The sequence below is a fragment of the Oncorhynchus keta genome, chromosome 12, assembly GCF_023373465.1.
Source record: "Oncorhynchus keta strain PuntledgeMale-10-30-2019 chromosome 12, Oket_V2, whole genome shotgun sequence".
Classification (NCBI taxonomy): domain Eukaryota; kingdom Metazoa; phylum Chordata; class Actinopteri; order Salmoniformes; family Salmonidae; genus Oncorhynchus; species Oncorhynchus keta.
Window position 1 is genome coordinate 244,701 of NC_068432.1, and position 138,239 is coordinate 382,939.

Here is a 138,239-nt window from a genome sequence, read left to right on the forward strand (position 1 = left end):
TGCCTGTGACTGGAACGAATTGCAAAAATCGCTGAAGTTGGAGACTTTTATCTCCCTCACCAACTTCAAACATCTGCTATCTGAGCAGCTAACCGATCGCTGCAGCTGTACATAGTCTATCGGTAAATAGCCCACCCATTTTTACCGACCTCATCCCCATACTGTTTTTATTTATTTACCTTTCTGCTCTTTTGCACACCAATATCTCTACCTGTACATGACCATCTGATCATTTATCACTCCAGTGTTAATCTGCAAAATTGTAATTATTCACCTACCTCCTCATGCCTTTTGCACACAATGTATATAGACTCCCTTTTTTCTACTGTGTTATTGACTTGTTAATTGTTTACTCCATGTGTAACTCTGTGTTGTCTGTTCACACTGCTATGCTTTATCTTGGCCAGGTCGCAGTTGCAAATGAGAACTTGTTCTCAACTAGCCTACCTGGTTAAATAAAGGTGAAATATATATATTTTTTAATTATAAAATGGCTGCCCTGTCTGCGTCATTAAAATGCCTCAGAAAATAAAGGAACAAATTAGCAGAGCTGGTTCATTTAGTGAAAGTTTGTTTGGCTCTTATCTGTGAAAGGAATACAAAGAGCTGGTGTGCTGCCATCCTGTTAGAAGGTAACAGGTTATTTTATTACAATGGTTAAATTGGATTTTCATTGTGTTCAATGGTGTTATTTGCCCCCTAGTGGCGCTTTCTGGTACTTAGAAAGTCAACGCAAACGGGAATTTCAGAATTTGTTTTGCACGCATAGAAGCAGCTACAAACAACGCTACGGTGCAGGTCTTTCAATGTAGTTATTTCTTGTCACGCCTCAGCCTTGGAAAAATATTTGTTTGTAAGTTCGATTCAAGCATTTAGCTAATGATGATAATCTTGTTATTGATAGAGTTTCTTACATATCAATGTTGGTCCTTCTGTAGCTCAGTTGGTAGAGCATGGCGCTTGTAACGCCAGGGTAGTGCGGGTTCGATCCCGGGACCACCCATATGTAGAATGTATGCACACATGACTGTAAGTCGCTTTGGATAAAAGCGTCTGCTAAATGTCATATATATTATTATTATTATTATAATGTTGGTTGCATTTACTCACAAATTGCAATGCCTTTTGTGTATGTCGTTAGCTGTATTACTTTGCTCATGCGTCATGCAAACGAATTGTAAAATATACAATACTGTAGTTTTGTTACTGTTTTTAGTGTAATATGCTTTGTTATTCTACATAGATGGTTATACATTATTAGAGTAATGAAAGGAGCAATTACCATATGGTTAACAATTAGCTATATGGTTTGGCATCATGCCAGATGCATGGTAGCGCCTTAGCGCGTGCTTTGTATTTATGCAACTTCAAATGTTTAATGTACAGCTACAGTATGTCGGTGTGAATTGAACACTAAAGTATATTCTTTTCTGTATTTTGCAGTTTCACAACATAAAGTTTCAATATATTCATTCAAGAAAAGTCACGCCTTGGGAGTTTTATTGAAGACTTAGTTGTTAGCTATCTGTCTAGTTTTGCATGGGAACGCAACTCAAGGGCAGAATAGCTGGTTTAACAGTTACAAAACAAACTCACAACCAGTAGTTCAGAATTGCTTCTAGTGCGGTGACAATTCTTCATTTGCTACGGTAAACTGTTATTTTGATTAATGTCTCCTTTCTAAATTGATGACAAAACACAGAAATAAGAACCTAGAGTGTGCATTGTATATTCCCTGAAATATCTGGATTGTTACTGACAACAGGATTTAAACACGTCAGAGATAATTGCATCTCGTTTATGTCACACAGCCAGGAGATGCTTGAATAATTGGCCTTTGCATCCCTATGGATTGTTGAGAAAAAAAAACGTATTAGTCCAAAGGATATGTAGGCAATGTGTTCACGAGACCAGAGAGCAGCTTGTTCAGCGCCAGAGTAATGTGACCCAGATGTTTAGCTACATGAGCTAAGATAACACACATGTCAGATTCCTCCTTTTCATTTTAAGTAACTATATGACAAAAACAACAAATAATAGTGTTACTGTATACCAGATCTAAACAATAATCCAATAAACTCCGCTGTACTGTAAAGGTCCACTACCGTTCACGTTTCATGTTTTTTTTAATTTTTTTTATGTCACTTGCACAAGTACAGTGTAATGCCTTTCTGGAGGCAGTGCAGTACAGTACAGTACAGTACAATGGTTAACCTCATGGCTGTGCGAAGACATCAAACACTCAAACCACCCCTCAGACCTTAAACAAGCCTACTTCTCATCCGCAGAGTAATATTCAGTAGGACAGGTTACAGTTATAATAGCGTTGTCGTGATCAGCATGCTTCCATTATTCCAAATCGTAACAGAACATGAAGCCACAGTGGTTTCTCCTGCCAGAGAAAATACCATTGTTATTCTCCTCAGTTGTTACTACATCTACCGATGACAAATTGGGAGGGGATAGATGCCAGCATTGGGGAAGAGGGGCCTTTATATTTCACCATTATCAAAACAGCACACTTCACACCAGGCAACATGCATGGATGGAAAAGGGGACAATGTCCAACAAGCACATCTAACTTGAGTTTCATACATTGAGGACAGAGAGACCTCATAGCACCGGACCCTCAGGGCCTGAACCATGTCACCCCTGAGCTCTCCCCAACCCTCACTGTCTCACCCCCTTCACCAGACAACTAATTCACCAACCGTGGCACAAGTGCCGCAGTCTGTGAATTACACCATTAGTATTCACAGAAATGGATCACGGCCAACGCTAGATGTGAATACCTCAAGTCTGGATACCAAATGGTTAGGTGCCTTTAACCAAATAGTTAACCTATACCTTCAAATCCCATTTAAATAACATACATACTTTTCTTGAAATTGAGATTACGCTCTCTGTATATAAATCTCTTAATTTTTAGAGTTTATTCTGTTGCACCTGTCAGTGAGTCATAGTCAGAATAATTGGCATGAACGGTCAAATGAGACAGAGGATTCATTTCACTACTTTAATTAAGAAAGCTGTTGAAAACCCTGTGGCTAGAATGTAAATTAATTAGGCTCATTGTGAGCAAAACTCATTTCAAAGGCTAATGAAGTACATGTTAATATTTACATAATATCACTGAATATGCATTAGCTGCTTATTTTGTCAATTAGCCTACTGTTCATTTATGAACATGCTAGACTTCTTTCCATCCATTTCATAATACAAAAATATCAATATTGAAAACACTGTGGGACAGTTAGCTAATTGAAATGATTGTTTTAGTCAAATATTATATCTGTCTGAGTTTCTTGTGGCCAATTTGCAGTCTACAAATAATTTTTTATTATTTCCCGGAACCCTGACCAAGATAGAAATTGGCCTACGACTGAATCTAGTTGATGATCCTTGGCATACAGCATACTTTAACAGTCAAGCCTGCTCCCACTCCCCCTCCATGGTGCTCAAAGGCACCAGGCTCTCCAGCATTACGCACTCCTGCCTTTTGCCATACGCATCAGTGATTATTGGACTCACCTGGACTCAATCACCTCTGTCATTACCTCCCCTATATCTCTCTGGTTCCCCGCTCTGTTCCCTGCTTCAGCATTAATTGTCGTTTGTCGTTGTTTACCCTTGTGCTGACGCTGTTCCAGTTTTGTTACCTGTCTGTTCCTGAATAAATCTCCAGCGTCGGTCCTTACATTAACTGCAGTAGCTGATATTATATATGTAAATGTCCTTCAAATACATTATCTTATCTACATAAACATACAGCTAGCTATATGCAGTACAGGGCCTTTCACCTTTAGTTGGATTCTGTAGCTTTACAGTATATTAGTATACTGTATGACTTTGTAAATCTGTCAAAACCATCTTATTGACAAAAACAAAAGGACCATACACAAACATGTTCCTCCGTAAAACATTTTCACAGTATACAATAATACAGATATCCATTGCATGTTCTCTGAATTAAGGGATGATAAGGTCTCAAAATGTAGGCTACCATAGAAAGGTTGTGTCCCTGGCCTTCTGTGTGAAAGCATATGTACCTGTCACTCTGTGGGTAGGGTACACCATTACCATTGTAATCAGGTCAAGATGTTGATGTACGCATACACCTATGGATGTACACTACCGTTCAAAAGTTTGGGGTCACTTAGAAATGTCCTTGTTTTTTGAAGGAAAAGCACACATTTTTATCCATTAAAATAACATCAAATTTAAATACAGTGTAGACATCGTTAATGTTGTACATGACTATTGTCTTTAGACTAGTTGAGTATCTGGAGCATCAGCATTTGTGGGTTTGATTACAGACTCAAAATGACCAGAAACAAAGAACTTCCTTCTGAAACTCCTCAGTCTATTCTTGTTCTGAGAAATGTCGGCTATTCCATGCGAGAAATTGCTGACGATCTCGTACAACGCTGTGTACTACTCCCTTCACAGAACAGCTCATACTGGCTCTAACCAGAATAGAAAGAGGAGTGGGAGGCCCCGGTGCACAACTGAGCAAGAGGACAAGTACATTAGAGCGTCTAGTTTGAGAAACAGATGCCTCACAAGTCCTCAACTGGCAGCTTCATTAAATAGTACCCGCAAAACACCAGTCCATAAGAAGTGCCCATCAAGCAAAGTCCAATTTGTGGGATGTGCTTCAGGAAGCATGGGGTGAAATCTCTTCATTACCTCAACAAATTGACAATAAGAATGCAAGGTCTGCAAGGCTGTCATTTCTGCAAATGGAGTATTCTTTGACGAAAACAAAGTTTGAAGGACACAATTATTTCAAATAAAAAATCATTATTTATAACCTTGTCAACATCTTGACTATATTTCCCATTCGTTTTGCAACTCCTTTCATGTATGTTTTCATGAAAAACAAGGACATTTCTACGTGACCCCAAACTTTTGAACGGTTGTGTACATCACAACTAGAGTACATGTAATCTTTCTAGCCTGTAAATGAAGACTTAAGACACCAAGCAGCATACGTTGTCAACATGCACTGGTCCGCCTTTGAGATACTAAAAGAAACAGAGATGGAGAATTGTATGGATTATTTTCCTATTAATAATGTAAAATTAGCATCTGTACAGAAAGACTCATGTGAAGGTCAAATTACAGAGGAGGAACTTCTTGATGCAATATTGGCATACTGCCAATATTACTGCCATCGAAATGTTAGCTGTTAAAATTAGATCCAACAATAATATAAAAATATTTGAAATCTATGGCTTAAAAACAAAGGTGTCATTGTACGCTGATGATTCATGGTTTCTTCTAAAACCACAATTAGAATCCCCCCACAGCCTCAGAGGATCTAGATACTTTTTCTAACCTCTAGATTAAAGCCAAATTATGATACGTATTGGATCACCAAAAAAATTCAATTTTTACATTTAACGTGTAGTTTACCATTAAAATGGTGTGACGAGGATGTGGACATTCTCAGTATACATATTCGAAAATAAATAAATGATCACTCCGATACATTTGAATAGAAAGTTAGCAAAAATAGATAAGATCTTGATACCATGGAAAGGGACATACCTGTATATTTGTGAAAATATCACCCTGATGTACTCTTTTGTCATATCACAGTTGACCTATTTGCTTATGGTTTTGCCTACACCTAGCAACCTGCTTTCTAAATTGTGAGCAAAAACGATTCAAATTTATTTGGAATGGCAAGCCATACAAAATTAAAAGGGCCTATTTATATACCGAATATGAATTTGGAGGGCAGAAATGATTAAATATTAAAGCAATCGACCTCTCATGAAAAGGCATCAGTCATACAAAAGTTATACTTAAAAAACGAAATGGTTCTCTAGTAAATTAGTAAGAATGTCTCACCCCATGTCCATGAGTGACCCTTTTTCACTTTATTCAGATTACAAACGCTCACTTTTGGTTATTTGAAAATGAAATAATCTACGATATATCGTTATTTTTTTAAACACGCCATAGAAAGTCGGTTGCAATTTCAGTTTAATCCACCTGAAAAGACAGAGCAAATAATACAACAAATATTGTGGTTAAACTCAAATATACTAATTGATAAAAAAAAAGGTATAATCTTTGTAAATGATATCATAAATAGGACCGGTAGATTTATGTCACACATGCAGTTAACATAGACATGTTCTACCCAAAATTACAACCAACTAATTGCAGCATTACCACAAAAATGGAAGAGGCAAGTGGAAGGGAGAAAAAGTAAGGAACTTGTCTGTCTGCATTAAAGACCAAAATTGGTTAAAGAAAATTGTGGTAAATAAAAATATATACCAGTTTCATTTAAAGACCAAAAAATGGACAGCTGTGCCATATAAATTGCAAAATAGTTGGGAAAAGATTTTCAATGTAATGATTCCATGACACATGGTTTATGAAATGACACGCAAAACGACACCAGATTCAAAACTTAGAATTTTTCTATTTAAATTATTATACAAAAATCTTGCAACCAATAGTGTCACGATCGTCGTAGTGAGGAGACCAAGGCGCAGCGTGATATGAATAGATGTTACTTTTAATAAAGATAGACACTAAACAAACTATACAAAATAACAAACGTGACGCTATATAATCTAAATGTGCAGACACAGGCAACTAGACATAGACATAGATAATAACCCACAAATTACTCAAAGAAGATGGCTGCCTAAATGTTGTACCCAATTAGAGACAACGATAAACAGCTGCCTCTAATTGAGAACCAATCTAGGCAACCATAGACATACATAAACACCTAGATAGTAAACGAACCCATAAACCTACAAAACCCCTATACAGTACAAAAACACCTACATCACCCATGTCACACCCTGACCTAACCAAAACAATAAAGAAAACAAAGAATACTAAGGTCAGGGCGTGACAGTACCCCTACCCCCAAAGATGTGGACTCCCGGCCGCACACCTAAACCTATATGGGAGGGTGTGGGTGGGCATGACTCTGAGGTGGCGGTTCTGGCTCAGGACGTGGACCCCGCTCCACTTCACCCTTACTTAATGTCTCTGGAGCGGGAACCCTCACCGCCGACCATGGACCAGAGGACGCCACTGGACTGATGGTTGAGTCTGGAGTGAGTGGTACCTCTGGATTGGAGGGAGATTCTGGCAGATCCGGATTGGTAGGTTCCGGACTGCGACCCGTCGTGGTAGGTTCCGGACTGCGACCCGTCGTGGTAGGTTCCGGACTGTGACCCATTTACATACATTTACATTTAAGTCATTTAGCAGACGCTCTTATCCAGAGCGACTTACAAATTGGTGCATTCACCTTATGACATCCAGTGGAACAGTCACTTTACAATAGTGCATCTAAATCTTAAAGGGGGGTGAGAAGGATTACTTATCCTATCCTAGGTATTCCTTAAAGAGGTGGGGTTTCAGGTGTCTCCGGAAGGTGGTGATTGACTCCGCTGTCCTGGCGTCGTGAGGAGTTTGTTCCACCATTGGGGGCCAGAGCAGCGAACAGTTTTGACTGGGCTGAGCGGGAACTGTACTTCCTCAGTGGTAGGGAGGCGAGCAGGCCAGAGGTGGATGAACGCAGTGCCCTTGTTTGGGTGTAGGGCCTGATCAGAGCCTGGAGGTACTGAGGTGCTGTTCCCCTCACAGCTCCGTAGGCAAGCACCATGGTCTTGTAGCGGATGCGAGCTTCAACTGGAAGCCAGTGGAGAGAGCGGAGGAGCGGGGTGACGTGAGAGAACTTGGGAAGGTTGAACACCAGACTGGCTGCGGCGTTCTGGATGAGTTGTAGGGGTTTAATGGCACAGGCAGGGAGCCCAGCCAACAGCTAGTTGCAGTAATCCAGACGGGAGATGACAAGTGCCTGGATTAGGACCTGCGCCGTTTCCTGTGTGAGGCAGGGTCGTACTCTGCGGATGTTGTAGAGCATGAACCTACAGGAACGGGCCACCGCCTTGATGTTAGTTGAGAACGACAGGGTGTTGTCCAGGATCACGCCAAGGTTCTTAGCGCTCTGGGAGGAGGACACAGTGGAGCTGTCAACCGTGATGGCGAGATCATGGAACGGGCAGTCCTTCCCCGGGAGGAAGAGCAGCTCCGTCTTGCCGAGGTTCAGCTTGAGGTGGTGATCCGTCATCCACACTGATATGTCTGCCAGACATGCAGAGATGCGATTCGCCACCTGGTCATCAGAAGGGGGAAAGGAGAAGATTAATTGTGTGTCGTCTGCATAGCAATGATAGGAGAGACCATGTGAGGTTATGACAGAGCCAAGTGACTTGGTGTATAGCGAGAATAGGAGAGGGCCTAGAACAGAGCCCTGGGGACACCAGTGGTGAGAGCGCGTGGTGAGGAGACAGATTCTCGCCACGCCACCTGGTAGGAGCGACCTGTCAGGTAGGACGCAATCCAAGCGAGGGCCGCGCCGGAGATGCCCAACTCGGAGAGGGTGGAGAGGAGGATCTGATGGTTCACAGTATCGAAGGCAGCCGATAGGTCTAGAAGGATGAGAGCAGAGGAGAGAGTTAGCTTTAGCAGTGCGGAGCGCCTCCGTGATACAGAGAAGAGCAGTCTCAGTTGAATGACTAGTCTTGAAACCTGACTGATTTGGATCAAGAAGGTCATTCTGAGAGAGATAGCGGGAGAGCTGGCCAAGGACGGCACGTTCAAGAGTTTTGGAGAGAAAAGAAAGAAGGGATACTGGTCTGTAGTTGTTGACATCGGAGGGATCGAGTGTAGGTTTTTTCAGAAGGGGTGCAACTCTCGCTCTCTTGAAGACGGAAGGGACGTAGCCAGCGGTCAGGGATGAGTTGATGAGCAAGGTGAGGTAAGGGAGAAGGTCTCCGGAAATGGTCTGGAGAAGAGAGGAGGGGATAGGGTCAAGCGGGCAGGTTGTTGGGCGGCCGGCCGTCACAAGACGCGAGATTTCATCTGGAGAGAGAGGGGAGAAAGAGGTCAGAGCACAGGGTAGGGCAGTGTGAGCAGAACCAGCGGTGTCGTTTGACTTAGCAAACGAGGATCGGATGTCGTCGACCTTCTTTTCAAAATGGTTGACGAAGTCATCTGCAGAGAGGGAGGAGGGGGGAGGGGGAGGAGGATTCAGGAGGGAGGAGAAGGTGGCAAAGAGCTTCCTAGGGTTAGAGGCAGAAGCTTGGAATTTAGAGTGGTAGAAAGTGGCTTTAGCAGCAGAGACAGAAGAGGAAAATGTAGAGAGGAGGGAGCGAAAGGATGCCAGGTCCGCAGGGAGGAGTTTTCCTCCATTTCCGCTCGGCTGCCCGGAGCCCTGTTCCGTGAGCTCGCAATGAGTCGTCGAGCCACGGAGCGGGAGGGGAGGACCGAGCCGGCCTGGAGGATAGGGGGCATAGAGAGTCAAAGGATGCAGAAAGGGAGGAGAGGAGGGTTGAGGAGGCAGAATCAGGAGATAGGTTGGAGAAGGTTTGAGCAGAGGGAAGAGATGATAGGATGGAAGAGGAGAGAGTAGCGGGGGAGAGAGAGCGAAGGTTGGGACGGCGCGATACCATCCGAGTAGGGGCAGTGTGGGAAGTGTTGGATGAGAGCGAGAGGGAAAAGGATACAAGGTAGTGGTCGGAGACTTGGAGGGAGTTGCAATGAGGTTAGTGGAAGAACAGCATCTAGTAAAGATGAGGTCGAGCGTATTGCCTGCCTTGTGAGTAGGGGGAAGGTGAGAGGGTGAGGTCAAAAGAGGAGAGGAGTGGAAAGAAGGAGGCAGAGAGGAATGAGTCAAAGGTAGACGTGGGGAGGTTAAAGTCGCCCAGAACTGTGAGAGGTGAGCCGTCCTCAGGAAAGGAGCTTATCAAGGCATCAAGCTCATTGATGAACTCTCCGAGGGGACCTGGAGGGCGATAAATGATAAGGATGTTAAGCTTGAAAGGGCTGGTAACTGTGACAGCATGAAATTCAAAGGAGGCGATAGACAGATGGGTAAGGGGAGAAAGAGAGAATGACCAATTGGGAGAGATGAGGATCCCGGTGCCACCACCCCGCTGACCAGAAGCTCTCGGGGTGTGCGAGAACACGTGGGCGGACGAAGAGAGAGCAGTAGGAGTAGCAGTGTTATCTGTGGTGATCCATGTTTCCGTCAGTGCCAAGAAGTCGAGGGACTGGAGGGAGGCATAGGCTGAGATGAACTCTGCCTTGTTGGCCACAGATCGGCAGTTCCATAGGCTACCGGAGACCTGAGACCCGTCATGGTAGGTTCCGGACTGCGACCCGTCGTAGGAGGTTCCGGTCTGTAGACTGTTGCCGAACGCTCTGGATTGGGTACTCTTGCCAGACGCTCTGGACTGGGTACTGTTGCCGGACGCTCTGGACTGGGTACTCTTGCCGGACACTCTGGACTGGGTACTGTTGCCGGACGCTCTGGACTGGTATGTATATATGTGAGTATGTGTATGTATGTATATATATATATATATATATACAGTATATTTACCCCCAAAATATATGGGGGATTGTAAATGATGCAGACAATTACATTGAAGGAAGCAACAATCTATACGCAATATTAAAGCTGATCCACCCCCTAAAAAATAAAAAATATATAAATACAAAAATAATAAAAGACAGAGATGGTGAAAGGCTTCTGGAATTCCTTCCCAGACATGCAGGGAGCTCCACACTAGCTTTCCCCCTAAGGGAATTAAGTTATATTCATATGGCATTATTCATGTATCACTGGTGAAAATTCAGTAGCTCTGTTAACATTTTTCGGATGAGTTTGCAGTTTATCATGTCCACAAATAAATGTTCCTTGGCATTCATCTGGGAGATGGGGGGTGCAGTCCATCCAAGGGCCCTTGAGCTCTTTGGACATACTAGATTACATGGTTGTCTCTTGTGTGGAAGGAAACAACCCTGCATGTAAAACTTAATTTATCAACATTGTGTTTTGGTTGTTGAGTCTATAAAATATAGATTTTTAAACCTCAAATAAGTTGTCCCAATGTCAATTTCTTTGATACATAAAGTTGATGCAATAATAATACCTGTGAAAATGCCCACAGAATAATGGATATAGTATTTAAACCCCTATACTGAAAAAAAATATAAATGCAACATGCAACAATTTCAAATATTTTACTGTTACATATGAGGAAATCAGTCATTTGAAATGAATGAATTAGGCCCTAATCTATGGATTTCACATGACTGGGAATACAGATATGCATTCAGGTCGCTCAGAAAGGAAGAATACACTGCTCCAAAACCGCCATAAAAAAGCCAGACTACGGTTTGCAACTGCACATGGGGACAAAGATCGTACTTTTTGGAGAAATGTCCTCTGGTCTGATGAAACAAAAATAGAACTGTTTGGCCATAATGACCATCGTTATGTCTGGAGGTAAAAGGGGGAGGCTTGCAAGCCGAAGAACACCATCCCAACCGTGAAGCAGCATCATGTTGTGGGGTTGCTTTGGTGTACTTCACAAAATAGATGGCATCATGAGGATGGAGAATTATGTGGATATATTGAAGAAACATCGCAAGATAACAGTCAGAAAGTTAAGTAACCTTGTAAAAAAATCCCCAAATCCGTCAGTTTAAACTAGAGATATGTTTTTTTGCATTGGTTGCATCTCAATCCACCACATCTGCCAATGTTGCACTTCTGCATATGCGGTGAAAGGTAGCAGAGCTAAATACTTGTTTCTTATTATAATTTTTCTTCACTGTCTTTCTTGCCATTCATGAATATGTTATTCAATGCGTTTTTCTGGGCTATAGTAGAAAAGGCCAAATTCAATATTGTATTCCCCCCAAAAAATATTTTTTTTAAATTGACCTAAAGGGGTCCTAAAATTCAAAATCAAATAGCTAAATGGTCCAGAGCATGACCATCTTAAAACAATTCCAATGATAGCTTAGAACCCCCTCCCCCCAACTGCTTAGATTTACAGGTGTTTAACAATCACAACCACCTAGAGATTGAACATCACTGACTTGGCTGTGACACTGATGAAAGAAGCAAAATAGGTTAAGGTTTTGGTAAACTAATCTCTTAAAAAGTGCTGTTTATTTGAGCGAGACTTTCACAGCTTTATCTGTTTTCAGCATCAACACAGGGAAGGGTAGGGAAGGTAACAAACTAATGAAGGATGAGACATGAATTGACAGCTGGAAACAGCCAGCAGTGGATTTTGACTTCATAGGAATAATGACTAATCTCAGCATCCTAATAAAAACAACATTTGAGTACACAAATATACAAGATATACACAGTCTGGCGTAGTCCATTTTCATTGCAGTATTTGTCTCGCCTGCTCCCGCTCCCCCTCTCTGGCGCCAGGTGGCCCATCATTACACACACCTGTCACCATCATCAGCCATTCATGGTACTCACCTGGACTCTATTACTTTATTGATTGCCTCCCCTATATCTGTCACTTCCTCAGTTTCTTCCCTGTGTCTGCATTAATGTTGTCCAGACGCTGTCCTTGTCTTGTTTCATGTCCGTCATTTATTAAATATTCACTCACTGTACTTGCTTCTCGTCTTCCAGCGTCTGTCCTCACAGTTTTGACAATTTAGGAACATATGTCATTGCTATTGAGGAGACAAAAGTAAGCTCTAAGCAACTGTTCTATCACAGCCTTATTAAGTTGTGTTACGATCTGTCTCAAACACTATGGGGAAGATGGATAAACAACACTATGAAGCCTATTCCTGGACAAAGTATTCTTCTCAGTCTAGGAGTAAGTTTATAAACTGGATCCTTGCAACTGCCTAAGAGTTCAATAAAAAGCATCAAGTCTGACCGACTCACATTGATTTGAAAATGATGCCGTGTACATGATGTAACACTCTCTCAGCGGTCATCGGTTTTGATCAACGGATGAACTGGGGCGTTATACCCTCTAGTGCTCCAACACATCACTCATGTGTGCTCAAGAACCTCTGCAACATTCAAATCTTAATCAGCTATTTTCCCTTAGCGAAAATAGCACCTTAATCTGATTAGCTGATCAAGGAAAAGGAGAGAGGGGGAGGAAAACCTTAGTGTCAACCTAGCGTTGTTTGGAATCCGACATTAATTCATTTGGCACGCTGTTGAAGAAAATATCTTCATTAGAGGTGCAGGTGCGTGTTATGGGGGTGGTGATGGTGGCTGCCCCCTGGTGTATTGAACTCCTTTATCTAATTTGGGGCTTTGCAGATAAATGCTGCATCCTGCAGTGTCACAGCTGCATGGTACTAGAGCGAGGAGACTGGGGGATGAGGGGGGAGAGGGGGGTAACTGAATCAGCACTCTCAGCTGTATACTCACTTATACCTCCATGCTCCTCCCACACGGTCTAATTCACTTTCATCAGTTGGTAAAAAGTCCTAATTGTTGGAGATTCATCATCATGGACAGCCGGAGTCGCTCACTGCTCCCCTCACACACCTGCCATTCTCCAACAGCATCAACAATGTTAGGACATACATACGTATTGATATAAAGAAATCATTAGTAAAGAAAGAGGTTTTGCATAGAAGAGACACTCCTACCTGGTGTTAACTTCAGGTGATAATAAAGCCTGTGGATTGGACCGAGTCTCACTGAGGTGATCTAAATGACAGACTTTAGATAACACCGACATAGGAAAAGCACTCACACATCTGAAGTTGATCCTTGCAGGTGTGTAGGAATAATTTGATGATATCTTGAAAGAAGAGTAAAGAAAAACATAACGAATAAAAGGGTGATAACCTTCAGTCCTGCTGTTAGATTCAGATACATTCCTATCTGGCTTTTTTGATTGGACTACTCAGGGAGCTGGAGCAGGGCCAGGTAACAGAGAGCAGTCTGACTAGGTGAGAGGCTGGGTACACAGGGCACACGGTGCAGGTGGGGATTCAGTGGTGCACTGTACAATGCACCACTCTAGTCAAGGCAATTCAGATCAGGCTCGGCGGTTTTGTTAAACCAATTAAAACTATTCATATAGTTTTATAATCTATAACAAAAATGTTTTAACATTTCTGGGGACATGTAAAAAAATAAATACAAATGAGGCACTGTTCCAATTCATGGCAAAAAAAGTTAATTGGTATCAATCAAGGCACCGAAAAAGGTTATTTCATATCAGTCGAGGATTCAATAGTGATCAAGTCTATCCAAAATAGAAAACATCAAAGACATGTAATTCACTATTGTAATGCAAATTGACCGCTGTAGTCTAGTCAAATTGACAATGAGAAGAGCCGGAACTGCAGACAGTGTTACCAGGAGAAAAAAAAATGTTTTCCATCCAATTGTTGACAGATTTTAGTGCGACAATTGTAAAATCCATATATAAGCAATATGCAAATTTTCCAACCAGAGATCTGTTCCATCAAATTGAATTGGGGATAAAAGGCTGTGCGTGATGACATAATGCAAAAAAAAAAATGATTTTGCCGTTAAATTCCCTAACAGCTCGCAGATACAGTGCGGGTATAGGCTACCTACACGATGAGAATATTATGGAGAAAAGAGCTACGTTATCTTTATTTGTCAATCGGCAGCCAAGCATCGATCATCATGTCACCAGAATAAGACCCTTGATATTTATTGGAAAGCTCATCACCGTGCACTTTCAACACCCTGTGAAGTACATCACCATTTATTTACTTTGTAGCCTAATAAACTGCATGCTTTCCTGAGTCATAGTGAGAGGACCACACATGTCATCGCGTGTCTCCAATTTTACTTCGATATGATGGTTTTGATGTAAATATTTGTGCATAAAGAGGTTTCCACTGCCATTTCTGGCATAATTTATTTTACTGACAGAAAAAGATTCCATCTTGTCTAGTATATTTTATTTTATTGACATCTGGAATATGTATTGACAATTTAGCTGTTTCCATCAATGTTTTATTTCCGACATACTTTACTCTCACAAATAGGTTGGATAGAATCCTGGTTGGGACAGGCCCATTAAAGGTTCAGGACTGAAATGTTTTGAGCCCCATACCAAAAGCTTCTGCTCAACTGAGAGCATTATGAGAAGCATACTGTAGGCTGCTTACAGTCAGTTTTCCATGATCTATCTCACAAGGCTAACATCCACCACCAGAAGGCCTGTAATGGGGGTTGGTGATCCCAAGGCTGATGTCACCTGTCATCTTGTTGGGTGGTCCTTTGCATGGGGTGATGTAAGTTTCCTTTAACAATCAGTCTTCCAGATAGATGACACAGACACAGGAACCTTGGTATACAACTCTTTAGTAATACAATGCAACTGCAGACAGAGTTTCACATACAGTATACCTCAGTAGTCATTGTTGCATTGGATTACGTATAAAGTATCAAAGATGAGAAAAACATGTCTAGACTGTGGTTTCTCACTCTGCTATCTCGGCCAGCAGTACATCTCCATTTACCTGGTACTTTTCCATCATTGCACATTGCAAGCATACAAAGGTTATCACATATATACAGTAATCATGGCATTGGTGTAGCCCCACACCTGACCCCCAGGGTAACCCCGAATAATCTCTATGGCAACACAGCATGCCCCTTCCAAGAGATGGTGTCTACATCGTGGGTAAAGGTCCCTGGAATACACAGAAGTTGACAATTATTATAGGATTGAACCGATCACAGCATAGCTAGTTATGATTACCATAGCAACTTTCAATTCCTGAATGGATGTGTCTAACCTTATTGTGTTATTACAGATGGTTTAAGTCTTCACTTTTTTTAAATGAATATTTCGTTTTCAGTGGCACCTTACATGTGAGATGACATCAGTAAAACACTGACATTACGGAGAGAACAATTCATAAAAGTCCAGTACATATCAGAGGATTGGTGACCCAGGGTTATGTGAGACTAGGAAAAAAAAGACAATATCTATCCAAGGCTACTATGTTTGACTTTGCTCCAGCATCCATTTATCTAATTTATGAGTGGATCAGGCAAAATATGTTTTGACACTAAATTCTATTTTCTAACCCTCTGATCGTAGATATGGTTTCCAGTCCAGGACTTTCTGAAGGGTGATTCATTGCTGTCTGGGGTGTTGTGACTCACAAAGGTATCATCCTAGATGTGAAGGTTATACTATATAAAAGTCAACCCCCACCATATAATAACAAAAAAATATATTTTATATATCAATATTTTGAATTAAGACTCAGGCAATGTATATTCATAATGTGTAAGGTCTACACCTTTTTTTTCAGCTCATGTAACAAATAAAATGTGATTTGATCCATTTTAGATACACCAATTATTGATAATAAATCTTCAAACAGAAGGTGTTAACAAAATGCAAAAGGATGGCCCTTATTGTTATAATTCCCTTGTTGTCCTTTCTCTGGCTAGAGATTGATACTGCTGCTGGCCATGCCAGCTATGGGACTCAAATGAGGAATTATGGTATGGTATGATTCATTTCTAACAGCTGAACACAGTACCAGCACTCTGAAAAGTTCATGTAATGATACTTTTCTTTGGATGTTTTGTCTTACATTCCTACCATGAAAAGGACCAACTGCACGGATAACCAATGAGGCGGATGTCCAGGTTAAGGGGAGTTAATTAAATGGAAGAAGATGTCCACATTCACACACACATCACACACACATCTGCCCACTCATGGTTAAGATAACTGAGAATGTGGTGTGGAGATGTGGTGATAAGTATTTGGCGTGACTTTGACCAATAAGACACTAATAAAGTGGGGGTCCTCTGAATGGTAGACTAATCTGCCAACTAGAACTAACCAGAAGGGATGGCTAGAATCAGCTGTCTGTTTTAACAAATGTGGTTTTCCTGTTATGAGGTTCATTTTATAACACGGGTGAGGTATGCCTATAACACGGGTGAGGTATGCCTATAACACGGGTGAGGTATGCCTATAACACGGGTGAGGTATGCCTAGTGATCGGTGCCCATGCAACGCTTCACGGCAGCTGCCCACAGCAGCAGACACGACATGCGGGCTGGTACCCTGAGAGCAGGATTCCAAAACATTTCGCCCAGACTCCAGCTCATTTCCCAGGTGTTCAATCTGGTGTCTCAATGGGAAGGGGATAAATCGCAGAGGGGGTGATGGGATGTCATCCCTGCCCATGAGCTCAGATGAGTCACATGTGACACAGCCAGAGATAGACTTTTACAGCAGTGACACTGTCTGGGATGATGAATGCCATGGAGCTCAGTGGGAGAGAGCCCCGTAAGGCTGGAAAAGAGCAGGCTCAACACACAGAGAGAACAAAAACATCAGCAGCAACCAGTTGCAGCAAATCATATAGACCTGTAAAACAGCCCCCATAAATAAACCCAAAGATACACCAAACCCACGGTGGTGGGCTGAAGGGCCGGTGGGCAGCGAAGGCTGGAATTGCCACTCTGTCTCCGGGGAATGTTTTATTACATCACTTCCAGGTAAGGTCACTAATCTGTGGTGTGAAGCTGAAGTAACGTCACTATTACACAAGGTCAACTCAATACCAGAAAAAGTGAATGCCAAGTGCGGTAATCACCTTTCTTCACAATATAAAACTTAAACAACATGGACAGCAAGAATGGTTTGAGAGATATATGTGATTTTAAGGTACCATAAAGGCTTTTTAAAAATGGGCTGAAAGCAAACTCACATTGACATAAATGCATGGTCTATGCAGAAATCTGAGTTACCTGTACAGACATGAATAATGCAACATTAAGGAAGTAATGTTGTTTCCATGGTGATGATTACATTCAGTGGTCAGCACTGCATGTGTTCATTCATCTGTTATTACCCTGAGTAGTTTTCCACTGTGGCTTCCACTCTCAGTAAAAGGCAATGTGTATTAAGGGAACTGCTCCAGTGTGAAGAGAGCATGCTCTCTCTGCCAGAAGCACGGAGCCACAATAGACAGCCAGCCAGGGCAGGGTGACTGACAGACTGCTCCTTATACCCCTTGTGTTCTCTTGATGAGGAGGTGACTCTACGTTCAGGTAGCAGCACACACTGTTGGTTCCAGGTGAATGAATTATGACTAGCCATTTCATCAGACCAGGGACAGGGTAGCTAGGGCACTGCTGCTGAAAAGTATGCCATTAAATGTCAGAATAGGGTTCGTTAGTACTGTACATCTTGATATAAGGGAGCGGGATAAATCAAAGCCTTTACGCTCGGAAAGGAAACTAGAAGTTCCACTAAAGCTTGTTTTGGGCTTCATCAGCTGAGATTTTAGCCTGTAAATCTTGGTGGGGCAAAATACTTATTTTTATTTTTAGATGCATGCCAGCAAACCCACTACACAACACAACACAACACATTAATTGCACTATAACAGTGACAAACTGTGCCCAAACACTGTTAGGACCTACATAAAGCTGTCCCAACACCTTACCACTGCTACACCTGGATATCAGTGGAGCCTTGTCTGGCAGTTCTTTCAGCCTCATTTACAGTTTTCACCTAAAATGACATAACCAAATCTTGGGCCACAGGGAGCATCGTGGTTAGAGCATTGGGCCAGTAACTGAAAGGTTGCTGGATCAAATCTCTGAGCTAACAAGGTAAACATATTTTGTTCTGCCCCTGAACAAGGCAGTTAACCCACTGTTCCCCAGTAGGCTGTCATTGTAAATGAGAATGAGTTCTTTACTGACTCGCCTAGTTAAATAAAGGTTAAATAAAAATTGAACTGCCAGTAGCTCAGGACCTGAAGCAAGCATATGCTTATTCTTGAAAACCATTTGAAAGGGAAAACTTTGAAGTTTGTGAAAATGTGAAATTAATGTAGGAGAATATAACACATTAGAGCTGGTAAAAGATATGGTATTTTCTTTGTACCATTATCTTTGCGAAAGGCCATAATATATTATTCCAGCATAGGTGCAATTTAGATTTTGGCCACTAGTAGTGTATGTGCAAAGTTTTTACACTGATTCAATGAACCATTGCATTTCTGTTCAAAATGTTGTATCAAGACTGCCCAAATGTGCCTAATTGGTTTCAAATGTGGTTTCTACTAAAAATTGAGCTGTACAAGCTATGGCATAAGGAGACAATGAGCATATAAGAGGCAATCCGTAATTTCGATTAAGACATTAATGAGCGAGCTAGGATGGACGTAGTCAATATAACTATTTGTTCAGCACTTTTGAAGTGTACAGCTAACATAATTCAGAACATGGGCTGTTCCTAGTGTATTCTCCCTGTACACCAAGTCAGAAAAGTAGGAAAAATAAAGGGGGAATATAAGCAGACAATGAAAGCTCAATGATTGCATTTCTCTAAAACAGGCTACATGCTACATGTGCAGCACCAACTCAGAACAGTAGAGAACATTAGGAGGGAAACAGGACCAAACTATTAGGGGAGGCACATTGGCTACTAACATACAGTACACATATCTCCTTGGCATATTACATAATTTATGCAGCAGCATACCAGACATTTTCGGACTTACCTTGTTGTGCTGTGCTCACTTGAACAGAAAGGTGGTCCTTCATGGGCAAATTTTGTCATCAAACTTTGCCATCAAAGTCTGGCATTCTCTGGATTTATGGTACTTTCAAGACAACCGGGAACTCAGAAAAAAACTAGGTGGAATCATGATGACATCAGTGATCTTCAGGTCAGAGCTCTACAAAGGGGTTCCCGACTTGAAATTCCAAGTTGGATGACCGTTCAAAACTTATTTTCCCAGTCGGAGCTCGTTCTTTACCCAGAGTTCCCAGTTGTTTTGAACTCAATGAAAACAAATTTCCCAGTTCTGAGTTTCCAGTTGTTTTGAGCATGGCAGAAGTAATTCTGAATGTTAATATTTTCGAACTTGGAAAAGAGACCGTTAAACCCAGACTTGGGAACACACACCCACTCCACTGAATATCTGTCACATTCTGACCTTAATTATTTTATTTGTTTTAGTATGGTCAGGGCGTGAGTTGGATGGGTTGTCTATGTTAGTTTTTCTATGATTTAATATTTCTGTGTTTGGCCAGGTATGGTTCTCAATCAGAGGCAGCTGTCAATCGTTGTCCCTGATTGAGAACCATATTTAGGAGCCTGTTTTCTATTGTATTTCGTGGGTGATTGTTTTCTGTTTTCTGTTGTGTGTCTGCACCAGCCAGACCTGTTTTCGGTCGTTTCTCTTTGTTATTTTGTTATTCCGTGTTCATTTCATTTAATAAATATGGACACATACCACGCTGCACCTTGGTCCTCACCTTCTTCCACGGCGGCCGTTACAATATCAGGTTAGTGATTTGCATTGCAATGCTTGCAGTTAGCCACTGATTCCTTCCAAACCAATCATTGTTGAATTTGAGATTTCCAACTTTCCAACAAATTTTATTTATAATTTCTCTTAGTTATTTCTCTTCATATGACAAGGATTTTCCATTAGATTGTCGACTTGATTCATGATGATGACTGCAAACTAAGCTAAGATTTTGAAGTATGGTGTTGAAAGGATCAGTCCAAATAAAGCTGTTGTAGATATAACTGTCACACCCTGATCTGTTTCACCTGTCTTGTGCTTGTCGCCCATTTTTCCCATTTATATCTGCGTTTTCTGTTTGTCGTTTGCCAGTTCGTCGTGTCTCATCAGACCGTGCCAGACCGTGCCTTAAATACATTGTTAGGCATCCAGCCACAACAGTAACCTCCCAGCTCCTCAGTAACCCCACTGTCAGCAGCATGTCTCTACAGGACACCCCAGCTTCCCGAAAACCCCGATGGCCCAGCTCATGGTGCAGCACGTTTTCCGCATCACATTGTGGGGATGTTTTTTAGTGGCAGGGAACCGGTGACTAGCCAGGATCGAGGGAAAGATGAACGGAGCAAAACACAGAGAGATCATTGATGAAAACCTGCTCCAGACACACAGGATCTCAGACTGGGGTGAAGGTTCACCTTCCAACAGTGCAACGACCCTAAGCACACAGCCAAGACAATGCAGGAGGGGCTTCGGGACAAGTCTCTGAATGTCCTTGAGTGGCCCATCCAGAGCAGGGACTTAAAATAGCTGTGCAGCGATGCTCCCCATCCAACCTGACAGAGCTTGAGAGGATCTGCAGAGAAGAATGGGAGAAACTCCGTAAAACAGTTGTACCAAGCTTGTATCGTCATACCCAAGAAGAATCAAGGCTACTTTCAGAGCCAAAGGTGCTTCAACAAAGTACAGCGTAAAGGGTCTGAATACTTATGTAAATGTGATATTTCAGTTTTGTAGTTTTTAATTAAATTGACTAAAATAAGGCTGTAATATAACAAAATGTAGAAAAAGTCAAGGGGTCTGAATACCCCTTGACTGTTTGACCGAATACAAACAGTGTAGTTATTCCCTTCGCAAGGCAATCAAATAAGCTAAGTTTAGTTTAGTTTATTTTTTATTTTTACAGGGACAGTGCACATTAATCAACGTTTCAGTAAAAGTGCCGGTTTTAGCCAGCCGGCTAATTTTCAACCGCAGTCCCTGGGCAGGTTATTAAAAACAATTACAATATAGACAATAGCAACATAGAACAAGCAAAAAATAGCAACATAGGACAAGCAAGACATAGCATACAGACAGAGCAACATAGGACAAAAAGCAGCAAGACAAATTTCATAAAAGCAACAAAGTGTTTCCACACCTCACAAGCTACAGACAACAGACAACATGGAAAGCGGCAACACACAGCTAGGGACCATGTTCACAAATCTGATTGACCTTTAGCCATGTCTTCAAGCATTTTGTGAAAGTGTGATATGTGGTGCAGTTATGTGTGTTGAGGTGGGCAATCAGTTGTTCTGCTACACACTTTTCAACAACCTTTGACACCACAGGTAGTATACTAATGGGCCTGTAGTTAATCACGTCAGCAGGGTCGCCTGATTTAAAGATGGCCGTTATTATGGCCGACTTCCATACCCTTGGAAACACACCGAGACCAATAGATGTGTTGGTGACCTTAGTAATGGGGCCAATGAGTGACTCTTTGTAGTTTTTAAGAAAGGTAGAGTCCATCCCAAACACATCTGTGGCTTTAGAGTTCTTTAGTGAGCTAATCACCTTGTTCATCTTTGACTCAGAAACCTCCCTTATGATGAAGACAGGTTGAGTGTCATTCACTAGCACTGAGCCCAAGAAACCAGTGGAGGGGTTCTGTGTCAGTACCCTGACAGAGTCAATAAAGTAGGAATTGAAGGCTATTGCTATTTCGACTGCATCCTGTGTTAGATTGTTATTCACCATGATTTCTAGTCTTTTGCAGTGTTACTATGGTCTTTCCCTGTTAACTTTTTTAGATTCTCCCATATCAATTTAGAATTTCCCTTTGCTTCACCAATTATGTTAATAAAAAAGTTTGCCTTGGCCTGTCTGATTTCTTTCATCACCTTATTTCTCAACATGGTAAACCTACGTCTGTCATGCTCTAATTTAGATTTTAGGGCTATTTTTAGAGCATAATCTCGTTCTTTCATCAATTTCCAGATTTCTCCATTTAGCCAAGGAAGAGTGCTCTTTTGACCAGGTTTGGATTTGATTTTCTTTAGGAAGCCATTTATTGTATTCTGGATTGTGGATAGAAAAACCTGACTATCAGCTTCCACGTCTGTATAGGACAAGAGATCATTCCAGTTTATTCCCTTAACTGCTTTTTAGTTTAATTCACTCTTAGGTATTCTGAGTTGATCTGGCTTTCTAACAGTAGAGAGGTTAAACCTGCTCTTAGACAGCTTTCTGGCTATAAGTGTCAAATTATGATCAGACAGCCCAGTAACCATATTGAATGATTTAGTCATTCTCTCTGGTTTATTACTGAACACCAAATCAATCTGTGTTTTAGAGCAACAAGTCACCCTGGTTGGCCCTTTAACTAGCTGTGTAAGGTCAAAGGTATTAGTGATCCGTTTGAAGGTTTTCCTACAACACTTGTCTTCATAATTAATGTTAAAATCTCCCATTAAGATGACCTCTTTCCCAAAATCACATTCCCTAAGCATGGTATTAAACTGATCAAAAAACACACTTTTGGTGGAAGGTGGCCTATACATTCCAATGAGGGTAAAAGACATTTGGGGAGACAGTGTAACGTTCAGGCCGATACATTCTAGTTCATTATCACATGACCACTCAATTTGTTTACATCAGATATGTTCTTTAATGTAAATCATCACACCCCCTCCTCTTCCTTCAATCCTGTCTCTCCTGAAAACATTGTAGCCAGGCAGAATCAAAGCAGCATATAGAGGCAGAGAAAGTCAAGGTTGGAGTCTGTGAGTAGATGTTGAATTTGATCACTTTTTGGAATGACACAACGAATGTTCAAGTGCCCCCCTAGTAGTCCCTTAGGCTTAGCTCGTGGGTCCCAGATGACTCGAGAGTGATTGACACATTGAAAAAAGTAAAATTTTCTGTGTTTTCTGACAGCTGGGTTTAGGCCGTTTTGTTTCGTTTTGATTAGGGGCAGTTCTGTAGCGCAATTAACAATCCCTCCCGCCTGCACTGGATGCGGGGAACTAATTAAAATAGCTTGCGTACCAGAAGCAGAGTCAGGGATCGCATATAGCGACTCTGGTATGTTTGAAGAGTCAAAATCTATCCTGGGGCCGGGTGAGTCGAGAGAAACCATAGGACCATAGCACTCACCCACCTCCACAGCGGCGACGACCAGTGGACGAGGCCATCCACCGCTCTCCACTCCGGTGCATATCACTGGCTCGGTGATATTGGGCCCAGGATTGAGTTGTACATCCCCGGAGAGCAGGAGGGTAGTGAACAGGTAGTTTAACAGTTTCCGATAAATGTTGGACTTGTGTTTGTTACGCCTAAGCGGTTCAGTAAGGAGCGAGGTAGACTTGGCCATTATTCAGAACATTATGGTATGCTGTGTACTGTCCGCTCCCGTGGAACGGTGAACTAATGTGTTTGGTGTTGATATTCTCCGGTAGTAGACTGATTGTGTCATCCCAGCAAGGACGCACTGAGATTATCAGTAGAGCAGCTACATAACTGACAATCACAGCAGAGTACGGTAGATAAAAGACATAATTGCGCTTGAACTCTTTGCATGAGTTACTTAGCTGGGATCGGCGTACACCTGATGGTTTAGATAAAATGACAGCATTCGAATGAGAAGCGGCACCTGCCGCACCACCCTGTCTTCCGTCCGCCATTTTCCTTCTGTGTGTGGGTCAGTATAGAGACAAAGTAGAGCCACAATTCAAAGGCTCAGACACGAGACGTATGTGGCAGGGTCTACAGTCAATCATGGATTACAAAAAGAAAACCAGCCTCGTCGCGGACACTGACGTCTTGCTCTCAAACAAATTAAACAACTTCTTTGCTCGCTTTGAGGACAATACAGTGCCACTGACACTGCCCGCTTCCAAAACCTGCGGGCTCTCCTTTACCACTGCCAACGTGAGTAAAACATTTAAACGCGTTAACCCCCGCAAGGCTGCCGGCCCAGATGGCATCCCTAGCCGTGTCCTCAGAGCATGTGCAGACCAGCTGGCTGGTGTGTTTACGAACATATTCAATCAATCGCTGTCCCAGTCTGCTGTTCCCACATGCTTCAAGAGGGCCACCATTGTTCCTGTTCACAAGAAAGCTAAGTTAACTGAGCGAAATTACTTCCATCATCATGCTTTGAGAGACTAGTCAAGGATCATATCACCTCCACCTTACCTGACACTCTAGACCCACTCCAATTTGCTTACCGCCCCAATAGGTCCACAGACTATGCAATCGCAATCACACTGCACACTGCCCTAATGCATCTGGACAAGAGAAATACCTATCTAAGAATGCTGTTCATCGATTACAGCTCAGCATTTAACATCATAGTACCCTCCAAACTCATCATTAAGCTCGAGGCCCTGTGTCTGAACCCCGCCCTGTGCAACTGGGTCTTGTACTTCCTGACGGGCCTCCCCCAGGTGGTGAAGGTAGGAAACAACCCCGCTGATCCTCAACACTGGGGCCCCACAAGGGTGCGTTCTGAGCTCTCTCCTGTACTCCCTGTTCACCCATGACTGCGTGGCCATGCACGCCTAACAACTCAATCATCAAGTTTGCAGACAACACTACAGTGGTAGGCTTGATTACCATCAATGATGAGAGGGAGGAGGTGAGGGCCCTCGGAGTGTGGTGTCAGGAAAATAACCTCACACTCAACGTCAACAAATGATCGTGGACTTCAGGAAACAGCAGAGGTGGCACCCCCCTATCCACATTAATGGGACAGCAGTGGAGAAGGTGGAAAGTTTTAAGTTCCTCGGCGTACACATCACAGACATACTGAAATGGTCCACCCACACAGACAGTGTGGTGAAGAAGCAACCTCAGAAGGCTGAAGAAATGTGGCTTGTCACTCGAAAACACTCACAAACCTTTACAGATGCACAATCGAGAGCATCCTGTCGGGCTGTATCACCACCTGGTACGGCAACTGCTCCGCCCACAACAATAAGGCAAACTACCTGCCCTCCAGGACACCTACATCACCCGATGTCACAGGAAGGCCAAAAAGGACAACAACCACCCGAGCCACTTCCTGTCCACCCCACTGTTATCCAGAAGGGGAGGTCAGTACAGGTGATCAAAGCGGGGACAGAGAGACTGAAAAACAGCTTCTATCTCACGGCCATCAGACTGTTAAACAGCCATCACTAACATTGATTGGCTGCTGCCAACATACTGACTCAAATCTCTAGCCACTTTAATAATAAAAAATTGGATGCAATATACGTATCACTAGTCACTTTAAACAATGTCACTTTATATAATGTTCACATACCCTACATTACTCATCTCATATGGGCTCCCGAGTGGTGCAGTGGTCCCCTAGGGCAGCGCACAATTGGCCCAGCGTCGTCTGGGTTTGGCTAGTGTAGGCCGTCATTGAAAATAAGAATTTGTTCCTACTGACTTGCCTAGTTAAATAAAGGTTACACAAATGTGTATACTGTACTCTATGCCATCGCTCATCCATATATTTATATGTACATATTCTTATTAATTCCTTTACACCTGTGTGTATAAGGTAGTGGTGAAATTGTTAGATTACTTGTTAGATATTAATGCACGGTCGGAACAAGAAGCACAAGCATTTCGTTACACTCGCGTTAACATCTCCTAACCATCTGTATGTGACCAAAAACATTTGATTTGATACTTTCCGAATGCACTGTATGTATATATAACTAGGAATAAAGGGACAGATCGTAAACAGTTTGCAGCAGTGTATGTGATGAATCAAAAAAGTTAGTGCAAAAAGGGTCAATGCAGATAGTTTGAGTAGCTATTTGGTTAACTCTTTAGCTAACTCTTTAGCAGTCTTATGGCTTGGGGGTAGACTCTGTTCAGGGTCCTGTTGGTTCCAGACTTGCTGCATTGGTACCGCTTGCTGTGCGACAGCAGAGACAACAGTCTATGACTTCGGTGGCTGGAGTCTTTGCCAATTTTAGAGCCATCCAAGGACACCGCATGGTATAGAGGTTCTGGATGGCAAGGAGCCCAGACCCAGTGATGTACTGGGCCGTACGAACTACCCTCTGTAGCGCATTGCGGTCAGATGCCAAGCAGTTGCCATACCAACTGGTGATGCAGCCAATCAAGATGCTCTCAATGGTGCAGCTGTAGAAGGGGGAAGAGGCATTGTTATGCTCCCTCACAAATGTGTTGGTGTGTTTGGACCATGATAGATCCTTTGATGTGAACATTAGAAGCTCTCGACCTGCTCCACTATAGCCCCGTCGATGTGAACAGGGGTGTGCTCAGCTCTTCGTTTCCTGTAGTCCATGATCAGCACTTTTGTCTTACTGACGTTGAGGGAGAGGTTGTTGTCCACCACACTGCCAGGTCTCTGACCTCCTCCCTGTAGGCTGTCTCATCGTCGTTGTTGAGCAGGCCGACCACCGTTGTGTCGTTGGCAAACTTAATGATGGTGGTGGAGTCGTGTGTGGCCACACAGTCATTGATGAACAGGGAGTACAGAAGGGATTAAGCACGCACCCCATTTAAAAGGAATTTGAAGTAGTGAACAGGATACAGAACTGCAATTCAAATTTAAATTAAAGGATATAGTGTTCTGCGGGGTGGCACAAATTTTCTGTGGAGTGACAGGTAGCCTAGTGGTTAGCGCTTTGGACTAGTAACCAAAAGGTTGCAAGATCAAATCCCTGAGGTGACAAGGTAAACATCTGTTGTTCTGCTCTTGAAGAAGGCAGTTAACCCACTGTTCCTAGGCTGTCATTGACAATAAGAATTTGTTCTTAACTGACTTGCCTAGGTAAGTAAATAAAAAACATGGAATTCAAATGTCTATATTAGATGTAGTTTGTACATCAAACATGTTGTTATAAAAAAATTCAGTTGGTTTGCCATTGAGCAAGGCACTTAACCCTAATTGCCCAGGGTTGCCGTAAATAATGGCTGAACCCTGGCCGTGGTCCACTCTCCGAGGGTGTCTCAGGGATAGTTGACATATGCAAAAATAAAAATACATTTCACACCTCACACTGGTACAGGTTACCCACTTGTACGCACTTCCCGTTGCAAGGTGGCTACACATTGCATGTAACAAACAGTTAAATTGTTTTGGGGGGGTATCTGTACTTTACTTTACTATTTATATTTTTGACAACTTTTACTTTTACTTCACTACATTCCTCAAGAAAAGCATATACTTTCTACTCCATACATTTTCCCCGCCACCCAAAACTACTTGTTACATTTTGAATGCTTAGCAGGACAGAAAAATTGTCCAGTTCATACACTCAAGAGAACATCCCTGTTCATCCTTACTGCCTCTTATCTGGTGGACTCACTAAACACAAATGCTTGTTGGAGTGTGCACCTAGCTATCGTAAATATAAAAAAAGAAGAACATTGTTCAATCTGGTTTGCTTAATATAAGGAATTATAATAGACTTATACTTTACTTTTGATACTTAAGTATATTTTAGCAATTTCATTTACTTTCGATACATAAGTATATTACAAACCAGGTCCTTCTGTAGCTCAGTTGGTAGAGCATGGCGCTTGTAACGCCAGGGTAGTAGGTTCGATCCCCGGGACCACCCATACGTAGAATGTATGCACACATGACTGTAAGTCGCTTTGGATAAAAGCGTCAGCTAAATGGCATATATTATTATTATTATAAACCAAATACTTTTCAACTTTTACTCAAATAAGTAGTATTTTATTGGTGTCACACGGAGCGGAACAGGTGAACCCAAGAACAGACTCATTTGAGAAGACTAGGATGAGGTAACCAAGGTATTTATTGAAACACGGGGGGAAGATTGAGTGCAGGCCAGGTGAAGCTCAGGCGGGTTGTTGGAAACCAGGTGCGGAGGCTGAGGCTGGAGCGAGAGGTGTGGGGACAGGGTAAGCAGGTCTGGAGGGGAATCCAAGGGAGCGTAGATTGGGGAATCCAGGACAGAGTAGCAGGACTGATCAGAAGTCTGACTGGAGACAGGGACCAGAGTCAGATCGCGCAGAACTGTAGCGGAGAGGAAAACAGCGTCAGGCAAGGGAAAACAGGCACAACAGGAACATACTAGAACCATGGACTGACTGGGCAGAGATTACGTTCTGGCAGTGTGGAAGTGGCAGGACTGAGTATTTGTACATGTTTTGATTATGGAACAGGTTGCAGCTGGTGGAGGATCTGCTCTCAACCCTGATTGTCTATTATTTAAACTGTTTTTATCAAAGGGAGGCCGAATTCTAGTTGACTTTCCTTGCATTCAATGCTATGGGCGGTAACAATGTCATACTCTTTATAACCAGATTGCATCAAATAGATGGCCTACACATACAGAGAGAGATGGGCACTGTTTCGCTCGCTTAGATGCTTTTTCCGGCGAGATACATCCAGCCTCTTGCGAATTGAAGGAGCATTATGAAAACACAGATAGACAAAATATCAATTGTTTTTTGGGGAAACCTGGCTTTCCTTGGCATCCATGAGTACACGCCACTGTCTATCAGGCCTTTTGTAGAGAAATCAATGAAATATCCCTCCTTCCACCACATTACGCATTCCCTTTACGCTAAACTCAGTAGGGGCTGATTCTAAGGGCAGCAGAATTAATTAATGCATGTACTTGTCAGGTCCCAGGAATACAAAATGTTTAAGGCCATTGAAAAGAACATCCTGGAAAATACAAAAACCAAACTATTTCCTCAAATCAACTTGAGAATTAATATTTTATTTGTTCTGTCTGTTATCTCGCTATGGAATACAACTGTTGATATTAAACTTTATATTAGCATCTTGCTGGTGGACAACCTGACAGATTTGTTTTTAAAAACTTGCTTTGATAATATATTTTGGTTAAAGAAAAAATTGTACTTGACAAAACTCTTTGACAACTGGTGCTCCTATGAATCTACCACCGCAGGCAAAAGTGAAGTGTTCTGCAGATCTGAATGGATGAATCTATTACTGGAGATGAACATGGTTGGTTTGTGGAGAAAAACAAAAGGGTTAGGCTCAAAAGAGCCTGTTCCAATGTACACATGATCCAGAGGTAGCCTGCTCAGACCTATGACGCTCATTAGCCTTACTATTACATTTACCTCTGTCTGGAGATCAGACACTAGGTTTCAGAGAGACCAATGTCGCTGCTTTGTCCCTGACTACTCACATTTAGACTGAAATTGCCTGCCGAGTATAAACCATTGAAATATTGATCGGCTGATTTGGTTGAGCCAATCTTGTGCAGCAGTTCTGTGGAAAGTGGTCAATGTATTTCTTGTACTAAAATACTTGAATCTATCTAATTATATAAACTCATTGTAAGTACATTTGCCTTTTGTTTGGTTTAAGTATGTCCACTTGTTTCCGTGCTTCAACAGTACGTCATAAGGAGACCATCTGACTTTGTAAGTTTACAGAAATATATTACACTGAACAAAAATATAAACGCAACATGTAAGGTGTTGGTCCCATGTTTCATGAGCTGAAAAAAAAATCCAAGAAATGTTCCATCCGCACAAAACGCTTATTTCTCTAAAAGGTTGTGCACAAATTTGTTTAACTCCCTGTTTGTGAACGTTTCTCATTTGCCAAGGTAATCCATCCACCTGACAGGTGTGGCATATCAAGAAGCTGATTAAACAGCATGATCATTACACAGATGCACCTTGTGCTGGAGAAAAAAAAGGCCACTTTAAAATGTACAGTTTTGTCACATAACACAATGCCACAGATGCTCAAGTTTTGAGGGAGTGTGCAATTGGCATGCTGACTGCAGGAATGTCCACCAGAGCTGTTGCCAGGGAATGTAATGTTAATTTCTATGCCATAAGCTGCCTCCAATGTCGTTTTAGAGAATTTGTCAGTACGTCCAATCGGACTCACAATTGCAGACCATGTGTAACCATGCTAGCCCAGGACCTCCACATCCGGATTCTACACCTATGGGATCATCTGAGTGGGGGTAGGGAGGGAGCTGAGGATAATTTTTGTTCTATAATAAAGCCCTTTTGTGAGGAAAAACTCATTCTGATTGATTGACTGAATTCATTAGAATTTTAAAAAATCTTTTAAAAAATGTATTTGTCACATAAGTTCTACACAACAGGTCTACACAACCTTACAGTGAAATGCTTACTTACAAGCACTTAACCAACAATACAGTTCAATAAATAGAGTTAAGAAAATAATTTACTAAATAAACTAAAGTAAAGAATAAAATAAAATAAAAAGAAACACAATAAAATAACAATACCGAGGCTGTATACAGGTGTACCGGTACCGAGTCAATGTGCAGGGGCACAGGTTAGTTTACAGTACTGTAGCATATTACATTTAAAGAGCAATCTTTAAATGTTTCTTGAATTTCTTTGCTATTGGATGAATTGGTTGTTACAACAAAGGAATTGAGAAGATATCATTATGTTGTGTTTTGCTGATTAAACCAATGTTCTCATGGTATTGTATTTTGGATCAATGGCTGTGGGGTGAAAGATGTCTCCAAACTAAATGAATGCACAATTAAAGGTTTTGAATATAAGACATGCTGCATTACAAGTGTTATATGATTCAATACCTTTACACCACAGCACAATAGTTATTTGAATTATTGTTTTCCTTTAACACTATAAAACACAGCAAGCTACTAGAAAAGTGGTTTACTAGGTTTACGGTATAGCACATTTTCAAACAAAAAACAGCATTACCCTTTTTTTCAGAATGGAAGTGTTATAAATTGCACAGTAGATCAGTCCTGCTTTTGGCCTCAGAGCAATATTGCCCTTAGAGAATAAGACTAATTGGAAGAGGAAGTTGGTGGAAGTCATCCTCCTCATCAATTATGAGGATACAGCGCCCCCTCTAATCCCTCATCAACATGTGGCCATAACCTCAAATCACACAGCCACCTCCTAATTCACATATTTTACTGTACTTGACTGAACCAACAGTATATAAGGCTATTAGTTACAGAATGCATCAATACGGCAGATGTATGGTAGTACTAATTGTACACTACCAGGAAGGATATCAGCGGTCCATTTTAGTGGCATGATAAGTGGAATTATCAGAAGAAAAGTCACAAGTACACAACTCTGTAATAAAACGAGAAAAAAAAACAAGGAGAACAAACAGAATCGTCTTGGACAAATTATTGAATTAGCCAATGAGATATAGAGCGAGAGAGAGGGAGATGGGAAGAGACAAAAATAAGAGCAAAAAGGCTAGGCCTTTATTTCTTATTTTGTTACCCAGGAATGTAATCAGGTTAGTGAACTTCTTATGGGTCAAATGACGCTGAGAAAGTAGTTTTGTAACCGGACGGTCAACAAATAAAATAAAGCTTGTGTAGTAATGTGTACTTCTGACGGTTACAACCTCTACGAAGGAAGTGTGAAACATTGTTATGGTATTAAACACACTGTTCCTCTGTCCAGATCAAACTCTGACTCATCATCTGCTCCTTTGGTCTTCTTCATTAGGTTACACTGCTAATACAGATCAATTTCAAGATAATCTAGTCAAGTTCTGTGTGGTACTTCAATATGGTGTGTTTTGTGCGTGCTTGTTGTATGTGCGTGCCTGTGTACTGTATTGTGTGTATGATGTGCGTGTACTTAGGTGTGTAATTGTGATTCATCTTCATGAACGTCATTGTTTACTGCCCGTCTCTATGTGATGGCCACTCAGGAAGTGACCTTCGTTCGAGCCCCATAGCCGCTGACTCAGGGTTTCTGTGATGCTTACTGCTGAACCAAGATAAAAGCGAAAAGTGAAGGGAATGACAAGAGCAGATCAGGGAGATATCTACTGGGTCTGCTCCAGGGCTTTGTCCCTTTAATCCTCTCTTCTGCAGTGTCATCCTCAACACAATGACATAACCACATCATTAAGTCCACACTGCCTTTATCTCGACCTCACCGTTTTTCAAAGAGTTGAAAAAGACACGGGTGCATCAGAGTTCTCCCTCACTAACTTTTAATTCAATAAATGGGGTGCATCAGTGGCTTCGCTAAAAGAGGTTCTCGGTCTCAGTAGTCTCACTGCAATTGAAGAATGAGTACACCTGACTCGTGCTCACACAGCATGTGCAGTGTGCAACCACTGCAGTGCTGCCTAAACATCCCCCTTCTAGACCATGTTTCCCCTGTGAAGAGAGCGTCTCGTCTCACAGTCTGACAAAGAGAAATGGTCAAGAGCAATCATTCCGTTCAATGTTTCTGGTTAATGGTCACAATAGGTTGGAAGTCCCCTCTTTTCCTGCAACAAAATTGAGTGGCTCAAGAGATCAAGGATAATAGTATTTCGCACCAGACTCATAGGCTCTCTTTTCTCAGCAGCACTGCTGTTGACAGCAACTACCTCTACACCAACACAAACATGACCTCCCGTTTGGTGCCCTTGCTATTCAGTGCCCCCAAAGAACCTGTAGACCAGGGGTAGGTAACTAGATTCAGCTGCTAGATGATTTTTGTTGAAGTAGATGGTCGGGGGGGCCGTAACATAATATAATAATTTGTACACTGCAAATTGAGACATGATCTCGTCTCTTTTATTATTTGTGAGAATACTTAGCAACAGATTTTTTTTTTTAACCAAAAACTGCTTCGGACTGTAGGGTCGCTAACCCTAAAATAATTGCTTGGCATACAATTTCAATGTACATAATAGAGGGAGGACGTTCACATGGCAGCCCCAATGTGAATTGACATACAGTGGTTGGCGTAAAATACACCTGGGCAGCAGACATTTACGCAGCATCATGCTGCACACAAGAGTGTTCTACACAGAACCATTCTGTACACAGTGTGTTCTACGCAGTTCTACACAGCATCATTCTGCAGGCAGTGTGTTCTACACAGCACCATTCTGTACACAGTAGCTGTGTTTGAATACCCATACTAACATACTGTATAGTACATACTACATACTATTAGTTCATTTTAGTATAATGTAAACGAACGGTCTCCTTTCAGTTGAGAGTACTAGCGCTTCGCCTGTCTACCGGAAGTTGATGCTGTTGCTATGCAACTTCTTGCTAGCTTGTTAGCATAGCTAACAAGTTACTAGCTTGACATCTTACAATGTCTATTGAGAACGTACAAAGACTATACTACTTAGCTAAGCCAAGAATGACTTGAATAATCAAGTCAATAAACATTGGGTAGTTAGTTAGATAGCATATAGTTAATATACTGGCGAGTTCAATATATTAATAGCCAACCAACGTTAGGACGGTAGCTAGCTAACATAACGGCGGTACATACAAGCAACTGCTGTAATGATATGCTATGCTGTGCATAAGGCTAGCGAAGCTAACAAATTGTCAGACAGCATAACGTGTAACTTAATTTATTTGAAAAGTCAATACTTTATTACATTGCTTAACATTTTTTTCAACATTTGTCATAATTAGTTGAAGCAAATGAATTTGTATCTGCTCTCGTTGGACTTTGGCTGCATATTCTCCATCATTTATTTCAAATCTGAAAATGTTGTTAAGCCACAGTCATTTGCTGAAGAATTTCATTATAGGCCCCAAAAGCACGGATATATTGTCCACTGCTTGTATACTTAGTATTTGGGTAAATGTAGTAGGACATAAGGCAACTTTTGGCATACTAACTATATCCATAATATGACTCATAATCATAGTACATACTCAATTTACATTACAAATAGTATGGTTAGTGGGTTAGCATGAGTATTCGAACACAGCTAGTGTGTTCTACACAGCACCATGCTGTACAGTGTCATGGTTCCACCTGTCACCAGAGGACGGCTGACACCGTCCTAGAGACATTAACGACACTCAGGTGTGTCCTATTTACTCATTATGATTTCCCTGTTGAAAGAGGTGTGTTTTCTGTTGTCCTTTGCTGAAGCTTGAATTGTTTACCGTATGCGGTTGTTTCCTGAGTGAGTTTGAGACTTAGTGTTTGTGGGGGGTTTCTTCTTCTAGTGTACTGTGATCCTGCGGCTACTGTTTATCAGTGAAGTATTATGTTTATCCTTAACCCTGATTCCTCGTCTGGTCTTTAATCTGCACCTGGGTCCAACCTCACCACGTCACACACAGTGTGGTCTACACTGTGCACATCGTGAAACTATGAGACATGAGATGAATAAGGCACTAGAGGGACATTTACTGTTTGCAACTGATTGTAACTCTCTCAATTCCAGTGCAGTTAGACATAAACTTTCATGACTCATCTGAAACCCCCTCTTAAATTCTTTCTCAGAACAGGGACCAGGTCCTACTGCTTTTCAGTGACTAGGAAAACAGTTGTTCCGTAACAACAGATCTATTCATAGCTAATATACTGAGTCGCTCAGTCTTCATTTGGAATGTGGAACAGCATACGTACCGAAGGTGTAGAGCTAGAGCATTCAGCAAGGCAAGCAACCCATGTAAAAAAAAAAAAACTTCTCTAGGTCTGCTCTCTTATTTAAATCATCAAATGGAACGTCTGGACTTACCGGAAAAAGTAGATCAGCCACATTAGACAATGGCCATGAACAGTGTCTCAACTATCTGTGGGATATGTCACACACACGATCTTCAGAGAAGATCACTCAGATGAAAAGCACAAGCCAAACATTTATACCTGACATTTCTTTATATCCTATTCCCACTCCTCCGTGTGTGATCAAATTACAACTCTGCCGTCAAGTGGGAGATAGATTTTGTTCCTGGATAAGTGTCTAAACAAACTGCAGGTTAAAGATATATAAACCACAGAGTTATCATGGGAAATCATCCTTTCACAACGACACTATGAAAGACAGTTATTATGGCGTTGCTGTGTTATACTTGTAGGGATGGAGATAAACAAAGAAAATGTAGTAAATCAGCCATTCCAAGATCCCTCTAATACACATTGTTTCACAGTAATGTTGATTTCTGAAGCATTGGCCTGTTGCCGTGGATATAAAAGACAGTCTCACTACTCCCCCTGGTGGGTGAATGCTGAAATCCCTAGCAAGGTTTGTGGGCGATGGTAGAGAAGTGCTGTGGTATTCGAGGTTGATTGGCACACACAGTCTGTTTAAAGCCATCTGTGATACATTCAGTTAAAAAAAGGAAGCGGTGCCAGACTGTGAGACAAAACTGATTGTCTGTCTTGTTTCGATGAACACAACGACAATGCGGTCTACACTTCATACCCTTCTCACAGTCTCTCTGTTGGCATGTAAGTCCTGCCTGTCTTAATCTCTGTAAACCATGAACCTCAGTCAGGTAAAACGAATCAATCCGAAAAAATTTTAAGGAAATGTCTAACGCACTCTTCTGTTTGTCCGAGACTGGCGCACTATTGAGGTCCCACTAACGTGTCCGCGATTGTGTTTCTGTTGCCTGCAGTGTGTGATGGCGTCATGGAGACAGTGGTTGGTGTTGCAGGTAGGACGGTATCTCTGACCTGCAGGTATGACACCGCTACCCTGGGTCTGACAGAGGTGTGCTGGGGGAGAGGAGCACAGCCGTCTCTCTTCGGCTGTGAGAACACAGTCATTGCTACTAATGGAGTAGAGGTAACCTACAGGAGGTCCTACAGACACAGGTTACCAGGGAAGCTTCAGAGTGGAGATGTCTCTCTAATTATCTACAACGTCAGAGAGGGAGACTCTGGGTTCTACCACTGCCGTGTGGCGCTATCAGGACTGTTCAACGACCTGACGCACACCGTTCATTTAATTGTTGGACAAGGTGAGAATATAAAACTGTTATCATGAATACAAAGGTTAAGGCTGGGAATTGTCAGGGACCTCACAATGATACACTACATGGCCATGGGTATGTGGACAACTGTTCGTCGAACATCTCATTCCTAAATCATGAGCATTAATATGGAGCTGGTCCCCACTTTGCTGCTATAACAGCCTCTACTCTTCTTGGGAAAGCTTTCCACTAGATGTTGGAACATTGCTGCGGGGACTTGCTTCCATTCAGCCATAAGAGCATTAGTGAGGTTGGGCACAGATGTTGGGCAATTAGGCCTGGCTCAGAGTTGGCGTTCCAATTAATTCCAAAGGTATTCGATGGGGTTGAGGTCAGGGCTCTGTGCAGGTCAGTCAAGTTCTTCCACAATTTGACAAACCATTTCTGTATGGACCTCTCTTTGTGCACGGGGGCATTGTCATGCTGAAACAAGAAACGGCCTTCCCCAAACTGTTGCCTCAAAGGTGGAAGCACCGAATTGTCTAAAATGTCATTGTATACTGTAGCATTCAGATTTCCCTTCACTGGAACTAAGGGGCCTAACAGAAACCATAAAAAACAGCCCCAGACCATTATTCCTCCTCCACCAAACTTTACAGTTGGCACTATGCATTCAGGCAGGTAGCGTTCTCCTGGCATCCACCAAACCCAGATCGTCCGTCGGGCTGCCAGATGGTGAAGCGTGACTTATCACTCCAGAGAACACGTTTCCACTGCTCCAAAGTCCAATGGAATCAAGCTTTACACCACTCTAGCCGACGCTTGACATTGCGCATGGTGATCTTAGGCTTGTGTGTGGCTGCTCGGCCATGGAAACCCAATTCATAAAGCTCCCGACTAACAGCTATTGTGCTGATGTTGCTTCCAGTTTGGAACTCGGGTGGTGAGTGATGCAAACGAGGACAGACAATTCAGCACTCAGCGGTGCCATTTGGGGAGGTTGTGCGGCCTACCACTTTGCGGCTGAGTCGTTGTTGCTCCTAGACGCTTCCATTCAAAATAACAGCACTCTAGCAGGGTATTAATTTGACAAACTGACTTGTCGGAAAGGTGGCATCCTATGACAGTGCCACGTTGAAAGTCACTGAGCTCTTAATTACGGGCCATTCTATTGCCAATGTTTGTCCATGGAGATTGCATGGTTGTGTGCTCGATTCTATACCCCTGTCAGCAATGAGTGTGGCTGAAGTAGCCGAATCCACTAATTTGAAGGGGTGTCCATATACTTTTGACCATGTAGTGTATTTAGTTGCCAATATGATATGAATTCAGATTCTCACGATTCTATATGTATAATGATTCGTTACTGTGATTTTATTGAGATTTGATGTTCTAAACATATTGCTCAACACAGAGAGCATTTGGAAAGTATTCAGACCTCTTGATTTTTTCCACATTTTGTTACGTTACAGCCTTATTCTAAAATGGATTAAATAGTTTTTTCCCCTCATCAATCTACACACAATACCCCATAATGACAAAGCAGAATTTTTTTCAAATATATTAAAAATAAAAAAGTATTCAGACCCTTTACTCAGTACTTTGTTGAAGCACCTTTGGCAGCGCTTACAGCCTCGATTCTTCTTGGATATGACGCTACAAGCCTTGCACACCAGTATTTGGTGAGTTGCTCCCATTTTTCTCTGCAGATCTTCTCAAGCTCTGTCAGGTTGGATGGGGAGCGTCGCTGCAGAACTATTATCAGGTCTCTCCAGAGATGTTCAATCGGGTTCAAGTCCGGGCTCGAGCTGGGCCACTCAAGGACATTCAGAGACTTGTACCGAAGCCACTCCTGCTTTGTCCTGGCTGTGTGCTTAGGGTCGTTGTCCTGTTGGAAGTTGAACCTTCGCCTCAGTCTGACGTCCAGAGCGCTCTGTAGCAGGTTTTCATCAAGGATCTCTCTGTGCTTTGGTCTGTTAATCTTTCCCTCGATCCTGACTAGTCTCCCAGTTCCTGCCACTGAAAAACATTCCCACAGCATGATGTTGCCACCACGATGCTTCACAGTAGGCATGGTGCAAGGTTTCCTCTAGATGTGCCGCTCAGCATTCAGGCCAAAGAGTTCAATCTTGGTTTCATCAGACCAGAGAATCTTGCAAGTTCTTTGAAGAGTATTGGTGGTTCCAAACTTCTTCCATTTAAGGCTGTGTAAGAGCTATTTGACCAAGAAGGAGAGTGATGGAGTGCTGCATCAGATGACCTGGCCGCCACAATCACCCAACCTTTTGTTATATTTAAAAAAAAATGTATTTCACCTTTATTTAACCAGGTATGCCAGTTGAGAACAAGTTCTCATTTACAACTGCGACCTGGCCAAGATAAAGCAAAGCAGTGCGACAAAAACAACAACACATAAACAAACATACAGTCAATAACACAATATAAAAATCTATGTACAGTATGTGCAAATGTAGAAGAGTAGTGTGGTAAGACAATAAATAGGCCATAGAGGCGAAATAATTACAATTTAGCATTATCACTGGAGTGATAGATGTGCAGATGATGATGTGCAAGTAGAGATACTGGGGAGCAGAAGAGCAAGAAGATAAATAACAGTATGGGGATGAGGTAGTTCAGTGTGCTATTTACAGATGGGCTGTGTACAGGTACAGTGATCGGTAAGCTGCTCTGACAGCTGATGCTTAAAGTTAGAGAGGGACTCCAGCTTCAGTGATTTTTGCAATTCTTTCCAGTCATTGGCAGTAGAGAACTGGAAGGAAAGGCGGCCAAAGTAAATGTTGGCTTTGGGGATGACAAGTGAATTATACCTGCTGGAGCTTGTGCTATTGGTGGGTGTTGCTATGGTGACCAGTGAGCTGAGATAAGGCGGGGCTTTACCTAGCAAAAATGTATAGATGACCTGGAGCCAGTGGGTTTGGCGACTAATATGTAGTGAGGGCCAGCCAACGAGAGCATACAGGTTGCAGTAGTGGGTAGTATATGGGGCTTTGGTGACAAAATGGATGGCACTATGATAGGCTACACCCAGTTTGCTTAGTAGAGTGTTGGAGGCTATTTTGTAAATGACATTGCCGAAATCAAGGATCGGTAGAATAGTCAGTTTTACGATGGTATGTTTAACAGCATGAGGGAAGGAGGCTTTGTTGCAAAATAGGAAGCTGATTCTAGATCTAATTTTGGATTGGAGATGCTTAATGTGAGTCTGGAAGGAGAGTTGACAACAATCTAACCAAACACCTAGGTATTTGTAGTTGTCCACATATTCTAAGTCAGAACCGTCCAGAGTAGTGATGCTAGTCGGGCGGTCGGGTGCGGGCAACAATCGGTTGAAGAGCATGCATTTTAAAAAAAGAAAATTGGTAAATATAACCATATACATCAATGTGATATGACTAAATAGTTAATCAGGGTGATTTTTCCACAAATAGATGGTAGCAAGATCTTATCTAGTTTTGCTAACTTTATATAAATATTATTGGAGTGAGAGTTTCTTTCTTTTGAGATTCGTATACCGAGTATGTCCACATCTCCGTCAGACCATTTAATTGATAAACGACATGGTAATGTAAAATTATAACTGGCTATACTTATTTCACCACTTACCATAATGAGACACAACTTTCTATTTATTAAAATATATGTTTGTAAACGTACCATCAAAAAGTAACATGATGATTGAGTGTCTATATACTGTAGCTGTACCATGATATTTGCATTGCTACTAAGTAAACCTCCAATTGGTCCCAACTATTCCACCCTCTAAAAGCCCTCCTCATCCCGAGTTGGGTTGTCATCCCAATGCCCGGCAGACAACCCCCGACCCCCCGTTTCCCATAGCCCTGAAGAGACTGGGATCCATCCTTCGAAAAGAGCACACAGTGCCATTTACAGAACAGCAGTAGATCAACTGCCAAATCTATTTCCAACACCCTTACCTCGATTTGTATTATATATAGCCATCAATATATATATATAAGAATCCAGTTTCTTATTTTACATAATTAGCTATTAATATTTGTAGTAATGTAGGCAATTTATGAAATGGATTTTACCTCACCAGTCTCGCCATTATCAAAATTACATTATTACAAGCAATTATTACATTAGCAAACAATTGTTGTTAATCATCCTCTATTGTCCCTAACATCTTTTACTCCTTTGTGGGATACACACATACACATACACCCACACACACACTCATTCATACACACTCAACCCTTTCCCCCCACACAACCATAGGCTTACATTCTCAACAGTTGCACCATCCCAGAGCCCAACTCAAGAAAGGTCTTGATTTACAAATGCATTTACAGTTGCAGCCGTATGAGAAGATGATGGAGGTCAAATGTACACCTTTTCCCTGAAACACCCACAACACGGTTCCCCGTATTGACCATATTCCCAAGCATCTCCATGCAGTCAGACTTTTGATATTGTGCCTCTAGGGCCACAATAATATACCCCCTCTCTGAATGTCCGAGTGTGACCCCCTCCCCATGGGTTACTGCAGCTAGTGTTGCCAGCACTGCCACTGCATGGGTGGGGGCACCCCACCGGAATCCCCACCGGCTAGGTACAAGGTCGTCAAGGTTCTCATTAGCAGCTTTGAGAATGTCCTTGTATAGTATGCTCTCCCTTTAGGGGGCTTTGGCTTTGCAGGACCAACCCTACCAAGCAGGCTCAGAATCTTGAGGGGGCAGTGCTGCTCTTGGTCTCTGACCGCATTCTGGCTGCATACAGACCGCTTACAGCAGGCCCATAAAACAGTTAGGGACTTCTCCTGAGTATCTGGGTCATTCAGGTGGGTGTCCAGTGTATAGGGTTGTGGACCGTTCCATCAATATAGGATCATAAATTAATTAATGAAATATAATTGATTTGAAAAACGTTGTTCCCCATGATAGGACAATAAATAAGTATGTATAATTCATTATAAAAAGTTTATCCAGCATCTGAACAACATTGAAAGCTCTCTCACACCCCTGCTCACAGCAGTACATTGGTTCTGGCATATGCAACCATTTCAGACACTGTAAGGACATCAGGGTTTGGGGAGTGTACTAAAGCAGTGAATAAAACAAACTTAGGGAGGAGGCTTCTAATGTTAACATTTATGAAACCAAGGCAAGGCGTCAGAGCCTGTTGAAACCACCTCGGACGGTTATGTCGGCAGACCAGTCGTGATAGATCTGCGGGGCGCCGTGTCGGCAGTAAAGGGTCCAGGCCTTTTGTAGCCCAATAATTGGACCTCTTTGGCTAGCCGGGAGATGGGCCTAGCTCCAGGCTAGCTCCAGGCTAACTGCTTCTTGCTTTGGTGCAGAGATGTTAGCCAGGAATAGCCACTCGGATAGTAGCTAGCTAACTGAGATTATACAGTGTAAAGACTGGCATGAATTGACCTGGTTGAGGCTGGCTTATGTCCTAGTTAACGGTGGGGACCGCTAGAAGTGGCTAATTGACTACTAGCTATCAGCTAGTTAGCTGGCTAAATTCTGTTCAGGGTTCCGGTTCTAAAGTATAAAAATAGCAGCTCTGTACCACATTGGGTGAGGTGAGTTGCAGGAGAGTATATTCAGTTCGTAGAAGGAAAGTGAGATTAAAGTATATACATAAGAAATGTAAATATATACGAAGAAAACAATATAAACACGTTACAGGACGGGACAAGACAAATACACGTCTGACTGCTACGCCATCTTGGTGTAGATACACACATCTGACTGCTACGACATCTTGGTGTAGATACACACGTCTGACTGCTACGCCATCTTGGTGTAGATACACACGTCTGACTGCTACGACATCTTGGTGTAGATACACACGTCTGACTGCTACGACATCTTGGTGTAGACACACACGTCTGACTGCTACGACATCTTGGTGTAGATACACACGTCTGACTGCTACGACATCTTGGTGTAGATACACACGTCTGACTGCTACGACATCTTGGTGTAGATACACACGTCTGACTGCTACGACATCTTGGTGTAGATACACACGTCTGACTGCTACGACATCTTGGTGTAGACACACACGTCTGACTGCTACGACATCTTGGTGTAGATACACACGTCTGACTGCTACGACATCTTGGTGTAGATACACACGTCTGACTGCTACGACATCTTGGTGTAGATACACACGTCTGACTGCTACGACATCTTGGTGTAGATACACACGTCTGACTGCTACGACATCTTGGTGTAGACACACACGTCTGACTGCTACGACATCTTGGTGTAGACACACACGTCTGACTGCTACGACATCTTGGTGTAGACACACACGTCTGACTGCTACGACATCTTGGTGTAGACACACACGTCTGACTGCTACGCCATCTTGGTGTAGACACACACGTCTGACTGCTACGACATCTTGGTGTAGACACACACGTCTGACTGCTACGACATCTTGGTGTAGACACACACGTCTGACTGCTACGACATCTTGGTGTAGACACACACGTCTGACTGCTATGCCATCTCTGTTCCTCTGGTGATGTAAAAGTTAACCAATGCCCTGCAGCCCCCTTTGACCTCAACCCAATTGAGATGTTTGGGATGAGTTGGACTGCAGAGTAAAGGATAAGCAGCCAACAAGTGCTCAGCATATGTGAGAACTCTTTCAAGATTGTTGGAAAAGCATTCCAGGTGAAGCTGGTTGTGAGAATACCAAGAGTGTGCAAGGCAAAGGGTGGCTACTTTGAAGAATCTCAAATATAAAATATATTTTGATTTGTTTATCACTTTTTTGGTTACTACATTATTCCATATATGCTATTTCATAGGTTGTATGTATTCACTATTATTCTGCAATGTAGAAATTAGTCAAAATAAAGAAAAACATTTGAATGAGTAGGTGTGCCCAAACTTTTGACTGGTACTGTAACAACAATATACCGATATGTAGCTGTATTGATTTTCCTCCCCATCACAAATAGTGTGACTTCATGAATGATTATTCTGTTGCAATAAGGGCCATGGCAACTACGCAAAATGTGCACTTTTTCCAGAAACAACAAGTCTATAAAAACCATAGTTATAATTTTGAAACCGTCTGTAATATCACCTCATTTAATGTTTTTAAATAGAAATCAAAGTTGTTGTTTTCTACTCCTGTAGCACCTGTCGTACCAACTGTCATCCCAACAGTACCAGCCCAACTCCTGCCCATCACAGACACACCTGGGTCCTCTGTTATACCAGACAATAACAAACAAGGTATGTTTTGTCTGTCACTGTCTTTAACGTAACCCCGTGTTTCTCCTTATAGTTTGAGGTTTCCTTCAATGTGTTAGGCTATATGTTTATAAAAAAAAAAAATATCCCATAAAATCTATGCATTCATTTCTAGCACCTTTTGTCACAACTGCCCCAGCAGTGTTGTGTTTTTAAACAGAAATATATGTTGTTTGTTTTTTTACTCCTTTAGCACCACTCATCCCAACTGTCATCCCAACTATTGTCCCAACCGCGACAGAAGAACAACCACTGCCCATCACAGAAACATCTGGGTCCCCTTTCACACCAGAGAAGAGCAGAGAAGGTATCTGACATCAACACCAACACTGAATATGTTTGATAAACCTGTATTGCACATAAAGATAGATCAGAAAAAGTAATTGATACTACAGTTAGTCAAGGTTTGAGATGTCGGCATATTTTTTCTTACTAGGTGAGCAAGGTCATGATATCCTTTATGACTGCACTACAGGCCCAATAATAGGTCTTGTCAAGGGAATTAAGGTACAGTGCTACTGGATATGAAGCAAATTATATCCAAAATGTCCCTAAGCTACATACAACCAGAATATTGTACATAAAAACCTAAATGCCTTATGAGCTATAATGTAGCAAAATGCTAATCTTATGCAAATACTTCAACATTTCTGTTTCAACTTTGTCTTCAATCACTGTGCCTGAAGCAAAACTATGACTGTAACCCACAGCAGAAAATGGCATCTCCATCTCTGGATAGCTACATAGGACACACTGTCCGAGTGGGAGCCATCGCCTTCATCCCTGGTCTGATCCTAGCAGTTCTTCTTCGTGAGTGGTGGAGCAGTCACAGCAATTACATTTCTTTCATCAATGATGACATGAATATAATACTTTTCTTGTTCTATCAGGGCATTAGCTTAATCAATGTGTTGCAACGGTCTGTTCTTGATCCTATTGTACCAATTCTTTGTTCAGGGGCTAATCATGTTAGAGAAGAATTTAGCTGCTTAAACAGTTTGCCTCTCAAAGTGGATGTGAAAGTGGTGACTCCCGTTATTTCTGCATAGTGTGCATTAAAAGTCTGTCTGGCTCCTCCCCCCTGCATCTAGGTCTCAGACGGTCCAGAAATAGCCGAGTCAGAGGAGAACCTGCCAGTTCCCCTAGTGTCAGCAGCAGGAACCCTAGAGCGGAAATACCCCTCAGTCACCACGATACAGATGCCTGGATCTATGATGCTCCTACAGATGTGTAGACTCATCAAAATACATGATCATGTGTACTATTTCACACAATAATTAATTCAAGTATTGAGAGAACTAAAACAATTTAGCGTAGGCATACTCAGTTCTTCAGTTTTTCAACACGTTGTGTGTGACATTGCCAATGTAGAACCACTCATAAGAGGTTACTAACACTGAGTTGCACCCACCCCACCTACTATTATACCCTGTTTAAAGGCACTTACATTTTTTTCGTCTTGCCCATTCACCCTCTGAATGACACACATACATAAATCCATGTTTCAAGGCTTAAGAATGATCTTTCAACCCATCTCCTCCCCTGCATATACACTGATTGAAGTGGACAAAGTGCCACCAATGAGGGATTATTGCTTTCAGCTCGATTCACCTGGTCAGTCTATGTTATGGAAAGAGCAGGAATTGTTTCTGTTTTGTATACTCCGGCTATGTTATCTAGCCATGTTTTTGTGTGATGAGGTGTAAATGAAAGGATAAATAAATGCCACTCAAGAGAAAGTTTGTTCCCTTGAGACTTGATTCTGCACTAACATAACATTAAATGCAACCTTCAACAGAATTGACATGAACAAATGGTTTTGGTTTTAATATCTGTTCAATAAAGAACTTTATGAACCTTCCAAAAAACCTGTGCAGTTCTGTGTGTTATATTATTTGGATGATGTGTGGCCTCCCCCCCCAAAATTACCACAATGACCATCTCTGCCTTTCTGAGTGCAACGGAAACATCTGAAAGCAGATGTCAAGTAGATGAAGTCATGTGCTCAGGAGGTTTGACTTTATTAAAGAGAGAGAGTTCAGATGACTGTGCATGTATGCAGTTGGTGTTTGAATGGCGAAGGGTCATATCACTTCACCCTATCATGGAGACTCACTGTGCTTTAGGCTGGTTTCTCCTCTGTCTACTTTCAGGTAAGTGATTCACGATGGTAGCATCTCTTTTAGGCTGGTTATTTACTTGATAATAAGTGAATTCATAATTTACAATTGAAAGTATCTCTGTCCTCCTCTCCCTCCCTCTTTTCCAGTCAGTGAATGCATTGACCCAAAAGTCATTGGTATTGAGGGCCAGGATGTCACTCTGCCATGTAAATATAACACCATAAAGCAAGGTGTATCAGCCATATGCTGGGGGAGAGGAGCCATACCGAACTCTGGTTGTAACAAGGAAATCATATCATCTGATGGCACTAAAGTGACATGGAGATCTTCGGTTAGATATCATTTATTCGGGGTGCTGAAGACAGGGAATGTCTCTCTCACAATCCTCAATGTCACTGAAAAAGACTCTGGACAATACGGCTGTCGTGTGCATGTTTACGGATTGTGGAATGATGAGAAATATCATGTCAACTTGAAAATTGAGAAAGGTAAGAAATGCACAACATGCATTATTCAGTAACTTGATGCTGTACAGGTGATCTTTGTCAGCCTAATGAGTGACATCATGAATTCTTAGCATCTATACTTTTCAAGCTGAGCAGTTAGTATTGTATTGCTTTCTGATTTCAGCACCTGTCCCGACAACATCGCAGGCTAAAGTGACCATAAATCAACAGACCATGGACAACCACACACACTGTATGGAACAGAGAGCACAGAATAACATCAGTCCATCAAAATCATACTTTTATATCGTTTTTAGTGCAGCATTATTCTTACATCTGAAAATAAAACCTGTAAATTCCTCACTGTGTAGGTCATGTGACCACAAATTCCACAGAGTATTCAGACACATCCACGCCACTTTACAGGGAATCAATTTTGGTATGCATAGTTCCACACTACAAATTCTGGCAAATAAGAAATCCCACTGTGTGATCTGGTACTGTACCGAGATGTCATTTTAACTGAATCCGTGATGTTAACAGGAGCAGATGACAGGTCATAAGCTGCCTGTGATCCTGGTGTCCATTCTACTGGTTCTGACAGGGGTGGTGATTGTGTCTGTACTTGTCGTCTTGAGTAAGTACACACATCTCTACATTTGCCTGCATATTAAGTACTAATTCTCGTGAATATATCCCTAAGGGTGTTGACAGTGTTACAAGAAGCAATAGTTTGCTATTTAAGTTTTTCTGAATACTCTAACACAGTCTTTGTTAACGTAATTACAGGAAAGCGATGGAAAACAATTGCTACGGTAGTCCAAATGTAAGTATGCTAATCATGACTGTATTTCTTCCAACTGACAAGAGTAGATGAAATACCACAATATGCCAATAGAATAACTGAGTCAAAGTGCAATGTCCCTCCATGAGACATGTCTGCCTAATTAGCAAAAACATTATGGCAACTGACCTGAGGTAATACTGAAACTTTGACTAATGAGACCCAAGAACACAACACTCTGAGGAAGTGAAACAACCGGGCTTCTTCTGAACACTCATGTGAACATCTTGTGAGCCATTGCTATTGTCTGTGTCGTTAAGAAATATGACTTGAGATGACCTAACTGGCCAGTAGGTCATTGCTTTTAGAATCTAATAAACATTACACATACAGTATTCTCCGGGCTGTGTCACAACCTGCCGTGATTGGGAGTCCCATAGTGCGGCGCACGATGGGCCCAGCGTCGTCCGGGTTAGGGATTGCCCGGGGTAGGCCGTCATTGTAAATAAGAATTTGTTCTTAAGTTCTTAACTGACTTGTCTAGTTAAATAAAGGTAAAATATTTTGGGGGGAAATGCTCCATAGTCACAATGCAGAGCAAAATAAGTATCTTAAATCAATACAAACTTTATGTGCTATGTCAGCTTGTACACTAAAGCTCAAACTTTTCTCAGCATTAATTCATCTGGATTGGTGAAATCACTAGAGTGGACCTAAGCAAAATATAATGCAGTCAATAAAAGCATGCATGTCTCCCTTGGCTGTGTATTTACTGTTCTTTCCTTTATCAGACCAGAGCACTCTGGCAGCTCAGTCCTGTACAGCAACTCAGAGTCCAGCTTGGGTGTGCATACTCGAGAGATGGCGGTGGAGAACGTCTATCAAATAGATGACAACGAGAGAGACGACTATGAGGAGTGCCCCGACAAAGCATGGACACATCACCAAAGTCATGCTGTTAACACGCGGTAGCTCTGTGTTTACAGGGCTGAGTCTGAACTTATAGGCTAATGATTCAACCGGACAAGACAAGCTACAACAAAATCAGTTGCTTATTGGTGATAAATGAGTAAAACTTTACTTGATTTGTATATTTCAAATGTTTGTGTGAAAGGAAAAGCTCACTAATATGGCTATCTATGTGTATTCAGCACTAACAGTGTAGGTTTCAATTACAATGACTGTATTTTCTTGATGTAGTAAGCCATTGTTGCGCCTAGATCCTTCCACGTCAAAATAACAGCACTTACAGTTTATCGGGGCAACTCTAGCAGGGCAGAAATTTGACAAACTGACTTGTTGGAAAAGTGGCATCCTGTGACTGTGCCACGTTAAAAATCTCTGAGCTCTTAATTACGGGCCATTCTACTGCCATTGTTTTGTCTATGGAGATTGCATGGCTGTGTGCTCGATTTTATGCACCTGTCAGCAACGAGTGTGGCTGAAGTAGCTGAATCAACTCATTTGAAGGGGTGTCCGGATATTTTTGGCCATGTGGGTGTACTTAGGTGCCGATCAAATCAAATCAAATTGTATTTGTCACATACACATGGTTAGCAGATGTTATTGCGAGTGCAGCAAAATGCTTGTGCTTCTAGCTCCGACAGTGTGGAAATATCTAACACGTAATCTAACAATTCCACAAAACTACCTAATACACACAAATCTAAGTAAAGGAATTGGATAAGAATACATACATATGGATGAGCAATGACAGAACGGCATAGGCAAGCTGCAATAAATTGTATAAAATACAGTATATACATATGAGATGAGATATGCAAGATATGTAAACATTATTCAAGTGGCATTATTAAAGTGACTAGTGATCCGTTTATAAAAGTGGCCAATGATTTCAAGTCTGTATGTTGGCAGCAGCCTCTCTGTGTTAGTGGTGGCTGTTTAACAGTCTGATGGCCTTGAGATAGAAGCTGTTTTTCAGTCTCTCGGTCTCAGCTTTGATGCACCTGTCAGTACCTCGCCTTCTGGATGGTATAGCAGGGTGAACATGCAGTGGCTCGGGTGGTTGTTGACCTTGATGATCTTTTTTGGCCTTCATGTGACATCGGTTGCTGTAGGTGTCCTGGAGGGCAGGTAGTTTGCCCCTGGTGATGCGTTGTGCAGACCTCACTACCCTCTGGAGAGACTTATGGTTGTGGGCGGAGCATTTGCCATACCAGGCGGTGATACAGCCCAACAAGATGCTATCGATTGTGCATCTGTAAAAGTTTGTGAGTGTTTTAGGTGACAAGACAAATTTCTTCAGCCTGAGGTTGAAGAGGCGCTGTTGCACCTTCTTCACCACAATGTGTGGGTGAACCATTTCAGTTTGTCTGTGATGTGTACTCCGAGGGACTTAAAACTTTCCACCTTTTCCACTGCTGTCCCGTCGATGTGGATAGGGGCTGATCCCTCTGCTGTTTCCTGAAGTTCACGATCATCTCCTTTGTTTTCTTGACTTTGAGTGAGAGGTTGTTTTCCTGACACCACATTCTAAGTGCCCTCATCAATATGTATTCCGATTCTCAGTATTCTATATGGGTTCATTCTTGTTTCATCAGACCAGAGAATCTTGTTTCTCATGGTCTGTTAGTCCTTTACGTGCCTTTTGGCAAACTCCAAGCGGGGTGTCATGTGTTTTTACTGAGAAGTAGCTCCTGTCTGGCCACTCTACCATAAAGGCCTGATTGGTGCAGTGTTGCAGAGATGATTGTCCTTCTGGAAGGTCTCCCATCTCCACAGAGGAACTCTGGAGCTCTGCCAGAGTGACCATAGGTTTCTTGGTCACCTCCCTGACCAAGAATAATACTGAGGCCCCCCGATTGCTCAGTTTGGCCAGGCGGCCAGCTCTAGGAAGAGTCTTGGTGGTTCCAAACTTCTTCCATTTAAGAATGATGGAGGTCAATGTTTTCATGGGGCCCTTCAATGCTGCAGAAATGTTTCGGTACCCTTCCCCAGATCTGTGCCTCAATTTCGAGTCTCATAGCAAAGGGTCTGAATAATTATGTAAATTAGGTAATTATGTTTTTACTTTTAATACATTTTTTAAAAAGTCTTAACCTGTTTTCGCTTTGTCTTTGTGGTGTTTTGTGTGTAGATTGATGTAACGTAACAGAATATGGAAAAAGTGAAGGGGTCTGAATACTTTTTGTATGCACTGTATGTCTGCTGCAGAGGGACAAGAGAGAGCCAGCCATGAGAAAACAAGTTTTGATCAGTCATGGAAATAAAAGTGATGAACACGCTATGAAGGAAACATACTGGAGTTTTCGTGCAGGTACAGCCAACTAGCGCAAAAACAATATTGCAATATTGTCGAAATGATAAGGCACAATATAGCATCGAAAATGATATACCGATATGTAGCTGTATTGATTTTCCTCCCCATTTGTGGCTTCTGTTTCATTGACGCATGAATCATGAATGATTATTCTGTTGCAACAAGGGCCATCGCTACTATGCAAAATGTGCACTTTTTCCAGAAACAACAAGTCTATAAAAACCATAGTTATCATTTTGAAACCGTCTGTAATATCACATTATTTAATGTGTTTTTAAAGAGAAATCAATGTTGTTGTTTTTACTCCTGTAGCAACTGTCATCCCAACTGTCATCCCAACTGTCATCCCAACTACTGCTCATCACAGACACACCTTTTGTCTGTCACTGTCTTTAACGTAACCTCGTGTTTCTCCTCATAGTTTGAGGTTTCCTTCAATGTGTTAGGCTATATGTTTGTAAACAAAAAAATATCCCATAAAATCTATGCTTTCATTTCTAGCACCTTTTGTCACAACTGTCCCAGCAGTGTTGTGTTTTTAAACAGAAATAGATGTTGTTTAAAAAAAAAAAATCCTTTAGCACCTGTCTTCCCAACTATTGTCCCAAACGCGACAGAACAACCACTGACCATCACAGACACATCCGGGTCCCCTCTAGCATAGGCATACTCAGTTCTTCAACACGCTGTGTGACGTAGCTAATATAGGACCACTCATAAGGTTACTAATACTGAGCTTTTTGTCTGGCCCATTCACCCTCTAAATGGGACACATACACAATTCCATGTCTCAATTGTCTCAAGGCTTAAAAATCCTCCTTTAACCTGTCTTCTCCCCTTCATCTACACTGATTGATGTGAATTTAACACGTGACATCAATAAAGGATCATAGCTTTCACCTGGATTCCCCTGGTCAGTATATGTCATGGAAAGAGCAGGTGTTTTTAATGTTTTGTATACTCAGTGTGTGCTATCTAGCTTTAGTTTCTTGTGATAAGGTGTACATTAAGGTGTACATTAAAATAAGAATACTGAATAAATACCACTGAAGAGAACGTTTGTTCCCTGGAGTCTTGATTCTACAGTACACTACAAAACAGGAAATACAACCTCCCAATGAATTGACATTGGTTTTAATTTCTTTTCAATTAAGAACTTTGTGAACTTTCTAAAATCCTGTGCAGTTCTGTGTGTTATATAATATGGAAATTGAAACCTACAAAAAAAATAACCACAATGACCATCTCTGCCTCTCTGAGTGCAACGGAAACATCTGAAAGCAGATGTCAAGATGAAGTCATGTGCTCAGGAGGTTCGACTTTATCAAAGAGAGAGAGATGACTATGTATATATGACTCTGACTGTTCAGATGACTGTGTATATATGCAGTTGGTGTTTGAATGGCAAAGGGTGAAGTGATATGACCCTATCATGGAGACTCCCTGTGTTTTAGGCTGGTTTCTCCTCTGTCTACTTTCAGGTAAGTGATGCACGATGGTCCCATCTCTTTTTGTTCAAGAAGGTTTAAGAAAATATTTACCAAATAAACTAAAGTACAAAATAATTAAAAGTAACACAATATTATTATGTTATTGTGAGGTCTACACTTGTTGTATTCGGTGCAAGTGACAAATAAAGTTTGATTTGATTTGATTTTTAGGCTGGTTATTTACTTGATAATAAGTGAATTCATAATTTACAATTGAAAGTATCTCTGTCCTCCTCTCCCTCCCTCTTTTCCAGTCAGTGAATGCATTGACCCAAAAGTCATTGGTATTGAGGGCCAGGATGTCACTCTGCCATGTAAATATAACACCATAAAGCAAGGTGTATCAGCCATATGCTGGGGGAGAGGAGCCATACCGAACTCTGGTTGTAACAAGGAAATCATCTCATCTGATGGCACTAAAGTGACATGGAGATCTTCGGTTAGATATCATTTATTCGGGGTGCTGAAGGCAGGGGATGTCTCTCTCACAATCCTCAATGTCACTGAAAAAGACTCGGGACAATACGGCTGTCGTGTGCTTGTTCACGGATTGTGGAATGATGAGAAATATCATGTCAACTTGAACATTGAGAAAGGTATGAAATGCACAACATGCTATGATATACAGTAACTTGATGCTGTACAGGTGATCATTGTCATTCTGATGAGTGATATTGTCACGACTTCCGCCGGAGTCGGTCCCACTCCTTGTTCGAGCAGCGTTCGACGTCACCGGCCTTCTAGTCATCACCGATCCACTTTTTATTTGCTTTGTCTTTGTTTTTACACACCTGGTTTCAATTCCCCCATTACATGTTCATTATTTAACCCTCTGGTTTCCCCATGTATGTGTGCGTGTTTGTAGGCTGTATCTGACTGCTGGTATTTTGTTACCGGATTTTGTTATTACGCCAGTTTACTACGTGGTACCGGTATTTTTCCAGCACCATAGTATTGTGTTTATACTGGTGTTTTCTTGAATTAAATACATTGTGCACGCATCTCGGCTCTCCTGCGCCTGACTCCTTTCACCAGTTACCCACAGCCTTGACATATATTATGATTTCGTAGCATCTATATTTTTCAAGCTGAGCAGTTAGTATTGTATTGTGTTCTGATTTCAGCACCTGTCCCGACAACATCGCAGGCTAAAGTGACCATAACTCAACAGACCATGGACAACCACACACACTGTATGGAACACAGCGCACAGAATAACATCAGTCCATCAAAATCATACTTTTTTATATCGTTTTTAGTGCAGCATTATTCTTACATCTGAACATTCAACCTGTAAATTCCTCACTGTGTAGGTCATGTGACCACAAATTCCACAGAGTATTCAGACACATCCACGCCACTTTACAGCGAATCAATTTTGGTATGCATAGTTCCACACTACAAATTCTGGCAAATAAGAAATCCCACTGTGTGATCTGGTACTGTACCGAGATGTCATTTTAACTGAATCCGTGATGTTAACAGGAGCAGATGACAGGTCATAAGCTGCCTGTGATCCTGGTGTCCATTCTACTGGTTCTGACAGGGGTGGTGATTGTGTCTGTACTTGTCGTCTTGAGTAAGTACACACATCTCTACATTTGCCTGCATAATAAGTACTAATTCTCATGAATATATCCCTAATGGTGTTGACAGTGTTACAAGAAGCAATAGTTTGCAATTTAATTTTTCTGAATACTCTAACGCAGTCTTTGTTAACGTAATTACAGGAAAGCGATGGAAAACAATTGCTACGGTAGTCCAAATGTAAGTATGCTAATCATGACTGTATTTCTTCCAACTGACAAGAGTAGATGAAATACCACAATATGCCAATAGAATAACTGAGTCAAAGTGCAATGTCCCTCCATGAGACATGTCTGCCTAATTAGCAAAAACATTTTGGCAACTGACCTGAGGTAATACTGAAACTTTGACTAATGAGACCCAAGAACACAACACTCTGAGGAAGTGAAACAACCGGGCTTCTTCTGAACACTCATGTGAACATCTTGTGAGCCATTGCTACTCTTGTCTGTGTCGTTAAAAATATGACTTGAGATTACCTAACTGGCCAGTAGGTCATTGCTTTTAGAATCTAATACACATTACACATACAGTATTCTCTAGGCTGTGTCACAACCGGCCGTGATTGGGAGTCCCATTGTGCGGCGCACAATTGGCCCAGCATTGTCCGGGTTAGGCTTTGGCCGGGGTAGGCCGTCATTGTAAATAAGAATTTGTTCTTAAGTTCTTAACTGACTTGTCTAGTTAAATAAAGGTAAAATATTTTTGGGGAAATGCTCCATAGTCACAATGCAGAGCAAAATAAGTATCTTAAATCAATACAAACTTTATGTGCTATGTCAGCTTGTACAATAAAGCTCAAACTTGTCTCAGCATTAATTCATCTGGATTGGTGAAATCACTAGAGTGGACCTAAGCAAAATATAATGCAGTCAATAAAAGCATGCATGTCTCCCTTGGCTGTGTATTTACTGTTCTTTCCTTTATCAGACCAGAGCACTCTGGCAGCTCAGTCCTGTACAGCAACTCAGAGTCCAGCTTGGGTGTGCATACTCGAGAGATGGCGGTGGAGAACGTCTATCAAATAGATGACAACGAGAGAGACGACTATGAGGAGTGCCCCCGACAAAGCATGGACACATCACCAAAGTCATGCTGTTAACACGCGGTAGCTCTGTGTTTACAGGGCTGAGTCTGAACTTATAGGCTAATGATTCAACCGGACAAGACAAGCTACAACAAAATCAGTTGCTTATTGGTGATAAATGAGTAAAACTTTACTTGATTTGTATATTTCAAATGTTTGTGTGAAAGGAAAAGCTCACTAATATGGCTATCTATGTGTATTCAGCACTAACAGTGTAGGTTTCAATTACAATGACTGTATTTTCTTGATGTAGTAAGCCATTGTTGCGCCTAGATCCTTCCACGTCAAAATAACAGCACTTACAGTTTATCGGGGCAACTCTAGCAGGGCAGAAATTTGACAAACTGACTTGTTGGAAAAGTGGCATCCTGTGACTGTGCCACGTTAAAAATCTCTGAGCTCTTAATTACTGGCAATTCTACTGCCATTGTTTTGTCTATGGAGATTGCATGGCTGTGTGCTCGATTTTATGCACCTGTCAGCAACGAGTGTGGCTGAAGTAGCTGAATCAACTCATTTGAAGGGGTGTCCGGATATTTTTGGCCATGTGGGTGTACTTAGGTGCCGATCAAATCAAATCAAATTGTATTTGTCACATACACATGGTTAGCAGATGTTATTGCGAGTGCAGCAAAATGCTTGTGCTTCTAGTTCCGACAGTGTGGAAATATCTAACACGTAATCTAACAATTCCACAAAACTACCTAATACACACAAATCTAAGTAAAGGAATTGGATAAGAATACATACATATGGATGAGCAATGACAGAACGGCATAGGCAAGCTGCAATAAATTGTATAAAATACAGTATATACATATGAGATGAGATATGCAAGATATGTAAACATTATTCAAGTGGCATTATTAAAGTGACTAGTGATCCGTTTATAAAAGTGGCCAATGATTTCAAGTCTGTATGTTGGCAGCAGCCTCTCTGTGTTAGTGGTGGCTGTTTAACAGTCTGATGGCCTTGAGATAGAAGCTGTTTTTCAGTCTCTCGGTCTCAGCTTTGATGCACCTGTCAGTACCTCGCCTTCTGGATGGTATAGCAGGGTGAACATGCAGTGGCTCGGGTGGTTGTTGACCTTGATGATCTTTTTGGCCTTCATGTGACATCGGTTGCTGTAGGTGTCCTGGAGGGCAGGTAGTTTGCCCCTGGTGATGCGTTGTGCAGACCTCACTACCCTCTGGAGAGACTTATGGTTGTGGGCGGAGCAGTTGCCATACCAGGCGGTGATACAGCCCAACAAGATGCTATCGATTGTGCATCTGTAAAAGTTTGTGAGTGTTTTAGGTGACAAGACAAATTTCTTCAGCCTGAGGTTGAAGAGGCGCTGTTGCACCTTCTTCACCACAATGTGTGGGTGAACCATTTCAGTTTGTCTGTGATGTGTACTCCGAGGGACTTAAAACTTTCCACCTTTTCCACTGCTGTCCCGTCGATGTGGATAGGGGGCTGATCCCTCTGCTGTTTCCTGAAGTTCACGATCATCTCCTTTGTTTTCTTGACTTTGAGTGAGAGGTTGTTTTCCTGACACCACACTCTAAGTGCCCTCATCAATATGTATTCCGATTCTCAGTATTCTATATGGGTTCATTCTTGTTTCATCAGACCAGAGAATCTTGTTTCTCATGGTCTGTTAGTCCTTTACGTGCCTTTTGGCAAACTCCAAGCGGGGTGTCATGTGTTTTTTACTGAGAAGTAGCTCCTGTCTGGCCACTCTACCATAAAGGCCTGATTGGTGCAGTGTTGCAGAGATGATTGTCCTTCTGGAAGGTCTCCCATCTCCACAGAGGAACTCTGGAGCTCTGCCAGAGTGACCATAGGTTTCTTGGTCACCTCCCTGACCAAGAATAATACTGAGCCCCCCGATTGCTCAGTTTGGCCAGGCGGCCAGCTCTAGGAAGAGTCTTGGTGGTTCCAAACTTCTTCCATTTAAGAATGATGGAGGTCAATGTTTTCATGGGGCCCTTCAATGCTGCAGAAATGTTTCGGTACCCTTCCCCAGATCTGTGCCTCAATTTCGAGTCTCATAGCAAAGGGTCTGAATAATTATGTAAATTAGGTAATTATGTTTTTTACTTTTAATACATTAAAAAAAAAAGTCTTAACCTGTTTTCGCTTTGTCTTTGTGGTGTTTTGTGTGTAGATTGATGTAACGTAACAGAATATGGAAAAAGTGAAGGGGTCTGAATACTTTTTGTATGCACTGTATGTCTGCTGCAGAGGGACAAGAGAGAGCCAGCCATGAGAAAACAAGTTTTGATCAGTCATGGAAATAAAAGTGATGAACACGCTATGAAGGAAACATACTGGAGTTTTCGTGCAGGTACAGCCAACTAGCACAAAAACAATATTGCAATATTGTCAAAATGATAAGGCACAATATAGCATCGAAAATGATATACCGATATGTAGCTGTATTGATTTTCCTCCCCATTTGTGGCTTCTGTTTCATTGACGCATGAATCATGAATGATTATTCTGTTGCAACAAGGGCCATCGCTACTATGCAAAATGTGCGCTTTTTCCAGAAACAACAAGTCTATAAAAACCATAGTTATCATTTTGAAACCGTCTGTAATATCACCTTATTTAATGTGTTTTTAAAGAGAAATCAATGTTGTTGTTTTTACTCCTGTAGCAACTGTCATCCCAACTGTCATCCCAACTGTCATCCCAACTACTGCTCATCACAGACACACCTTTTGTCTGTCACTGTCTTTAACGTAACCTCGTGTTTCTCCTCATAGTTTGAGGTTTCCTTCAATGTGTTAGGCTATATGTTTGTAAACAAAAAAATATCCCATAAAATCTATGCTTTCATTTCTAGCACCTTTTGTCACAACTGCCCCAGCAGTGTTGTGTTTTTAAACAGAAATAGATGTTGTTGTTTAAAAAAAAAAAAATCCTTTAGCACCTGTCTTCCCAACTATTGTCCCAAACGCGACAGAACAACCACTGACCACTGACCATCCGGCACATAGGCATACTCAGTTCTTCAACACGCTGTGACGTAGCTAATATAGGACCACTCATAAGGTTACTAATACTGAGCTTTTTGTCTGGCCCATTCACCCTCTAAATGGGACACATACACAATTCCATGTCTCAATTGTCTCAAGGCTTAAAAATCCTCCTTTAACCTGTCTTCTCCCCTTCATCTACACTGATTGATGTGAATTTAACACGTGACATCAATAAAGGATCATAGCTTTCACCTGGATTCCCCTGGTCAGTATATGTCATGGAAAGAGCAGGTGTTTTTAATGTTTTGTATACTCAGTGTGTGCTATCTAGCTTTAGTTTCTTGTGATAAGGTGTACATTAAGGTGTACATTAAAATAAGAATACTGAATAAATACCACTGAAGAGAACGTTTGTTCCCTGGAGTCTTGATTCTACAGTACACTACAAAACAGGAAATACAACCTCCCAATGAATTGACATTGGTTTTAATTTCTTTTCAATTAAGAACTTTGTGAACTTTCTAAAATCCTGTGCAGTTCTGTGTGTTATATAATATGGAAATTGAAACCTACAAAAAAAATAACCACAATGACCATCTCTGCCTCTCTGAGTGCAACGGAAACATCTGAAAGCAGATGTCAAGATGAAGTCATGTGCTCAGCAGGTTCGACTTTATCAAAGAGAGAGAGATGACTATGTATATATGACTCTGACTGTTCAGATGACTGTGTATATATGCAGTTGGTGTTTGAATGGCAAAGGGTGAAGTGATATGACCCTATCATGGAGACTCCCTGTGTTTTAGGCTGGTTTCTCCTCTGTCTACTTTCAGGTAAGTGATGCACGATGGTCCCATCTCTTTTTGTTCAAGAAGGTTTAAGAAAATATTTACCAAATAAACTAAAGTACAAAATAATTAAAAGTAACACAATATTATTATGTTATTGTGAGGTCTACACTTGTTGTATTCGGTGCAAGTGACAAATAAAGTTTGATTTGATTTGATTTTTAGGCTGGTTATTTACTTGATAATAAGTGAATTCATAATTTACAATTGAAAGTATCTCTGTCCTCCTCTCCCTCCCTCTTTTCCAGTCAGTGAATGCATTGACCCAAAAGTCATTGGTATTGAGGGCCAGGATGTCACTCTGCCATGTAAATATAACACCATAAAGCAAGGTGTATCAGCCATATGCTGGGGGAGAGGAGCCATACCGAACTCTGGTTGTAAGAAGGAAATCATCTCATCTGATGGCACTAAAGTGACATGGAGATCTTCGGTTAGATATCATTTATTCGGGGTGCTGAAGACAGGGAATGTCTCTCTCACAATCCTCAATGTCACTGAAAAAGACTCGGGACAATACGGCTGTCGTGTGCTTGTTCACGGATTGTGGAATGATGAGAAATATCATGTCAACTTGAACATTGAGAAAGGTATGAAATGCACAACATGCTATGATATACAGTAACTTGATGCTGTACAGGTGATCATTGTCATTCTGATGAGTGATATTGTCACGACTTCCGCCGGAGTCGGTCCCACTCCTTGTTCGAGCAGCGTTCGACGTCACCGGCCTTCTAGTCATCACCGATCCACTTTTTATTTGCTTTGTCTTTGTTTTTTACACACCTGGTTTCAATTCCCCCATTACATGTTCATTATTTAACCCTCTGGTTTCCCCCATGTATGTGTGCGTGTTTGTAGGCTGTATCTGACTGCTGGTATTTTGTTACCGGATTTTGTTATTACGCCAGTTTACTACGTGGTACCGGTATTTTTCCAGCACCATAGTATTGTGTTTATACTGGTGTTTTCTTGAATGAAATACATTGTGCACGCATCTCGGCTCTCCTGCGCCTGACTCCTTTCACCAGTTACCCACAGCCTTGACATATATTATGATTTCGTAGCATCTATATTTTTCAAGCTGAGCAGTTAGTATTGTATTGCGTTCTGATTTCAGCACCTGTCCCGACAACATCGCAGGCTAAAGTGACCATAACTCAACAGACCGTGGACAACCACACACACTGTATGGAACACAGCGCACAGAATAACATCAGTCCATCAAAATCATACTTTTATATCGTTTTTAGTGCAGCATTATTCTTACATCTGAAAATAAAACCTGTCAATTCCTCACTGTGTAGGTCATGTGACCACAAATTCCACAGAGTATTCAGACACATCCACGCCACTTTACAGCGAATCAATTTTGGTATGCATAGTTCCACACTACAAATTCTGGCAAATAAGAAATCCCACTGTGTGATCTGGTACTGTACCGAGATGTCATTTTAACTGAATCCGTGATGTTAACAGGAGCAGATGACAGGTCATAAGCTGCCTGTGATCCTGGTGTCCATTCTACTGGTTCTGACAGGGGTGGTGATTGTGTCTGTACTTGTCGTCTTGAGTAAGTACACACATCTCTACATTTGCCTGCATAATAAGTACTAATTCTCATGAATATATCCCTAATGGTGTTGACAGTGTTACAAGAAGCAATAGTTTGCAATTTATTTTTTTCTGAATACTCTAACACAGTCTTTGTTAACGTAATTACAGGAAAGCGATGGAAAACAATTGCTACGGTAGTCCAAATGTAAGTATGCTAATCATGACTGTATTTCTTCCAACTGACAAGAGTAGATGAAATACCACAATATGCCAATAGAATAACTGAGTCAAAGTGCAATGTCCCTCCTTGAGACATGTCTGCCTAATTAGCAAAAACATTATGGCAACTGACCTGAGGTAATACTGAAACTTTGACTAATGAGACCCAAGAACACAACACTCTGAGGAAGTGAAACAACCGGGCTTCTTCTGAACACTCATGTGAACATCTTGTGAGCCATTGCTACTCTTGTCTGTGTCGTTAAGAAATATGACTTGAGATTACCTAACTGGCCAGTAGGTCATTGCTTTTAGAATCTAATACACATTACACATACAGTATTCTCTAGGCTGTGTCACAACCGGCCGTGATTGGGAGTCCCATTGTGCAGCGCACAATTGGCCCAGCATTGTCCGGGTTAGGCTTTGGCCGGGGTAGGCCGTCATTGTAAATAAGAATTTGTTCTTAAGTTCTTAACTGACTTGTCTAGTTAAATAAAGGTAAAATATTTTTTGGGGAAATGCTCCATAGTCACAATGCAGAGCAAAATAAGTATCTTAAATCAATACAAACTTTATGTGCTATGTCAGCTTGTACACTAAAGCTCAAACTTTTCTCAGCATTAATTCATCTGGATTGGTGAAATCACTAGAGTGGACCTAAGCAAAATATAATGCAGTCAATAAAAGCATGCATGTCTCCCTTGGCTGTGTATTTACTGTTCTTTCCTTTATCAGACCAGAGCACTCTGGCAGCTCAGTCCTGTACAGCAACTCAGAGTCCAGCTTGGGTGTGCATACTCGAGAGATGGCGGTGGAGAACGTCTATCAAATAGATGACAACGAGAGAGACGACTATGAGGAGTGCCCCCGACAAAGCATGGACACATCACCACAGTCATGCTGTTAACACGCGGTAGCTCTGTGTTTACAGGGCTGAGTCTGAACTTATAGGCTAATGATTCAACCGGACAAGACAAGCAACTATAAAATCAGATGCTTTTTGGTGATAAATGAGTAAAACTTTACTTGATTTTGTATTTTTAAAATGTTTGTTTGAAAGGAAAGGCTCGCTAGTATGGCTATCGATGTGTATTCAGCACTAACAGTGTAAGTTTCAATTACGATGACTGTGTTTTTTGTATGTAATAAAGGGTACAAAGAATGGCTCAAAAGCAATTACTTTTCTCTGAAGGAGCCTTTTCTGTCCCCTCCATCTCCTCTAACCATGACATTTAGCTTCACCCATCTGCAACAGGAACCAGGCATAGAAAGGCAGCTAAATGAAAGGTCAAACATAACCACAGCTTTCTTCACACGTTGTCTCCACCCAACTTTGCACTGTACTGTCTTATTCAAACCCAACCTGTTGCATGATAATGAATAAAAACTCTTAACTTGAAACTCAAACATGTCTTATTATTGATAGGTTAGCACTGTTGTTCCACTTATACATTGTAATAAACTACTAAAAGCCCTAACAAAATCAATTTAAGGATTTTGGGCACTGGCCAGCCAAGCTATTACTAGCCTCAGGCTAGGGGATAGCTTTTAAAAAGTCCATCCCTGTGTGCAGATATGTACACTGTGTACCGTGAGAGATGAGCCTCCTAACCCATCAATGTAGTTTTTTTTAATGCTGGAAAATGCAGATGGAAATCCCATCACCAATGGGAGGAGTTTGACAGAAGGGTCAAAGTGACTCTTGCTGTCCAACCTGGAGATGTCACAGGCAGTGGCACCGAGAACACAGTTGCCCATTCAGATGCCCTGTCTCTGAGCCGTCCTGCCCGCGCCCAGCACAACGCAGTGTCGTGTGCACCCTCCACTCCTACATACTGGATATACAGAATGGCTGCTGGTTCTGGACCATCTTTCCTGCGTTGGATCCTTGTCCTCCTAACAGTCTCAGGCAAGGACATTTCATCTAAAACACTACAAATAATTGGAGGTTAGGCTATTGGGGGATTGGGTCCGTTGATGTAGTTTAAATTGAATGTCCCCATAATTGGACTTAAGTACCACAGAAAGGACAGCTCACTCTTTGTGCCTTTGTTCACCTCTAAATGGTGACAAGCTCTCCAATGGCTTTGTTCTAGACATGTAGGTTGGAAGTGATGGTGTTTGCTGTCTGTAGCTACATTGACTAGGCCTAACTATTCAACGAGACATGGACGTTTTTGTACAATTAGGCTGTGTGTTAAGATGCTACTCTGAGTTCTTTAGCATTGCTGTGTATTAGCTTGTATTCCCACCAAGATAAGGCCTAACCCACAGTGCCTTCGGGAAAGTACTCAAGACCCCTTGACCTTTTCCCACGTTTTGTTTAATCCATTTTAGAATGAGGCTGTAACGTAAAAAAAATGTGGGAAAAGTCAAGGGGTCTGAATACTTTCCCGAATGCACTTTATATACTACCCTACTTTTACGTTAATTATAGCAACCGAGTTGAGGGGCCTACCAAGAAAGCTACAAAATGTAGCCTTTTGACCATAACGTCAGGCGACTATTGAGAAAGCTTTGTAGTCGACCTCAGGATGTTGACAACGTGTGTATGGAACTCCGGAACAAGGAAATAGCCTTGTCAAACCTGTGTTTCTTTCCCCCACTCAACAGCCAGGTGTTCGGTGTCGGCGTTCAAGGTGATGGAAGGTGCTACTGCGACATTGTCCTGTCAATATTCAGTGGGCCGTTTGGGTTTGAGCGGTGTGTGTTGGGGCCGAGAATGTGGCACGTTCTGGTGCAATAACATTCTCGTGCAGACAGACGAACATGGGGTCATCTCCAAGGTTTCGGACAGATACAGAATGACAGGTGATGTCCTCGCGGGAGAAATGGACCTTGGAATTCTCGACGTCAAGCAGACGGACAGCGGGCCATACTGTTGCAGAGTGGACATAGACGGCATTTTCAACGACAAAAAAGTCATCCAAAACTTGAGGGTCATCAAAGGTAATTTGTGGCAAAATATTATTTTACGTCCCTATTTAAAATTCTTGGGCAAAAATGGGGATCGATGGACTTTCTAGTTTTCATTTGCTTTGTACAGCAGACTTACATTGTGAACTCAGAACTTTAGACCTAAAATGCAATTGACTCTCCTAATCCGTCTATTATAAATTTGTGTTTTTTTGTTTTTAGCTGCTCCAGTAATCATTATGTCAACAACCACAGAAGCTAACCCTGCCACAGGTGAGTATATTGTAAAAAAAAAAATAATAATAATAATAATGTGATCCAGGTGTGTGTGTGTGTGTGTGTGTGTGTGTGTGTGTGTGTGTGTGTGTGTGTGTGTGTGTGTGTGTGTGTGTGTGTGTGTGTGTGTGTGTGTTCAAGGTGTGTGTGTGTGTTCCAGGTGTGTGTGTGTGTTCCAGGTGTGTGTGTGTGTGTGTGATGCATATTCCTTATCAGAGATGATGTTAAAATGAATATTATTTCTGCGTTGATAATGACGGTGGTAATGATGATGACTCATGTGTGGTTAGTTGAAATTGAGAAATCCTTACGAGATGGGGAAGAGGAAAGAGAAAGAGTCATTTAAAGACGGGGAAGACGGGAAAATGGCGGAGGCAGATGTTCTGTTTGAATCAGATGGCGTGGAGAGGAGAGTGAGAAGATCTGGATCACAGTGGAGAATGCAAAAGGAAATAAGAGAATTAAAGTGGAATCTATTAAATCAAAACCAGGTTTGGAGTCTTTTTTTGGTTGGAATAAGGGTTTTGGATCCATGTTGTTCCCTGAGAGATCCGGTTGAAGTTAAAATCGTGGATGTGTTGGATGAGGTGGCGTCAATAAGAATAACAAGAAGTGGGCTTATTTCGTTGCTTTTTTGGCGTTTCCATGGAACAGAAGGAGCGTGCTTCGCAACTCAAGAAGATGTCCGATTGGAATGTGTCGTGTGTGGAACCTCGAAGCAGGGCGCCTATCAAGGGTGTTATCGCTGGGGTGGGGCTAGAAGTAAATGCAAAGGATATACGTGACGAACTGGATCAACTGGTTGGTGCACACGCTGACCCACATGTTGGATGGAGTGAGGAAGACCACTCCATCCATTCTATTGTTTTTTTGATGAAGAGTCTCTTCCTCTTCCTTCTCACATGTATTTGGGTCACACATGCATGTGTGATGAATGTAAATGACTCGGCCATGTGCCAAGTGTATATGCAGACAGGAGGAGTATTTTAATGCCAGCTGAGCCTAAACGCTGCAATTGTGGCGGGGAACATGCATGCGAATTCCTGAAGTACCCTGTTAGGCTGAAGGAGACAATAATAAGGGCTGTCCAGCAATTCTCCTATCCAGTGGCGGTGAGAAGAGTGAAAGAAAGGAGGGATGTTGAAGAAGTAACGGTAGCAGGAGGAGAGACACCTTGATACTATTCCTTCTCAACAGAGGGATCCCGATGTGTTGCATGTTCGGAAGGTGGACTTTATAGCGTTTATTACTGTGGCTGTCAACTGCACAGCACAAACGGAGAGGAAAGTGGAAACACAGAGGAAGCAGGTGTAGTCTGTGATAACATTCCAAAGAAGAAGAAGGTGCGATGGGAAAGAAAACTGCCGACTTAAACATTTACCCCTCATTCACACATCAGTGGTACAACGTCAATTATTAAACTACTTTGCCTCCCACAGTTCCAGGATGTGGTTATTCATCAAAGGGAGTAAAATGTGCTAACCATTGTGCCTTACAAACATTCACTTTCAAAATGACTATGAGGAGACCCCTTCTCAGAGAGAGTAGTCTCAGACCACAATTCTAACTCCTTTTCTAGGGCTGATTGATCACTGAAAGAGCCTCATCTCAAACATAACCTTGATGAAACAGGGTGTGCTGTCTGGCTGTGCAGTGTTATCTTGAATCCCATTGTGTTGCTCAGTGCAAGTGCAGCAGACCTCATAGGAAACCACAAACTCGCGTTGAAATGACAGCTCTCATTTCAAGAGCGTCAAGCAGCAGTGGTTGATGATGTCATGATTTCCTGAGAAGTGCTGGGGAAGAGATGACTTGCTTGTGCCATCATCATCGCCAATGTGTCGTTTCTCCCTTTGTAGACCACTGGAAAGCTGTTGAGTCATCACACATAGCCATTCCAAGACAGAACACCAGTGTTTTGCATTCTGTAACACTGGTGAGTAAACTGTATACCGTAACACCACCGGCATATAATCACCCTTTACTCAGCGTTATGGAAGACTATGAGAGACAAAATAAGCCCCCATGTGTTTAACCCGCTCGCTTCTCTCTCTGTGCTCTGGAACCAGGTGGATGACCCTTTCCCCAGCCTCTCTCTCCAGATCAACATCCCGGTGCTCTCTCTCTCCCTCAGTCTACTCCTACTCATAGTGGGGGCATTGGTCATACTGGGGTTCAAACGTATGTGCCACAAACTCACATCCTCTGTAGAAAAGCCCAGTGTGCCAATGATCACTTATTCAGACATCTTGCTGTGATGTGAAATGTTTGCCCATGTAAAAGTGCACCGCCGCTAACTAAGTAAGAGTAAGCGTTTCATTGAACCGTGTACAGTACGCTGTATGTACCCTCCTGTGCATATGACTAATAAACGTGGATTTGACTTTATGTTGATTTGAACTATTTATTTTCTTCTCGTGAGGGATGCACAGAAGAGCTCTAAAGGCAGGCTGGTAAGCAAACATGTGATAAGCGTAACAGACATGCAAACATATTGAACACAAAACATAAGCAATAATTGTCTTGGTAAATGTTTATGTTTTGTGTGCAATATGTTTTACATGTCTGGTATACTTATGTGTACAGGAATGTACTGCACTGGGTTACAGTTAAACCTGTCTATGATCAGCGTGTGATGGTGTTGTGCAGCTTACCTAGTTGTGTTGTGTCAGCCAAGGAGCCGCCCCACATCATCTATGAGATTCGCATGAGGAGACCTGTGGAAGAGAACATCTGTACTCTGGACTAGGGAGGAGGGACCTATTCCCGATATAGTGCACTACTTTTGACTAGGACTCTGGTCAAATGTAGTGCCAAATACAGTATGTAGGAAACAGGGTGCCTTTTGGGACGCAACCCACTGTGACACACAGACATCAGACTGGCTGTCCTCACGTCTTCATGTTAACTGACGTCCATTGGACTGATCACGATCGCCTGAAACCTGCCTCACAATGAACACCTATCTCAAAGGCTCTATTTTCACCTACTGAGGGAACTGTTGTCAAATAATTTTTCATAGCCACGTATTTTAAGTTGAATCAATGGTCTCCTTTTAGGAGTTATAAACATTTTTTTGTGAGTCATGACAGTGGTATTAAAATCTTGATGACCATGATTTAGCATCAGGAGTCAGGACATGGCTAAATGTATATATATATATACAGTTGAAGTCAGAAATGTACATTCACCTCAGCCAAATACATTTAAACTCAGTTTTTCACAATTCCTGACATCTAATCCTCGTAAAAATTCCCTGTCTTGGGTCAGTTAGGATCACCAGTTTATTTTAAGAATGTGAAATGTCAGAACATTTCCAAACGCCTGAAGGTACCACATCTGTACAAACAATAGTACGCAAGTATAAACACCATGGGATCACGCAGCCGTCATACCTCTCAGGAAGGAGACGCGCTCTGTCTCCTAGAGATGAACGTACTTTGGTGCGAAAAGTGCAAATCAATCCTAGAACAACAGCAAAGGACCTTGTGAGATGCTGGAGGAAACAGGTCCGAAAGTATCTATATCCACAGTAAAACGAGTCCTATATCGACATAACCTGAAAGACCACTCGGCAGGGAAGAAGCCACGGCTCCAAAACCACCATAAAAAAAGCCAGACTACGGTCTGCAACTGCACAAAGATCTTTTTGGAGAAATAACCTCTGGTCTGATGAAACAAAAATAGAACTGTTTGGCCATAATGACCATCGTTATGTTAGGAGGAAGAAGGGGGAGGCTTGCAAGCCGAAGAACACTATCTCAACCATGAATTACGGGGGTGGCAGCATCATGTTTTGGGGGCGCTTTGCTGCAGGAGGGACTGGTGCACTTCACAAAATAGATGGCTTCATGAGAAGGAAAATTATGCGGTTATATTGAAGCAACATCTCAAGACGTCAGTCAGGAAGTTAAAGCTTGGTCGCAAATGGGTCTTCCAAATGGACAATGACTTCCAAATGGACAAATACTTCCAAAGTTGTGGCAAAATGGCTTAAGGACAACAAAGTCAAGGTATTGGAGTGGCCCAAAGCTCTGACCTCAATCCCATAGAAAATTTGTGGGCAGAACTGAAAAAGCATGTGCGAGCAAGGAGGCCTACAAACCTGACTCAGTTACACCAGCTCTGTCAGGAGGAATGGGCCAAAATTCACCCAACTTATTGTGGGAAGCTTGTGGAAGGCTACCTGAAACGTTTGACCCAAGTTAAACAATTTACAGTCAATGCGACCAAATACTACTAATTGAGTGTATTTAAACTTCTGACCCACTGAGAATGTGATGAAAGAAATAAAAGCTGAAATAAATAATTCTCTCTACTATTATTCTGACATTTCACATTCGTAAAATAAAGGGGTTGATCCTAACTGACCTAAGACAGGGAATTTTTACTAGGATCACATGTCAGGAATTGTGAAAAACTGAGTTTAAATGTTTTTGGATAAGGTGTATGTAAACTTCCGACTTCAGCTGTATGTATATATATATATTATCCCAGCCCCGTCTCCGCAGGAGGCCTTTTGCCTTTTGGTAGGCCGTCAAATGCAATTGCATTTTTTTCCCACATGATGGCAGCACTATACAGTGAATGTTTGCTGGGCAAGTATTGACTGCAAGTTCATCTTCCTGGGAAATGTGTATTAAAACAGATGGAACGTTAGGCAACTACACTGTAGGCTACATAGTGTACTGATGATTTCTCAGTCAGGAAAGCGTAAGATATTTTATGTTGCACGGCAACAGGTAATACCGCCTTTTTTGAAATAGTTGTGAAAGTGCATCAATACGAAGTACAAGTTATTTTTAGGGTCAAATTCAATGAGCTTTTGAAGTGTAACCCTGAGGGTCTGTTGCTCAGCTGTACAGAATGTGCTTTCACATGTTCATATGCTTAATTATGCCTGTAACATCAACTTCTATTAGACTTATTTTCACAGTTCATTTACAGAATGAAGATACTAAACCAATCTAATTGTTTTACGATTAATTGTTGACTCTATAATGTTACTACCACCCAGTTCATTGTGTTTGTGACAGACAGACAACGCAATACAATGCCTGTCTGGATGTGTCAGATCAGAGTACCCTCAAGAGCCTCAAGCTGACAACCAGGACACCTCAGCGGCAAACTGGATGGAAAAACCAAATGATGTAAATTCAAACATTGCTTCTCAGATTCCTCAGCAGAAACAGAAACACAGTCATGTGGCAGAAGAAGATCAGGCAGACAAGCCCCCTGTGCACCAGGCCCCCAGTGGGGAGCAGCAACAGCAGCCACTGAGAGATGGGGAATAATCAACACTCAACCATGGAGCCACATGGACGGAAGTGATGAACGGGGACAGGATGTGCCACACATCAAGGCTGTGCACCATTGGAGGGAGAGAGAGCTTGGTCCCAGGACTAGTCAGACAGACAGATAGAAAAACCGACAGAAAGACACACACACACACACAACCTGCCCAGCAAGGTACAGAGGAGAAGCCATGTGGGGACTTGGTAGCCCAGATGGGAGAGGCCTGGAGGCACTGGAGGCACTGGAGGCCAGGGGACAGACTGAAATACAAATAAAAATGGGGAGGGGACGATTAAAGAGACCATAACAAAACGTTATTGACTCTCAAGAAACCGAAATGTCAGACCTGACATATTGAATATTGTACACAAGGAAGCAATTCAATTCTCAGTCACTTGAAACGAGTCATGAACAACATGTGTACTGAATCAGGCTGACAAAGGCTGACAAAGGCTGAGGCTGACAAAACAGCAGCAGGGGATTCACTTTGTCTTCACATGGATCTGAAGGATTTCACTTCCTCCTGGAAAACAAAGTGATAAGGAATTCTACATTATTTCAGTATTGTCAATCCAGTATAATCAAACCCCCCGCTTCAATACATCACAACAAGTTGGTACTAAGATCAATTCACCCACTGTCAGAGCAAAACAGCACCATAAAGCAGCACTGCAGTGCTCTTGTCCTCTGAAGCGGAGGCTTTGGATGAGGTGGATTCAGTGGGCAGTTTGTTGACTCATCGTAAACAAACACATCAGGAACATACACACCACAAAGGTCGTCATGAAGTAACATTGTGAAAATGGAAAGACTTTGTTTGCTGCTTTGACCATCAGTACACTTCAGCGTGAATAGGCCTTGTCACTCGCTGCACTTTCAACTGGTTTGAGCATTCCACAACAGGAACACCGTGTTGGACAACACATAATAACTAACCAGTTGAGTTTTTGAGTCAATAGGCAGACAGAAATGCTACCCTTGCGACCCTTTGAGGACATACTTAAAGAGTAAGACTAGATCATTATCTCTCCAACAAAAAAGAGGTGCAGACGTCTCCTGTGCTCTTTAACTTTAGTCATAATTATGTAGCTCTTCTGTAGGGAAGAAATGCAAGTAATGACAGCGTAGGTGTAAGGTCACTGACTTTACACATGGTTCCTCTGCTATGAGGTATGTGTTTGAGGGTGAGTTGCTCTCTCCAGACACATTAGGATAGAATATCCTCTGAGTGCAGCTCCCTCAGGTAACCTTACACCTGCGGAGTGGAGCTATTCGCCACAGCCACACCATCGGCCTGTGGTCTGTTCCACCACAACATTGAGCTTTGTGATGTGTAGGTCACTGCAATCCTCTTTAGCATGGAAAAAGAGAAAAACAGAAAGGTATTTCCCGCGTTTCTCTTTCAAAAGCATACACTTTTTGATATAAGTTCAAATGCAGAATTACAGTATATTTCATACATATCGAGCAGATAGGTCAAATAAATGTGATAAATGAAATTAAATGGACCATTACAGCATTATAGTCAGAATAATGTTTTTTATATCTAATTAATCAAATGAGACACTTCTTCCTCTGATCCAATCTCTCTAAAATGTTCGTTCCACTAATCACATCATTCTGGGAATCGTTGAGGCGCTATTTGTGGAATAGCTATCCGCCATGTTTAAGCCCAGAAAATGTGTTACAGCCACTACTTGTGGCTGGATAATGTGAAGTTTCCCCTTTGTCAACAGTTGATCAGTGAAATCAAGTAGCTAAAGTCGTGCCTACAATGCAGTTATTGTGATTAGAAAAGCTAAAGTACATACTTTGGGACGAGATAACGCTGACAACAATTTCTATCAGGCACTTGATCTTGGTATTGCCTCTCTCTCTCTGCATGTGTCAGGGCTCAAGCCCAATTCTCTGAGTTCCCATGGAAACAGATGAGGACTTTTATTGGTGGTGTTTGTCAAATATTTGATAGCTAGCTCTGACAATCTCATAATGACCTGAAATGTAGGTTTGTCGCAAGTCCTACTGCTCCTGCTGATGTGGTAGTATCTAATTATTCCCTAAAAACTCTTATGAGGAATCAATGCGAACTTGTTACAATGGCAACTATGTCTATTATTTCTAGACATATTCGCTAAGAAATCCACGCAAAATGTATTGAATAGAGCCAGTAGCACAATTCTAAAGATAATTCCTCTTTTCCCACTACCCCTTTAAAGAGTGAGGCCAAGGTGTATTGATAACAGAGCACTGTGATAACAGAGCAGCGTGGTGAGCGTACATTTTCTCTTTTATTCAAAATGACGCCAACAACACAAACCAAACCGTGACGCTTCAGGCTATGTGCCATCCAACAGAGTTAACTTCCCACAAACACAGGTGGTAAAAAAGGGTACCTAAATTATGGTTCCAATCAGAGACAATCAGAGACAGCTGTCCCTGATTGAGAACCATACCTGGCGAAAATCATAGAAACACACAACATAGAATGCCCACCCCAACTCATGCCCTGACCAAACCAAAATAGAGACATAAAAAGGATCTCTAATGTCAGGGCGTGACACACTGATAGGGTTAAAGTGTGCTAATGGTTTTAAAGGGAGTGACTCCAGTTCTGGATCAGTGCGCTTTGAGAGCGACGTTGTCTGGCATAAATCGATATAATGACCTGCTATAAGAGGAGAACAATGTAATCTCATGAGCTGCAATAAGAGGAGAATAGCATGATCTCATTAACAGATTACCACCAAAGATGAATGAGCACCGTCTTCCTAGATCTGGCCATTTCCATGTAAAATGAGCATACATGTGAAATTCAGAGGAGCATTTAAAATTGGGTGTCAAATTAAAGAGACTGCCCACTGGGCACAGGCGTCAGCTCAATGATTTACATTTGATTGAGTTGTCAACTAACGTGAATTCAAGGTGAAATCAACAAAGAAATTCACCATGCCATTAGATGTAGGTTCAAAGTTGGGTGATAATGCCACAACATTTCCTTACCTTGATGACTTTAAAAAATCCACTCAGTTTCATTATATTGTTGTTGTTTTTTCAATGACTTGAAAACAATGTTGATTCAACCAGTTTTCGCCCAGTGGGTAAGAGTCTATATTTTGGGGAAATTAAGACATAGATACTAGTGGTGAGCAGGTTAGCTGTTTGTTCACCCGCACCCGACCGTAACTGTAACCTGTTCGAAACAGCCTGACTATAAGTGCATTCGGAAAGAGTTCAGACCCCTTGACTTCAACATTTTGTTACGTTACAGCCTAATTCTAAAATTGATTAAATAAATACAAATCTTCATCAATCTACACACAATACCAAATAATGACAAAGTGAAAACATTATTATTATTCTTTGCTATTTTATTTTAAAAAATCGAACAGAAATGTCATATTTACATAAGTTTTCAGACCCTTTCTATGAAATTCAGCTCAGGTGCATCCTGTTTCCATTGATCATCCTTGAGATGTTTCTTCAACTTGATTGAAGTCCACCTGTGGTAAATTCAATTGATTGGACATGATTTGGAAAGGTACACACCTGTCTATATAAGGTCCCACAGTTGACAGTGCATGTCAGAGCAAAGAAAAATCATGCCGTGAGGTTGAAGAAATTGTCCATGGAGATCAAAGACAGGATTATGTTGAGGCACAGATCTGGGGAAGGCTACCAAAAAATGTCTCCAGCATTTACGGTCCCCAAGAAAACAGTGGCCTCCATCATACCTAAATGGAAGAAGTTTGGAACAACCAAGACTCTTCCTAGAGCTGGTTGCCCTGCAAACTGAGCATTTTCAGCTGCAAGGACTGCGAGACCAGTCAGAATCGATGGAATGATGAACGGAGCTAAGTACAGAGAGATCATCGATGAAAACCTGCTCCAGAGCACTCAGGACCTCAGACTGGGGTGAAGGTTCAGATTCCAACAGGACAACAGCCCCAAGCACACAGCCAAGACAAAGCAGGAGTGGCAGAGGGACAAGTCTCTGAATATCCTTGAGTTTCCCAGCCAGAGCCTGGACTTGAACCCAATTCAACATCTCTAGAGAGACCTGAAAATAGTTGTGCAGTGCAGCTCCTCATCCAACCTGACAGAGGTTGAGAGGGTCTGCAGAGAAGAATGGGAGAAACTACCCAAATACAGGTGTGCCAAGCATGTAGCGTCATACCAAAGAAGACTCAAGGCCGTAATCGCTGTCAAATGTGCTTCAACAAAGTACTGAGTAAAGGGTTAAGATTAGGGGTTAGGGTTGGGTTAAGCTAAGTAGTTGAAAGTTGCTAATTAGCGAAAGTGTTATAGTTGTCCATGATGATATTCTAACTCTCAACTTTTCAGTTGCTTGACGTGTACGTTATGCCCATTCACCATCTGGATGGAACACATACACAATCCATGTCTAAATTGTCTCAAGGCTTAAAATCCTTCTTGAACCTGCCTCCTCCCCTTCATCTACACTGATTGAAGTGGATTTAACAAGTGACATCTACATTTGAAGTCGGAAGTTCACATACACCTTAGCCAAATACATTTAAACTCAGTTTTTCACAATTCCTTTAATCCTAGTAAAAATGCACTTTTGTTTTAGGTCAGTTAGGATCATCACTTTATTTTAAGAATGTGAAATGCCAGAATAATAGAGATAATTATTTATTTCAGCTTGTATTTCTTTCATCACATTCCCAGTGGGTCAGAAGTTTACATACACATAATTAGTATTTGGTTCCATTACCTTTAAACTGTTTACTTGGGTCAAACGTTTCAGGTAGCTTTCCACAAGCTTCCCACAATACGTTGGGTGAATTTTGGCCCATTCCTCCTGATAGAACTGGTGTAACTGAGTTCGGTTTGTAGGCCTCCTTGCTCGCACATGCTTTTTCAGTTCTGCCCACACATTTTCTATGTGATTGAGGTCAGGGCTTTGTGATGGCCACTCCAATACCTTGACTTTGTTGTCCTTAAGACATTTTGCCACAACTTTGGAAGTATGCTTGGGGTCATTGTCCATTTGGAAGACCCATTTGCGACCAAGCTTTAACTTCCTGGCTGATGTTTTGAGACGTTGCTTCAATATATCCACATAATTATCATTCTCATGATGCCATTTATTTGGGGAAGTGCACCAGTCCTTCCTGCAGCAAAGCACCCCCACAACATGATGCTGCCACCCCCGTGCTTCATGGTTGGGATGGTGTTCTTCGGCTTGCAAGCTTCCCCCTTTTTCCTCCAAACATAACGATGGTCATTATGGCCAACACTTCTGTTTTTGTTTCATCAGACCAGAGGACATTTCTCCAAAAAGTACAATCTTTGTCGCCATGTGGAGTTGTAAACCGTAGTCTGGCTTTTTTATAAATATTTTGGAGCAGTTCTTCTTTGCTGAGCAGCCTTTCAGTTTATGTCGATATTGGACTCGTTTTACTGTGGATAGATACTTTTGTACCTGTTTCCTCCAGCATCTTCACAAGGTCCACTTTTTGCAACAAAGTACGTTCATGTGTAGGAGACAGAACGCGTCTCCTTCCTGAGCGGTATGACGGCTGCGTGGTCCCATGGTGTTTAGACTTGCGTACTATTGTTTGTACAGATGAACGTGGTTCCTTCAGGCATTTGAAAATTGCTCTCAAGAATGAACCAGACTTATGGAGGTCTATGTTCTTGGCTGATTTCTTTTGATTTTCCCATGATGTCAAGCAAAGCGGCACCGAGGTTGGAGGTAGGATCTGAAATACATCCACAGGTACACCTCCAATTGACTCAAATGATGTCAATTAGCCAATCAGAAGCTTCTAAAGCCATTACATCATTTTCTGTAATATTCCAAGCTGTTTAAGGCACAGCCAACTTAGTGTATGTAAACTTCTGACCCACTGGAATTGTGATACAGTGATTTATAAGTGAAAAATCTGTCTGTAAACAATTGTTGGAAAAATGTCTTGTGTCATGTACAAAGTAGATGTCCTAACCGACTTGCCAGAACTATAGTTTGTTAACAAGAAATGTGTGGAGTGGTTGAAAAACAAGTTTTAGTGACTCCAACCTAAGTGTATGTAAACTTCTGACTTCAACTGTATAAGGGATCATAGCTTTCACCTGGATTCACCTGGTCAGTCTATGTCAGTCTGTCATGTTCTTAATGTTTTATACACTCAGTGTACTGTAGGTTGTCCTAGAAGACTAAATAAGCCCTTGCTCAACAGAATAATGTCATAAAACGATAATGTGAATGCTTCAAACTAGTTGACATTGGTCAAGTTTCCTCTGTAATCCCTGTTTCTTTCATCCAGCAAAGACATTTATGGATAAAATGCAGTAACTCCAGGAAAAAAAAGAAGGAACATTTCCAAATGTCATCCGTTTTACCGATTGTAAGGAACTAGAAGCTGCAAACGGACCAACATGTTTCTGATAAGACTTCAGATCAGCTTGGATACATAGCCTATTTCATGTGGTTTAAATACTATTAAATACTACTTTTATGACGCTGATAAAGAGAGAACCACTACAGACGGTATCTAAGTGCACATTCGCCTTCTCTCAAGATGCCGAAAGAAATGTGTCATATTTCTCGGGACCAAAGTTTTTCCTAGATCTGGTGTATAAATTCTAATAATTCTGCAGGAGTTGATATTTCAGCAATGTGAGAGGTTATAGACCCACAGTCAGTGTCCAGATTTCAGTTTCCATTTCAACCATCTGAACAGTAGGCTACAGTTCCCTTGACGTGCCATGGGCCTATTTGAAGTCCCCGTCTTGTGACTGTTGAATTTTACAACGCCTCACAATCATCACATAAAAAAACATAAAGACACTGCTATCATCCTCTTTTACCACTTCACCAAATCTTTCCCAAACATGACTTTTCTGGCCCTCCCTTCTCTTTATTTTCAACTCTCCATTTCACTGCTATACTCTCATTGAACTAAACTCTGACATTGTCCTTTTTTTTGCCTCGGTGGATGACATGAACTTTTCCTGTCCATTCCAAAAAACATTTGTCGTCTGCGTGTATAACTCCAGTTAAGCTCTAAAGCTTAGGCTTAAGCACTAATGCCAGATAGCCTAAAGTAATGAAAGAAAACCCTCCATGTAGTCTATGGATAAAAATTGCACAAGAATAATACATTTACGGATTTTTAGTTTTCTCTTTATTCAACCCACCCGCCTGCCACCCGCCTGCCACCCGCCTGCCACCCGCCTGCCCGCCCATCATCCGTACAATATTTCAAATCAAATCAAATTGTATTTGTCACATACACATGGCTAACAGATGTTAATGCGAGTTTAGCGGAAGGCTTGTGCTTCTTAGTTTCGACAGTGCAGTAATAGCTAACAAGTAATCTAACAGTTCCCCAACAACTACCAAATAAACACAAATCTAATGGGGTGAATGAGAATATGTACAAGTAAGTATATGGATGGCCGAGCGGCATAGGCAAGGTGCAATAGATGGTAGAAAATACAGTATATACGTGATATGAGTCATGTAAAATATATAAACATTAACAGTGGCATTATTTAGAGTGCATTGTGTAAAGTGACTAGTGATCCATTTATTAAAGTGGCCAGTGATTGGGTCTCAACATAGGCAGCAGCCTCTCTGAGTTCATGATTGCTGTTTAGCAGTCTGATGGCCTTCAGATAGAAGCTGTTTTTCTCTCGGTCACAGCTTTGATGCACCTGTACTGACCTCGCCTTCTGGATGGTATAGCTGTGTGAACAGGCAGTGGCTCAGATGGTTGATGTACTTGATGATCTTTTCGGCCTTCTTGTGACATCGGATGCTATAGGTGTCCTGGAGGGCAGGTAGTTTTCCCCCGGTGATGCGTTGTGCAGACTGCACCAGCCTCTGGAGAGTCTTGCGGTTGTGGGCGGTGCAGTTGCCGAGATCCTGAGGCCCATTGTAATGCCATTCATCTGCCGCCATCACCTCATGTTTCAGCATGATAATGCACAGCCCCATGTCGCAAGGATCTGTACACAATTCCTGGAAGCTGAAAATGTCCCAGTTCTTCCATGGCCATACTCACCAGACATGTCATCCATTGTCACCCAGCATCTTCGCACAGCCATTGAAGAGGAGTGGGACCACATTTCACAGGCCACAATCAACAGACTGATCAACTCTATGTGAAAGAGATGTGTCGCGCTGCATGAGACAAATGGTCCCACCAGATACTGACTGGTTTTCTGATCCACACCCTTACCTTGTTTTTTAACATATCTGTTGCTAACCAATGCATATCTGTATTCCCAGTCATGTGAAATCCATAGATTGGGGCCTAATTATTGTATTTAAATTGCTTGGTTTTCTTATATGAACTGAAAATTCAGTAAAATTGTTGAAATTGTTGTATGTTGCATTTATATTTTTGCTAATATCAACAGTAGTATTTCGTTTTGGAGAAATGATTTGCCTTCTGTAAGTTTAAGAAACATATGCCCTGTGCCTTGTAATTCCGTTACCAAAAACCCCCACACATATCTATAAGATATTTTTTATTTCTCTCTCACACAAGGAGGGAGGATCATGAAAGGTTCACAGAAGTAACAAGGTAGGCCTATCAATTAGTTGTACTGTTTTTACTAAATACCAGTAAAATCACTGACTGACACTGGACGTCCATGGACGTTGGAAAGTAGTTCCAACGCCCTTGATTTCAATATCTACAGATGTAGATTTTTGGCTCAACAAAGATGTTATGGGATTGGTGACCGGACCACATCTGAACCAATCATTGACGTCTATGTTTCACAAGTTTGGACAGCACAGTAGAATACAGTCCAGTACAGTGAAGCACAGTAGAGTACAGTACAGTAAATAGAAGTAGAGTAGATTTCAGTGGAGTACAGTAGAGTAGAGTTCAGTACAGTACACTAGATTACACGAGAGTAGAGTACAGTATAATATACTCTACTGTACTCTACTGTACTATACAGAACTCTACTGCACTGAACTCTACTCTACTGTGATGTGCTGTACTGTACTCTACTGTGCTCTACTGTGCTGCACTGTGATGTCCAAACCTGTGAAACATAGAAGTCTAGGATTGGTTAATTAAGATTTGGTCCGGTCCAGACCAACCAAATTTGGCCTTGTTTGGGGGCGGAGCTCATTAGAATAATAGCCAGTATGTCGAATAATATCCAAATATGCAAAGGATGATATTGCATATGTTTACCTTTGTGTACCTATTCAGGATACATCACCATGAAGAGAATGATATCCATAATGATTTCTGTGTGGTACAGATCAGGGACCCATTCCGTAAGCGTAATTCTGTTACAGGGTGTAAATCCACTTAACTTACTGTATTTCAATAACGAAAGATAGATATTTTCAAACTCAAGGTGTCATGTCATAGCTGACACCCCATTCTTCCTCAAGACATCTTTCAATCTTAATGTTTAGAAGGAAGTTAACAGAGTTTTTGGAAAATGTGGTCGCATAAAAAACCGAGGTGGATTTGACCATAATTCTGTTACCAAACTTTGCATCTGCATATGTGTTTTTGTGACATTTTCTATGTAAATTGTTCGAAGTAGTCCTCATGCATGGAGTTGTATGGTCTGTTAAACTTTCAATTCAATGTTGTTTGTTTGGCAAATAGAAAATCTGAGTCTCAGCTTAATTCCATTATCGTGGAATTTTCCATCTGTTCTCTCTCTCCACACTCCTGCTCTCTCACATCTCACAGATATTGTGCGGTTCCACATCTGCCTCCCTGGCAGTTGCACTTAGAGGATTTTCCCCACAGCCATGCTTGATTTAAGTAATACTCTCGCTGCCTTTCACATGTGCCATGCAGCTGTATGTGAGTCACTGTGATTTGTTTCCTTGGTGGTGAAGGGATTCTTATCACACCAAGTAATCACTTTGTCAGAAATAGCTCCAAATAGATGTAGGTCAATAGTTGACCTAATAATGTACTGGTTAATTCAATTTGATGAATAAATATATAAAAATGGGTTTACATTGATAAGTAAAAAGGCATGTCGTTTATGGGCAAAATGTGTATTTTTTCCAAATGAATTGAGAGCAGGTAGCCTAATGTTGCATCTGTGCCTTGCACAGTTTTCTACTACTGCAACCTGCACTTAGGGATAGACATAACATAGTAAATGTAAATCTGTCTCCCTCCACTCAGTATGATATGTTTCATATGTTGTGTATTCATTTGATGGGTATCCATCATCCATTTAGTATGATATGTTCCCAATTAGCAATATACTGTATAACATATCATACGAATTCCACCTTGTTTTGGTTAACGTTAGCTACTGTAGGTGGTTAGGTGGTTAACGTTAGCTAAGCTGGGGGTTAGGGATAGGGGTTAAGGTCAGGGTAAGGGGTTAGGGTTAAGGTTAGGAGTTAGGGTTAGGGGTCAAGGTTAAGGTTATGGTTAGTGGGAAGGGTTAGATGACATACTAAGTAGCTGCAAAGTAGTTAAAAGTAGTAAGTAGTTGCAAAGTTGCTAAAATACCAAAATTGTCTGTGGTGTGATTTGAACACACAAACTTTGGGTTGCTAGATGTTCGCATTACGTGCCCTCCTATCCTCCTCGACCAGCCTCCCTCAGTTAGTTTTTTGGCTTACAGTAAGAAACCTTCTCTTTTATGTAATCATACAAAACATAACATATCATACTATTTTGGGGTGTCACAGATTTACATTTACTATGTTACGTATTTGAGGCTAGCTGACTAGCTTACCGTTTTTCCCTATGCTTTATCAATGGGAGGGATACCCAGCAAGCATGTCTACAAATATTGGCCACATGTAGGTTGTCAATATTAGACCAATTCGCCTTTGATTATCGGCTCCACATTGGCCCCGAAGGCATTTTCCCAGTGTGGCGCATTGTGGGCAATATATCTGGTGAAGGCAGACCTCACTTTGCCGGAAATAAGCCAATACTTTCCTGCAAACATGCCTGTGTTGGCATGATCCTCTAATAGGAATGTATTTATTGATTACAATTTCATCGTAGAAAACCCTCTCTCTGGCACTGGTACACAGAGACACAACTTTGGGACTTCTAATTCTGTGTGACACCCCACCCCTGCCTGAGCCTAAGGGGACATAAACTGGCACTTCATGCCTCTGTTGCTAGGCCAAGTTGCCAGATAACACCATGGGATCAGCTGATCACAGACAGTCATCTGGGGTCATAGATCCCCAATCCTGCCTGTTTGCTCAGTCATCAAATAAAATAAAATCTGATTGGTCACATACACATGGTTAGCAGATGTTATTGCGAGTGTAGCGAAATGCTTGTGCTTCTAGTTCCGACAGTGCAGAAATATCTAACAAGTAATCTAACAATTCCACAAAAACGAACTAATACACACAAATATATACATATCATATATATATATATCTCCCTTGACCATCGGCCCCTTTAGCCAATGTACAATCGATAATAAAATAGACAAACTACGATCCGGTATATCCTACCAACAGGTCATTAAAAACTGGAATATCTTATGTTTCACCGAGTTGTGGCTGAATGACAACATGAATAACATACAGCTGGTGGGTTTAAAGCTTTTTTGGTAAGACAAGGGGTGGCGGTCTATGTACGTATATTTGTAAACAACAACTGGTGCACGAAATCTAAGAGACACGTACAAAGCTCTCCCTCGCCCTCCATTTGGCAAATCTGACCATAATTGTATCCTCCTGACTCCTGCTTACAAGAAACAACTAAAGCAGGAAGCACCAGTGACTCTGTCAATAAGAAAGTGGTCAGATGAAGCAGATGCTAATCTACAGGACTGTTTTGTGAGCACAGACTGGAATATGTTCCAGGATTCTTCAGATGGCAGGAGTACACCACATCAGTCACTGGCTTCATCAAGATGTGCATCAATGACGTCGTCTCCACAGTGACTGAACGTACATACCCTCGACCAGAAGCCATGGATTACAGGCAACATCTACACTGAGCTAAAGGGTAGAGCTGCCGCTTTCAAGGAGTGGGACTCTAACCCGGAAGCTTATAATAAATCCTGATATGCCCTCCGAAGAATCATTAAACAGGTGAAGCATCAATACAGGACTAAGATTGAATCGTACTACACTGGCTCTGATGCTCGTTGGTTGTGGCAGGGCTTGCAAACTATTACAGACTACAAAAGGAAGTACAGCCATGAGCTGCCCAGTGACACAAGCATACCAGATGAGCTAAATTACTTCTATGCTCGCTTCGTGGCAAGTAACACTGAAACATGCATGAGAGCATCAGCTGTTCCGGATGACTGTATGATCACGCTCTCTGTAGCCGATGTGAGTAAGACCTTTAAACAAGTCAACATTCACAAGGCCGCAGTGCCAGATGGATTACAAGGACGTGTACTTCGAGCATGCGCTGATAAACTGGCAAGTATCTTCACTGACATTTTCAACCTGTCCTTGACTGAGTCTGTAATACCAACATGTTTCAAGCAGACCACTATAGTCCCTGTCCCCAAGAACACTAAGGTAACCTGCCTAAATGACTACCGACCCATAGCACTCACATCTGTTGCCATGAAGTGCTTTGAAAGGTTGGTCATGGCTCACATAGCTCATTATCCCAGAAACCTTAGACCCACTCCAATTTGCATACCCAACAGATCCACAGATAACTTAATCTCTATTGCACTCAACACTGCCCTTTCCCACCTGGACAAAAGGAACACCTATGTGAGAATGCTATTCATTGACTACAGCTCAGCGTTCAACTCCATAGTGCCCTCAAAGCTCATCACTAAGCTAAGGAGCCTGGGACTAAACACCTCCCTCTGCAACTGGATCCTGGACTTCCTGACGGTCCACCCATAGGGCGTAGGGGTAGGGAACTGCACATCCGCCAAGCTGATCCTCAATATGGAAAATTGTGGAAAATTGCAAGATTATGTTATAATGTTTGTATGGAATTGTAATGGTTGTTTTATTGTGTGTGTGTTCCACTGAGGATGGGCCTCTATGAGATAGCACTGACAGAGGAGATAGTATTTCTTTGTGAACAGTTCCTAAGATCTGTGGTTTGTCATGTAAGTTGAGAGGGGTGTATCTTGGCTATAAAATATCTTTGTATTTTTCTGTAGTCACTTTCAAAGGTTCATTAGAGATAGCGCATCATTGAAAGTCAAAAAGGCTATTGCAAAGCTTATTATTATTAAAGATGTTGTTTAAGTATAACTCTGACTGGTGTGTAATTTGTAACTCTCCTCATTTGGTAAAGCAGAAAAATGCCACCACACCCCTCAAGGGTGGATGCTCAGTCCACTTCTGTACTCCCTGTTCACTCATGACTGCATGGCCAGGCATGACTCCAACACCATCATCAAGTTTGCTGATGACACAACAGTGGCAAGCCTGATCACCAACAACGATGAGACAGCCTATAGGGAGGAGGTCTGAGATCTGGCAATGTGATGCCAGGACAACAACCTCTCCCTCAACGTGATCAAGACAAAGGAGATGATTGTGGACTACAGGAAAAAAGAGGGCCGAGCACCCCCCCATTCTCATCGATGGGGCTGCAGTGGAGCAGTTTGAGAGCTTCAAGTTCCTTGGTGTCCACACCACCAGCAAACTATCATGGTCCAAACACACTAAGACAGTCTTGAAGAGGGCACGACAAGGCCTTTTCCCCCTCAGGAGACTGAAAAGATTTGGCATAGGCCCTCAGATCCTCAAAAGGTTCTACAGGTGCACCATCGAGAGCATCCTGGTTGCATCACTGCCTGGTATGGCAACTGCTCAGAGGTAGTGCGTACGGCCCAGTACATCACTGGGGACAAGCTTCCTGACATCCAGGACTTCTATAACAGGCGGTGTCAGAGGAAGGCCCTAAAAAAAGACTCCAGCCACACCAGTCATGAACAATTCTCACTGCTACCGCATGGCAAGCGATACCGGAGCACCAAGTCTAGGTCCAAAAGGCTTCTTAACCGCTTCTACCCCCAAGCAATAAGAGTTCTGAACAGCTAATCAAAGGGCTACCCATACCCCTCTTTTACGCTGCTGCTACTCTCTGTTTATTATCTATGCATAGTTACTTTAACTGTACCTACATGTACATATTTACCTCAATTACCTTGATTAACCGGTGACCACATTGACTCTGTACTGGTACCCGCTGTATATAGACTCGCTATTGTTATTTTACTGCTGCTGTTTAATAATTTGTTAATTTTATCTATTTTTTACTTAACCATTTTTATTCTTCTTAAAACTTCTTAAAGCATTGTTGTTTAAGGGCTTGTATGTAAGTAAGCATTTAAGGGCTTGTATGTAAGTAAGCATTTCACTGTAAGGTTCACCAGTTGGTGGTGCTCTCTTACATAATTCAATCCGTTAATTGCAGAATTTTCAAGCCTTAAAGGTATTTAGGGAACGTGAAACATTGCATCAGAAAGACAACCAAGTTGTTACTATCATACATATATTTTTAAAAGATGTCACCTGCACTCATTTAAGCATTTTTAAAGACTTCATCATTGCCAGATCAAGTTTAGAAAAAATATGGGCATCACACAATAGAACACATTAACTTGAATGACACTCTCAGTAACGATTGCAGAAAAATAACTGTCTGCAAATCATGTCCCCAAATGTTCTAATGAGCCCTCACCTTCTAGCTGGGCTTGGTGTGGGCTGGCCCGTGTTGGGTTGGTGTGGGCTAGCCTGTGTTGGGCTGATGTGAGATTGGCGTGAGCTAGCTTGTGTTGGGTTTGTCGTGGGCTAGCCTGTGTCGGGCTTGTATGGGCTTGGTGTGTGCTAGCCCGTGTCCACCTTGCCTACCGAATACCCTCATGGGGCTAACAGACTCATGTTCGCTGGGTCCAGCCACTACAGCTGACCATGGGGTATTAGGGATGTATCCCCCAGATCAAAACTCTGCATGTATCTCCAGTAGAGATCGAAGTACAAAATGAGATATGAGCGTACGTTTTTATCTCCCGCTGCCTATTTGATCATACTATCGCAGTTGAATCTTCAATACTGCCTGCTGAGCTGAGGAAAATAATGCGTTTTGACTGCTCTTGGTGCTCTGCCAAGAATATAACACGATTATCTCCTCCCAAAGGAAATGAAATAGGGCAGATTTATATTTATACAAGAGAGATCAAGACGTTCATCGTCGAGGCATCCCTAACACAGTTTGACACAGACACACTACCGCTGCTGCTTTATTCAGAGAGCGAGAGAGAGAGAGAGAGAGAGAGAGAGAGAGAGAGAGAGAGAGAGAGAGAGAGAGAGAGAGAGAGGGCGCAGCCCAGTTCCCCTCTGCTACTGCTCTACTGACTTACTGACCACAACACAAGACTACCAGGTCTATGGGTGAGAGAGAGAGAGAGAGAGAGAGAGAGAGAGAGAGAGAGAGAGAGAGAGAGAGGCGCAGCCCAGTTCCCCTCTGCTACTGCTCTACTGACTTACTGACCACAACACAAGACTACCAGGTCTATGGTTGAGAGAGAGAGAGAGAGAGAGAGAGAGAGAGAGAGAGAGAGAGAGAGAGAGAGAGAGAGAGAGAGAGAGAGAGAGAAAGCCCCTTGAATTAAATTGAATTGGGAGAGAGACAGACCCATTCAATGCATTCTATCTATCCAATTCCTACAGTACCTACACTCTGATCCACAGTTGTCCTGCATTTGGTCTACATTTCAGAGAGGGAAATATTGAGAAATTGAAGGAGTTGTATCGATGACTGAAACTGTACCTGAAGGCTTTGGCTTCTCCTTGGAGACAGAGTTACTGTGAGAAGGAACCGGGAGTTGGGACTTAATGCAGTGTTATTATCGGTTTTTCATTCCATGTTCAATTTAAACTCAGAAGGAGAAAATATATATAGTCCCTGACACAAATCTCATGACATGAGCCTTTTTGAGCTTAAGATAAGACCCCTGTATCGGTTATTCATGTTCTTTCTATATTTTGTGGTAATATCTACAAATCAAATCAGTGCAAATCAGTGCTACTTGAACACGCTCATTGAACCCTAGTGAATTATAATTACAGGAAGATCCCCTCTGGTTTTCTCCTGGTTTGATGACAATATGTTTTGAAAATGTATCAACAATACTGACCATACTGTAGGTGTAGGAGCAGGAGTGGGTGTGGTCAGCTGAGGTCCTGGGATCACCAGCAGACAGGCAGGCAGCCACTCAACACGCCTGGCACATTGATGAAAACCGGAGCAGAGAGAGTAGGGGAGATGAGAGGGGAGGGTTGTAGAACAGCAAACACTGGGGGTGTCAAACTGGTCCTATCCAGGCCTTGTTCACACCAGGGTGAGCTGCAGACTCCTGCGGAACCCTGCGCCCTCTGCTCGTCCTCACCTAAACCCAAACCCCCTGAGCTGCCAGCTTACCCCTGCTCACCACCCCTCCGCAAATATTGACCCGTTTTAAACAGAAAGCTCGAAACATAAATCATAATGTGTTTGCGTCCAGCAAATATGCTGTTGAGAGCAACTGTGGCAAACGAGTGGAAGTCGACTCCATCTTGTCTTTGCGTGGACAAAGGGTGATGTGTCAATAACTGCTCATCCCTGGCCTGCCCCACATTTCTGACACTCCTGTGCCGAGTGCGTCGTTGACAAATATTGACAAATTATGATTAATTTTGTCATTTTTGATTTTTAGACTGAATGAGAAACACATTCACGATTTTTCACCATTCTTGACCCACATACAGTAGATATCTGCTGTGATGTATCTCTCTCTCTGTCTCTCAGGCTCTGCGTTCTGTCAGTATCCCAGTTCTCTCTTTCCCAGTCATATTCCTTTTTACTGTAGATATGGCGCAAGCATTGAGAGGGAAGGGCCGAGATTCCATCCGCTTGTGGTTTGTAGTCAGTGCGGTTTTAAAGCCAATGTTCCCACGTTTGCGGAGATCACATTCACGGTAAACACAGCATACGTTGCCTCAATCAGAAATGTAAGTTAAAAGCCGCATTGTCTGTAATCTGTGATCTCTTCTTCCTTCTGTCGGTCATTTGCATCTAGATGGAAAACAGACAAGAGACACTGATTTATGTGCTACTTTTGTACCCTGAGGAGTTGCTTGGGGCCTGTTGTGAGCCAATGTTCAAAACAAAACACACACACACACACACACACACACACACACACACACACACACACACACACACACACACACACACACACACACACACACACACACACACACACACACACACACACACACACACACACACACACACACACACACACACACACACACACGCACACACACTACAAACATGTCCTTTGGCCCCATGTGATGCAGTTAGGTCCAGTATCCTCTTGCTCTTGACATCTGGGACAAGAGCTGTAATCCACGACTGTGGGAAAGAGGGGAAAACCATAATTTAATCATGTACTATACCAGAGATGCCTGTATTTGAATGGAAGAAAAGCATTGCAACACATGGCCTCTCTCAAGCACACTCCTGATGATCACTTTTCACACAGGCCAGCTGGTGACCAAAAACATTTATGTCTGAATGGTGCTGAGCCTAACTGTGGTTGACCAAGCGTGATGGAATCTCACTGAAAGGTTACTATTAATAGACCTCTATAGATAGCCACAGAAATTATCATGGTTTACCCAAATTACTCAGAGCCACTTTAGCCTGGGTGTCTGGGCATGCTGTTAAAGCTGGATTAGACTAATAAACATTGTCACATCCTCCGATGTCTCAGCCCTGTCTGTCTAAAATGGTTTTCAGCCTATTTCAGCACATGCTTGTCAACAACTTAAGGTAACATATTGTGATGTCCTGGTAATGTTGTCTCTCACCAGTAAAGGACAACGTATTTAATATGTTTAAAGCCGCAATCAGCAGATTAAACAATAACAAAGCCCTTCCCCACCCATGTTTTGTTAAAAAGCTGAGGGATATGGGCTGGTGGAATGTAAGCACTCTCAAATTCATAGAGCTATGGATGCAAGGACTGACCATGTTTGATATCAAATGTATAGTTTTGTGGCTACATAGTGTTGGTTTACATTTACTTTGTTTACAAACACTGGAGTGAAACAAGTTTATATTTTGGGTTCTGATGGGGTACGACAGTTGAACTAAGCTCACGAGGCATTTATAAGTTGTGTTTTTCATGAATCAATGGGTATATTTAAGTAATTCAGAAGTCCACAATTGAATGAAGCAACTCTGCAGTGCAGATTTAAGAAGCAGATCTGAGGCCTTGACAGGCTTAAATGACAAACAGCTGCTGGCATGGATACGAAATCCCAGAGGCCTGTGACATGGTGCACAGATACTTCTTTAGGCTTTGTGGAGTCTGTTTACAAAAAAAGCGGATCTCCTCAGCAAGTGAATAATACAGTTTACATTTATTGTTAGTGAACATGGAATAATTCCCAGCATCAGTCTTGGCTCAATTCCCAAACACTGAAATGTGTGTTGCAAGACGCAGATGTATGATAGGTTCGTACAGTTACTTCAAAAGACGTCAGTGATACTGTTGTGTTTATCCGTGTGGATGGTTACTAGTGAGCCAATGAGTGTGTGGGCTGAAGGCTGAACAGTGTAGTAGCGGTGATGAGACAGCACATAATCCCTTAGCAGCCTCAGGTCTGCCGGCTCTGCCCTGCCTAGCCTGCTGTAAAACCACACCACAGACTCCTACTGGGCCCACAGTCTGATCCTGTGTGTACAACGCAGAGCACTTTTTCCCAGAGCAAAAATCCCCCAGCCCGCTCCAAGCCTCACCCCCTGAGGAATGCCAGAGGTGTGACCCAGTTAGCAGAGTGTGACCCCAGACGAAACCATTGAGCTTGAGACAAACCTGGAAGGCCCCTACGTTTCCCCAAAACGACCCCCCCTCCTCCCCCTTCCTTTCCAGCAGCCTTTGGGGAGTCAAAACAAGCACCCACCTTTGTACAGAGTTTTGCGTTACATTGGTTTTGGCCAACCAGAGCTAATTCAAAAACACTCAAAATAAAAGTTAGGTAGAAAAAGCACCTGGAGTATGGAGGGCATGTAATAAGTTAAATCATGTTAGAGAACACATAGAGAACAATACCAATCACTCTCTAATACCAAACATTTTTTATGCCTTGTTTTTGCAGTGGCTATAGATTTTTTTTATGGCAATACTTTATTTTATTGATGTTTGAAGTGTCTTTTCTGAGGTTTTTCTTTTATAGGGGTGCCAGTGTTGGCTATGAGGGCATGAGGTCATTCTCGGACTAATCATCCACTGAGTCGGATGACAAAAAACCCTGCTGAAAAACACAGCATAGACCATTTTACATTTCAAGCTGGTCAGTGCTGGTCGGATTCTGGTCTGACCAGCATGAATTCCAGCTGGTTATGCCGGCAAACCAGGCCATTGTTGTGTTTCCGCTGATGATAAGCATTTGCTGTGTTTTTGTTGGTGACAAACTTAAGCTAAAGCAAAACCAAAATCAAATTATGCTCGCTTGCAAAGTGAATGTTTAATTCCTATTGGAATCCAGCCAGAGTGGATTTCCAAAATGTTGCATTCAGAATGACTGCCAGGGTTAGCAAGAAATAAATGAATGAGACTACCTAAATTGATTGGACTCCACCTGTGGTAAATTCAATTGACTGGACGTGATTTGGAAAGGCACAAACCTGTCTATATAAGGTCTAACAGCATGTCAGAGCAAAAACCAACCCATGAGGTAGAAGGAATTGTCCATAGAGCTGCGAGACAGGATTGTGTTGAGGCAAAGATCTGGGGAAGGGTACCAAACATTTCTGCAGCATTGAAGGTCCCCAAGAACACAGTGGAGTCCCTCATTCTTAAATGGAAGTTTGGAACCACCAAGACTCTTCTTAGAGCTAGCCACCTGGCCAAACTGAGCAATCGGGGGAGAAGAACCTTGGTCAGGGAGGTGACCAAGAACCCAATGGTCACTCTGACAGAGTTCCAGAGTTCCTCTGTGGAGATGGGAGAACCTTCCAGAAGTACAACCATCTCTGCAGCACTCCACCAATCAGGCCTTTATGGTAGAGTGGCCAGACGGAAGCCACTCCTCAGTAAAATACACATGACAGTCCACTTAAATGCCAAGCGTCATGTCTGGAGGAAACTTAGTCTGGAGGAATCATGCTGTGGGGATGTTATTCAGCGGCAGGGACTGGGAGACTAGTCAGGATCAAGGGAAAGATGAATGGAGCAAAGTACAGAGAGATCTTTGATGAAAACCTGCTCCAGAGTGCTCAGGACCTCAGACTGGGGCGAAGGTTCACCTTCACAATGACCCTAAGCACACAGCCAAGACAACACAGGAGTGGTTTCAGGACAAGTCTCTGAATGTCCTTGAGTGGCCCAGCCAGAGCCCGGACTTTACCCCTGTCGAACATCTCTGGAGAGACCTGAAAATACCTGTGCAGTGACACTCCTCATCCAACCTGACAAAGCATGAGAGGATCTGCAGAGAAGAATGGGAGAAACTATTGCTCACTTTTTTTTTCTATATCAGGGTTTCCGATATACAGATGTTCTTAGTTTGACCAGCTTCGTTGCAGGAGGCAGATTTGATTTTTTTTTTTTAAATAATACAAAAACGCAACTAACGGGAAATGAGTTTTGATACGCTACATTAAGCTATAGTTTAGGCGTGAGATCTAGTGAGAGAAGAGAACTGCAGGTTTTCAGTGAATTTATGTAAATGAAGGGGCTCAATTTGCATTTCCAGCGGTACAGGAACGTGTTCTGCGAGTAATCAGAGTAATCAAATGAAGATGCTAATAACATTGCTTCCATGAGAATTGAGAAATGCATTTTCACAATACATTTTCATTTTGGCCACAGGCATATTATTTTCCGTGCACAGTTTGAAAAACATATGCAACACACTCCCTGTGACCCCAAAAAGTGAAGCACAAACCATAACTCTCTGAGTCAAGATGTCGCCTGTATGTCTTTGGGCTTCCGTTCCACTCTTTATTTGTTCCAGGTCCAACGTCTCCTCAGCTCCAAGTGCTAACCTGAAATATGTAGCTTCTCACAATGCTGATACCCGGGGGCAGACTGAGCATTGTGCCAGCCTCGAACCTGGGTGCCAGGGTACCAAGGTGCCAGCCACAAACAGTAGGCAGTATAGACTCCATGGCTCCACAAACAAAATAACAGAATATACGAAACACTGAAATTACAGTATAATTCAATAGCATTCTTCTCAAATGATATTTTTCTTTAAAAAGCTGGTTATAGTTTTCACAATCCAAATATCGGTTCAAACAGTACAAATCCTCATTGTAGAGACTATTTGTACCAAACATTAAGAGTTAGCTTCAATGATGTAAACTAAGTCAATTTACATTATTATCTATTCCGAGGATTTTAGTCATTATTGTAGAGAAATGCAATGCTCTGATGATTCATTCAGTGGGTCTTAGTGTAAACTGTGACCAATTTTTCACAAAGACCTGCGTCATCTTGATGAAGCACACTCAGTACAAGCTCTCACTCAACCAAATGAGGGCACTCCAACCATGGCACTCATTTAAGGTCATGATTGTTTTGAAAAGTGTATCAACAACAGCATGTCCTTAATCATCTCAGATGACATTGCTCACTGTTATTTAATTATATAAGCCTCAAACAAGCTGCGATGAAGAGACACAAACACTTATAAACACAAACACAGTGTATTGTAGATGGCGGAGCATGTGAATTTACACAGGGCACAGTTCCATATTCCTCCAAACAATAATATACTGGGGGCTACTTGAGGAAAAGTCTGAAACTCATCAAAAATCTGGAAAACAAGCTAGCAGCCAGTAAATCACTGGGAGAGGAGAGGCCTGTCTTGTACAGACTGACGAGCACATAAACACAACCTACACGCACAGACACATGGCCCAAATGACCACAACTCCTCTATTACTCTCCACAAAAAAAAAAAATTAAATAAAGCTTTCAAAACAAAAAAAACACATTATTCGGTATGCATTATGTCCCTATTCGCCATAAACCCTAATTTGAGAGTGGTTTCTGCTAGCCATGTGATAGATAAAAAAACAGAAGTAATGGGTTATTCTTATTGATTAGTACTGAACTACAGTAGCCTTCATATAAATCCCTAATCTGCCGACCTGATCCTTAACACTGGGCACCCTCTGGGGTGTGTACTTAGTCCCCTCCTGTATTCCCTGTTCACCCACGACTGCGTGGCCAAGCACGACTTGTTCACCCACGACGATCATTAAGTTTTCTGATGATACAACAGTGGTAGGCCTGATCACCGACAACGATGAGACGGCCTATAGGGAGAAGGTCAGAGAACTGGCAGTGTGGTGCCAGGACAACAACCTCTCCCTCAATGTGAGCAAGACAAAGGAGCTGATCGTGGACTACAGGAAAAGGCGGGTCGAACACGCCCCCATTAACATCGACTGGGCTGCACGACTATCAGTCGTGAAGAGGGCACGACAAAACCTTTCCCCCTCAGGAGACTAAAAAGATTTTGCATGGACCACCAGATCCTCAAAAGGTTCTACAGCTGCACCATTGAGAGCATCCTGACCGGTTGCATCACCGCTTGGTATGGCAAGTGCTCAGCATCTGACCTTAAGTGGTACAGAGTACAGAGGTGCGAACAGCCCAGTACATCACTGGGGCCAAGCTTCCTGCCATCCGGGACCAAGGAAAGCCCATAAAATTGTCAGAGACTCCAGTCACCCATGTTATAGACTGTTTTCTCTGCTGCAGCACGGCAAGCGGTACCAGAGCGCCAATTCTAGGACCAAAAGGCTCCTCAACAGCTTCTTCCCCCAAGCCATTAGACTGCTGAACAATTCATAAAAATCGCCACAGGACAATTGATTCCGCCCCCCCACCCCCCAGCCCTCTTGTACACTGCTGCTACTCGCTGTTTGTTTGTTACCTATGCATAGTCAGTTCGCCCCCACCTACATGTACAGATTACCTCAACTAGCCTGTACCCCTGCACACTGATTCGGTACCGGTGCCCCTGTATATAGCCTCGTTATTGTTATCCTCATTGTGTTACTTTTTACAATTACCTTTTATTTTAGCCTACTTGGTAAATCTTCTTCTTGAACTGCACTTTGGTTAAGGGCTTGTAAATATCAATTTCTCAGTAAAGTCTACACTTGTTGTGTTCGGCGCATGTGGCAAATAAAGTTTGATTTGATTAGTGCAGCGTAATCTAGTAATGGACACGGTGAGGATCAGAGTGGCCTGTAGGGGTCAGCAGAGTGGTGCTGTGCTGCTGAGCATCGGTCTGTGATAATGGTGATGTCCTCTACCTGTGCTCAGTCAATGCCTGATGAAGTGAGGTGAGGTCAGTGGCTGGCTAGGCACTGGCTATTGTCATAGCCATATATATATATATATATATTTTTTTTTTTACAAATTAAGCTCAAGTTCACCATACAACAGATAGATCCAACAACCACAGTGGCATAGGCAATACTAATACCAGGCACCACACGCTAAAATGACATTTTTGCATCTACAGTGCCTTCAGAAAGTATTTTCACCCCTTTACTTTTTCCACATTTTGTTGTGTTTCAGGCTGAATTTAGCACGAATTAAATTCATATTTCTTGTCACTGGCCAACACACAATAACCCCTAGTGTCAAAGCGGAATTGTGTTTTTCGAAATGTTTACACATGAATTAAAAGTGAAAATCTGAAATGTCTTGAGTCAATTCAACCCCTTTGTTATGGCAAGCCTAAATAAGTTCAGGAGTAGAAATGTGCTAAACAAGTCACATAATAAGTTGCATGGACTCACTCTGTGTTCAATAATAGGGTTTAACATGACTTTTGAATGACTACCTCATCTCTGTACCCCACACATACAATTATTTGTAAGGTCCCTCAATCAAACAGTGAATTTAGAATTAACCACACAGACCAGGGAGGTTTTCGAATGCCTCGCAAAGATGGGCACCTATACTAGTAGATGGGTACAAATAAAAAAAGCAGACATTGAGTATCCCTTTGAGCACGGTGAAGTTATTAATTACACTTTGGATGGTGTATCAATACACCCAGTCACTACAAAGATACAGGCATCCTTCCAAACTCAGTTGCCAGAGAGGAAGGAAACCACTTAGGGATTTCACCATGGTGACTTAAAAACAGTTACAGAGTTTAAAGGCTGTACTAGGAGAAAACTGAAGGTGGATCAACAACACCTTTCAGCAGGACAATAACATAAAACACAAGTTCACTGTAGTTGGTTACCAAGATGACATTGAATGTTCCTGAGTGGTCGAATTACGGTTTTGACTTAAGTCTACTTGAAAATCTGTAGCAAGACCTTGTTGTCTAGCAGTGATCAACAACCAATTTAACAGAGATTAAACAATTTTGAAAATAATAATGGGCAAATATTGTACAATCCAGGTATTGAGAGCTCTTAGAAATCTCTTGGTGTGATTTCTTACGTAAATTAGATATTTTCAATAAATGTGCAACAATTTCTAAAAATATTTTTTCATTTTGTCATTATAAGGTAGTGTGTAGATTTTAAAAAACAGTTTTATCCATTTTGAATTCACGCTGAAACACAAGAAAATGTAGAATAAGTCAAGGGGTATGAATTCTTTCTGAAGGTACTGCACATCAATTTAGTGTTTTTTTGTATTTTGGTTTTAATGGACAATTATTTTTATTCAATATTAGTATTTTCAAAAAGTAAAACCAAAAAAGTAAAAAAATGGATTACAAATGTAACCACTTTCAAATGGACATACAGTGCCTTCGGAAAGTACTCAGATCTCTTGACTTATTCTAAAATAGATTAACTCGTTTTTTCCCCCTCATCATATCTACACACAATACACAATAACGACAAAGCAAAAACAGTTTTTTTGTAACGGTTTTCTTCTGTTTAAGGAGAGGAGGACCAAAATGCAGTGTGGTTAGTGTTCAACATGTTTAATAAGGACAATAAACATGAACACTACAAAATACAAAACAACAAATGTGAAAAACCAAAACAGTCCTATCTTGTGCATAAACACAAATACAGAAGACAACCACCCACAAAGCCCAACAAAAAAAACAGGCTCCCTAAATATGGTTCCCAATCAGACACAATGACAAACACCTGCCTCTGATTGAGAACCAGGCCAAACAACAAACCCAACATAGAAACACAAAACATAGAATGCCCACTCAGCTCACGTCATGACCAACACTAAAACAAAGAAAACACAAAATAACTATGGTCAGAACGTGACATTTTTAGAAATCTTTGCTAATTTACTGAAAAGTGGCTTCTGTTTGGCCACTCTACAAAAAAGGCCTGATTGGTGGAGTGCTGCAGAGATGACTGCCCTTCTGGAAGGTTCTCCCATCTCCACAGAGGAACTCTAGAGCTCTTGTCAGAGTCATCATCGGGTTCTTGGTAACTAGATTTGTGTGATTTGCAAATATGAACATATTGAATTAGATTTCACATAATTTGCCTATTTTCATACAATATTTCAGAGAAGTTGTAGTCAAAAAGTATTATACTTGTGTCCACATTCAACTGGTAAAAGTTGATTGTGATATGATTAGGGAGGGAAAATTACCTATGTAATGGATGGAAATAAAGAGCATGAATCAAATGTATTACCTACATTATCAAGGTAAACAAAGCAATTAATTAAACCAAGCAATGGCAAAAATTAGGAAAGTAAGCTACAAAGAGAAATATTTTATACAGGTACTGTAAGCTTAAGTAGTTTAAATAGGCTAATAAACAGTTATTCTAATCTTCATTTAACAGTAGCCTAACCCGCAAATTGCAAAGAGAAATGCATTTAGGCCTACATTTATGGGTAAATTAATTCCATTTGTCTATCCTTATATCACTGACTGCTTCAATCGAGTCATTCTGTATTTCTGTTTGATGAAGGCCTCTAAGGTCCTTCTTCAAAATCTCTTGGTTTTCCTTTATGCTACAGTACCTTAGCATTGTGCCTTGGTTTTCCTTTATGCTACAGTACCTTAGCATTGTGCCTTGGTTTTCCTTTATGCTACAGTACCTTAGCATTGTGCCTCGGTTTTCCTTTATGCTACAGTACCTTAGCATTGTGCCTTGGTTTTCCTTTATGCTACAGTACCTTAGCATTGTGCCTCGGTTTTCCTTTATGCTACAGTACCTTAGCATTGTGCCTTGGTTTTCCTTTATGCTACAGTACCTTAGCATTGTGCATGGTGAGTTGTTGCTCTTGAAGCACATTTAACGCCAGACCGATCCGTTAGTTCCCAAAAGTTTAAAGGGTGATCTGGGTGTTGGATGTGCAATGACGATTTTTTTTTGTGTGTTTGTTGAGAGCATCAGGTTGTTGAGGTCGCAGTAGCAGCCTTCTGTTGTTCCTGGTTGAGAAGAGCAGACGAGGAAACGGTACAGTGTGGCACACAGCCAGTCGTTTTGTTCATGATGATTTTCTGTCCCTTTCCTCAGAAAGTGCATGTGTTGGTCTCCCTTTCTGAATTAGTCTACACTAAATTTTCCTTAAGTCTAACTTGGGAAATTGTTTGAGGTGCTGTATAGTGTCCATTTTGTCAAGTTGTTTTTGCTCGCTGACTAGCTTCCTTACTCAGTTCAAGGGATGCACACCAAATGTGTCATGAACACCAAAATAAGCAATATACTGTATATAATGCCTTCCCCATCCATCAACAGTGACTGGAGTCAGGAACGGGCACGCACGTCAACGATTTGAAGGTAAGCACAGATCGACAATAGCAGTTTGAGCAGATTTAGGGATTTTAAGCGTAAAAAAAAACACCAAAATCATTAAGAAGAAATATCAGATGACAAAAAAAATGGTGGGGGGTTTTGACAACAGCTTTTTTTCAATAGATTATACCTGCACATGGCTGGGTGCTGCTGAAATCACCTTGTTCTATGGAACTTTGCTCTACCTCGTTTCTATCGTACATTTCACAGTGTTCTTACTCAAGAGTCTCACTGTAGATCTGTAGTGTGCCATTTCTCTCCTCACTTTGAGCACCAGTGTTAGGGCAAAGACACAGGAGCCAGATTGAGACTGAAGGTCTCATGGCTCTGTTGAATTGACTAATTACCACAGTGAGTGCGGTCCAAATCCCTGTGAAGTGCATTTGAAGGGCCTGGATGAAAGACTGCAATTAGTGCGTATAAAGTAATTGCTGGTAGACAGAAAACTCAAACAGGCTGCTACTGTGTCTGTGAGTGTGCATGTGCATGTGTGTCAGAGTGTTTTGCTGTGAGTGTACATGTGTGCATGTGCTTAGGAAATAGGCTGCTTGTCTCATGCGTTACATGGATACTCTTTAGCTAACCAGCATTCGCATTGTGCTTTTTACAACAACTATATAAAGTCAAACTCACACTCACACACTGCGAGGTAGCAACTCGCTACTTTCGTTCTGTCCTCGATACACCCTCAGAGGACAGACTGTCATAAAACAAAGCACACTGACAGTTTCACAAAAATTGTGATGCACCAAAAGGTCTGAAATAGATTTGCTGGTTGCTATAATAAAGTGAATGTTTCATGCAGCTTGCTGGTGAATCAGAGGATAATTATCCCTACATGATGATGCTTGTCATGTCAGTCCACCCCCACACATGGCAGCCCTGGATGGATAATATTAGCAAGAATAATAGCAATATCACGCTGTGGTGGGAACCTGCTCCCCGACACAGTGTGTGGATTAGAAAAGTTGGCTGTTTCTGAACGATACGCTTGTAAAGTGCATGTGTTATCAATGATATTGTAATGGTCACACAGATACCGATTAGGACACGTAATCACACGGCATGCAGCATTTTAAGAAGAGTATTCATTTAGGAGAGTCTTTTGAGACTGTCGCGCTGTAATGGGGGGAGTAAGCCTTGGGAAACACTCCCTGTAACTATTCCGCAGGTCATTGCTGTAAATGAGAATGTGTTCTCAGTCAACTTACCTGGTAAAATAATATCAAAAATTATTTAAAAAACATACTGTATGCTAATCTCACATGGATTACAATATAGAGTTCTGTTGGCGTTAATTACAGTGATCACATGACAGACTGTGCCTTGCTTTATGATTCAACATAAATGATGTGTTGTACTGATCAGTAGCAGTGGCGGATTTAGTTATAGGCCCCGTTATAGGCACGGGGCGCCCGCACAATTTTGGGGGGAATGGTGACATTTGCGTGATCAGTTTTCTATTGCTCATTTGGGAAGGTCTCCCTGGGAAGGTCACTCAGGGTTCACCCAGGGAGCCATACAAGCTAGAACCACCACTGATCAGTAGAAACATGGGACTGGTTCCCACACATACAAACAATACTTATCCATCTCGCTCCATGTCCTGGGATAGCCTGAGAGAAAACCAAGTCCTCCGAGTATCCTTTGTGTATAACTGTCAACTGTGCTAATACTACATCTGGCAGTCACAAATCACGTAAGATCTCATCTCATTCTTTACACACAACCCCCCTACCCACCCAATAGGCTACAACCCTGTCACCCCACTTCTTACAACACAGCCAACTTCCATTCCCCTGTTTGTTTAGTCAGACAATAATTGCCAACAATTAAAGCTGTCATTCCCTTACACAGCAGCTATCATCAATCTACTGAGAGAACAATATTACAATATTGTTTTTCTCTACAGTCACAGACAGAGAAGGGGAAAAATGGAAGGAAAAAATGCCTGCACCCGTTTGCCAAGGCAGGCAGCCAAAGGAGCTCAGGAAGCACCAAACATGGCTATCAGGATGTCCGGCACTGGGACAGGAAGAGCCTTCTATGGGCAGAAAGGTTTCCTGGCTGGCTGGAACATCTGGTGACATTACCTATGCCTATTGGCTCTTGAGGCTGGGTCATATGAGGAGGACTGCTGGAAGGCAGACTGCAGTGGCAGACAGGCAGGGACCAAGCTGATCCAGAGCCAATCCCTATTCCAAAGGCCTGGTGACCGGGAGGGCACAGCCACACCACAGACAGGGCTGAGAAGACGGAGAGCCAGGGGGTAGGGCCAGGACCGGACGAACACATTTTGGGCCCCAGGACACCTACCTCCAAGGGGCCCCAAATGGAGTGCATTTGGAAAGCATCGACACCTTGACTTTTTTCACGTTTTTCCCCCTCATCAATCTACACACAATACCCCATAATGACAAAGCAAAAACTGGATTTCAGATTTTTTTGCAAATGTATTAAAAATAAAAAACTGAAATATCACATTTACATAATTATTCAGACAACCTCGAGTCTTCTTGTGTATGACGCTATATGCTTAGCACGCCTGTATGTGGGGAGTTTCTCCAACCCTGTCTATGCAGATCCTCTCAAGCTCTGTCAGGTTGGATGGGGAATGCTGCTGCTCAGCTATTTTCAAGTTTCTCCAAAGATGTTGGATCGGGTTCAAGTCTGGGCTCTGAATCGGCCACTCAAGGACATTCAAAGACTTCTCCCAAAGCTACTCCTGCATTGTCTTGGCTGTGTGCTCAGGGTTGTTGTCCTGTTGGAAGGTGAACCTTCGCCCCAGTCTGAGGTCCTCAGCGCTCTGGAGCAGGTTTTCATCAAGGATTTCTCTGTACTTTGCTTCGTTCATCTTTGCCTCAATCCTGACATCCCCACAGCAAGATGCTGTCACCACCATGCTTCACCGTAGAGATATAGTGCCAGGTTTCCTCCAGACGTGATACTTGGTGTTCTTTGTTTCATCAGCCCAGAGAATCTTGTTTCTCAAGGTCTGAGAGCCCTTTAGGTGCCTTTTTGCTAACTCCAAGCAGGCTGTTATGTGCCTTTTACTGAGGAGTGGTTTCCATCTGTTCACTCTACCATAAATACCTGATTGGTAGAGTGCTGCAGAGATGGTTGTCCTTCTGGAAGGTTCTCCCATCTCCACAGAGGAACTGCAGCTCTGTCAGAGTGACCATCGGGTTCTTGGTCACCTCCCGGCAGGTAGCCTAGTGGTTAGAGCATTGGGCCAGTAACTGAAAGTTTGCTAGATTTAATCTGTTGTCCTGCCCCTGAATAATCCAGTTCCTAGGCCACCATTGCAAATAAGAATTTGTTCTTAACTGACTTGCCTAGTTAAATAAAGATTACATTTGAAAAATAAAAAGGCTCTTCTCCCCCGATTGCACAGTTTGGCCGGGCGGCCAGCTGTAGGAACAGTCTTGGTGGTTCCAAACATCTTGGGGACCATCAACACAATCCTGTCTCGGAGCTCTACGGACAATTCTTTCAAACTCATGGTTTGTACATTTCTCTGACATGCACTGTCAACTATGGGACCTTATATAGACAGGTGTGTGCCTTTCCAAATCAGGTCCAATCAATTGAATTTACCACAGGTGGACTGTTGTAGAAACATCTCAAGAACGATAAATAGGAAGCAGGATGCACCTGAGTTCAATATCGAATATCATAGCAAGTCAATTACACAATAGAAATATGTACAGTGTATGCAAATGTAGAAGAGTAAGACAATAAATAGGCCATAGTCATGAAATAATTACAATTTAGCATTAACACTGGAGTGATAGATGCAGATGATGATGTGCAAGTAGAGATATTGGGGAGCAAAAGAACAAGAAGATAAATAACAATATGGGGATGAGGTAGTCGGTTGTGCTACTTACAGATTGGATGTGTACAGGTGCAGTGATCGGTAACCTGCTCTGACAGCTGATTCTTAAAGTTAGAGAGGGAGATGTAAGACTCCATCTTCAGTGATTTTTGCAATTCGTTCCAGTCATTGGCAGCAGAGAACTGGAAGGAAAGGCGGCCAAAGGAAGTGTTGGCTTTGGGGATGACCAGAGAAATATACCTGCTGGAGAGCGTCCTTGCTATGGTGACCAGTGAGCTGAGATAAGGTGGGGCTTTACCTAGCAAAGATTTATAGATGACCTGGAGCTAGTGGTTTTGGCGACAAATATGTAGCGAGGGCCAGCCAACGAGAGCATGCAGGTAGCAGTGGTGTGTAGTATGTGGGGCTTTGGTGACAAAACGGATGGCACTGTGATAGACTATATCCAGTTTACTGAGTAGAGTTTTGGAGGCTATTTTGTAAATGACCAAAGTCGAAGCCAAGGATCGGTAGGATAGTCAGTTTTACGATGGTACTGTATATACACTACCATTCAAAAGTTTGGGGTCACTTAAAAATGTCCTTGTTTTTGAAAGAAAATTATTTTTTTTTGTCCATTTAAAATAACTTAAATTGATCAGAAATACTGTGTCAACATTGTTAATGTTGTAAATTACTATTGAAGCTGGAAACGGCTGATATACATAGGTGTACAGAGGACCATAATCAGCAACCATAACTCCTGTGTTCCAATGGCACGTTGTGTTAGCTAATCCAAGTTTATAATTTTAAAAGGCAAATTGATCATTAGAAAACCCTTTTGCAATTATGATAGCGCAGCTGAAAACTGGCCTTCTTGAGTATCTGGAGTATCCGCATTTGTGGGTTCGATTACAGGCTCAAAATGGCCAGAAACAAAGACTTTCTTCTGAAACTCGTCAGTCTATTCTTGTTCTGAGAAATGAAGGCTATTCCATGCGAGAAATTTCCAAGAAACAACGCTGTGTACTACTCCCTTCACAGAACAGCGCAAACTGTCTCTAACCAGAATAGAAAGAGGAGTGGGAGGCCCGGTGCACAACTGAGCAAGAGTACAAGTACATTAGAGTATCTAGATTGAGAAACAGACGCCTCACAAGTCCTCAACTGGCAGCTTCATTAAATATGACCCACAAAACACCAGTCTCAATGTCAACAGTGAAGAGGCGACTCCGGGATGCTGGCCTTCTAGGCAGAGTTGCAAAGAAAAGCCATATCTCAGACTGGCCAATAAAAATAAAAGATTAAGATGGGCAAAATAACACAGACACTGGACAGAGGAACTCTGCCTAGAAGGCCTGCATCCCAGAGCCTCTACATACATTATGCACATAAAATCTACATAAAATGAAATGAAATTAATTTTATTTAGAATAATGTTTGATATAACAAGTGAGTTGGAGGATGAAGAAGAGCACAACCTCCGCAGCTGACAGTGATATCATCTGTACGTCGACGCTAAATCTGGTTTCTACAAAAAGAACAGCAATGGAAATGATTGGGTGATAAAGTATAATGGAGAATTATAAGGTTCTAAGGTGAGGCAAAATCGACTGGGTAAATTACACTTAACAACGTGGATGTGGTGAGCATAGAGCACACAGATTATGCGTATCACACTCTTCAGTTCTTCAGTGTAATTATCAGAGGCTTCAGCAATATTAGGAAGGAAAGTGGCAAGGGGTTAGGCTCCACACTCCCAAGTCTCATCAAAAGTTTCGATCAAATGGAGAGACTTGGAGAGTTGTTCATGGAAATCGTGAATATCAAAATGACAAAGCTTTCCAGAGACCTGAGAGAACTTGCACACCCCCACACTTCCATTCCATGGGAGTTTAGGCTGGTTGACATGGAAACACAGTTTTCAGAGAGAAATATGGTAGGCAGGAGGAAGCGCTATAAAAGCTTTAAAGAGAGAACAATGCTTCATTCTCGTCACCCGCCCCTGAAGGTGTAAACATTCTACACTCCTATTATCCAAGTCATTATCGAAGCATAAGGGATTTATATCTATTCAGCATCTGGGTTTTCATTAGGGATCAGGCTAGGGTGACAAAATAATTGCGACTGTGCAGAAAATACCGTGAAACGCTATGCGAATCATCTGAGATTTCATGGGTGTAAAATACTTGATGACAAGTCCATATTTTAATGTCTGTTGTAGGGACAACTGTGATGGGTAATCTTTTATATTCTTGAGAGAGACTGTCCTTTACACCATATTCCCATCAGTCCAGAGAAACCATTTCTTTGTGACATCACTATAAGTGAAACCAGCCTTACACACTTTGTCATTTTTGGTTCTAAACTTAGCCTGGCCAAATTTCACCAAGCCGCGGACAGCTGTATGTGTGATGCATGATGGGAGAAGGCCAGACGTTTGCACATGTACAGTACACTGCAGTCCACCCACTCCTCGTTCCCACCACATAGCTTGACTGCTGTCAATGCATTTCTATAATATTTGCCTACTGCCAATACTCGGTGTGAAAATCTGTGCTTTTTAGAGAAAATCTGTTGCTTTTCTCCTGTGTGACGTATTGAGAAAGATTGATTCATAAAGAGAGTCATTCTCACTCACATTCAAAGATGAATGTCAGCTTATAAATTGGTAATGCAAGATGTAATAATTGGCAGAATCTTATACTAAAATATGAACAGGCCTCCACGATGTTCAGCAGGCTCAACACTGCTCATGACAGTGTGCTAACATTGGCTCATGGCCTGATTTGAAATTATTCTCAAGTAATTATATTGCAAGTCACAGTAAGGCCCAGTTTTATGACTCAAGCGTTACTGTGAGGGCTAGAAAAAAATGTAAGATAGTAGGAAGGTGATTGTGGTGCCTGATAAAGTACGGTGCAAGTTCTATGAGGATTGTACTATTCATCAGATGTTACCTGTGTGTTGCTTACTAAACTACATTGAAATATCCTGAACTCATTGCCCCAAATAATGAATAGGCACAGTCAGAAAGAAGACAAGATCAGGACAAAGGACACATGTTAGAACCAGGTATAAACGTGGCTTCCGATAGTTGTCTTCTTTATGATTTGTGCTCACGTGCCTCTGTCAGACTGTTTTCATCATTTTAAGTTGGTTTCACAGCGGTGCCAGTCAAAAGCCTACTAACCCTAAAGAACAAGAGGCCTCATATTATATCTCTACATCAAAAGGAACCACTGAGTCCAGTCAGAAAAAACGATTACCCAAAAGAGCTTTTCTGTATCTGACCCTGACATTGGTATCACCGCTGAAGACATGCCTATGGGCCTGTTGCTGCCTGCACCAGAGACATTGACAGAGTGATGGGAGGGATAAAAGGAATGTTTTTCCGAGGGAGAGAGATGGTGTACGTGAGCACCTACCCCATCTCTAAGACTTAGGCTTCGGTGTCGTCACACAGGTTCATACAAACGGCATGAACAGACATATGTATGAGCAGTGGGGTTTTAGGTTTGATATTCAGGAGCACAACAATAGGTGCTAAAATGCATATTGATATGTCTCAAATATGAGTCCATATGACTCCAACACCATATGCAATGCAATGCAATGCATATGCAATATGCAATTATCTACACAGTACTTACCAAATAATACTTGTTTCTTGAATGACACAATATACAATCTTGTAAGAGGTGGTTTCTAATAGGTTGTACAATTCCCAGCATGATAAAAACTTTGCCAATGCTGTGAGTTAGGGCATTCACTGCATACTCCTCCTGTGCCTGATTGTGAGTTGAATGTGGCAGCAGGTCGGTGTCAGACCACAGGCCCTGTGATTGAGAGGCCCTTGACGGCCACTTGTTCCTCTGCCAGAAAGAGGGTAGAGGGACCTCCATGGCTCCTCACCCTCATAGACCTACACCGAGTGTACAAAACATTACGAACACTTTCCTAATATTGAATTGCATCCCCTTTTGCCCTCAGAACAGCCTTAATTCGTCGGGGCATGTACTCTACAAGGTGTTGAAAGCGTTTCACAGGGATGCTGGCCCATGTTGACTTCAACGCTTCCCACTGGTGTGTCAAGTTGGCTGGATGTCCTTTGGGTAGTGGACCATTCTTGATACACACGGGAAACAATAAACATGAAAAACCCAGCAGCGTTGCAATTCTTGACACACTCTAGTGCGCCTGGCATCTAATACCATTCGCTGTTCAAAGGCACTTAAATATTTTGTGTTGCCCGTTCACCCACTGAATGGCACACATATACAATCCATGTCTCAATTGTCTCAAGGCTTAAAATCCTTATTTAACCAATATCCTGCCCTTCCTCTCCGTTGATCGAAGTGGATTTAACAAGTGATCAATAAGGTAAGGGACCGTTATTTCCCCTGGATTCACCAGGTCAGTCTGTCGTGTTCCTGATGTTTTGTACACTCATTGTATAATGGCTGTATGATCCACACAAATACCGCAGAGGGTAAAGATGACAACAGCCCTGTGAGGATTGAGGTGTGTGTGGAGCAGTTTGGGATTGGCTCCGAATATCACCTCTTCTCCTTACTAGAAAAACGTCAAAATATTGAAACCTTTTCTGACATGAACAAATTGTGATTCTTGAAACTGAAAACAAGCTAATAGAATAACATATAACATGATGAACCTGCAAGTTGGTGTGTGGTTGTGACAAAATGTACTCATCAGCCAGACGGATCCCCATCTTTATAGTTGGCCTGTGCACAAATGATGTCATACTGAAGATCTATTACAAACCAATTTGTCATGGACGTCAGTCAGTAGATCAAGTCTGCATGGCTATGAGGAGAATTGACATTTGGTTCTGTAGTTTAATTCACTAGATATTAAGAAATTATTAAATCGTGTATATTTATTCTACAATGTGATGAATTAAACTGTAACAAGTATATGATAAATATTGCAATATCTTTCTGCTGTCATCTCCGCTTAAGATTTGGGGTTCTTCTGAATAAGCACCTTTGAGACATTATTGCGCAGCATGCACGTGATTTTTTTGATTACACCATTGCTCTTTTAACACCATGGTGATCAAAGTTGTGTCTACAATCCTTAATGCAAGGATGGTGAAGAAATTCGGCAGAAAGAACAAAGCTTTATTACAGGCATCCTTAAAGTGACACTAACAACACTTTAACATGGCTAACAACATCAAACATGGGAGCCATGAGCTGACAGAGCGAGTGTGAGAGTTGACCGAGGCTTGGCAGCAGAGAGAGGCCTGAGACAGTTTTACTGTCATGACACCTGATGTATCCCAAATTGCACGCTTTTTCCTTACAGAGCACTACTTACTTTTGACCAGGCCCCTGGGAATATGGTGCAATTTTGGATACACCCAGTGTCAGGGAAGTCGGTTGCTGAGACAACAGTCCAAGGAGCCACAGATGAGGGAGACACACATCTCACTCCTTACGGCAGCACTCAGTCTGATTCCTCTCAGATAGAGAGGGAGGAGAAGAGGGCCGCCACTTTGCCATTTCTGCTACTGCTCTGTAAATAGTATGATGGTATTGGACATAAAATGTCACATTCTGCCATAACCCTAATGCTCTATTCTTCAGTTTAAGATGATTGATGTTATTTTCAATAACTCAAATAAATGTGTGCTTTGATGTTTCCTTTCCTAGAGTGGGGAAAATATTGATTGAGAAAACAGGAACAGAAAAAACAAAATTTTATCATAATATTTTGATATTTTATTAATATCCCTGTTCTTGAAGGATATCATGTACACCAAATATCATTGGCAGTTAAGCGCATTCAATGCCTTAAGTAGCCAAAAACAGTCATTTGCTTTCACAAACACAACAACAAATAAAAATAACCACACAATAATGAACTGCATGTAAATAACATACAAAAATCCAATGCCTACTCAGTAGGTAAGAACAACATGTTGACTCCTGAATGCATACAGACTGTATTTACAGTTCAGTTACAAAAATATATATTATTTTGCTTACATTCTTGTGTAATCTGTGACCTCGGTTTCCTCCAAATTGCCCCTTAAAATCGCTCTTGCATTCCATTAAAAAAAAATACACTTCACACCTTAAGGCTACGGATCACAGAGTGATAAACAAAACATAGCTTTGTTTGCTAAGCTTCAAAAAAGCCACCAAAACGTTTATAATGAAGAATGTTCATTATTTCATGGTGATAAAAAAACAACATGGGAGATAGTACAAGTGGGTGATATATACAAAGCATAGAAACAAATGCCAGTGTTACAGTTAACATGCTCGAATACGTAATTGTTCTTCCCCAATAAAGTTGTCACACATTGTTACTACAAGAGAAAATATATTCAGAGAAAAACATGGTGCCATCAAGTTCAAATGATACCATGTAAAGAACGATAATAAGTCTAAAAGTAAGTCCAAGTAAGTCTAAATAAGTCTAATAAGTCTAAAAGTAAGTCTAAGTACGTCTAATTAAGTCTAAAAGGACACTATACATGGGGCTGTTTGCGTACCCATCAGTCTTTTTGAATTTCAGGTTGTCGGTAGCAAAAGTACCACCAAAGCCCAATATTCTATGTTCTTTAGATCTCTGAAGACTCATTGAAGTACTGAGGTTGAGTTGAAGAGAGAAACAGTTCCCTTTCTATCCTCGGCCATCTCTCTCTGTCATGTTTCATGATCTGTAATCGCTGTATGGACGAGGGAGTAAAAGTGCATTTGAAAATGTAACAATGTTGTTTCCTTCTTCTTTTCAAAAATAAAAATAAATGATAATTAAAGATATGAAAGTCTTAGCAGATATCAATGTTTTTTGGAGAGAGTGTGGACTGCAGTTTTGACTGAGGAGTGCCCACTTGGGAGATGTAAATGTTTGTGGGGGAGCCGTATGAGGTGGAAACCGGTGTCTGAAATGTACTGGAGGCTGAGGAGTACATGGTGTTGACTGATGGGGAGCCATAAGAGCTGTGCACTGGGGAGGAATAGCAGGAGGGCGCTGGGGAGGGGTATGAAGACAGCACTGGAGATGAGTAAGAGGAGTTAGGAGAGGGGTATGATGTGGAGGGGGAGGAGTACCCTGAGACTGGGGAGGGGATGGCCATGGGGGTGGGCCCTGCCTTCTCCACCTTTCTGTCCTTTGCCTGCCTCAGGTGGATCTTGGTGTGCCTTTTGCGCTCATCACTGCGGGCAAATTTGCGGCCGCAGATGTCGCAGGCGAAGGGCTTCTCGCCGGTGTGCGTGCGGATGTGTGTGGTCAGGTGATCGCTGCGGCTGAAGTTGCGCATGCAGATGCGGCACTGGAAGGGTCTCTGGCCCGTGTGGATGCGGATGTGGCGTGTCAGCTCATCTGAGCGGGAGAAACGGCGGTCGCACGTCTCCACGGGGCAGGCATAGGGGCGCTCGTGGGGCGGGGTCTTGCACTGGCGGTTGGGGTACTTGCACATGCGGTTGGGCTTAACCGGCGGAGACTGGTAGGAACCTTTACGATCCTGAGAGCCAGTCTGTGTGGCGAAAGCCTTGATGGTGGACAAGGGTGTGAGGGAGAGCTGCTGCTGGATGCTCTGAGACTGGAAAGGCTTCTGGTCGGGGGGAAGCAGGCTGATCTCACCCTGCTGCTGGGGGAACAGGTAGTCTGGGATCATGGGCAGAGCCATGTTGGAGGAGCAGGTCTTGCTGCTGGCGTAGGTGGGTGGTGGGTACTGGACTGAGGTGTTTGACGGGCTGGGGAAGGACTGGTTAGAGTCAGGGAAGAGGTTAGGGCTAACACTAGAATAAGTGGGTGCAGCAGAGTAGATGGGGTTGGAATCACCAATTTGGACAGAGCAGCTCATGGTGTGTGAGGAGGAGCTGGCTGGAGCAGCAGAGGAGCACGGGGCAACTGAGGTGGGCGGTTGGGACATGCCTATCAGCCCACTGACCAGGCTGTATAATGGCTCTGCCCACAGGCTGTTGCTGCAGCTGGTTGCAGGCTCCAGGGTGAACCTCCCTGTGTAGGAAATGGAGGGCAGGCGAGGGGTTGAGTAGGTCTGGTCGATGAAAGACTTGTCACAGCCGATAGAGATGTCAGGTAATGTATCTGAAAGAACAACCACAACAAACAGTTAGCATTTAACAGCTGCCGTGTAAAAGCACATTTACATTTGCTGCAGATGGTAGCCCCCAATACTTTTTGGGATCCAGGGGGTGAGCATTGAAGAATCCTGCTGGTTTATACAAAACACATCACACATCAAGTTACAAGGAGCGAGTGCTGACGGTCTCATATTTCTACCAAATGCATGTAAATTATGCAATCAGTTAAATCATAGAACGATACTACATATTCATTCATTTTTTTGTCATTTTTTGTTGCAAAAATGAAATCATCCAATCGTCAAAAAAAAGACAAATACCGTTACAGCTCTATGCACAATAATAATAACACTTTTTAAAGCTATTTATATTAATATTTTTTGCATAGACTATGTCAGACCTCAAATGCAACCTCATAGATTATGCACATTTTCATGCATATTTCTGAATGAAACCATAAAGAGTTCACAGTTAGAGCAGCCCTTACCTCCATTCAGATGTTCGTATGAGTCTCCTGTTTCCCCGGTCCCAAAGCCTACACCTTCTGGTGTGGAGGCAGCCAGGAATGTGGTCCCTGCTGAGTGGAGCAACATCAGCTCCTCTAGCTTGGGGTAGCTGTCCATGGGAGAGTAGGGGAAGCCTAGTGGGTCTGATGTCTGCAGAGCTGAGAGGAGCATCTCTGTCTTGGCTGCAGCCATGGTACTGGTGCTGCCGGTGTTCTGGCTGTCTGGAGACAGAGTAGCTGGAGGTGGAGACGCTGCTCCTGCTTGTCTCGGGTGAGAGGAGATTACCAGCTGTCTTTAGAGGATAATTCTAAAGATGCTGCTACTGCTCTTTTGTCGAGGAAGATGGTCAGAGGAATCCAAAGGCTTTGCTGCTTTCAACTTGGCATCTTTGCAAAAGGTCCCAGTCTTCAAAATTTATGTTGTGGTTCATTCATTCCAGAAGGGTAGGAATGAAAACATATATTTGTTTCTAATAATCCTGATGAGTGACTGTGATCAAGAATTAAGAAATATGTTGCTGTTGTGTTTTCCCTTTTGATTAATCTTTTAGATCACGTGTTTGGTGTGTGCTAGAATAAGTTCTAAACTTGCCTACTATGGGGCTGTCTGCTCTGTAGCGTATTGACAGAAGCTCTATTTGGCTCCGAGAACTGTTTCACTAGGCTGAGGATTCCACCGCTTTATAAAGCCTCATAACGTGACGTAAATGTCCAAATAAGGACTGGAGGAAAGCCGTATTTAGGCAACGCAGTGGAGTACACGGAAGGCTTGTCAGAGTAAATGCGGAGAGCGGGAGACTGTTTATCCAAATATAAAAATAAAAAAAATATTTCACATGGTGCATATTATAACAAAAGTAGTTTCTATATAGAAATAAGAGACGGCCGCTCCTTTTTTGCCGTGGTTTTCGAAATAAATGCAGTTTTCCTATCTATACAGCGCACCGCCATTGCCGGAAACCTCGGCTATGACATGCCATATAAGGTCGTCCCTTCACACGAACCTGTTCCGGTGAGTTTCAACTTCCTTGCTCTTATGAGTTTCCAGTGGTAAATCTGATCAGGGCTCGGCAATAAATGTGCGAGACCTGCTCAAATACAGCACGATTTGAGACAATAACTATAATGTCTGCACCCAATTACATTTTCTCAAACAATGTCACAAAATGTTGAGTGTAAATTAATGTATATAGCCTACATATACATATATATTGACATGCACATATACACAGATATACATATATTATTGAATAAAGCTCAGATTGTCCCGAAAGTAACATAACGACGCCTGATGGTATGGCGTCGTTATGTTACTTTTGGGACAATCTGAGCTTTATTCAATAAGTGTCCATTTATTTCAATGGCCGCAAACATTCTTACTTACACTATATTTCAATATATCTTCAGAGCAAGACTCACTCCTCAATGCAATATGGTTTGCGAGACGTTGTGCAAGATGGTTTGGCAAACCATGTGTTCTGGGCACTAAATCAAACTGTACCCTATTCTCTTGCATGACGCTGTTCATTACGGAAGATTTGTAGGTTGCACAAAAAAATGTCACTATATTGTGAGCTATTTCACTAGACCTTTGATCATAAACTTGCTCTCTGCGCTATTGGACATACAGGCCAAAGCCAACTCCGCTGCCCATGGGGTATTTCTTATTCAATACAGGGGAGTCTCTTTCTCGGCTCTACCTTCTTATTGGACACTATCTAGGCTACGGGAGCTATTTTTAAAACAGCAATATTCTGGTTAGGTTAGAAAGTGACGCTGGGTTGCCCCACGTTTGGGACTCGAACAGTGCAGGACTTCCAGAAAGCGCAAGGAGAAAACTTTATTGCACGGTTTAGCTATATCATTTAGTAAAATGTTCTTATTTGAACACACAAGAGTGATCGATCCAATAGAGATGTGTTCGGTTCTGCCAGTTCTGTTCTCTGTGGCGGGCTCTCTGAAGTCAAGACAGGCGCAACAAAGCCCTCGACGCAGTGATAACTGTACTGAGCATGCTCCCTATTTCAATCTGCGTATCTGGGTCGGAGGTTCTGGCAGACTTTCTGGATTTCGTATTAGCGATGGTAAACTAGGACAAAACTGATCTGTCACATCATGGCATCACATGTTTGATGGTGCTTCATAAAATGAGAAAGAAGAAGTGAGAGATTGGCAGGTTTACCTGGGTCAGTGAGTCGGCTACGCAGTGTGAGAGGGGCTATAGGCTGCTACGTGACTGGGTTTGGAGATCACAGGTTGTTATGTAATTTGTCCTACTTTATGACTCTGTTTCAATCCAGGGATTAAAATGCATCCCGGATAGCACTAACCCTTGCCAATTGAAGGAAAATAGCTATGTTTTTTCTTTTTTTATTGTTCACATTTTTGGGGAAGCATGGCTTACTTTGGCAACCATTAATAATATACACCTTTGTGAAGTAGGCCTAATGATAATCACCGAATGTCATAACACTTCTGGTGTTTGTAACAGATGTCTCTTTGCTTTCATCAAATGTTTTGAAGTAATTTGTTCGACAATCCGATAAAAGCATCATGACTGTATTTACTATTAGACTCATAAAAATGTTAGTGCACTAATAAAGGCTCCCCGAAATGTCACAGTAGAAGAAAAAAAAACTTTTCCTTGACAGAGTAATTCATTATTGACTGTTGACTGTGCATGTTAGGCAAATCTTACTTTTACCACTCCCTAAATTGTTTAATGTTTTAGCAGCAGCCAATGACTAGCAGTTTCTGACTGGGATAAATACTGATTATTGACATAATATTTTTGAGTTAACATAACAAATCAACATTAAAGGTGCAATATGCAGAAATCACTCCGCCATTTCCTGGTTGTTAAAATTCAAATAATTCTCATAATATCAGTTTGTGTGACTAAACGAGCAATGTATAAGAGTAGAGAATCATTGTACAATCTAAACTACTGTGAAATATCTTTTCAATAACCAAAAATATTGTATTTTCATCTGGTTGAAGCTGGTGTACAAAACCAAAAGTAAAAGATGCAAAAATGAAACTTAACAGCATGCCGCTTCTTAGACTTGCTTTCAATGACAATGAAAGATCAATAGCCCACATTTCTATGTGAATTTGGTTCAGGTCACCCAAAAAAAGTAGATATTGCAGCTCTACACCTAGTAAACAATTAATGGTAAATCATGGTAACTTCATAAACAATTCATTTTGACACAGAGTTTATTTGAAACATGCGTTTATTTGCTGAAATTTTGCCATTGCCCGGCTATTATTATTTTATTATTTTATTTAACTAGGCAAATCAGTTAAGAACAAATTCTTATTTACAATGACGGCCTACCCGGGCCAAAGTCTAATCCGGCTGGGCCAATTGTGCGCCGCCCTATGGGACTCCCAATCATGGCCAGTTGTGATACAGCCTGGAATCAAACCAGTGTCTGTAGTGATGCCTCTAGGACAGAGGTGCAGTGCCCTAGACCGCCGCGCCACTCCGGAGCCCTATTAAAAGGGACAGACGGCACTTTGAGACTTGATGTTTAATTGAAGTTTTACAGTAGTCATTTTGTTAAATTATATTGTGGTGGCTAGGGGAAAATACTATGTGATAGCCTACTGTTTCTTACAACACCAACAGCTAATGTTATTACAGCAGTCATTACAGTTGCGCAGTATGACCATCTCATGCTTCATACTTTTTCAGTGATTGAATTTTCTCTGTTGTGGAGACAGCAAATAAATATGTGAGTAAATGTTCTGTGTTTTTGGCAATGCAATGGATTTGTGATAGTCTTCTGAGTAGTCAGCAGCTATTAAGTCAAATGATGCAGGCTAGTATCTCAGATAAGAGATGGGAAAAACAGAAGGTCATCCACCATTTTAAGAGTTATAAAAATAAAATACATACAGGGTGTGATCCACCAGTAAATTGTTGTTGTATTTTCCTCTTGTGGTTTGGTGGAGGCTGGAAACCCCTCCCCTCCCTCCCTCCCTCCCTCCCTCCCTCTCCTCAGCATCAGTGTGTGTCCCCCATGGCATGGCCCACGCAGTAACAGCAGATAAGAGAGAGAGGAATGCTTCCCTCCCTGACAGGGCTTCTCCCTACTGCAGGCTTACCCTTGCCTCCTCTCCCCCCCTCTCTCCTTGCTCAGCAGCTGATATGTAATTAATCCCTGGTCCCTCGCTGAAAGTGAGAGAGAAAGAGAGAGAGAGAGGGCGAGAGAGAGAGAGAGAACGGGAGAGTGCTCCCCTCATCTCTGCTGCACAGGCCTGTACTGTCTCCACATCACTCTCTCAGCTGAGCACATCTTGCCATCATTATTTAGGTTTTTACAACATGACACAGGTGATAGTTGTGTCATGGCCAACACAGGTTTTGTCATTGTGCACGCACACTCACAGACGGACAGACACACACACACACACACACACACACACACACACACACACACACATAATACACACACACACACACACACATAATACTTACACACACACACACACACACACACACACACACACATAATACATATACACACACAACCACACACAGAGATGCAGTGCCTTCGGAAAGTATTGAGACCCCTTGACTTTTTCCACATTTTGTTACGTTACAGCCATATTCAAAAATTGATTAAATCGTTTTCTCCCTCATCAATCTACACACAATACCCCATAATGAAGGAAGCAAAAAAAAACATTTTTGCTAATTTATTACAAAAAATATATATATATATATATTTCATTTGTATAAGTATTCAGACCCTTTACTCAGTACTTCGTTGAAGTTCCTTTGGCAGTGATTACAGCATCGAGTCTTCTTGGGTATGACGCTACAAGCTTGGCAGACCTGTATTTGGGGAGTTTCTCCTATTCTTCTCTGCAGATCCTCCCAAGCTCTGTCAGGTGGATGGGGAGCGTTGCTGCACAGCTAGGGCTCTGGCTGGACCACTCAAGGACTTTTAGAGACTTGTCCCGAAGCCACACCTGCGATGTCTTGGCTGTGTGCTTGTGGTCATTGTCCTATTGGAAGGTGAACCTTTGCCCCAGTCTGAGGTCCTGAGCGCTCTGGAGCATGTTTTCATCAAGGATCTTTCTGTACTTTGCTCCGTTCATCTTCGCCTCGATCCTGACTAGTCTCTCTGTCCCTCACACTGAAAAACATCCCCACAGCATGATGCTGCCACCACTATGCTTCTCCATAGGGATGGTGCCAGGTTTTATCCAGACGTGACGCTTGGCATTCAGGCCAAAATGTTTAATCTTGGTTTCATCAGACCAGAGAATCTTGTTTCTCATGGTCTGAGAGTCTTTAGGATCCTTTTGAAAACTCCAAGTGGGCTGTCATTTGCCTTCTACTGAGGAGTGGTTTCCATCTGGCCACTCTACCATAATGGCCTGATTGGTGGAGTACTGCAGAGATGGTTGTCCTTCTGGAAGGTTCTTCCATCACGACAGAGGAACTCTAGAGCTCTGTCAGAGTGACCAAGGCCCTTCTCCCCCGATTGCTCAATTTGGCTGGGCGGCCAGCTCTAGGAAGAGCCTTGGTGGTTCCAAACTTCTTCCATTTAAGAATGATGGAGGCCACTGTGTTCTTGGGGACCTTCAATGCTGTATAAATATTTGGATACCCTTCCCCAGATCTGTGCCTCGACACGGTCCTGTCTCGGAGCTCTCCGGACAATTCCTTCGACCTCGTGGCTTGGGTTTTGCTCTGTCATTGTGTGTAGCTTGCTGAGGATATTTTTTAAATTCATTCCATTTTTGAATAAGGCTGTAACTTAACAAAATGTGGAAAAAGTCAAAGGGTCTGAATACTTTCAGATATTATTGTCCATATTCTGCAGTTCTACCTAAAACACATGAACATCAGTCAGACTAAACCTGTGTGTAGTGTGTTTGCATTGGCTGAGCTACAGTATGTCACCATGTCGGCAGCTATGAAACTATCCCCATTAAAATTGCTTGCACTGAGGTAGATTCACTATGCAAGAAATACATGAACAAAGGCCTATATAATCACTTCAAATGGTTGCCATAGTGAGGGAGTCTCCAAGGTATCCATGTCGTATACTCAGGATATTTTCCTTAATGGAAATCTATTTCGAGCCCATCGTAAGTAAATAAGCCCTCGTAAATAATTTTGCCTCTCAATGATGATCATTAAGGATAATTGCAAACATAACACATTATTGATCACTGCTACAAAGAGAACAGAAGTCACAAGGAAAGCAGATACACAGTGTGAGATCATTTTGCATCCCATATAATCTTATCTCAAAATTGTACATATCTTCTTTAGATTACTGTACCAGAGTTCACAAAACAGGAAGTGGTGATGTTTCCTGCTCTCCATGATGTCACAGTGGGGTGCCAGGCCAGAGTCAAATGTGAACACAGCCTTTTTCCTTTCACTCTCACAAACACAGCTTCCTTTCACTCTTTCAATCACAACTGAGCTTTCAGATTACACATCTCTTGATTGTTCTATTTCTCAACATGTAATCTCCCAACGCGGGCCAAGTGATTTCTCTGCCTTATTTTTTTGTAGTCTTTGTGAAATTCTTGTGACGACAATTCAAGGAAACAAACAGCCACATATTGGAAAGAAGGAGAGGTTGCTAAAACTGTAACGGGGTCAGGTTAATAGACTTCCAGTTAATTCATTTGAGATTTCTATTGATTGAATTATGGACATGCCTTTGGATGTAATTGTAGGTTTTGTGTTCTTTCATTATTCATACTGTGTTGTCAATGATTTATCTGTTGTTAGCAAAGAATACACAGTGGGAACTCAAAAGTCAAATATACATTTCACCGATTATTCACAAAGTGAAGATCAGAAAAGCCCTGTGACAAATGCAATCAGATTATTACTGGTCCTATTTAGGGGATGTCTGATTATTACTGGTCCTATTCAGGGAATGTCTGATTATTACTGGTCCTATTCAGGGGATGTCTGATTCTTACTGGTCTTATTCAGGGGATGTCTGATTATTACTGGTCCTATTTAGGGGAGGTCTGATTCTTACTGGTCCTATTCAGGGGATGTCTGATTATTACTGGTCCTATTCAGGGGATGTCTGATTCTTACTGGTCCTATTCAGGGGATGTCTGATTATTACTGGTCCTATTTAGGGGAAGTCTGATTCTTACTGGTCCTATTCAGGGGATGTCTGATTATTACTGGTCCTATTCAGGGGATGTCTGATTATTACTGGTCCTATTCAGGGGATGTCTGATTATTACTGGTCCTATTCAGGGGATGTCTGATTCTTACTGGTCCTATTCAGGGGATGTCTGATTCTTACTGGTCCTATTCAGGGAATGTCTGATTATTACTGGTCCTATTCAGGGGATGTCTGATTATTACTGGTCCTATTCAGGGGATGTCTGATTCTTACTGGTCCTATTCAGGGGATGTCTGATTCTTACTGGTCCTATTCAGGGAATGTCTGATTATTACTGGTCCTATTCAGGGGAGGTCTGATTATTACTGGTCCTATTCAGGGGATGTCTGATTATTACTGGTCCTATTCAGGGGATGTCTGATTATTACTGGTCATATTCAGGGGAGGTCTGATTATTACTGGTCATATTCAGTCTGACTGGATGAGTGCTATTCACACAAAGAAAGAAATACCTCCACATTGTTTATCATGTGAATTACTAAAGAGGGAGAGAGTCATGGAGCTCTATCAAGATGGCCATAATGTGCATGAGCTGCCTCAGTGAATCACACAGACCAGGGTTTACTCTATATACAGTATGTTAGCCAGTGGCTTGTGGTCTCTACTTTACAGCAGTTCCCCCCAGGCTGGGACTGATTAATGGCCAGCATAACACAGCGCTCCATCTCGATGTAAACACTAGCATTCTACGCAGTTCTAGAACTACACATGGTTGTTCATTTATAAGGTCCGCATGTATCACTTGAATAATGATGTCCTTGATTTCCATCTATATTATGTCAGTGTTTGCATACTCAAATATGAATACTCACATTCATATTTACATGTTTCCTATTTCATTTTCAATAAGGTTTGCCATTATTGTTCCTGGCTATGCCATTGTATCAAATTATGTCTGTGCACTGACTATAATAGCTGTAAGGTTTGTTAATAGATGAGTGATCACTCAGTTATCAGAGTTTTACAGTTCTCACGTGTGCCATGCCCAGATGAGAGGCCAGGGTTTGTTCCCCATCAGAGGAAGGCAGCAATAGACACTCAGCTAGTTCCCAGCTACAATTGACCTCCTTTCAGAGGTGAAATGATATCAATCTTAAAAATGTTAGCCTCCTCTTCCTTCAATTTTAATGCCTTTTCTTTTCATGCATTCAGTGAAAATACGCTTTACTACTGATGGCCAGCTCTGTGTTGGTCATTGGGTCTATATATAGGGATCAGTCTTTCCTCTGAGAACTTTGACAGGGAGAGAGTGAAAGAGTGCAGTGTGTGTGTGTGTGTGTGTGTGTGTGTGTGTGTGTGTGTGTGTGTGTGTGTGTGTGTGTGTGTGTGTGTGTGTGTGTGTGTGTGTGTGTGTGTGTGTGTGTGTGTGTGTGTGTGTGTGTGTGTGTGTGTGTGTGTGTGTGTGTGTGTGTGTGTGTGTGTGTGTGTGTGTGTGTGCTCACTCAAGCTAGCATTTGGTCCTTTCTGGCATGCAAGACGGTTGAACTCGCCCAGCTACTAGGCTGGTCTCTCTAGTATCATTCTTACGTATATTCCTCCACTCCCCATACCTCCGGAAGCATCTCCTATTATAGAAACACAGGCGGATTCTCTCTTTCCCTCTGGCTCTGAGAGGCCTTTCACAAACTTAAGTTAACAATCACTTCGCATGGCATGAAGAATTCCCACCAAAGCTGAAAAAGAAAGCTTGAAACTAACAGAATATTCACGACTGTCACATTATGCAAAACACATGCCAAAGAGTAGCCAAGTACACGACCGAAGCAGTTCTGTAAATATCTCTCAAAGATGGTTGAATAATAGAGCTTTTTGTTAAATGCTCTATTTTAAGACCCTATCATCCTGTTATTTTTGTGGTTGGCTGACACATTTAGCCCCCCCGAGGTTTTCTGCTGAGTTTGTAAACTGTGACAGGGGCTGTTCAGTGTGGGGACACACACACACACACACCCAAGGCAAGTGACATTGCTCAGGGTAAAACAGTTGTGGTTTAACTTGAATGATTTCTCATGTAATGACAAGAATAGACAAACTGTAAATATCTGTATAGTGTTTCCATATAGCGAGAACACCGCGTGTGTGTGGGCTTTTTGATTTTGGATGAATGGCGTTGTCGTGTGTGTACTTCCTACTTATTTTTTTCTGCATTCCGAACAACCTCATGTGGGTTTTGAAGCTCAATCGCAGTGTCACACTAAGATAAAAAGCCTTTAATCCTTAGACAATGTGGCCTACATTTACAGGATGCCTTTATTCTGTATGATCAGGGAGAAATGGTGCACTCCTCTTGAACTCTCGTGAATAGTTGTCTTAGATGGCCCCCCGAAAAGCACAAGGACATGAAGTTATACAGTACTGACAGAGATAGAACTTTCCAAATCCTATCTATTCTATGAGATCCAATAAAGAAAAGCACATGACAGTACAATACATCTGTATTTACTATGTCACATAGTGTATTGGATATGAAAGTCTCTAAAATTACTTCTAAATAGGATTATTCTAGTCAAGTTGTAAACTTGTGTGTAATATGTATAGAATATCAGTGAGTTTGGACATCGCAACACAATAGATGTAGTCTTTGTTGGCCAAGAACAGCACCGCTGGTCTTTGAACTGTAAGGAAGAGTTTAGCAAAAAAATATTTTACATTCAGCATCACTCTGTCAAGGGGGAAAAAAGTATTCTATACAATACAGATATCTACACATATTACTAGATGTTGTGTATCCCTGGAAATAATCCGAATTTATGTAAACATTACAGTTTTAGAAACATAGCATATCCAAAAAAAAGGTGTCTCTTGGCACAACTTACCCTGGGTATGGGGTAAGTTGAGCTGTGGGACAAGGTAAGATAAGCCGCCTACAAATGTATGTACTGAATGAAATATTACCACAACCTTTTTAAAAATATGTATCATTATTTCCCAAACACATTCACAATCACTTTAAAAAACAATTAAATTAAGCATATTTTAACATATGCTTAACACCTAACAAACACTTTGTACTTAAAAAAAAGCACTTTTAACATAGCCGAGGCCCTGTTGTTACCTCATATCCTAATGATAATGCATTGCATTACGCCTTGCCATTGGCGGCAGGAGGTAGCCTAGTGGTTAGAGCATTGGGCCAGTAACTGAAAGTTTGCTGGATTGAATCCCCGAGCTGACACGTTAAAAATCTGTTGTTCTGCCCCTGAACACGGCAGTTATCCCACTGCTCCCTGGTAGGCTGCTATTGTAAATAAGAATTTGTTCTTAACTGACTTGCCTAAGTTAAACTATTCAATATTTTGTCAATTGATACATTTTGTATATGGTTTCCAATAAAAATGGGTGGCTCAACTTACCCCTTTGGCTCAATTTACCCCTTTGGCTCAACTTACCCCACTCTCCCCTATACAATCATGCCCAGTTTACTTGCAGGTGCCTACTCACTGTTTCCATGAGAAGAAGCAGTTCAGTCTGCAATGACGATAACTTCCCACTGAAGCCCACCCTCACCATACAAACTATATTAATCCTATGCTACAGTACAGATTTGAACCACCTGCACTGGAACATGAGTGAGGCTGAGGTGTGATGCTGACACATACGGCTAACCTCAACAGCCCACTCAAACCAGGTCTAAAGTGTAATGTTAGGCCTGACCTGACCACAGCACTCCTCTCCTGAAACTCTGTCTTGCAGACACACATTTCCACAAGTCAGATCAGACCTTTAGCAGCATCATTATTGTAAACACGACTGGTCCCAATATAACCTAATTTCTGACGAGTACATTTCTGGGGGTGGATTAGATAGACAATGATCTCACATGATGCCTGCCGGTCTTGGCCTTTTCCAGTAGAGCGGGTCACTTCTGTTTAAAATCATCTCTGAGCTAAATGTCAGTGACACCATCTCTATTTGCTGGAGATTCAAACACTGAGTCTCAAACACTGTGTCTTGATGAAGGTATCATGTTTACGAATGCCGTTGTAAATAAGACCGGTAAAATCATGTCACACAAGCAATTAACAAAGGTGTATGGAGATGTATGCTCAATACAAAAGTATAACCAACTCATCACAGCTCTGCCAGAAAAATGGAACAGGCAATTACTTTGTCGACCTCCAATGAAAAACCATGCATGGCTTACAATGAGTATCAGTTTCACTTAAAGGAAAATTCCACCCATAAACAATATTTGGTCATTTGTTTCATTAGTCCATTGTTGATATAGTCCCAAAATATATAACTTTCAAAATACAGACATATAGCCTTGTATGATTAATTTTGACTCATAGGATGCAAAACGCGGATTCATATGATGCACAATCCATTATACCGGCTGTATGTGTGTATATTGAAAGTTATATATCTTGAAAACTTGATTGCTGTCATGCAAAATAGGACAATAACATAATAATGTTATTTGATTAATATTCACCAATTCTATCTGCTAATTTCATTTGTTTCTTTTACGTTTAAAAAACACTGTCTCGGGATATGGCTCTACTGTGCTGTTTGTCACATCTTGAAAATAAGTAGATATAATGATTCTCTTTTATTAAAGGGAAGTGTGGTTTCATATATATTTCCACATTAGTTGGAATGATGCTGTGAAATTGTGAAAATTATGATAATGCGCTTGTAATGTAAGGACTGTTTGAAAAGACTGCCTGAAATTTCAGCTTGTAAGTTAAAAAAGACCAGTAACAAAGAGAGTTTGCCCTCCTCTCTGCCAAAGGCAGCTAGTTTTAAGGTTACACATTCCTCCCATTAGGCCCCTCTCTCAGTCCACTCCCAAACAGTCATAGCAAAATTCTTGCTTGAATCTTGTATTTTGCTAAGAGCTATTTTCATTTATTTTTGACCATTTCAATTTAAAACAATCACAGTAAGGTACCTACTTTACCGAACTGTAACATATCGTTATAACAACCATGTGCTTTTGAAACAGATCAAATGATATTTCTGGTATTTTCTTTCACTCCTGTTTTTCTTTCGTCGCTATGGTCACATTACAGTCTAGAAACTTCGAGGGTACTTTCTCTCCCCAGGGCTCCACACCAACCTCTCTTCATCATACGAGCAATGTGAACTTGTAGGTGCGGAGGCTTAGATATTTCACATTTTACATTCAATGTACTATAATATGTCTTATTCAGAAACCACGATGTGACAAAACAAGGCAATGGATTTCACAGTGGTCTCGATTAAATCTCCAATCCATTAAATCTTTTGGAAAGACAGGGGCTTATAATTGATGATTTCATACTTTTTATTTGCTTATTGAATCAATGGTCAATCGTCATAGTAGATTTAGATCCCCAGAGCTAGAACACAGTGAGTCATTGTGGACATGGTCCATTGCCCCCTGTATGACATGGCATTGCAGGGTGGGAAATAACCACAATGATAAACCACAACGCTTGTCAATTCTCCTCATAGCCATGCAGACTTGATCTAATGACTGACGTCCATGACAAATTGGTTTGTAATAGATCTTCAGTATGACATCATTTGTGCACAGGCCAACTATAAAGATGGGGATCCGTCTGGCTGATTTGTACATTTTGTCATAATCAATCAATCAATCAAATGTATTTATAAAGCACTTTTTTACATCAGCCGATGTCACAAAGTGCTATACAGAAACCCAGCAATGCAGATGTAGAAGCACGGTGGCTATTGAAAAACTTCCTAGAAAGGCAGGAACCTAGGAAGAAACCTAGAGAGGAACCGGGCTCTGAAGGGTGGCCAGTCCTCGTCTGGCTGTGCCGGGTGGAGATTATAGCAGAACATGGCCAAGATGTTCAAATGTTCATAGATGACCAGCAAGGTCAAATAATAATAATCACAGTGGTTGTAGAGGGTGCAACAGGTCAGCACCTCAGGAGTAAATGTCAGTTGGCTTTTCCTAGCCGAGACAGTAGGTGCGGTAGAGAGAGAGTGTCGAAAACAACAGGTCTGGGACAAGGTAGTACGTCCGGTGAACAGGTCAGGGTTCCATAGCCGCAGGGAGAACAGTTGAAACTGGAGCAGCAGCACGACCAGGTGGACTGGGGACAGCGAGGAGTCATGAGGCCAGGTAGTCCTGAGGCATGGTCCTAGGGCTCAGGTCCTCCGGGAGAAGAGAGAAAAGAGAGAAAGAGGGAGAGAGATAATTAGAGGGAGCATACTTAAATTCACACAGGATACCGGATAAGACAGGAGAAATACTCCAGATATAACAGACTGATCCTAGCCCCCCGACACATAAACTGTTGCAGCATATATACTGGAGGCTGCGACAGGAGGGGTCGGGAGACACTGTGGCCCCGTCTGACGGACCACACACCTTTATATTTTATTCTATTAGCTTGTCTTCAGTTTCAAGAATCACTATTGGTTCATGTTAAAAAAAAGTTACAATATTTTGAAGAGAGTTTTTCTAATAAAGAGAAGAAGTGATAGTCAGGGCTAATCCCAAACTGCTCCACAAAAACACCTCAAAACTCACAGGGCTGTTGTCATCTTTACCCTCTGCAGTATTTGTGTGTCTTCGAGAGCCATTATACACATGACATAGACTGACCAGGTGAAATAATGATCCCTTTTGGATGTCACTTGTTAAATCCACTTCGATCAGTGTAGATGAAGGGCTGTAAGACAGGTCAAGTAAGGATTTTTAAGACTTGAGACAATTGAGACATGGATTGTGTTTGTGTGCAATTCAGAGGGTGAATTGGCGAGACAAAGGATGTAAGTGCCTTTGAACGGGGTATGATAGAATCTGACAGGCTCACCGGTTTGTGTCAAGAACTGCAATTCTGCTGGGTTTTTCATGTTCAACAGTTTCCCTTGTGTTTCAAGAATGGACTGGTCCACCACCCAAAGTATATCCAGCTAACTTGACACAACTATGGACATTATTGTTTTGTACACTCAGTGTATTTTCTTAAATTGCAGTTTGCATGTTCACTACCACATCTCTGAAAGCAGCTGATGCACAGATGTAGCCAGCCTCCTGGTTCTGCAACCATACTGAATCACATGTGGGAACCGTTGATTTACTGAGTGTAACATCATTAAAACTTGAAATGAAACCTTATGTACCAGGGACACAGTCATTTGTAGAGTGGTTGAAAATATCAGGTCCAGCCATCCTACCGATTGCCTAAGAACACATTTCAGTAGAGCTTGATGATGACATCTGGACGATGAAATTCATTATTAAAACCTTATTCAACTAGCAATGTACATTGATTCACCAGTGTCACCAGTTACCTTATGATTTCCACTTTTTATTCATGGGAATTCAGTGGCTAAATATCACTCTGAAGGAGTTTGTCCTAAAGGAAATGTAACATGTTCAGGGATGGTGCAAGATGCTGTAATATCAACCACATAATCCAGGCTGTTTTAAATAGTGGCTGCTCAATAATCCCAAAATATCATGATTGTTAATGAGTTATTAAGACAACATTTAGGTCAATAAACTTCCTTTACATACAATTTCTACAGGCACACAGTGCACAGAGACAGTGCACAAAATGCATTTGCACATTGTATGTTTAAGGAGGAAACTCTTGCAGGTGCGTTATCCTGGAGGCTGAGGATTTTTGTAGCCCCTCGAGGTGGGGATGCATTCCTGGCCTTTTTCCAAGCTGGAATATTTTTTCAGAGGGAACTAATACAGTGACAGCTCCCCCTACAGGTTTATTGGTGTACTTTTATAGGGGTGATACAATGGGTTCAAATTGAGCGTATTAATCATCTCCACCTGAAACGGGGCGGAGTTCAGTTGTTTTCCGTATATCCAATATCCTCCCTTATCAATTTGGAAGCCAAACATTTTTGTTTGGATTGTCAATAGCGCTTGAAGTGCTTCTTGATTGAGCCTTTTCGTTATAAACAACATATGGATTTTTGACCATTACGTTTACTTGAAATGCTGATATGAATTGCCTCTCTGCAGATGCTCATGTGTCCTTATGTCTGATATTCAGGGCCTGGGACTCCCAGTTTCCGTGGAAACAGTAAAGGTTACTCAACTCAAAACACTACAGCTGTGCAAGTGGGCAGAGGAGCTCAAGCTGGCGTTAGTTGATGACGGCTCTTCTAACGATGTTAGGTTTAAAATGAATTACACAACATTCATGCGCATTACATTTTATGGAACTGCACTCGTCTAGACACTTTTTGAAATTAGTTTTATATTTTTGAATAAGACAATTGGTCCAATGTGATGACTTTGGGCTCTGTTCAATCACTCTCACATTACAGTATTTACAACATGCAAGATATTGTTGAAGCTTATTGTTACATGTCTATGATTGCAAGGAGCCAGGGAGAGTAGTAGAAACTCATTAATGTTGCAAAATGCAGGAATGATTGAACGCAGCTAATATTTCTGCTCTTACCATTATCATGTAAATCCTCTCCCCACTATGACAGACGATGCAGCTATTATTCTCAGACGATAAACTTGCAGTATGGAAAAGTGGGCAATGCTTTGTAACTTGCACGCTATAGGTGTACAAGCCTCTGTGACAACAAACTGCACAAAACATGCACACTTTGTGAGATGCGGAGAGGGAAAATAAACAAGCTGATGTATATTCCAACGACACCATGAGCAGAGAGAGCGAGAAGGGCCCAGGGGAGAGTACTCATGAAGTGCAGTGGGTCTGGAGGACAGCTTGACTGCCAGAGGTGACAGAAGAGAGGTCACAGTTACTGATGACTGGAGTATACAGGCCAAGGGTGGAGTAATGCTTTTAGAATAAACCTTACCCCCCCCCCCCACACTGCCACCCTCACCCCTTCATATCTCCAAACATGGTTTCTATTCTGGTCAGGCGGAGGCTCCTCTTTGGAGGGGATAGCAGAGGGGCAATGTGCGATGTGGCGCGTCCTGGTCGTTAGGCGTTTCGGCTGCAGCACTTGACTGATGTGAGGAGACAGATACGACAGCGGCCACCAGAGGTCCTTTGTGCTAGCCGTTCCTCGTCTCTTCCTCTCTGGAACTATTCAGATACCCTAATTCGATTACGAGCCAGACCTAGGCTACAGAATAGAGGTCCTGTGATCTGAGCTCTGCTGTGTCTAACACAGGGTCAGAGGGTCACTGCTGGCAGAAAGCTGGGAGCAGCAAGGCCATGGAAGAATCCTGCAACCGTACTCATATTAAGGCCTCAGGAGTGTTCAGCCGCCTCTGAACCAATGCACGGTCACCTCATACAAAGCGTAAGTCACGCTCATGTGTACTATCACTGGAGGGAATAATAATAGTACTAATATTATTATAATCCACTTGGTGTCCGTCAGTGATAGCTGGCGGACACCAAGTGGATTATAATGATATTAGTACTATGAATAGGAAGGAACGGGAGGGTGTGCTTGTAAGTGTTTGTGTGACTCTGGGACGATGACAGCCGTTGTGAAAAGAAGGAAACAAGACAGACCAGTTGGAAGGGTTAAGGTGGAACCAATAGGATGGAAGGATCAGATGAATCATGACAGCACCGCTGATGACTCATCCCCCATCTCCACAAACACACACTGTGTTTAAAGATTCCCTGCTTCTTTCGGGTGATCACATTTGAACGGTGAGAGCAGCTGTGTTATTGTCTAATTATTATTGTCTAATATGTGTCGTTCACGCTAATGTTACCTCGAACAGATCTATATTTGGTTTCCAATAGGGATACCTTGAAACTGAGCATATTGTAATGCGTCTGTGAGGCTGTCCTGACCTATTTGCTTGGGTTCTTGACTGTTGTTGTGTCATGTGGCCGTGGTCAGGTACAGTATACCTATTAACATCATCATCTCTTCTTAACATTAATTATTGTTTCTAAGGAGTCTCCATTACCTTCAGTTTTGTGACTAGTGAACGTACATTGAAGGGCAGGTCCAAAATGTGTCGATAATCCACAGAGTCTCTTCTCAGAAACTACAACAGCCTTTGGGATTACGTGTAACTAGTCCTCCAAGTAACCAAGAGCAGTAACAAGCTGACACAGAGGTGTTTCCACGTTATGGTCCAAAAAAACAGGGCAACATCGTAACATCACTGGATTGCTCTGACCCCTTATGAACAAACATTTCAACCCCCCAAAAAAAAAAAAAAAAATTGTGCTGCCATCACAATGCACACAATGTCTTATGCTTAAAAGGAGACCATTAAAATAATGAACATGAATAAAAGGGGAATTGATCACGCAGAGAAGATATTTAGAAAGTACCATTAATTAAATTGGTAATGCTGCTAAAGTGCCCAGAGCCTGTGGAGAAAGGCCTTTTATCTCCCTCTAAATGTGATATGGTGTTACATGATCATTTGACTATAACGTAATATAATGTCTTATTTGTTCCACAACTGCTGGTTCCTCCTTTTATGAGTAAAGCATAGGAATCCATCCATCACTCACTTTCTTGATAGTGGAACACAGGTAACTGAAAGTTGTACCATAACAGCATGATTGCAGCGCAATTTTGGGCCTGAATAAGCCTGAAGAAAAACCTAGTTTCAAATTTCTAAGATTTATTCGCCACGTGCACAGGACACGGCAGGTGTAAAACAGAACAGGGAAATTCTTACCCTGAGAGCTCTTTCCAACAATGCAGTGATAAGAATAATAATAATATAGATAATAATAGAACATAGAATACAAAATCAAAGTAAGACTAAAAAACACAATCACTATGATGAGAACCTAATGTTATTGCTAATAATAGCAGATTTCAAAAGCATCAATTATCACAAATTCCCCATAGATAACTGCTGCAATTACAGGTTTTCATGGCTCAGTAGGGGGAGATCAGAATTGAGAGCAAGGGAAAAGGCTAAACAGAACAGAACAGTGTTATGTTATATGTTCAGTCAAATTATCATTTTATATGCGCCCAATCCTGAAATATCAGTCATTTTAATTGTATGTTTAAATAATCACTGTATGTCTAATAAATCACTGTGTGGGTTTATTTAATGAAAATGACTCCAAAATATATGTTTTATCATTTGTTTCCCAGAGCATTCTTTTGCCATTGAAATGCTCAGTCTGATTGTGTGGGCTTGTTGATACAAATGTAAATATATTTGCACACAGTGCCCTGATTGGCGGATAGGATTATCTCGACCAGGGTTTGAGTAATATATATATATATAAATGTGTATATATGTGTATATATATATATATATATATATATATACATAAGAATAATAGCATACAGTGCATTCGGAAAGTATTCAGACCCCTTGACTTTTTCCACATTTTGTTATGTTACTACTTTATTCTAAAATTGATTAAATTGTTTTTTTTCCTCTTCAATCTACACACAATACCCCATAATAACATAGCAAAACATTTTTTTTTAAAGCTGCATACATGTTTAGATACCCTTCCCCAGATCTGTGTCTCGACACAATCCTGTCTCACAGCTCTACACAAAAATTCCTTCGACCTCATGGCTTGCTTTTTGCTCTGACACGCACTGTCAACTATGGGACCTTATATAGACAGGTGTGTGCCTTTCCAAATAATGTCCAATCAATTGAATTTACCACAATTGGACTCCAACCAAGTTGTAGAAACATCTCAAGGATGATCAATGGAAACAAGATGCACCTGAGCTCAATTTCGAGTCTCAAAGCAAAGGGTCTGAATACTTCTGTTTTAATTTTGTATAAATTAGCAATAATGTCTAAAAACCTGTTTTTGCTTTGTCATTATGGGGAATTGTGTGTTGATTAACGAGGGTAAAAAAAATGATTTCATCCTTTTAAGAATAAGGCTGTAACGTAACAAAATGTGGGGAAAAAGAAGGGGTCTGAATACTTTCCGAATGCACTGTATATACATTACTGTTCAAAAGTTTGGGGTCACTTAGAAATGTCCTTGTTTTTGAAAGAAAAGCTATTTATTTATACATTAAAATAACATCAAATTGATCAGAAGTACAGTGTAGACATCGTTAATGTTGTAAATGACTATTGTAGCTGGAAACGGCATATTTTTTTAATGGAATATCTAATAATAATAATAATATATGCCATTTAGCAGACGCTTTTATCCAAAGCGACTTACAGTCATGTGTGCATACATTCTACGTATGGGTGGTCCCGGGGATTGAACCCACTACCCTGGCGTTACAAGCGCCATGCTCTACCAACTGAGCCACAGAAGGACCTACATAGGCGTACAGAGGCCCATTATCAGCATTACCATTATCAGCAATCATCACTCCTGTGTTCCAATGGCACGCTGTGTTAGCTAATCCAAGTGTATCGTTTAAAAATACAAATGAATCATTAGAAAAAACTTTTGCAATTATTACATTTTACATTTAAGTCATTTAGCAGACGCTCTTATCCAGAGCGACTTACAAATTGGTGCATTCACCTTATGACATCCAGTGGAACAGCCACTTTACAATAGTGCATCTAAATCTCCGGAAGGTGGTGATTGACTCCGCTGTCCTGGCGTCGTGGGGGAGTTTGTTCCACCATTGGGGGGCCAGAGCAGCGAACAGTTTTGACTGGGCTGAGCGGGAACTGTACTTCCTCAGTGGTAGGGAGGCGAGCAGGCCAGAGGTGGATGAACGCAGTGCCCTTGTTTGGGTGTAGGGCCTGATCAGAGCCTGGAGGTACTGAGGTGCCGTTCCCCTCACAGCTCCGTAGGCAAGCACCATGGTCTTGTAGCGGATGCGAGCTTCAACTGGAAGCCAGTGGAGAGAGCGGAGGAGCGGGGTGACGTGAGAGAACTTGGGAAGGTTGAACACCAGACGGGCTGCGGCGTTCTGGATGAGTTGTAGGGGTTTAATGGCACAGGCAGGGAGCCCAGCCAACAGCGAGTTGCAGTAATCCAGACGGGAGATGACAAGTGCCTGGATTAGGACCTGCGCCGCTTCCTGTGTGAGGCAGGGTCGTACTCTGCGGATGTTGTAGAGCATGAACCTACAGGAACGGGCCACCGCCTTGATGTTAGTTGAGAACGACAGGGTGTTGTCCAGGATCACGCCAAGGTTCTTAGCGCTCTGGGAGGAGGACACAATGGAGTTGTCAACCGTGATGGCGAGATCATGGAACGGGCAGTCCTTCCCCGGGAGGAAGAGCAGCTCCGTCTTGCCGAGGTTCAGCTTGAGGTGGTGATCCGTCATCCACACTGATATGTCTGCCAGACATGCAGAGATGTGATTCGCCACCTGGTCATCAGAAGGGGGAAAGGAGAAGATTAATTGTGTGTCGTCTGCATAGCAATGATAGGAGAGACCATGTGAGGTTATGACAGAGCCAAGTGACTTGGTGTATAGCGAGAATAGGAGAGGGCCTAGAACCGAGCCCTGGGGGACACCAGTGGTGAGAGCGCGTGGTGAGGAGACAGATTCTCGCCACGCGACCTGTCAGGTAGGACGCAATCCAAGCGTGGGCCACGCCGGAGATGCCCAACTCGGAGAGGGTGGAGAGGAGGATCTGATGGTTCACAGTATCGAAGGCAGCCGATAGGTCTAGAAGGATGAGAGCAGAGGAGAGAGAGTTAGCTTTAGCAGTGCGGAGCGCCTCCGTGATACAGAGAAGAGCAGTCTCAGTTGAATGACTAGTCTTGAAACCTGACTGATTTGGATCAAGAAGGTCATTCTGAGAGAGATAGCGGGAGAGCTGGCCAAGGACGGCACGTTCAAGAGTTTTGGAGAGAAAAGAAAGAAGGGATACTGGTCTGTAGTTGATGACATCGGAGGGATCGAGTGTAGGTTTTTTCAGAAGGGGTGCAACTCTCGCTCTCTTGAAGACGGAAGGGACGTAGCCAGCGGTCAGGGATGAGTTGATGAGCGAGGTGAGGTAAGGGAGAAGGTCTCCGGAAATGGTCTGGAGAAGAGAGGAGGGGATAGGGTCAAGCGGGCAGGTTGTTGGGCGGCCGGCCGTCACAAGACGCGAGATTTCATCTGGAGAGAGAGGGGAGAAAGAGGTCAGAGCACAGGGTAGGGCAGTGTGAGCAGAACCAGCGGTGTCGTTTGACTTAGCAAACGAGGATCGGATGTCGTCGACCTTCTTTTCAAAATAGTTGACGAAGTCATCTGCAGAGAGGGAGGAGGGGGGGAGGGGGAGCTCATTGATGAACTCTCTGAGGGGACCTGGAGGGTGATAAATGATAAGGATGTTAATTATGTTAGCACAGCTGAAAACTGTTGTCTGATTAAAGAAGCAATAAAACTGGCCTTCTTTAGACTAGTTGAGTATCTGGAGCATCAGCATTTGTGGGTTCGATTACAGGCTCAAAATGGCCAGAAACAAAGACCTTTCTTCTGAAACACTTAAGTCTATTCTTGTTCTGAGAAAGGAAGGCTATTCCATGCGAGAAATTGCCAAGAAACTGAAGAACTCATACAACACTACTGCCTTCACAGAACAGCACAAACTGGCCCTAACCAGATTAGAAAGAGTAGTGGGAGGCCCCGATGCACAACGGAGCAAGAGGATAAGTACATTAAAATGTCTAGTCTGAGAAACAGACCCACAAGTCCTCAACTGGCAGCTTCATTAAATATTACCCGCAAAACACCAGTCTCAACGTCAACAGTGAAGAGGCGACTCCGGGATGCTGGATCTCGTTGAAGACTGAATGAGGCCCCCAAGGCAAAATTAGTTTGACACCCATTTTCAAAGTAGGAGGACACATTTAAGTGATAATACCAGAGAAGCCGGTGTTTAGAGGATATGTTGACATGGTTGTTGTTAATTGTCGGGGGCCTAACAACAGTAGCTGCATTTGCATATGTTTAAGCTGTTTCTAGTGACATTTATTTGGATACATCCATAACAATGAGCTAATGAGGCACGATTTTTGCCTTGCATAGAAAATGTGCTCTCTCGTTAGGACACTATTGTTCAGAGGAGCTCGCCAACAACACAGCTAACACAATAACTTCAAACTGAAGCTGGGAAGACTGCAAACTAGCTGCATTTTGTTTCGTTTGACCTTTTTATTCAATTGACATTTCTTTGTATATATCCATAAAAATTATGCTGATTCATGATTTCGACTGGCTGAGAAAGGCTGCCTCATTGTCTGTCTCATCCCGACTCCCAACATGTTCATTACTATGCGACAACTGGAGATCGAATTTAAATATTGAAACAATTTTGCAAATGTCAGAGAGACAGACAGCAAGGTTAATATAAATCTCTGCCGTTGAAAACTAAATATTAATCTGAAAGAAGTGTTAGATAATCTCTAGATGCTTTTTATAGTGGATATCAAGTTTATAAATTGCCGGGTTGGGCTGATGAGACAGTGGATTTGCACAGTCAGATGGAACAGAGTAAATAGGCATTTTTACATCATAGATTTAACATGTGGTAACTTGTGGAATAGACACTGTCTGGAATGCGGTTTTAACCAATCAGCATTCAGGATTAGACCCCACCCATTGTATAAATGCAAATAAAAGATGGCTGGTTATTGTTCAGAATCATCAGATCTGATTATGTCATGCCGTGGGCCAAAAACTCCAGGCATTTTTTTTTCTAAAAGCTCTATCATAATTTATCATGATTTTCATCATTTCAAGTGTTATTTCGACATAGTGTGGGAGAATTATTTTTTTTACAGGAAATTAAGTTTTTGATTGCACAGCCCCTTTAAAATAATACACCTACAGGACTCTGTATATTTTTTGTTTTAATGTGCATCAAAGTAAAGATCTCCAACTATTCCTTGGAATCAATTGGTTTTAAAAGTATCAGGAGATGAAGAGTGACTGCAGGTGATTCAGACGTGATAATGGTCTGTGTCTCTACCATTAAAACATCCACTGAAGTAATGTTCCCGCTAAACATAAGGGCCAAATGTCCTAAACCCTTTATTTTACGCACAGCAGCATAGCCTTGTGTTGCAAATCGTATCTGTCTATTAGACAATGTAAAATGACTTGATAAAATGTACATGTTCTATCAGCATCACTTCTAAAGTTGTAATAGTCTGTGGCGAGTGCTTGTTACGTGACATTATAAACATAGGCAATCATTCCCAATGAATTGATGTTTCAGGATGAGACACGGCAACCATGTGTCAGTCTATAAATTGACGCAATGAAGTATTAAATAAACGTCAGCCTGTTAACCTTTAAAGGCAGCCCTGGGCTTCAGCATGGCTATTAGCTGCTCAATACATTTGATGCAGAATCTGAATTAAACTGATCCCCAAAGTTGTAGCTTTAATATAGCTCAGTTTACTGTAGTCATGTTTGGTGATTGTCTAAAAATGACAGGGCATGACAGGGCCTGCAGGGCCAATTATCATCACAACAATCTACAGTGAATGGGAACGCCATACCCTGTTGGGCTCTCAAAACATGGATCTGAAAGGTCAGGGTGGGGGACTGATGGATAAAAAGGTGGAGGAATCGGGTGGGATAGGATAAACTGATCAGCAGCACTACCATCTATTTCTGAGCGTTACAGCGGCAAACAAAATGTAAAACTCCTTGGCCCTCTTTACCCATTTGTGTAGTAACCATTTGCAGCTCTAATATGTAGCCTATCAACTGCACCAAATGATCCTATTCTGCTGCTCTATGGGCGACTGAGATGAACCCCAACTCAGGAACAGAGAGATTCATTCAGAGTGCAAATACATCAATGGGAAAGGGAAAGTAACTGAACAGAATGACTACCGACCTGTAATACTCATTTCAAATTTTGGTCATCATGAAGTGCTTCGAGTGGCTACAAAGTACTTAAGTAAAAAATACTTGAAAGTACTACTTAATTAAGTCATTTTTGGGGGTATCTGTACTTTACTATTTATATTTTTGACTACTTTAACTTTTACTTCATTACATTCCTAAAGAAAATAATGAACTAACTACTATACTCATACATTTTTCTTGACACCCAAAAGTTGCCTAATTCACACACTTATCAAGAGAACATCCCTGGTCGTCCCTACTGCCTCTGATCTGGCAGACTCACTGTCACGTTCTGACCATAGTTATTTTGTATTTTCTTTGTTTTAGTGTGGTCAGGGCGTGAGTTGGGTGGGCAGTCTGTTTTCTGTTTCTATGTGGGGTTTCTTGTTTGGCCTGATATGGTTCTCAATCAGAGGCAGGTGTTAGTCATTGTCTCTGATTGGGAACCATATTTAGGTAGCCTGTTTTCTGTTGGGGTGGTCTGTGGGTGGTTGTTTCTGTGTCTGTCACCACACGGTACTGTTTTGGGTTTCGTTCATGGTCGCATTTATTGTTTTGTATTTCTTAGTGTTCAGTTTTTCTTAGTATTCAGTTTATGTTTTATACTAAACGATATGGACACTTACCACGCTGCGCATTGGTTCTCCGATCCTTCCAACTACTCCTCAGACAAAGAGGAGGAAAACCCTTACACTCACTGCACACATACTTAATTTGTAAATTATGTCTGAGTGTTGGAGCATGCCCCTGGCTATCCGTAAAACAATTTAAATACAAGAAAATGATGCCGTCTGTTTTGTTTTATATAAGGAAATGTAAATAATTTGTACTTTTACTTTTGATACTTAAGTATATTTAAAATCAAATACTTTTAGACTTTTCCTCAAATAGTATTTTACTCGGTGACTCACTTTTCCTTGAGTCACCTTATTAGAAAATATCTTTACTTCTACTCAAGTATGGCAATTGGGTACTTTTTCCACCACTGCCCTCACTCACCTGGACGAAAATAATGCATATGTGAGGATGCTGTTCATTGACTACACCTTCAATAGCACAGTACCCTCCAAGCTTACGGCCTTAGGACTGAACTCCTCCCTATGCAACTGTGTCCTGGACTTCCTGACGGGCTGTCTCCAGGTGGTGAAGGTAGGCAACATTACCTCCTCCACACTGATCATCAACACGGGGCCCCACTAGGGTGAGTCCTCGGTTCCCTTCTGTACTCCCTGTATACCCACAACTGTGTGGCCTCACACAGTTCCAACTCCATCATCAAGTTTGCTGACGACATGACAGTAGTAGGCCTGATTACCAACAACAACGCGACAGCCTACAGAGAGGAGCTGAAATGGTCCAACCACACAGACATCATGGTGAAGAAGGCACAACAGGAGAGTGAAGAAATTCTTCCACCCAGCAAGCATCTTTCTTTGAAATCAAATCCAATCAAATCCTTTACCAGTCATGATCATTATGAAATATGAAGACTTTGGGACCTCAGTAATGTTAAGAAAACATCAATTTAAGAAGATATCCAGTTGATATTTATGTTTGTGGACTGTCCAGTTGTGATTAAGTACAATATACTTGACGATACCTAACACTGATAAACAAATGATAACTGTACAGAAGGAATATGCACGTATTTCATTACAAACGTCCATACTTCATCCAGAAATAAAAACTGCCTGCTGAAATACCTTAATAATAATTCACTCAAATGTTATGTTAATGGTATGGGGTTATTGGCAAGAAATGTTACTATTAAAACTCATGACAAAGTAGACAATCTAGGTGCTGGGTACAACATTTTAAGTCTAAAAGAAGAATATTGAAATTACTGTCTACAAACAAAAAGGCGTTCTGTGTTCTGTGTGTTAGTGTGTTCTGTCCTTGTATCACCCACGTAACTTTTATGATTCAATTGGGCCCTCTGCTGTTCAAGAAGAGAACTACAAATGCTCCCTAAGGGCTGAGTGTTTGCAACTGTAATTTCAAGAAGCAAATAAAGGGTAAAAATTAAATTAATTTATTATTAATTAACTTCAATCAATATATACTTAAGCAAACAAGATAAACAAAAAGTATACTTCATTCACATTGGGCTATGCATATCTAAAACAGTTGGGATACATTTATTTTACTTAACTTATATAAAGTACCAGTTCAAAGTTTAGACACACCTACTCATTCCAGGGATTTTTCTATGTTTCTACATTGTCAAATAAAAGTGAAGACATTAAAACTATGAAATAACATGTAGTAACCAAAAAAACGAATCAAAATATATTTCATATCTGAGATTCTTCAAAGTAACCACCCTTTGCCTTGATGACAGCTTTGTCTCAACCAGCTTCATGAGGTAGTCACCTGGAATGCATTTCAATTAACAGATGTGCCTTGTTAAAAGTTAATTTGGGAAATGTATTTCCTTCTTAATGCATTTTAGCCAATCAGTTGTGTTGTGACAAGGTAGGTTTGGTATACAGAAGATATCCCTACTTGGTAAAATACCAAGTCCATATTGTGGCAAGAACAGCTCAAATAAGCAAAGAGAAACTACAGTCCATCATTACTTTAAGACATGAAGGCCAGTCCATTCGGAAAATGTTAAGTTTATTCAAGTGCAATCGCAAAAACCATCAAGCGCTATGATGAAACTGTCTCTCATGAGGACCGCCACAGGAAAGGAAGACCCAGAGTTACCTCTGCTGCAGAGGATAAGTTCATTAGAGTTACCTCTGCTGCAGAGGATAAGTTCATTAGAGTTACCATCCTCAGAAATTGCAGTGCAAATAAATGCTTCGCAGAGGTCAAGTAACAGACACATCTCAACATCAACTGTTCAGAGGAGACTGCGTGAATCAGGACTTCATGGTTGAATTGCAGCAAAGAAACCACTACTAAAGGACACCAATAATAAGAAGAGACTTGCTTGGTATCATGGAGACCATGTGTTTGATGAGTTCGACACCATTCCTTTCATTCCATTGCAGCCATTACTATGAGCCCACTCTCCACAACTAAGGTGCCACCAACCTCCTGTGATCGCTAAATCTCATAATGTAAAGTATTGGGAATTTTAGACATAGCCACATTGTTTTTAAACAATTTCTTATGTACTTTGGTGACCACCTTATTGACATTTAGTGAAAATGTATTTTTCTCCACTGTTTTATTGTAGAATCTCACATTCAACCAAGATGGCGTAGCAGTGCAGACGTGATTTGTCTTTCTCGTGTACTTTTTGTGTTTTTTGTATTTTTTTGTATATATTTCAATTTATTTTCAATCTCTTTTCCATTTGTAAATTAAATATACCTTCCGGTAATCCGCCTCACCCAATGTGATACGGATCCACAATTCTTTTTAGATCTTATAGCCAGAACCTCCATCAAAAGCTAGCCATCAGAAGCTAACCAGCAAATTATCTACTAGCTATTTAGTCATTGTCAGCCACTGCTAGCAGCCTTTACCTTCTGCACAGACACCAGATGTTTTTAGCCTGGATAATACTTGCCAGCCTGCCAGTATCGGACTGTTTTCTCCACTACAACGCCGGATTCCTGCCGTAAGCCCCTGGACCATTACTCCTGATCATCACAGCCAACTAGCTGCCACCGAGTGATCCAGCCCCGAAGCTAGCTCTGAGCCAGACCCACCTCCTAGCCTACTTAGTGATCACTCGGCTACACAGCTGATGCCTCCCGGACTCCACCCCAACACGGCTAAAATCCACTACTCCACCGGAACCTTGCCGTAAGCTCTGGACCTTTGCATCGGATCACTGCTGCTAGCTAGCTGCTACCGAGTGTCTATAGTGGCTAACGCCCCTGCCCCGAAGCTAGCACCAGTTAGCCGCGAGCCAGGCACATCTCCCAGCTAGCAAACAAAATTACTACAACTACAATACCTCTTCGCCATCTGGCTTGGCTTGGCTTGTCGACACTGCGTCCCGCCCTACCACCACGACTGGTCTGCCGATGGAACTCCATCCTCTGTGCACTCAACTGGCTGTTGCCGGACATCGGAGCAGACGCTTCTACTTATCCCGGCCTGCTAACTTTAAACGCCATGTCGCCCGCGTACTAGCGTAGTAACGACTACCCCACGGCTTCCCTGTTCCATCTATTGCTGTTCACTGGACCGTTTTTTTGTTTATCTGTCGGGCCCAGCCTCAAACTCAGGCCCTGTGTGTAGTTAACCGACCCTCTCTGCCCCTTCATTGCCATTTAACTTGTTGTTGTTATCTTAGCTGATTAGCTGTTGTTGTCTTAAACATTGTCTTAGCTAGCTCTCCCCATCAACCCCTGTGATTGCTTTATGTCTCACTTTTTGTCTCTCTCGAATATCAATTGCCTTGTATACTGTTGTTTAGGATGGTTACCATTGTTTTAGTTTACTGTGGAGCCTCTAGTCCCACTCAACATGCCTGAGATACCTCCTTTGTCCCACCTCCCACACAGGCACTCTCATTTGTTGACTTCCGTAACCGAAAAAGCCTTGATTTCATGCGTTAACAGCGGAAGCCTCCATCCTAAGTTTGTTTTACTCACTGCTTTAGCACACACTGGGGCGGCAGGGTAGCCTAGTGGTTAGAGTGTTGGACTAGTAACCGAAAGGTTGCAAGTTCATATCCCCGAGCTGACAAGGTACAAATCTGTCGTTCTGCCCCTGAACAGGCAGTTCCTGTTCCTAGGCCTTCAGTGAAAATAAGAATTTGTTGTTAACTGATTTGCCTAGTTAAATGAAAAATAAAACTCTGCCAACCCTGATGTCATCGCTGTGTCTGAATCCTGGCTTAGGAGGCCACCAAATATTCTGAGATTTCCATACCTAACTATAACATTCAGAGTTGCAATCTACTCCAGATATACCCTGCAAAGATCTGTCATACTTTCCAGGTCTAGGCCCAAACAGTTAGAGCTTCTAATTTTAAAAATGAATCTCTCCAGAAATAAGTCTCTCACTGTTGCCGCCTGTTATAGAACCCCCTCAGCTTCCAGCTGTGCCCTGGACACCATTTGTGAATTGTTGCCCCCATCTATCTTCAGAGTTCGTTCTGTTAGGTGACCTAAACTGGGATATGCTTAACACTCCGGCAGTCCTACAATCTAAGATAGATGCCCTCAATCTCACACAAATTATCAAGGAACCTACCAGGTGCAACCCTAAATCCGTAAACATGGGCACCCTCATAGATATTATCCTGACCAACTTGCCCTCCAAATACACCTCTGCTGTCTTCAACCAGGATCTCAGCGATCACTGCCTCATTGCCTGCATCCGCTATAGGTCCGCGGTCGAACAACCACTCCTCATCACTGTCAAGCGCTCCCTGAAACACTTCAGCGAGCAGGCCTTTCTAATCGTCCTGGCCCGAGTATCCTGGAAGGATATTGACCTCATCCCGTCAGTCGAGGATGCCTGGTCGTTCTTTAAAAGTAATTTCCTCACCATATTAAATAATTATGCCCCTTTCAAAAAATGTAGAACTAAGAACAGATATAGCCCTTGGTCACTCCAGATCTGACTGCCCTCGACCAGCACAAAAACATCTTGTGGCGGACTGCACTAGCATCGAATAGTCCCCGCGATATGCAACGTTTCAGGGAAGTCAGAAACCAATACACGCAGTCAGTCAAGAAAGCAAAGACTAGCTTTTTCAAACAGTAATTTGCATCCTGTAGCTCTAAATCCCCCAAATGATGGGACACTAAAGTCCATGGAGAATAAGAGCACCTCCTCCCAGCTGCCCACTGCTCTGAGACTAGGAAACACTGTCACCACCGATAAATCTACAATAATCGAGCATTTCAATAAGCATTTCTCTATGGCTGGCCATGCTTTCCTCCTGGCTACCCCAACTCTGGCCAACAGCTCTGCACCCCCCACAGCTACTTGCCCAAGCCTCCCCAGCTTCTCCTTCACCCAAATCCAGATAGCAGATGTTCTGAAAGAGCTGCAAAACCTGGACCCCTACAAATCAGCTGGGCTAAACAATCTGTACCCTCTCTTCCTAAAATTATTAACGTATCGTCCGAGATCCCTAAAGATTGGAATGCCGCCACGGTCATCCCCCTCTTCAAAGGGGGTGACAGTCTAGACCCAAACTGTTATAGGTCTATGTCCATCCTGCCCTGCCTTTCTAAAGTTTTCGAAAGCCAAGTTAATAAACAGATCACTGACCATTTCGAATCCCACCGTACCTTCTCCGCTGTGCAATCCGGTTTCTGAGCTGGTCACGGTTGCACCTCAGCCACGCTCAAGGTACTAAACGATATCATATCCGCCATCGATAAAATACAGTACTGTGCAGCCGTCTTAATCGACCTGGCCAAAGCTTTCGACTTGTCAATCACCACATTCTTATCGGCAGACTCAACAGCCTTGGTTTCTCAAATGACTGCCTCACCTGGTTCACCAACTACTTCTCAGATAGAGTTCAGTGTGTCAAATTGTCCGGACCTCTGGCAGTCTCTAAGGGGGTACCACAGGGTTCAATTCTCGGGACGACTTTTCTCTGAAAAATCAACGAAGTCGCTCTTGCTGCGGGTGATTCCCTGATCCATCTCTACGCAGACGACACCATTCTGTATACATCTGGCCCCTCTTTGGACACTTAACTAACCTCCAAACGAGCTTCAATGCCATACAACACTCCTTCCGTGGCCTCCAACTGCTCTTAAATGCTAGTAAACTAAATGCATGCTTTTCAACCGTTCGCTGCCTGCACGACTAGCATTACTACTCTGGCTCTGGACGGTTCTGACTTATGTGGACAATATGTGGACAACTACAAGTACCTAGGTATCTGGCGAGACTGGCGAGACTGTAAACTCTCCTTCCAGACTAATATTAAACATCTCCAATCCAAAATTAAATCTAGAATCGGCTTCCTATTTCACAACAAAGCCTTCACTCACGCTGCCAAACATACCCTCGTGAAACTAACTATCCTACCGATCCTCGACTCATCTCACACGTTTTTACATAAAGTTTTCAAAATGTACAATTTCAATAGCTCCTTGGTCATGTGACTTACTGACCTCAGACTTACTGACTTCAGAAT

General features: G+C 42.0%; 4 protein-coding genes across 10 annotated transcripts; 3 read left to right on the forward strand and 1 right to left on the reverse strand.

Moving 5' to 3' along the window:
• Positions 1–35,364: 35,364 nt before the first annotated feature.
• havcr2 (hepatitis A virus cellular receptor 2) lies at positions 35,365–44,990 on the forward strand. 3 transcript variants are annotated; one of them, XM_035755346.2, is made up of 7 exons: positions 35,365–35,583; positions 35,754–36,098; positions 43,199–43,297; positions 43,509–43,622; positions 43,752–43,822; positions 44,026–44,125; positions 44,407–44,990. In XM_035755346.2, the coding sequence occupies exons 1-7, from the start codon at positions 35,523–35,525 to the stop codon at positions 44,547–44,549; spliced, it is 933 nt and encodes a 310-aa protein (XP_035611239.1). In that variant the 5' UTR covers positions 35,365–35,522; the 3' UTR covers positions 44,550–44,990. The 3 variants fall into 3 exon arrangements, with proteins under 3 accessions (XP_035611239.1, XP_035611240.1, XP_035611241.1); XM_035755347.2 differs by having other exon boundaries at positions 44,029–44,125; XM_035755348.2 differs by having other exon boundaries at positions 35,582–35,630.
• A 324-nt stretch (positions 44,991–45,314) lies between these two features.
• Positions 45,315–61,118, forward strand: LOC118370380 (T-cell immunoglobulin and mucin domain-containing protein 4-like). 5 transcript variants are annotated; one of them, XM_052457580.1, is made up of 7 exons: positions 45,315–45,468; positions 45,585–45,926; positions 46,069–46,137; positions 46,256–46,323; positions 46,428–46,521; positions 46,674–46,710; positions 47,460–51,004. In XM_052457580.1, exons 1-7 carry the CDS (start codon positions 45,315–45,317, stop codon positions 47,638–47,640), a joined length of 945 nt encoding a protein of 314 aa, XP_052313540.1. In that variant the 3' UTR covers positions 47,641–51,004. The 5 variants fall into 5 exon arrangements, with proteins under 5 accessions (XP_052313540.1, XP_052313541.1, XP_052313542.1 ...); XM_052457581.1 differs by lacking the exons at positions 45,585–45,926; positions 46,069–46,137; positions 46,256–46,323; ... (1 more) ...; positions 46,674–46,710; positions 47,460–51,004 and adding exons at positions 51,693–52,034; positions 52,563–52,631; positions 52,752–52,819; ... (1 more) ...; positions 53,169–53,205; positions 53,956–56,947 and having other exon boundaries at positions 45,333–45,468; XM_052457582.1 differs by lacking the exons at positions 45,315–45,468; positions 45,585–45,926; positions 46,069–46,137; ... (2 more) ...; positions 46,674–46,710; positions 47,460–51,004 and adding exons at positions 51,271–51,429; positions 51,693–52,034; positions 52,563–52,631; ... (2 more) ...; positions 53,169–53,205; positions 53,956–56,947.
• Positions 61,119–61,334: 216 nt separating this feature from the next.
• On the forward strand, positions 61,335–65,291 carry LOC118370393 (hepatitis A virus cellular receptor 2 homolog). Its single transcript, XM_035755375.2, has 5 exons — positions 61,335–61,620; positions 62,325–62,660; positions 62,850–62,900; positions 64,763–64,839; positions 64,973–65,291. The coding sequence occupies exons 1-5, from the start codon at positions 61,560–61,562 to the stop codon at positions 65,159–65,161; spliced, it is 714 nt and encodes a 237-aa protein (XP_035611268.1). The 5' UTR covers positions 61,335–61,559; the 3' UTR covers positions 65,162–65,291.
• A 39,159-nt stretch (positions 65,292–104,450) lies between these two features.
• LOC118370382 (early growth response protein 1-like) lies at positions 104,451–109,717 on the reverse strand. Its single transcript, XM_035755350.2, has 2 exons — positions 107,298–109,717; positions 104,451–106,814 (listed from the first exon to the last, which is right to left on the reverse strand). Exons 1-2 carry the CDS (start codon positions 107,506–107,508, stop codon positions 105,532–105,534), a joined length of 1,494 nt encoding a protein of 497 aa, XP_035611243.1. The 5' UTR covers positions 107,509–109,717; the 3' UTR covers positions 104,451–105,531.
• Positions 109,718–138,239: the final 28,522 nt, after the last annotated feature.

Excerpts from the sequence above, each read along its gene's own strand:
- LOC118370393 (XM_035755375.2), top strand. The coding sequence starts at position 61,560 with ATGGCTGCTGGTTCTGGACCATCTTTCCTGCGTTGGATCCTTGTCCTC. Across the intron at positions 61,621-62,324 it reads TGTCCTCCTAACAGTCTCAG|CCAGGTGTTCGGTGTCGGCG; the intron begins GCAAGGACATTT and ends CCCACTCAACAG. Across the intron at positions 62,901-64,762 it reads AGAAGCTAACCCTGCCACAG|ACCACTGGAAAGCTGTTGAG; the intron begins GTGAGTATATTG and ends CTCCCTTTGTAG.
- LOC118370382 (XM_035755350.2), bottom strand. The coding sequence starts at position 107,508 with ATGGCTGCAGCCAAGACAGAGATGCTCCTCTCAGCTCTGCAGACATCA. Across the intron at positions 106,815-107,297 it reads ATACGAACATCTGAATGGAG|ATACATTACCTGACATCTCT; the intron begins GTAAGGGCTGCT and ends TTGTTCTTTCAG.
- LOC118370380 (XM_052457580.1), top strand. The coding sequence starts at position 45,315 with ATGTGCTCAGGAGGTTTGACTTTATTAAAGAGAGAGAGTTCAGATGAC. Across the intron at positions 45,927-46,068 it reads CAACTTGAAAATTGAGAAAG|CACCTGTCCCGACAACATCG; the intron begins GTAAGAAATGCA and ends TTCTGATTTCAG. Across the intron at positions 46,138-46,255 it reads CATGGACAACCACACACACT|GTCATGTGACCACAAATTCC; the intron begins GTATGGAACAGA and ends CTCACTGTGTAG.
- havcr2 (XM_035755346.2), top strand. The coding sequence starts at position 35,523 with ATGAACACAACGACAATGCGGTCTACACTTCATACCCTTCTCACAGTC. Across the intron at positions 36,099-43,198 it reads TCATTTAATTGTTGGACAAG|CACCTGTCGTACCAACTGTC; the intron begins GTGAGAATATAA and ends CTACTCCTGTAG. Across the intron at positions 43,823-44,025 it reads GTCTTGTCAAGGGAATTAAG|CAGAAAATGGCATCTCCATC; the intron begins GTACAGTGCTAC and ends TGTAACCCACAG.